The 137341-nt window shown below is 47.0% G+C and overlaps 1 protein-coding gene, 2 long non-coding RNA genes and 4 pseudogenes across 3 annotated transcripts; 4 read left to right on the top strand and 3 right to left on the bottom strand.

The window, feature by feature from the left end:
• The first annotated feature begins 5683 nt into the window (after nt 1-5683).
• Nucleotides 5684-8406, top strand: LOC131398604 (cationic amino acid transporter 4-like). The gene is given in 7 exon segments (XM_058532245.1): nt 5684-6716; nt 7190-7286; nt 7288-7343; nt 7346-7438; nt 7441-7775; nt 8034-8142; nt 8243-8406. Coding segments are annotated over 7 exon segments (1836 nt in total). The 5' UTR covers nt 5684-5734.
• Nucleotides 8407-11134: 2728 nt separating this feature from the next.
• On the bottom strand, nt 11135-12112 carry LOC131398603 (P2X purinoceptor 3-like; annotated as a pseudogene).
• A 21761-nt stretch (nt 12113-33873) lies between these two features.
• LOC131398419 (uncharacterized) lies at nt 33874-34883 on the top strand. Its single transcript, XR_009216880.1, has 3 exons — nt 33874-33929; nt 34542-34668; nt 34799-34883. It is a non-coding gene; the product is annotated as an uncharacterized LOC131398419 (long non-coding RNA).
• Nucleotides 34884-45303: 10420 nt separating this feature from the next.
• On the bottom strand, nt 45304-46853 carry LOC131398602 (tubulin alpha-3 chain-like; annotated as a pseudogene).
• Nucleotides 46854-47010: 157 nt separating this feature from the next.
• LOC131398601 (Y-box-binding protein 1-like) lies at nt 47011-48330 on the top strand (annotated as a pseudogene).
• Nucleotides 48331-58433: 10103 nt separating this feature from the next.
• On the top strand, nt 58434-99164 carry LOC131398408 (cationic amino acid transporter 4-like; annotated as a pseudogene).
• A 12417-nt stretch (nt 99165-111581) lies between these two features.
• LOC131398410 (uncharacterized) lies at nt 111582-114183 on the bottom strand. The gene is made up of 3 exons (XR_009216866.1): nt 113778-114183; nt 113040-113223; nt 111582-111874 (listed from the first exon to the last, which is right to left on the bottom strand). It is a non-coding gene; the product is annotated as an uncharacterized LOC131398410 (long non-coding RNA).
• Nucleotides 114184-137341: the final 23158 nt, after the last annotated feature.

Here is a 137341-nt window from a genome sequence, read left to right as displayed (position 1 = left end):
CTCATGATAAAATTTTAATGGATGAGGAGTTGCTTCTTAAGGATGGGAGAAGAAAGTGTTTTCTTGAGATGGAATCTAATCCTGGTGAAGATGCTGTGAAGACTGTTGAAAGGATAACTAAGGATTTAGAATATTACATAAACTTAGTTGATAAAACAGTGATAGGTTTTGAGAGGAGTGACTCCAACTTTGAAAGAAGTTATACTATTGGTAAAATGCTATCAAACAGTATTGAACGCTACAGAGAAATTGTTTGTGAAAGGAAGAGTCAATCAATGTGCAAACTTCACTGTTGGCTTATTTTAAGAAATTGTCACACTCACCCCAGCCTTCAGCAACCACCACCCTGATCAGTCAGCAGCCATGAACACTGAGGTAAGACTCTCCCCCAGCAAAAAGATTGCAACTCACTGAAGTCTCAGATGATGGTTAGCATATTTTAGCAATAAATATTTTTAAATTTATGTATGTACAGTATTTTTTAGACATAATGCTATTGTGCATCAATGCCAGTGTAAACATAACTTCTTTTTTTTTTGAGGAAGATTGGCCCTGCACTAACATCTGTTGCCAAGCTTCCTCTTTTTCATTTTTCTCCCCAAAGCCCCAGTAGTTGTATATCATAATTGTACAGTTGTAGTCCTTCTATGTGGGACACCGCCTCAACATGGCTTGATGAGCAGTGAGTAGGTCCACATCCGGTATCTGAACTGGCCAACCCTGGACCACCACAGCAGAATATGTAAACTTAACCACTACGCCACCAGGCCGGCCCCTAAACATAACTTTTATATGCACTGGGAAAGCAAAAAATTCATGTGACTTACTTCTTTGTGATATTCATTTCATTGCAGTTGTCTGGAACTGAACCTACAATATCCCCAAGGTATGCCTGTATAGTTTCAGCTTCTAGATTTAGCTCTTTGATCCATTTTGAGTTAATTTTTGTATGTGGTGTGAGGTAGGAGTCTGACTTCATTCATTTGCATGTGGATATCCAGTTATTGCAGCATAGTGTGTTGAAAGGACTATTCTTTCCCCCATTGAATTGTTTTGGCACTCTTGTCAAAAAACAATTGGCCATCAAGTGGAGGAGAAAACAAAGCATAGAGAAAATATTTGTAAAAGTACATCTGATACAGGATTGTTACCCAAAATATACAAAGAACTCTTAAAAATCAACATTAAGAAATCAATAATCTAATTAAAAATGGGTAAAAGATCTGAATGGACATGTCATCAAAGAAGATATAGAGTTGGCAAATAAGCCTATGAAAAGAGGCTCCACATCCTATGTCATTAGGGAATTGCAAATTAAAACAACGAGATGTTACTACACATCTGTTAGAATGGCTAAAATCCAATACACTGACAGCACCAAATGTTGCAGAGGACGTAGAATAGCAGGAATGTGCCTTTGTTGCTGGTGGGAATGCAATATAGCAAAGCCATTTTGGAAGACAGTTTGGCAGTTTCTTACAAAACTAAACATAATTTTACCCTATGAATCAGCAACCATGCTGTTTGGTATTTACCCAAATGAGTTGAAAACTTATGTCCACACAAAAACCTACACATGGATGTTCACAGCAGCTTCATTCATAATTGCCAAAACTTGGAAGCAACCAAGATGTCCTTCAGTAGGTGAACGAATAAATAACCTGTGGTCCATGCACACAAGAAATATTACTCAGCACTAAAAAGAAAGGATCTATCAAGCCATGAAAAGACACAAGACAACCTTAAATGCATATGATTAAGTGAAAAAGGCCAATCTCAAAGGCTACATACTGTGTGATTACAATTATATGACATTCTGGAAAGGCAAAACTGTGGGGAGAGTAAAAAGAGCAGTTATTGTCACTGTTTAGTGGGGAGGGATGGGTGAATATGTGAGGCATAGAGGAATTTTAGGGCACACTGTAACAGTGTATACATGTCGCTATACATTTGTCATAACCCATGGAATGTACTACACCAAGAGTGAGCCCTAATGTAGACTATGGACTTTAGGTGATAATGACAAGTCAATGTAGGTTCATCAATTATAACAAATGTACCAATCTGGTAGGGGATGTTGATCGTCGGGGGAGCTATGCATGTGTAGGGGCTGGGGGTATATAGGAACTCCACCATTTGCTTAATTTTGTTGTGAACCTAAAACTCCTCTAAAAAATAAAGTCTATTTTTAAAAAAGTGATTGGCCATAAATTTAAATTGGCCATAAATTATTAAAATTTAATTGTCCATATTTTTGGACTCTCAATTCTGTTCCATTGATCCGTATGTCCATCTTTATGTCAGTAAAACACTGTCTTGATTACTGTGGCTTTGTAGTCAGTTTAGAAATCAGAAAATATAAGTCCTCCAACTTTGTTCTTTGTAAAGATTGTTTCGGATATTCTGGGCCCCTTGCATCTCCATATGAATTTTAGGATGAGCTTGATAATTTTTGCAAAATAGGCAGTTGGGATTTTGACAGGGATTGCACTGAATCTGCAGACCAATTTGGGGAGTATTGCCATCTTGACAACATTACGTTTTCCAGTCCATGAACGTGGGATGTCTTTCCACTTATTTAGGTCTTCTGTTACTTTTTTCAATGATGTTTAGCAGATTTCAGTGCACAAGTCTTGCATTTCTTTTGTTAAATTTATTATAAGTATGTTTATACATAAATTTATTCTTTTTGATGCTATGTAGACAGATTTGATTTCTTAATTTCATTTCTGGATTGTTCATTGCTAGTGTATAGAAATACAACTGATCTTTGAATGTTGATCTTGTATCCTGCACCTTTGCTGAACTTGTTTATTAGTTCTAATATTTTTTGTGCAGATTCCTTAGGATTTTCTCCACATAAGCTCATGTCATCTGAGGCTAGAGATAGTTTTACTTCTTCCTTTCCAACCTGGATTCCTTTTATTTCATGTTCTCACCTAATTGCCATGGCCCGAGCCTCTAGTAAAATGTTGAGTACAAGTGGTGAGAGAGGACATCCTGATGTTGTTCCTGATCAAAGGGGAAGCTTTCAGTCTCTTACCGCTGAATGTAGTAGCCAAGGGTTCATCACAGATGGTCTTTATCAGTTTGGGGGAGGTCCCTTCTGTTCCAGGCTTGTTGACTGTTTTTTTCTGTGTCTTTTGAGATGATCATGTGGTTTTTGTCCTTTATTAATATGGCGTCATACATTGATTGATTTTCATATGTTAAATCCATCTTGCATTCCTGAGATAAATCTCGCTTGGTGATTTTTATATGTTGCTGGATTCGATTTGCTGGTATTCAGTTGAGCAATTCTGTATCTATACTCACAAAAGATATTGGTCTGTAGTTTTCTTTTCTTGTGATGTCTTTTTGGGTTTGGTGTCAGGGTGATCCTGGCTTTGTAGGATGAGATGGGAAGTGTTCTCTCTTTTTCTTCTTATATTTTTTGATGCTTTATCTTCACTGCATCTTCCTGGTGTTGCTCTGTATAACTGTCTTGCTCAGTGGGGTCCAGCACTTGGCCCAGCCATATCCCTGGAAGTTTACAGCTTACTGTATCAACTATGCTTGGCCATGACTATCCATTGGGTGTTGATGCCTGTGAAGGGGTGTGGTGAGAGCCCTTCTCTGGGTAGATAAGATGTCAGTGCTCTGAAACCCTGCACACCAGCTCTCAGGTTGTCATTGGTAAGGCCTTGGGGGAGCTCCTGTTACAAAGTTGCTCAAGCCTCTTGGTTGGAAATGCATTTTTATGGACTTTTGTGAAGGCATTTCAGAACAAGGAACATTTGCTCAGTTATGTTTAGGCCCCACAGGAGCAAGGTATGGGAGATGTCACCCCTGCAGGAAGTGGGAGCCCATCTGAGAAGTTCCTCAAGACAACATCAGCCAAATATCAGAAAAGGCAAAGGAGTCTGCTAAGGCAAAGTGTTCTAAGTGGCACCATCTTGTCTGGAAGTCGCCCATCCTGTCACCAGCCCACTGAGTCAGACAGCCTGAAGGTGCCCATAAAATCCTATTCCAAAACCACATATAAACCTGACAATATGGAGAGACTTCTGGGGGAAGAGGATATCTGTTTTGGCTTTGCTTTTCTTGGATGGTATGTCATCATTTTGCTGTAAAGAAGTTAACATCTTGTGACACCAACCTTTCCACTTTCAAAGAAGAAGGAAGAGCGGGAGGACAAAGACCCCTCAGCCCCAGGAATAAATAAGCCCAATGGGGGTTTGTGATGGTCACATGATGAGATACATGACATGTCTCCTCGTGATGGGACTGGCATGGAGTAGATGCTCAGTCCATGACACCTCTCACAGATATCCACAAGTGGGGAGCTGCCATTAGGGTCCCCAGGCTTTACAGGTGCTCCTGGGCTAGGAGCGGCTGCCATTGGTGTCTGAGGGGCCCTAGGGTGCCCCCAGCTGGAGGGCTGTAGTCATCCCCAGGAGTCTGCTTGCCTCCTTTCAGGACATTGTGTGTATCTAGAAGCTCAGAACAGCCAGCATGAGTTCTGCCAACTCACAGAACACTCCCCAAAGCTGGGCACTCCCTTGTCAGTGGATGAGGGTGGCTTACTGCTATCCCATTGTGCTGTGATGTCAGGGACTGCCCAGGGCTTCTCAGCCAGATTCATACCCTCCTCTTATCAGAGCCTCGCCTGACTCCCGCAGCCCCCACACCTCCCAGTATTGAGGGGTCTGGATGGTGCCCAGCTGGTGGAGTACATGTGTTGGGATGAGGGGTCAAGGAGAGCGTCTGCAGCAGTGGAAAGTAGGTGGGCTCCATACCCTACCCCCAGACAGGGACCTTAACTTCCACCAGCCTAGCAAAGCCACCCCAGCGATCTGGGCTACTCGCTTTCCTGATGGCCTGGGCTTCCTCATCCTTGAACCAAACACAGTAATAGGGCCTCCCTTGAACCTGGGGAGCTCTGGCCTTGACACTCTGTGAGGTGTGGGTAGGGTGTGCTGAGAGCCTGTGGGACCTGGAGGTGGTGCTCAGTTCTGGATACGTCCCCAGGGGTGGGGGTGGGCACAGAGCAGTAGGAGCAATGGCGACAGAAGGTGAGTGGCAGCAACACCTGTGGGGACAGACTGAGGCCAGAGAGGAGTTGAAGGCTCAGGTACTGGGGACAGGGGCACAGCAGAAGTAGATGTGTCAGTGGTGTGGTGGTGGCCTGTAGTGCTGTGGGGCCTTGACTTCAGGTGTGGGGCCCAGGGCACCTCCCACTCCTGGCAGAGTGCGCTGATACACTAGTCTGTGGGGCAAGAAGGAGGGTCGTGAACGCTGCTGTCTGAGGCCAGGTGGCCACCCCTGCGAGAACACTCCTCTTCCGGGTCCTGGAGGCCCGGCCCAGCTCCCAGGGAGCCTTGGGTTTCCACCCTGTTCTGGGATCCCAGATCACTGGAGAGGTTCCTAGCTGGGATCACTGGGGCTGTCCCTTCCCCATCCCAGGGCCTCTCTCAAACACGCTCAGGTTCTGCTCCAACAGGCTCCCTCGCTTGACTGGGAGGCAGGCCAAAGGAATCTCCATGCTTCCTGTGACCTCCTGCCCACCCTGCTCATGGGCTCTGACCCCTGCCTCACCCAGCCCCTCAGCTGGCCAGTGGTTTCTGGCTTGGGTCCCCAGGGCAGGGTCAAAGAAAGGACTGAAGGCTGGTCAGGACCCAGCTGGGCACCTGTCACTCCCTCTCGCCCTTGTAGGTGCCGGTAGCTGTTTTGGTGCTCCACTCAGCTGCCCACCATGGCCCGGGGGCTGCCCAGCACCGCCAGCCTGGCGCGCTTCTGCCAGAAGCTGAACCGGCTGAAGACACTGGAGGAGTCCACCAGGGAGATGTCGCTGCAGCGCCACCTGACCACACTGCACCTGACCCTGCTGGGTGTGAGTGGCATGATGGGCTTTGGCCTCTATGTGCTCATGGGCACCGTGGCCAAGGATATGGCTGGCCCTGCAGTGCTTGTGTCCTTCAGCATGGCTGCTGTGGCCTCCCTGCTGGCATCCTTTTGCTATGCGGAGTTTGGGGCACGTCCGCCTGACAGGGGCTCTGCTTACCTGTTCACCTACGTGTCCATGGGTGAGATGTGGGCCTTCCTCATTGGCTGGAATGTGCTCCTCCGGTGCCTCATTGGTAGCGCCGCCATGGCTCGCACCTGGAGCAGCTACCTGCATGCCATCTTCAGCCACCAAATCCGCAGCTTCACTGATGGCCATGTGGGCATCTGGCAGGTGCCCTTCCCGGCCCAGTACCCAGACTTCTTGGCTGCTGGCATCATACTTTTGGCCTCCACATTCATCCTCTGTGGAGCCCGTGTCTCTTCCTGGCTCAACCGTACCTTCTCTGCCATCAGCCTGGTCGTCATCCTCTTCACCGTCATCCTGGGTTGTGTCCTGGCCCGCCCGCACAACTGGAGCACTGAGGAGGGCAGCTTTGCACCCTTTGGCTTCTCTGGCATCATGGCTGGTGCCGCCACCTGCTTCTATACCTTCGTGGGCTTTGATGTCATTGTTGGCTCCAGCGAGGTGGCCCAGAACCCACAGAGAGCCATGCCTATGGCCATTGTCATCTCTCTTGGCCTGGCGGCTGGCACCTACATTCTCACCTCCACTGTGTCCACCCTCATGGTGCCCTGGCACAGCCTGGACCCAGACTCAGTGCTCTCTGATGCCTTTTACCAGTGGGGCTATAGTTGGGCGGGCTTCATCGTGATAGCTGGTGCGATCTGCGGTAAGGGGCCCTTCCCCCTTACCGCAGGTAAGGTGGGAGGGGACAGGGTGGTGGTCCCCTGCCCTAAGCCTCCCAGGGAACATCTCCATCTGATCCTGTGTTCCCAGTTGCATCCTGGGCCCAGGAAGGGGCTAATGATTAGACTCCCCACCCAGGCTGGTTGGGAGGGACCTACTCACACCGCACAATTGTACATAGAATGTCAGCTCTGGCCACGTGTTTCCAGATCCTTTCCTGGCAGAGGACTCAGCCATCATCAGATTCTCCAGTGGGTCTGTCACCTAAACTGGGATGTCCCATTCCTGGGTGGTGAGGGGGAACAATCCAGCATCCCACATACACTCAGGCTCATGCTGAGGGCCCAGATAACCTCATGTCTGTGTTCCCAAGGGGCAAACCATGACCTGGCACCCACTAGCGGCCCCAGGTGGGCCTGTCCACCATGCTGACCAGTCTCCCACGCTCTGCCACAGCCATGACCGCTCTCCTGCTCAGAATCCTCATTTTCCTGCCACGCATGGTCTATGCCACGGCCGCCGATGGGCTCTTCTTCCAGGTGTTTGCCCACGTGCCCCTGGATGCAGGTGTCCGTGGTGGGCATCCTGGTGTTTGGGATCCTCATGGCTTTCCGGCACTGCTGCTAGATCTCAGGGCATTGGTCCAGTTTGTGTCCATCGGCACACTGCTGGTCTACACCTTCATGGCCAGCGGCATCATCGTGCTAGCTTCCAAAAGTCCCCTCCATCCAGTTACCTGGGCCCAGTCAGCCCTGTGGGCACAGAGCAGGCCTCAGCCGCTGAGCCTGGGCAGCTGCGACCAGCCCTGAGGCCCTACCTCGGCTTCCTGGGTGGGTGCTGGCCTGGAGCCACCGTGGCTTGGGCACTTGGTGTCCTGGTGGCCTCAGCCATCACTCTGGACTGCGTGCTGGTCTTTGGGAACTCTGCCCTGCACCTCCCACTCTGGGGCTACACCCTGCTGCTCCTGCTCAGCTCCATCATGTTTCTGCTCAGTCTCCTCATCCTGGGGGCCCACCAGCAACAGCGCCAGCGGGACTTCCAGGTACTTCCTCCAGCCAACACCCCTCACCCTCAGCCCAGCCAGCTCCCCTCGTCCCTTCCTCCTCTGCCATGGCAGGATGAACCAGGGATCACAGGGTGGGAGAGGCCAGCACTTCATCCCCCTCTTTCTGCATGGTGGTGGGCACTTTTCTCCAGAATCTCTAGAGGCAGAGAAAGCCTCTGTGGACTCCTGAGAAATCAGGCCCCGGGCCAGCAGACCTTCCCACAGCCCAGCCCAGCTCTGCCCTTGCCCCCTCAGGTTCCCCTGGTGCCCCTGACTCCAGCCCTGAGCATCCTCCTCAACATCTTCCTCATGCTGCACCTGAGCCACCTGGTCTGGCTGAGCTTCTCCATCTGGCTGCTGATTGGTGAGTGGGGGCCAGGCTGGGAGCCCGGGTGGGCTGCAGGAGTAGGGCAAGCAGGGAAGCAGGGCTGGGGCCTGCCCTCAGGCTTGTACCCCCATTGCAGGACTCGTGATGTATTTTGGCTACGGCATCTGGCACAGCAAGGAGAACCAGCGGGAGCGGCCGGGGTTGACTGTCACACTTGACAGCCTGGAGGAGACAGCACAGGCCCTGCAGCCCCCTAGCCCTGCACCGGCCCAAGATCCAGAGCCGTCCACAAGTCCATGATGACCACTGGGGGCCTGCCTGGGCTGGCAGCCTCTTCTATTCAGGGCAGCTTGTGTTTCCAGGCCTGCCAATGCTGGGAGTTCCTCAGGATCTTAGCCCAAGTGCCGAGCTTCGAGTCTTTGGGAGTGGGCCACGGCTGGCACTAGTGTGGTGGACTCTGCCCCGCACCTTCCAATTTATGAAGACCTCAAGCTACCTTGGCAGGTGGAGTAGGGTGGGCAGGGAAGAGGCCCCTAGCCCCTGGGATCCACAATAATAAGCGCTCAGCCAGCCACATGGCCTGTTGCCATGTCTGCTGTGGCATTCTTCATGGTAATGAGTCCTAATCTGCCCCCAGGAACCAGGCAATTGTCTCCAATACATGGCAAAGATGCTGAGGTTCTGTAAAGGGGAGGTGCCAGCCCTGGGACAGCCTGAGCCAGAGACACAGCCAGGCCTGGGTCCCAGGGTTCTGCCTTCAGGCCATGCCCTCTGGCCAGATCAGAGGAGAGCTAGACACACCAGGCAGAGGGGTCCCAGGCAGGGTGTGAACAGGCACCTCCCAGGCTCCCCACATGGCCGCGTAGGGGCAGATCCATAGAGCAGAGCCAAGATACCAAGGAGGTTGCCTAGAGAGGACAGTGGAGTTCTGGGGTTCCCTTGGTTTCCCAGGGCTCCCAGAGAGCAGGGCATGTGCCTGAGGCCTCCCCCAGGATGTAGAGCCCACCTGTCTGGGTACATGCATGTCTCAGGCACAGGCCTACAGGCTCTCCTGGGGGTGCACAGCCACATGCAGCCTGAGGCACAGTGGTTTCCAAGCTCAGGGCTGCCCGCAGCTCCCCAGCTGCCTCTCTCCAGGGCTTTGAGATAAAGGTCCAGGATGGGACCCACGCCTGCAGGTGGGGGCACAAGCGCCTGGGCCTGCTCCAGGTACTTTCTAGCCCACCTGGTGGCTGTGAGTTCCCAGTCTTTGGGGGTCCCCAGGCCCACCCTGCACCCCCACTGGTCTCCCCAAGGCCACGCTACATCTGCCATAGACGCCCCCACCTCCCCGTTCCTGCCTGTAAGGACCACACAGGAAGCTGCTGGCTCTGGTAGCTTTACTCCTCGGCTCTCTGCAGCCTTGACCTCAGCTTTCTCTGGGCCCCAAGGACGACCAGGTACCCGTGACCCCACTCCAATAAGCAGGCTCAGGGCCATGTTCTCTCACCCTGGCCTTTCTGAACCTGCCTCCCATGGATACAGCTCTGGGGACAGAGACGAGGAGGGACCCCAAGGCTTTGCTGAGGCTCCAGGTACCAGATGATTCCAGATGCTGCCCAGCCTGAGCCCCAGCCCTGGCCCTCCCCAACCTGGCCCATGTCGCTCTACCAGCTAGCTGCCAGCATGCCCCTGGTCACCAGGGACCCATAAGAAGGCAGCCCCTTGTCTCCCTGGGGTGGGTACCCCCAAATCCTTGCCCCTCCCTGGAACCAAGAGAGAGCTTGGCTTCAGCAGCCCCCATGCCTCTCCTCTAGACCATGGGCTCAGGGGCATGGGGACATTCTTCAGCAGGCGGGACTCAGGCCCCTGGGAGTATTCCAGAGCCAGAACCAGGCCAGCCCGCTGGGTGCTTCCGTGTCCTCTGTTAGGGACATTCTTTCCACCCCTTGGGCTCCACTTGAGATCTTGGTCAGAGTGTGGTCCTCGTGCAGTTGCCTCAGGCTGGGGCGGGCAGCTGCCCAGACACGATCTCAGGTGTGACCTTGGGCAGCAGTGACATATGTGTCCATATACAGCCTCCCCACCCCATGGCTCCCAGGAAGCCCCGTGAGCAGGTCCCATGGCTTTGGGCTGGTGGGTCTCCAAGGAGACATATAGCAGGTCCCAAAGGACCATGTACCCACCAACTCAGCCCCTCCAACCTCCCCCATCCCAGCCCTCCACAGCCAGTGGGCTGCTACCAGGAAGGGGCTGGTTCTCACAAGCTGAGCAGGTTTGCACCCAAGAGGTGCCTGTGTCCTTGCCTGGGGTCCTAAGGCATGAGATCATCTGCCCACCATACTCCTTACTCCATGGATGAGGTCCAGAGCTGGGAGGGGACCTGCCCTAGGAATCCAGCCCCAGAGCAGCTGAGACGACTTCTCCTGTCAGGCTCCTTTCTCCCTTTCCTTGGACTCTGGCTGCACAGACCCCAGGGCAGGGCTGCTGAGAGGGGAGGGGCTCTACTGTGAGGGGAGTGCTGGCAGGGGGAGAAGCGCTGGGAGCCAGGCAGGGCCAGAGTTGACCACAGCCAATGTGGGGACAGCTGGTGAGCGGGGAGCTGCTGGGAACACTGGAGACAGACTGGGAAAGTGTTCTCCAGACGCACACCGGCAGGAGCCCCACTGGACCAGCGCACTGTATCATGTTCCCCTGCAGGTCCCTATCCAAAACTGGCTGTGGTGGTCCCAAGAAGCACCCTGGCTGGAGTTGGGGTAGGGAGAGTCTGCCTGGGAGCTGAAGGGAGGAGTTCTCCCCCCACCCCCTGCCCTGGTTCTGCTAGGGCTTCATCCATGGTTCCCAAGGTTGCGCCCCCACCCTTCCCAACCCCCAACCCCACACCAGCAGACAAAGGCCACAGACCTCAGGAATGGGCGAGCAATTGGGTGCCAGGGCCACCCTGGTGACAGTGTCCAGCTCCCAGCAGCAGCAGTGGGGGCAGGTGCTGGGCCCCCTCTAAGGCACCTGGGCAGCCGGATGTGGGGGTGGGGAAGCCGGCTCTGTCTGCTCAGGGTTGGCAGTGCCTTTCGGGGCCTTTGCCTGCAGATGAGGACAGCAGGCCGGGGCTCCAGCCACCATCCTCCAAAGTGTGGCCCAGGGTCCAGCCAGGCCCGCAGCTCCCCTCCTCAGACTTGGTCCTCCAGGAGAGATGGTCTTCCCCAACCACGTACAACAGCAGCAGGTCACAGGAGAAGGGGATTTGTGAGAGGCAAGGCAGACCCATGTCCTGGCCCCCAACCTGCCATTCCGCTGCCTCCCCAGCTCTCACCCCGAGACTAAACGTCAACACAGGGGCCCGGGTGTGCACTCCGGAGGCACACGCTTGCTGGCAGCCAGAGGCAGCCATGTTGGCCAGACTCACCACACCCAGCCAAGCTGCTCCGGTGCCCAGAGTGAGGGTTGAGGGGATGAGCCCGAGCTTCCCTGCCTGAGGGAGACCTGGGCTGAGCCTCTTTGGCTGTGGCTGTTGCCCCATCCCACCCCTCACCCCTGCCTATCCCCACTCACCCTAGCCTGGCCCCTACCTGCCCAGTGATGAGGATGTTGAAGCGGATCCCGTACAGCACGGACTCTCTCTCCAGACCCTGTCCACCACGGAGCCACCAGCAATGCTAGGTCCTCTGAGACCCCTCCAGCAGCGGGCACGAGGTCCCTGATGCAGAACACGGGGCAGTAGGGGCTGAAGTGTAGGTCACAATGGCAGCACTTGAAATAGGTGGCATCCCAGGTCTCCAAGGCATTGGGCCTGAGAGGGGGTAGGGCGAAGGGGTCAGGCCAGTCAGGGGACAAGGAGGATCTGGGGCAGCCAGGACCCACCATGCTGACCTGGAGAAGTTGAACTTGCTGAAGGTGACAGTGTTTTGAAGAACAGCATGAAGTTCTCAGCCTGGAGCAGCAGGGGCTTCCCGCAGGTGGGGGAGGTCAGGGGCAGGCTCTGCTGGTCCTGGGACCTGCCCTGGGTGTTGGTGACACTTACATGGGCACAGTGTCACTCTCCATGGGGCGCCAGCCCTGGATCTCACAGGTCCTGTGGGTCCCGTTGAACTCCACACACTGGCCCATTTTTATGCCTTGAAAACACAAGACAAACTCCAGGCCCTCAAGTCTCCACAGGGCCTGGGAAGTGCGTGGGCAGGGGGCTGTTGGCAGAAAGAAGAGACGCAGAGGCACCACTGGGCCTACATGCGGGAGACACCAAGGGTCCCAGCACGGCCCCCTGAAACCCCACCCCAGTGGAGGCGCTGGAAGACAGGCCTACAGATGTGGCTGTGCGTCCCCGTCTCCTCTTCAGGACAGTCTTTGTCAGCCCAGCGGTTCACCAGTGGGGTGGAGGGTGCTGAGGTGACGAGAGAATAGCGTCACCCAGGCCCAGGAGGTGTCTCCTCTTCGTCACCCAGCCCTGCATTCCCCAGGGACATGCTACTCCCCTGCTTAACTTTCCGGTGTCCCCTGAGTCTGATGGCACATGGGAAAGCTGCAGGGTGCAAAGAGAAGGTAGTGGTCAGAGGGGGGAGAGTGAGCAGGCCCGGGCAGATCAGGGTGCAGTGCTGTACCCCAAGGCAGAGCAAGACTCCTTCCATTCTGATATTACTGTTCTTGGTGGGAGCGGAAGTGACTCCTCAGGGCCCAGCTCCTCCGGTGCAATTAGGATGACAGAACAGGGAAGGTGGAGGGACCCTGGGAGGCTAAGTTCATGCCAGGGTGGAGGTGCTGGGTGTGGCAGACAAAGGGCGGGACCCTTATCGGAGGACTTTTAGTGATGTGGGACCCCACGCACTGTCCAAGGGACCACAGGCTAGTCCCTTCCAGGCTTGTTCTGCTGTGAAACAGGGACATTACTGCCTGTACACAGTCACAGACTTCTGGGCATCAGCAAGGAGGGGATGGTGGCGAGCTTTCTGGGAGTCCCAGACCTGCAGAGGAAGCAGCCTCAAGCGTCAGGCACTCGCACAGACAAGGTTCTGCCAGGTGGAGGGTGGACGCCTCTGTCCAGGGCCCCAGGCTCAGGGGCAGCAGGAGGAACATAGCACCAGGGTGGCAGGGAAGGCTCGAGGACGTGGTGGCCACCATCACGGAAAGGGAGACTTCCCAGGGTGGAAGCAAGGGCTGGCAGGCTCTGATGGTGTCATCTGTGAGGCCTCAGCCTGGCTGCTGCGTGGAGCGCACCTGGGGGCCCACAAGCAGACCAGAGGCACAGCGGGGGCAGCAGGGAAACCCGTCAGGAGACGGAATGAACAGGAGGGGGGCAGGCACGTGGGGAGCCGGGTCCAGCTTTGGCCCTGGTAGACGGCATGGCCCTCAGTGGATGGAAAGAGGCCGCACTGGGAGAGGGAGAGGGTTTCTCCTTGGACGTGGTGGGTGCGCATCAGGAGGCAGCTGTGCTCGGGGCAGGTGGTCACCGGGACTACAGCTGGGGCGTCAACAGAACAGAGGTGGAAACTAGGGCTGTAGAGGATCTGGGTGGGGGTAAAAGGGGCCAGAAATGCAGCGTGGGAAGGGCAGAGGAGGAGACAGACCACAGTGCCCAGGTCAGGGAGAAGAGCTTTAGGGGCCCCAGGCCCCTCCACATCAAGCTCAAGCCTTTAGTTCCCAGGCCCCCCACTTTTCCAGGTGCACCTTTGTGAATGCAGTACCTCTGGCCTGTCTTCCTGCCCCGTCTCCTTGTACACCTGGAAACCTCTTACACATCCCTGAGACCCCTGTCCAGGGCCACTCCTCTGTCAGGCCCTTCCTGACCCCGGCCCTGTGACAGGGCCAGCACTCCCTCTGGCATCATGTGCCCCTCTTGTACACATTCGCTGCAAGGGTGGTGTCAGAGGTGTCAGCGCCTGGCAGCAACACCAAGGCACCCACCTGTGACAGCTCCACGAAGTCAGCCATGTCCCACAGCCGGTTCCCCAGCTCCTCAATCTGGGACACGGAAACCCTTTGAGTTTGGTGATGATGGAAATCGGGGGTCCAGGTCCTGATCCTGGTAGCCTTTTGTGGCAAGGAGGGCCCACCTGGGGAGGAGGCAATGGGCAGTGTGGTGTGTCCCGGCACTCAGTGAGCAGTGGCAGAGCTGGGCCCCACCCACTCAGCCCCTAAACCCTGTAGGCTCCCAGCACAGAGTTCAGAGCCACCGCCTCTTCTCCACCCTCATTTCCACCCCAAACACCCTGCACAGCCCAGAAGCCCTGGCCATGCATCGGAGAGCCAATGCTCTCAGATCCAGATGCCCACCACCACCTCCTTCACCAGCCTTCACCCTCCCCTGCCCCGGCCACCCCCAGCTCCCTCCTTAAACGCTCGCCTGACCCAGCCACCACTGTGGTCTTTCTCAGGGGCCCCAGGGCTCCAGCTCTTGCAGGAGCCAGGGACTACCTCCTGCCCCTCCCGGGGCCTCCTGGGCAGAGTGAGACCCATCCTGCTCTTTGCCCAGAGCCCAACACAGGGCTGGGGACAAGGCCCAGGAAAGGAGGCAGGTGGGCACACAGGAGGACACGAGCACGCGGCTTGCTCTTGTACCTGCTGCCTCTAGACAGACGGAGATCCTTCCTTCTGCCCCCACCCTGTCCCAACGTGCCCCCTCCACTACCGCCAATCCAGCCCCTGAGGAGTAACCCCCTCCCTCAGCCCAGCAGGACCAGTCACGGTCCCTCCAGCCAACCTGCCCAGGAGCCACTCTCTTACCCCACCAGAGAGAAGATGACCTCGAGCTGCAGCAGCCTCTGCAGGGCGCCCACCCCCCAGTTCCTGGTCATCACCTACTTCTCAGTTTGTAATCCAGAAGCCCCCAGCCGGTCACAGCCCCTGGGGAGCCCACGCTCTCAGCTCCTGCTGGCTGCTGGGGAGCAGAGTCAGCAGAGCAGCTGCAGCCCCAGCTGAACAGGAGGTAACGCAGGCGCCCAGGCCAGGCCAGGCCAGCAGCTGTTACAGGGACACTCCCACTGGGGGCAGGACCCAGCCCCACCCCCGCCCTGGGCTCAGTGCCCACCCCCAGCTGCCCTGGGCCTCCCTTCCTCTCCAGACTCCCTCTGTCTGGCACTGCGAGTCAGAGAGGAGCAGCCCCTCTCCCCTGCCCTCTGGCCTCACTTCCTTGGGGGCTGAGGGGATGACAGCTGTTATAGGTACATTGAGAAGGAGACAGGGGGGTCGTAGCGGCCCAGAGGAGGGATCAAGGAGAGCTTCAGGAAGAAGGGACCTCTGAGCTGACACCCGCATATTCTGAAGTTCAACAAGCACAGCTGGGGAGGAATGTTGCTGGAGGAGGAAGCTGCATATGCGACGCTGGAGCCTGAGAGAGAACTGGGACCCACAGAGTGGGAGCGTGACTCTGGCTCCAGAGAGGAGGGTGGCTGGCTCTGCAAGGTTCCCAGGCCCTCCTGTGTGATGCTGGGCAGAGCTGCCCCACCCCCCTAGCACAGGGACTAAAGCCCAGCTCTGGAGTCAGGCATGGTCCCCAGTCCGCGGAAGGGAGGTGACGCTGGATCCACACGGGACGGCAGGGGGAACAAGCGCCCGCGAGGAGGCCAGTCCTGCACCTGGCCCATGGGGCGCGCCCTTCTGCGCCCTGACCAGGAGCAGGCTCAAGGGCAGCATGGGCCAGCGCTGGTTTCTGCAGCACCAACAGCACGAGGTTGCCTGGGCCACTGCCTACTGGCCGCTGGCCACGCCTGTTCACTGCACGCCACATTCAATTGGTCCATACCGCCCGCGGGTCCGCCCACATCCCCGGATGTGCTCTAGGTGGTGCCTGGCTCAGGCCCAGCCTCAGTGCCAGAGACTGCGAACTGGTCATAACCATGAGGGGTCCCTGTGAAAGGTCTGGGGAGAACGAAGAGCAGGAGGAACAAGCGGCGGCGGCTGCTGGGCGTCCTGCAGGGGTCCTGGAGGCCGAGGAGGGTTCAGATGCAGATTCAGACTCCTACCTGAAGACAGTTGCCCCAGGCCAGTGGGTTCAGGCCTGTCTCCTCACCTTGGGGGCTTCCAGGCAGGGGTGGAGGGGGCAGGCTGGGGCCAAGGGTGCGGGCGACCCTTGTCCAGCAGAGAGCGCATCCCTCTGTGGGACCCCTTCAGGGCAGCCCGCGGCTCCTCCAGCCCCCTGCCCTCCTGGAAATGCTCTTGGCAGCATCAGTTGTTCCACCATCAGAACACGCTTCCAGAATGATGTTAAAATACAAAAACCTAGCCAAACCATCTAAGAAGGGGTGTCCCACCCTTTCCTGAAATGAGATCAGGGCTGGGTTTTACCAACCCACATGAGAAACTAAGCTGATGGATGTATAGAACTTAGAGAAGGAATAAACGAAGGTAAAATAAAACAATGTTCAGTTTTTATTTTTCTTATTCTTAACTGATCTAACAGATTCATTTTGTTCAAAATAATAATCGTAAAATTAAATTTAGTGATAATAGGTCATGGATAAGAGAACTGTAGGAGAGCCATTTTATAAGCGATGGGAGGGAGAAACTGGGGAGACTGTCATAAGGGAGCTGCATTAACCATGAAGAAACACAGTGTTATTTCAAAGTGAACTGAGCTTAGTTGTAAATTTATATTGTAAGCTCTAGGGAAACCATTTAAAAACTTTAAAAGAAGTGTAAATCATATGCTAAAAGAAAAGAAAAAGAGGAATCATATAAAATGCTCAATTAAAACCAGAGAAGACAAAAAATGATTTAAAAAGTGCAAAACAAAAAAAGAAAGATCAAAAGCAACGGATAGAAACAGTTGCAAATATGGTGGATATTAATCCAACTATATCAATCATCACTTTAAATAGAAATGGTCTAAATACAGCCACTAAGAGACAGAGACCATGAGAATGGATTAAAAAACTAAGAAGGAACCACATGCTGTCCACAAGAAACCCACCTTCATTATAAACACACAGAGAGGTTAGAATTAAAGGACACAACAAGATCAGCCAGGAACACACATCCAAAGAAAGCTAGAGCGGCTGAAGTAACGTCAGACAAAGCCGACTTCAGAACAAGGAAAATTCTCAGGGATAAAGAATGGCATTCCATAATGTTAAAGGGGTCAATTCTCCAAGAAGACGTAACAGTCCTTAAGATACATGCATCTAACAAAAGAACATCAAAATATGTGAGGAAAAACCTATAAAACTGCAAAGAGAAATAGACAAATCCACTATCCTAGAGGACAGACACAGAAATAGACAAATCCACCACTATAGCAGAAAACACTGCTCTCTCAGGAACTGATAGATGCAGCAGGAGAAAACCAGTCAGGACAAACTGAACTGTTCACCATCAACTGGATCTGATTAACATTTATAAAATACTGCATCCAACAAAGAATATTCAGTCTTCAAAAGCTCATCTGCAACATTCACCAGACAGACCACATTCTGGCTTAAAAAAGCCCACACCTCAGCAAATTTAAAACAATAGAAATCAGATAAAGTATTTCTCAGACCAAAAAGCACTTCCAAGTAGGAAACAAAAACAGAAAGATAGCTGGAAAATCCCAAAATATTTGCAGATTAAACAAAACATGGATCAAAAAAAGAAGTCTCAAGAGAAATTGCAAATATTTTCCACTAAATGAAAATGAACATACAGCTTATCAAAACGTGTGGAACGCAGTGAAAGCAGTACCCAGAGGGAAATTTATAGCATTGCACGCATAGATTAGAAAGAAGAAAGATCTGAAACAATAATCTAAGCTAGAGGAACAAGAAGAAAGTAAGCCTAAAACAAAGAGAGGAAATAATAAAAATTACAGCAGAAATTAATGACACTGAAAATAGGAAATCAATAGTGAAATCAATAAATATGAAACTAGTTCTTTGAAAAGATCAAAAGAATGGATAAACCTCTAGCCAGGCTAACTGAAAGAAAAAAGAGAGAAACACTAATTAGTAATATCAGGAATGAGAGAGGGGCTATAATTACTGATCCCAAGAACATTAAAAGTCATCTTCCCTGATGAGTTCTGTTGGATCTATAGCAAATCTTCAAATGAACTAATTCAAATCTTTCCCTAACACTTTCACATTTGCCCTTTAATTTATATAAACAAAATATTGATGAAGATATGATTTAATGTTTAAATCATTTCCAACTGGTAAGACTCTGTTATTCATAAATTAGACATCACCAACATGCAAAACTTTTGGGATTCAAAGGACACCATTAAGAAAGTGAAAAGACAATCCACAATACAGAGAAAAAGTTGCAACTCACACCTGATAAGAAACATACCTAGAATACATAAAGAACTATGACAACTCAGGTATAAAAAGACAAATAACCCAATTTAAAAATGGGCCAATGAGCTGAACAGACATTTCTCCAAAGATATGCAAATGGCCACTGAGCACGTGAAAAGATGTCAACATCATTAGCCATCAGAGAAACACCAATCAAAACCACAGTGTGATATCATTTCACACCTGTAGGATGGCTATAATCAAAAAGACATATGGTATGTGTTGGTGAGGATGTGGAGAAACCAGAACCCTCACACACTGGCAGGAATGTAAATGGTGCAGTCACTTTGGAAAAACGTCTTGCAGGTATTCAAATAGTGAAACAGAGAGTTACCATGTGACCCAGCAATTCCACCCCTGGGTATACATCATGAACGCAGATAGCCACACAAAAACTTGTACAGGAATGTTCATAGCAGCAATATTCACAATAGCCAAAAAGTGGAAACAACTCAAATGTCCCTCAACAGAGGAAAGGAGAAATACCCTGTGCTACAGCCACACAGTGGATATTATTCAGCATCAGAATCAATGAAGGGCTGACACATGCTACAACATGGATGGACCCTGAAACCATTATGCTGAGTGAAAGAAGCCAGACACAGAAGGTCACACATTGTACAATTCCACTGATATGGAATGTTCAAAATGGGCCAAACCATAAAACAGAAAGTGAATTTGTGTTTGCCTAGTGGGGGTTAGGGGAAATGGGACTGTCTCCTAACGAGGAACGTCATTCTCTTAGGGGGATGATGGGAAACTTCCAGAATCGATGGTGATGATGTTGCAGAATTCTGTGAATATTCTAAAAAACACTGAATTGCACACTTTCGAGTGTGACTTGTATTGTATGTGAACTATATCTCACTAAAGCTGGTACGATGACTAACACACTGCATTGTGCATTGTCATAGAAAGTATGCCCCAGAAGGGAGCACAGAATCTTGTTCACTCACTTTAAAGGATCTGAACTAGGGTAACGAAAACCCAGAGGAATTCTGTTAGTTAACATTCTAGGAAACATGACATCCTGAAATATTCATGAGGATTTCCATGTTTTAACGTTTTTTACAAAAAGGCACCTAAGGTTTAAAGAAACATATTCACAAGTGTCAGGAAAGAATCATCATCACTCAGGGGGAGGGGAACACGGGGAAGTCATCAAACGGGAGAGAAGTGTACGAGTTTGTGTCACATGAGTGTGCACCCTGAATATGAAAGTGGACCCACATTTATTACTGCTTAACCCAAAAGATGACCTCAGAAGTCAAATAGCACAGTTAACAATACCTGTTTCAAAAGCATCCGTTTCTGAAAAACTAAAATATTAAGAAATAAATACTTTGCAATCATGAAGAACTGAATCTTCTAAATTCCCAGTTTTAACACCAAAAACTCCTGAAGATTCCATTGCATACTCCTTGGAGTGACTCTCCTCCTCCTGGTTGGAATGGATTCTGGAAGTGATAGACGCCTTAAGGATAAAACTAGAAAGAATCCAACGGTGTTTTTAAAAGGCTATTTGTTGATCCTGAATCTAATCCTAAACTTTGTATCAGAAAACAGACATCAATGCAGATCACCAGAACCAGCAGGCAGAGCAGCAAAGGATCATGAATAATTCAGTACTTTTGCAGTGATAGTTCAGGACTTGTGTCTATTAAGATTCATCAGGCTTTAATGTACTTCTCACGAGTGATCAAAAACAAACGCATTCAGATTTGTCACAAAGGTGTGTTCCTGTTCTTCATACCAATCTTTGTACCCCCCTTAGTTCACGTGACCATCACGGACCACAGTACACTCCCCTGGGCGCACACTGCTCTCCAGGGCCGAGGTGCCTGAGGTGCTGGAGCCACGGAAGTCCCCGCTGCTTAGCCAGGTGACAGCTCCAAGCTCTGCCTCCTCCACTTCTGCCCTGGGCAGGTTAGGAGGACCCACGCCCACCCCAGCCCGGGGGTTCTCAGGTGGTTGTCATGACCCAGTCAAGGTTTAATGACTTTTAGGGCCCAGGGTCACCAAGTATGAACACACAAAGAAGCTACTCTCTACGCACATTACGATCATATCAAGGAACATTCTTGACACTAAAAACGAAGAATGTTGTTTCCAGAATAAAGGACAGACCTTCCTGTGAAACAGCAGTTGCCAAGCTTCCCCTGATGTGTGTGTGTACATAACATATAAATCACACACACCCACGCCTTTCTAAGGGGTTTCCTCTTCTCTAAATGGAGATGATGACTAAGCTACCTCCCAGGGATGTGGTGAGAATTAAGCACAGGGACAGTGTTGGATCCAGTCCCAGCAGAGAGTAAGAGGGAAGAAGTGTCAGCCACCTGATTCTCACACACACGTCTCCTCCTGTACTTGATCTGCTCACTGCCCTCTGTCAGGGGATACTGTCATGGGCTAGCCTGGAGCAGAGCCTGGTCGTGGGAACCAGGCCTTGGAGAGGCCTGGGTGGGGACACCAGGTCACTGGGCAGGGGCTCCATGGTTTCATTTGTACAATGCAGGGACAGCCCTTGGAATGCAAAGAGGGAAATGCTGAGGGCAGAGGGAGCCCCAGGAGCAGCTGCCTCAGGTCTCCAGGAAGAGCAGAACCGCAGCCCCCACCACAGCAGGAAGGCCTGAGAGTCTTACCCAAGCGCAGGAGCCCATGGCTAACTGCATGCAGCCCCACAGGAAGGCCAGCAGCACAGCACAGGCGGGCTCACGGAAGGTGCAGAAGGAGACTAGAAGGGACATGATGGCTGTGGGGCCCAGAGTCACATCCCGGGAGGTGCCCGGGAAGAAATGCAGGGAGCACCCATGAAGGCAGGATAGAGGCCGTACTGTGGGGAAGAGAGAGGGATGAGCATCCAGGAGGCAGGCGGCACGCCCACGGGGTCCCTGTGGTTGTCGTCTGAGCAAAGGAGTCTGTGTGTCCACTGGGTACTTGGGGCACACCAGTGCACACAGGCAGGGTAAACGCTCACTCTCTATTATCCACAGTGTGACCTGCAGGGATCAGGGGACCTCTTTTCTCCCCCACCCAAATGGGGCCCTGGGTGCCACCTGCAGGAGCACAAAGGCCTGTGAGCTTCTGTGTGTGAGTCTGAGAAAGCGTTCTTAAGGCTGCAGTGAGTCATCCCGCTGCCCCATCAGGAAATCCAGAACTAGCCAGGTGCCTAAGTGTGACAAGTGTGACAAGAGCAGTTACAGGGACGAGTGTCTGCCCAAAGGCAGTCACAGGCTCTAGATTGTAAACCAAGGCTTCTTGGCCCCATGGGGCTGGAACCCTGGGTGCCCCGCTTGTCTGGAGGGGATACTATGCATTTCTACTCTGCTTCTGGGTGGGCTCTGAGGCTTGGAGTGGGGTCAGGGCTTGGGGAGGGCATGTGGCCAGCAGCAAGGACAGACTTCTCATCTGGGGCAGGAGTCAGGCCACCTCAGCATAGGCCAGCGCCTGGGGAATGACCTTGAGCCCCACCAAGAACCTGGCAATGAAGCCCATCTTCAGCCACTGCACACAGGGACAGCCAGGTGGGGATGGACAGCTTTCTCTGCAGGGCAGCAGCGGGGCAGCAGAGGGCTGGCTGGGCCAGGCAGGGGCCTGAGGGCCTGGCCTGAGCTAGCAACTTCCCAGAAGACGGCATGCCTGAGGGCGACACAGACCAGCAGTCAGGGTCCAGGCTTCAAAGAACCCAGCAATAGGGCCAGGGGGCCAGGGACGTCAGGAGAGGCACAACCTGTCTCCCCTCCAGGGGGTCTGACCCAGATGGTTAAATCCCCTCTTGCTGGTCTGAGATGGAAAGCCAACCACCTGTGCAGAGGGGGCCTCAACCAAAGGTGGAGTGTCACTCTCCCCTGCTCACTGCTCCTAGGTGAGCAAACTCTAGGTACCCAAACCCTAGGTGCCTTCTCTCCCTCCATCAACGCTGGCCGGGAAGAATGTGAGACACGATTTCTCAATGAGAAGCCTAAACGCTAATTAGACTCAAGCTCAAGGTTTCTCCTCCTGGGAGAATTTGTTTGCTTTTTTTTTTTCCCCTCCCCAGAGAATTTAATGGGGAGCAGTGCAGAGAGAAGCAAGGTCCAGGGTGCACCCTCGCCTGGCTGGTGGGGTGTGGGTGGGGGGATTGGAGGCCCTGAGAGACCAGAAAATTTCCACGGGCGCAACATGGGGGACTCCACTCACTAAGGTGGGCTGCAGCGCTGGAGGGGGTGTCTCCTATCCTGAGGCCCCGTCTTACCTGTGGCATTTGCATCCCTATGAAGGTCCCATGGATTCTAGTTGTTTCTGGAGAACTTTAGAGGCTCCTCAATTAATTCAGGGTGCGCAGCATTCTTTAGGATCCCGGCGCCCCCTGTCGCAGAGCCGGCCTCAGAGCCCCCTCACCCCGCGCCCCGGGAGGCTGCTCTGGACAGAACCCGGCCGCCACCCCCGAAGCCGCCTGCCAGAACCCTGGGGTCTAAGGGTGGGACCCCACGCCGGCTAACGGTTCGCGGCCCGCCGGCCCAGCAAGGGGGAGGGCGGCGGGGACCCAGGTGGGGACGCGGTGGGTGGAGAATGGGGGTCCCCGGTGGAGGCCCCCGCACCCTCGGACTCCGCACCGCCCCTGGAGTCCGCCGCGCCAGGGGCGACCCCGGCCCGTCCCCGGCAGCTCGCCCACCACGTGCCGGGCCTGCCGCCCGCCGCGGACTCACTTGTCGCCGCAGCTCGCGGCCTCTGGATGTCGCCTCAGCCGCGTCCGCAGGAACCACAGAGGGAGGGGGAGCGAGGGGCGGGGCCTGAGGTGCACATGTCCTGGGGCGGGGCCGGGAAGTCCGGGGGTGGGGCCTTGACGAGCAGGTGTCCTCAGGGCTGGGCGGATCCGGGGCGGGGTCTGGCGGGAACCTGCTCCCCGCGCGGAGTTGGGCCCGGTAGCCGCTTCCCTGAGCTGCCCGGGGATGGGCAATGACCCAGTCAGCGGGCATCGCTTATGGGGACAATGGTGCCACTCTGTGTCCAGGGCTCCCTATTTTTCTTATACTTGAGATTCCCAAACCTCAGCTGCCCTGGCACAGACTGGAGGGCGGGGTGAGGGAGGCCTCTGTGTTTTGGTTTTCAGGGGCCATCCGCGCGGTCGGGTCCTGTGGTCACATTGACGAGGCCTGGCTCTGGTGTGGGAACGGGCTGTGCTCTGCCTGGAGCAGCCCTCGCCACTCGGGGCACCCCAGCCCCACACGGAGGCACTGAGCAGGGTGGCGGGGGACACAAAGCCGAGAGCTGATTGATGCCGCTGGGCGGATGGTTCTGGAGAGAAAGGACTTGTAGGCAGACCGTGGAAGGTGGGCCTGTGGACAACTGAGAATAGTCAGCATCTGTGTGGGCTCCAGGACCGGGTCTTAGCCTGAACCGGAGGCCCTGGGGTGAAGAGCCTTTTGTGCCAGTCCGAGCAGGCGGGGCTGCGGCTGGGCTGTGCAGGAGGGGAGTGTGCAGCCAGCCTCAGCCCGAGGGTGAACTGGGACCTTGTGAGCCTTAAACCTGGGGCATCTGGGCCAGCTCTCCCCAGGAGACTTTCCTGCCTCAGCAGCCGCCGCCTGTGCTCCTCTGATCCCTCCTCAACCTCGCTGGCCCACAGCCTCCCTGGGAGGCTGCAGGCAGGCTCTTTCCCGCAGGTGCTGCCCACCCTACCTCTGCTGGCGTGTGCCATGCCATCACCCCAAATTCTTGTGTGGACAGATGTCCCCAAGGAAAGGGAATTGGCAGGAGGAGTGTGGTGGCGGGCACGGAAGTGGGGAGAGGCTGCCCAGGTGTTGATGATGCTCCAGCCAAGGAGGAGGACTTGGGGGGCCAGGTTCACGCCCTCTCCAAGGCAGACTTCAGCTGCTAAGCGGTTTTCTGGGCCCAATTTTGTTTGCTTGTTTTAACATAATTTCAGACTTATGAAAAGCTGCTACACACAACATAAAGAACTTTCAGAGACCCTTCACCCAGATTTCCGAATTGTTTCATCCTCTCTCTGTTTATCTGCATAGCTTTCTTTCTGGGCCATTGTAGTAAGTTATAGACATGATGCCCCATAACCTCTTAACATTTCAGAATGTTATTTCCTAAAAGTGAGTGCAGTCTCCTTCATAACCACAGCACTTCTTTCCATTCAGGGGGTTACTATTGCTACCAGGCCACCATCTGATCCTCAGACCCACTCGGGTTTCACCAGCTACCCGACTAATGTCCACTACCCAGGTGGGACCCAGTGCAGGGTCACTCGCTGCGTGCAGTTGTCTCTCTAGTCCCCATCAGTCTGGAACTGTCCCTCAGTCTTTCCTGACCTTGACCCCTGTAAAGCGTGCAGCCTGGGTGTGTGTTCTCGGATGTTTCCTCGGGTTTAGGCCCAGGTTGGGCGTTGTTGGAAAGAGCACTGCAGCCGTGGCCCAGGGTGTCTGTAGCCCATCACCGGGGACATTAGCTTGATCACTGGGCTAAGGGGTGTTGGCCAGGTTTTCCTGCTGTATAGTTGAATAAGTACTTTGTGCCTAAATTAAGTAACAAGGGGGATTTAGTGAGAAAATATACAGAGACTATGCGGTTATCACTAGTGTTCGCATCCCTTGATGATCCTCGGCCAGATCAGTTATTAATAGGTTGGTTGCCAAATGATGATTTTCTGATGTCATCCCTCTTGCATTTATTAGCAGGCACTCTGTGGTAAGGAAGACTTTTCTCGTTTATTTGTGTATATCAACCTGGACTTGGGGGTCGTTGTGTGATCCACCAGGCTGTAATCGTTACTGCTGTCATTGATTTTGATGTCCAGATCGCCCCTGGTTGTGCCAGCAGGAGCCCCTACCTAAGGCCTGTTTCTGTGTCTCCCTCAGGACATCAGCCATGCCTTTCCCTTCCTACGGCCTCCAGCACACCCGCCTCTTGAAGTGACACATCTCTTATCAGACCCTGCCTACCACGAGATCTGGAGGTCAGAAACTCTGCTCCAGGTGAGAGCCGAGGCAGCTCTTCTCTGCTTCCATTTCAAAATAAACAGCTCAGCCACCTTCCACTCCATGGAGCGGAGGCCTAAAGACTGCCCCTCATCCTGGGGGTGGTTCTAAATTGTTAGTGTTTTCCTGCTGTGACGTGTAGAAAACAGAGACAGAAGAAAGTTACCCACCTGTCTAACCTATATGTCATGGGCAGTGTTTTTCATCCCAGGATTCCCTCTCCACAGGGTTTGGTTTTGTTTTTCTCATGGTGATGTAATTGCTGCCTAGTCTTTTAGTTTCCAGTGGATCCGTGTAAATGCTCTCCCCACCCTACTCTGCCTCTCTGACCCACTCCCCTGTCTATGGAGATGGTTCCTGTGATCACCCTCGTGTGGGTATAAACCCTGCCCTGGCAGCAATCTCATGACGCTGAATGGAGAGGGCCCTCAAAGCCTTCACCTTGGTCGGCAGGCAGCCCCCGCCCCTTCCATGTCAGGGGATCAAAACAGGAGATGGCAGGGCCCCTTGTCTGCCATGTGCTGGCTCCAGACTCTGCCTCAGGCTTGGGCTGGCTCCCTCCCTCAGCGCACCACTGGTTGCCCCCCAGGCCAGCCTGTCTCTTCCCAGCATGGCTCGGAGGAATTTGGCCGATTCTGACCCTGGACTCTGGGGCTTGGTTGGTAACCGGGAGCATTGCTTGTTGACACCTGGAATGTGGATAAGATGGGATTCTGTCCCTCCTACCTTGTACATGACCCATGGCGTGTGGGTTGCTGTGCTTTTTGAGGCTTCCATGTCATTGTCACAGCAGCACCGGGAGGTGGGACAGCTGGAAACATCACCCTGTTCACAGAAGGGGGCCCCGGTGCTTCCCCTGGCTCACAGCTAATGTGGGCTCTGGGCTCTGCCAGCCCGGGGGGAGGACAGGTGACCAAGACCTGGGCTTACAGGGCAGAACTGGAGGGTTGTTTCCTGGACTGAAACGCTGATGCTCTTTTTTTTATTTAAAAAAATTTTTTGGAATTATGGTAAAATACACATATAAAATTTACCATCTTAAGTATTTTAAAGTGTACAGTTCAGTAGTGTTAAGTATCTTCGCATGGTTGTAATGGATCTCTAGAACTTTTTCATCTTGTAAAACTGAAACTCTGTACCCATTAAACAACAATTCCTCATTTCCGCCTCCTCCCAGCCCCTGGCAACCACGACTCTCCTTTCTGTCTCTATGAATTTGACTCCTCTAGGTACCTGGATAAGTGGAAACACACAGTATTTGTCTTTTCATGACTGACTTATTTCACTCGGCATAGTGTCTTCAAGGTTTATCCACATTGTTGCATATGTCAGAATTTCCTTCCTTTTTAAGGCCGAATAATATTCCATTGTATGGATAGACCACATTTTGTTTTTCCATTCATCTGTTGATGGACACTTGGGTTGCTTCCACCTCTTGGCTATTGAAAATAATGCTGCTATGAACATGGGTATGCAAACATCTCTTGGAGACCCTAGTTTCAGTTTCTGGGAGGTATATACCCAGAAGTGGAATTGCTGAACCATCTGGTCATTCTGTTTAATTTTTTGAGGAACCACGATACTGCTTTCCACAGTGGCTGCAGAATTTTACATTTCTTCCATCAGTGCACAAGGGTTCCGGTTTCTCCACATCCTCACCAATGCTCGTTATTTTCTGTCTTTTGACTATAGCCATCCTCATGGACGTGAGGTGGTATCTCATTGTGATTTTGGTTAGCGTTGTCCTAATGGTTAGTGCTGGTGAGCATCTTCTCGGTTCCTTATTGGCTATTTGTTTGTCTTGTTTGGAGAAATTTCTGTTCAAATCCTTTGTCCATTTTTGAATTGGATTGTTGTTTTTGTGGTTTTTTATTAATTTCATAATAGTTTATAACATTGTGAACTTTTGGTTGTACACTATTATTTGTCAGTTACCATATAAATGTGTCCCTTCACCCCTTGTGCCCTCCCCCAACCCCCTTCTCCCTGGTAACCACCAAACTGTTCTCTATGTCCAGGTGTTAGTTTATCTTGCTCATATGAGTGAAGTCATATGGTGTTTGTATTTCTCTGTCTGGTGTATTTCACTTAACATAATACCCTCCAGGTCCATCCATGTTGTTGCAAATGAGACGAGTTCGTCTTTCTTTATGGCTGAGTAGTATTCCATTCTGTGTATATACCACATCTTCTTTGTCCAGTCATCAGTCGAAGGACACTTGTGTTGCTTCCACTTCTTGGCTATAGTGAATAATACTGCAATGAACGTAGGGGTGTATAAGCCTCTTTGGATTGTTGATTTCTGGTTTGTTGGATAGATACCCACTAGTGGGATAGCTGGATCATAAGGTATTTCTATTTTTAATTTTTTATCTCTATACTGTTTTCCATAGAGGCTGCACCACTTTGCATTCCCACCAGCAGTGAATGAGGGTTCCTGTTTCTCCACAACCTCTCCAATATTTGTTATTTTTTGTCTTGGTGATTGTAGCCATTCCAATGGGTATAAGTTGATATCTTAGTGTAGTTTTTATTTGCATTTCCCTGATGATTAGTGATGTTGAAGATCTTTCCATGTACCTATTGGCCATCTGTATATTTTCCTCTGCCCATTTTTTGATCAGGTTGTTTGTTTTTTTCTTTGTTCACTTGTGTGAGTTCTTTGTATGTCATGGAGATTAACCCCTTGTTGGATATATGATTTGGAAATATTTTCTTCCAGCTGCTGGGTTGTCTTTTCATTTTGATCCTGGTTTCATTTGTGTTGCAGAGGCTCTTTAGTCTAATGAAGTCTCACTTGTTTATTTTTTCTTTTGTTCCTCTTTTCTGAGTAGACATGAAATTCAAAAGGATTCCTCTATGACATATGTCAAAGAGTGTACTGCCTGTATTTTCTTCCAGGAGTTTTATAGTTTCAGGTCTTACCTTCAAGTCTTTGATCCATTTTGAGTTAATTTTTGTGTATGGCAAAAGCAGATGGTCTACTTTCATTCTTTTGCATGTGGCTGTCTAGTTTTCACTGCACCAAACTTTCCTTTCTCCATTGAATGTTCTTAGCTCATTTGTCGAAGATGAGCTGTCCGTAGATGTGTGGTTTTCTTTCTGGCCTTTCAATTCTGTTCCACTATCTGTGTGTCTGTTTTTGTACCAGTACCATGCTGTTTTAGTTATTATATCTTTGTAGTATATTTTGAACTCAGGGATTGTGATGCCTCTAGCTTTGTTCTTTTCTCTCAGGATTACTTTAGCTATATGGGGTCTTTTGTTGGCCCGTGTGAATTTGAGTATTCTCTGTTCTATTTCTGTGAAGAATGTCATTGGGATTCTGGTTGGGATTGCATTGAATCTGTAGATTGCTTTAGGTAGTATGGATATTTTAACTGTGTTTATTCTTCCAATCCATGAGCATGGGATATCCTTCCATTTCTTTATGTCATCTTCAATTTCTTTCAATAATGTCTTATAGTTTTCATTGTACAGGTCTTTCACCTCCTTGGTTAAATTTATTCCTAGATATGTTATCTTTTTTTGTTGCGATTGTAAATGGGATTGTCTTCTTGAGTTCTGTTTCTGTTAGTTCGTTATTAGCATATAGAAATGCAACTGATTTTTGTAGGTTCATTTTGTACCCTGCAACTTTGCTGTAGTTGTTGATTATTTCCAATAGTTTTCCAATGGATTCTTTATGGCTTCCTATATAGAAAATCATGTTGTCTGCAAACAGCAAGAGTTTCACTTCACTGCCTATTTGGATTCCTTTTATTCCTTTTTCTTGCCTAATTGCTCTGCCAAAGCCTCCCGTACTATGTTGAATAAGAGTTGGGAGAGTGGGCACCCTTGCCTTGTTCCTGTTCTCAGAGGAATGGTTTTCAGTTTTTCCCTGTTGAGTATGATGTTTGCAGTGGGTTTGTCATATATGGCCTTTATTATGTTGAGGTACTTTCCTTCTATACCCATTTTGTTGAGAGTTTTTATCATAAATTGATGTTGGATCTTGTCAAATGCTTTCTCTGCATCTATTGAGATGATCATGTGTTTTTTATTCCTCGTTCTGTTGATGTTGTTTATCACATTGATCGATTTGTGGTTGTTGAACCATCCTTGTGTCCCTGGTATAAATCCCACTTGATCATCGTGTATGATCTTTTTAATGTATTGCTTTACTCAGTTTGCCAATATTTTGTTGAGGATTTTTGCATCTATGTTCATCAGTGATATTGGCCTGTAATTTTCCTTCTTTGTATTGTCCTTTTCTGGCTTTGGTATCAGGGTGATGCTGGCCTCTTAGAATGTGTTCCTGTGTTAGGAAGTGTTCCATCTTCCTCTATTTTTTGGAATATTTTGAGAAGGATAGGTATTAAATCTACTTTGAATGTTTAGTAAAAGTTTCCAGAGAAGCCATCTGGTCTTGGACTTTTATTTTTTGGGAGGTTTTTATTACACTTTCAATCTTTTTACTTGTGATTGGTCTATTCAGATTCTGTGTTTCTTCTTGATTCAGTTTTGGGAGGTTGTATGAGTCCAAGAATTTATCCATTTCTTCCAGATTGTCCAATTTGTTGGCATATAGTTTTCATAGTATTCTTTTATAATCCTTTGTATTTCTTTGGCATCCATTGTAATTTCTTCTCTTTCATTTCTAATTTTATTTATTTGAGCCTTGTCTCTTTTTTCTTAGTGAGTCTGGCTACGAGTGTGTCAATTTTGTTTATCTTATCAAAGAACCAGTTCTTTGTTTCATTGATCCTTTCTACTGTTTTTTTTGGTTTCAATTTCATTTATTTCTGCTCTAATTTTTATTATTTCCCTCCTTCTGCTGAATTTGGGCTTTATTTGTTCTTCTTTTTCTAATTCCATTACATGTAATTTAAGGTTGCTTATTTGGGATTTGTCTTGTTTGTTAAGGTGGGCCTGTGTTGCTATGAGTTTCCCTCTCGGGACTGCTTTTGCTCCATCCCATATGAGTTGGTATGGTGTATTTTCATTTTCATTTGTCTCCAGATGTTTTTTGCTTTCTCCTTTAATTTCTTTAATGATCCATTGTTTGTTCAGTAGCGTGTTGGTTAGACTCCACATCTTTGTCACTTTCCCAGTTTTTTTCTTGTAGTTGATTTCTAGATTCATAGCATTATGATTGGAAAAGATGCTTGCTATGATTTCAATCTTCTTACATTTGTAGAGGCTTGCTTTGTTTCCCATCATATGGTCTATCCTTGAGAATGTTCCATCTGCGCTTGAGAAGAATGTGTAAACTGCTGTGTTTGGATGGAGTGCTCTATGTATATCTATTAAATCCATCTGGTCTAGTTTTTCATTTAAGTCCACTATTTCTTTATTGACTTTCTTCCTGGGTGATCTAATCATTGATGTAAGTGGGGTGTTAAGATCCCATACTATTATTGTGTTGTTTTTAATATCCCCTTTTAGGTTTGGTAATAGTTGCTTTATGTACTTTGGTGGTCCTGTGTTTGGCACATATATATTTATAAGTGATATGTCTTGGTGGAGTGTCTCTTTTATCATTGTATATTGCCCCTCTTTGTCTCTCATTACCTGTTTTATCTTGAAGTCTACTTTGTCTGATATAAGTATGGTGACACCTGCTTTCTTTTGTTTGCCTTTAGCTTGGAGTATTGTCTTCCATCCTTTCACTCTGAGCCTGTGTTTGTCTTTAGAGCTGAGATGTGTTTCCTGGAAGCAGCATATTTTTGGATCCTGTTTTTATATCCATCCCACCACTCTGTGTCTTTTGATTGGAGAATTCAATCCATTTATATTTAGAGTGATTATCAATATATTAGGGCTAATGTTGCTCTTTTATGGCTAATTTTCCTGTTCTTTTGCATTTCTTTTGTTTCTCATCTGGTGTTTTTTGGGCTACCAATTCAGTTTGGTAGTTCTGTATGATGGTTTTCTTAGTTTTCTCTTTATTTATCATATGTGGCTCTGTTTTGATCATTTGTTTAGTGGTTACCATGAGGTTTGTATAAAAAAATCTCATGGATGAGATAGTCCATTTTCTGATGGCCTCTTATTTCCTTAGACTAAGTCGATTCAATATCTTTCCTCTTCTCCTTCTAAGTTATTATTGTCACAACTTATTCCACCTTGTGTTGTGAGTTTCTGTGATGAGGTTATATTTATTTTTGGTGTTTTCCTTCTCTTAATCTTTGATGTCATAGTTAAGTGTTTGCTAACCTATTCTGGTAGAGAGCTGCAATTTTTCTGATTTTGTCTACCTATTTTTCTCCTTGCTCAAAGATTTGTATCCTCTTTCTCTTTTTTCCCCCCAGGCCTGAGGGCCTTCTTGAGCATTTCTTGTAGTGGGGGTCTGCGGCAATGAACTCCCTTAGCTTTTGTTTATCTGGGATAGTTATTGTTTCTCTATCATATCTGAAGGATATTTTCACTGCATAGAATATTCTTAGCTGAAAATTTTTGTCTTTAAGAGTTTTGAATATATCATTCCACTCTCTTCTATCCTATAAAGTTTCTGCTGAGAAATTGGCTAAGAGCCTGATAGGAATTCCTTTGTATGTTATTGTTTTTTGTCTTGCTGCCCTTAATAATTTTTGTGTCATTGACTTTTGCCAGCTTTACTACTATATGCCTTGGAGAGGGTCTTTTCATGTTGATATATTTAGGAGATCTATTGACTCCATTCACTAGTATTTCCAGCTCTTTCTCCAGGTTTGGGAAGTTCTCAGCTATTATTTCTTTGAATAAGCTCTCTGCTCCTTTTTGCCTCTTTTCTCCCTCTGGAATACCTATAATCCTTATGTTGCATTCCTAATTGAGTCAGATGTTTCTCCGAGAGTTTCTCTTTTTTTCTTTTCTTGGGGAGGAAGATTAACCCTGAGCTAACATCTGTTGCCAATCCTCCTCTTTTTGCTGAGGAAGATTGGCCCTAGGCTAACACCCATGCCCACCTTCCTCTACTTTATATATGGGATGCCTGCCACAGCCTGGCTTGATAAGTGGTGCATAGGTCCACACCCAGGATCTGAACCTGTGAACCCTGCGCTGCTGACACAGAGTGCGCGAGCTTAACCACTACACCGCTGGGCCGGCCCCTCAGAGAATTTCTTCATTTCTTTTTAGTCTTAGTTCTCTCTCCTCCTCCATCTGGAGCATTTCTGCATTCCTATCCTCAGTATTGCTAATTCTTTCCTCCATATTGTCAGCTCTGTTCCTTAAAGATTGCAGAATTTTCCTTATCTCCTCCATTGTGTTTTTCATCACCAACATTTCTGATTGGTTTTTCTTTATAGTTTCAATCTCTTTTGTGAAAAGTGGCTGATTTCATTGAATTATCTATGTGTATTTTCTTGTAATTCATCGAGCCTTTTATGATAGCTATTTTGAATTCTCTGTCATTTAGCTTATAAATTTCTGTGCTTTCAGGATTGATTTCTGAGTGCTTGTCATTTTCCATCTGGTCTGGAGATTTAATATATTTTTGCATACTGCTTGAGGGTGTGGGCTCATTTTTCCTCATGCTGAAAATATGGGTCACAGCTTCCACCTGCCACCACTGGGTGGGGGTCAAGAGCTGTGTATTCTGAGCCCGCTGCAATCTGCAGGCACTCTGGCCATCTGGCTGTACTGAAGCACTGGGCGAGGGGACGAGCTCTTTCTCTTGCCTGACCCATCCTGGGGGCTTCTCACTCTTCCCCCACTATCTGCTCTCCTGGGGTGCTAGGTTGCTGAAGATACTCCTGCAACAGTCAGTCCCCTCCATATGGGAATTTCCCACAGGCTGTGAGAGAACTTGGAGAGTGACAGCTTTCCCACAGAGGGCCGACCCTCCCCCCTCTCTCTCTGAGAGCCCCACAGTCCTGGTCCCAGGGTTTCTGTCACTGGGGAAAGAGCAGAGCTCTTCTTACTTACTTCCTCTCCCTCCAGATGTTCCAGCACCTTCATCTTCGGACGTATGGCTGCATCACTCTCTGATGTCTTTTGTGTTGTGTGAATGTCCTCTGTTGGTATATGAATGTCCTTTTTGTTGTATCTCAGGGGAAGAGAGTCTAAGGGGGAAGCTCACTCTGCCATGATGCTGATATCACTCATTGTTTGATTTTTTTTGCTGACTTTTAGGAGTTCTCCTCATATTCTGGATATTAATCCCTTATCAGATACGTAATTTGCAAATATTTTCACCTATTCCATGGGTTGCCTTTTTACTCTGTCAATAGTGTCTTTTGATGCACAAAAGCTTTTAATTTTCATGAAGTCCAATTTGTCTATTTTTTTCTTTTGTTGCATGCGCTTTTGGAGTCATATCTAAGAAATCATTGCCAAATTCAATGTCATGAAGCTTTGCCCATGCTTTCTTCTAGGAGTTTTATAGTTTCAGCTCTTACATTTAAGTCTTCAATGCATTTTGAGTCATTGTTTGTACATGGTGTGAGGTAAGGGGCCAGCTTCGTTCATTTGCTTGTGGAGATCCAGTTTTATGGAAGCATCTGTTGAAAAGACTGTCCTTTCTCCGTGAGTGGTGTTGGTGCCCTTGTCAAAAATCATTTGAGCAGATAATGCTCTTTTGCAGGTTTTTGCTGAAATGTGGCTTCATCGTTATTCCTTGGAGTTGTACCAAAATGCCCCTCATGCCAAGGTATGTTGCTGCAGTCTGTCTCCCCATCTCCTGCTCTGGCCCTGGTGCATGGTCAACCTGCTGCTTCCTGTCCTTGATCACAGCTGGTTTCCAAGGGCTGGAGGAGGGGAAGCAGAAACACACCTTCATCCCTCACTCAGTTGCTGAACAGCAGGTGGGTTTTGTTCTGTGGTGGGCGTGTGCCCTAAGGGCTGGAGGCCAGTCCTCTCTGGGGTCCTCCCCGTGCTGCTCCCAGAGCCCCCTCCCTGGCAGCAGGAATGGATGAGGTTGTGGTGCTTGTGCTCTGGGGGTGGGAAGCCTAGATGCCTCTGGTAGTCAAGTCCGGGTCTGTCCCCTCTACCATCTCAGTGCCTCCTGCTTTCCCACGGAGGTGGCATACGGCAGCTCCCGCCCACCCTGGTGCCCACACTGCCCTCCACTTCCTCCAGAGCATCCGCAGGCAGGGGTTTTTGTGGTGGGTGGGTCTGACATCTTCCTGCATGCGTCCTTTCCTCATCTCCTCATCACCCCCGTAGCAGACACATCTCCTCTGAGTCGTCAGCAGAGGTGTATTTTCTGGATTGCACCCATGGTCCAGGTTTCACTAGGGGTCACCTCTCTACCTGCTTCTAGATCATCAATGGGCTCTGCAGGTTTGACATCGAGGACTAGGGGACGCGGAACTGCAGCCCATCTGAAGCTGTGAGATCGCCGGCCTGGTCTGCCTGATCTTCTGGCCTCTTCCACCATCAACCGCAGGGTGAGTGTTGGGCGGGAGGGCTGACCCTCATCTCTGCGCCCCTTCCTGTCAAGGCAGCCTTGGGGAGAGGCCAGGGGTAGAGTGCAGCCCTCGCCTGTCCCCACTCCCCGTGCCTCTGTCTGTGCTCCAGTTTGCAGGCCAGATGACAGCCCTGTGTTCCTGGGCTGACTTCCTCAGCAGCCTTTGTCACTACCACCTCAGGGATCCTGGGCTGGGGACAGGTGCCTGCTGAGCCCTGTGCAGTGAGGTCGAGTGGCCAGCGGTGCCCAGGGCCCCAGTCTCAGCCTGTGCTTCCTGGGAAGCTACCGGATGCTGCTGTCCCTGCTACTGCCTTCTTTGTGGCCTCTCTCTCCTGCATCAGGCCCCTGCCCTGCACCCTCCTCCTCGTGCTGGGCTACCTCCTCTACGCCATGGCCATGATGCTGCTGACTGAGCGGGCAAGCTGCACCAGCTCTGACCGTGGGATGGCTGTGTCCCTGGGCAAGTCAGTGGGATGGCCACCCTGCCCCTCCCTAGTACCTGGAAGGCCACCTCCAAGCTTGAGCCCGGTCACCTTTGAGCTTATAGGGGACGTTTTCCTACAGCTATGGCACCTTCCAGAAGAACCTGAAATGAGAAGGGCACAGTGTCAAAGGGTCACAAGTCACCCAGCCGCCAGGCCCTCCCTCCTCCCCTCAGCTGGAGGCCCCGCAGTGCGGTGGCTCTGAAGGCCTTTCTCTTCTTTAGCCATTTGAGGGTTTAGCCGTGTGAGGCTCAGGAGTCAGTGCGTCCCCAAGAGGGCCTTTGGCCTCTGTTCTCACTGTCCTTGAGGTGGGCAGTGTGTGGCATGAGTCTCCTGTCCCCGGATGATACCAGGACAGTAGCTCAGCCTCCGGCTCCAGGGAAGAAACAAAGACCCTAAAAGAGATTGCTGAGAAAATTAGATGGTGGTTCTCTGATTCCTAATTTTAAGGTTAAATTTTGCCGCATTTGGCAAAGCAGGGTCATTCTCCAGCAGGGGTGTTCTCCCAGCGATTCCAAGGCTGGGCCGTACGATTCCCTTTTGAGGAGAAAAGATCCTCTAGGAGCACAGGTGCTCAGGGGACAGTGCTTCACCGCTGGCTCCATTCCAGCCCCCGAGCCAGCGAGCCCGTGGCTCAGCGGCTGCCCAGCACCCCCAGCTCGTCCGTGGTCTCTCGTCCCCGTGGACGGAGGGGATGCGGCAGGGCCGCAGGAGCTGGGCGTCTGGTCTACAACCAAAGACGGTCCAAAGCATTGTTTGTATCTTCAATAAAACCCAGTGCTCAAAGACACAGTGACCTTTTGATGAAACCTGAACGTTCACACCACAAGACAGTTACACGTTCGCCATCAGAAATCATCCCCCGGGGTCGCGAGTACCTCCCTTCACCCCACAGATGATGCACCAGAGAGAACAACGTCTCAACGGTGATTTTACACCAAGCCTGCTTTGTTCTTAAGTTTTCCAACTGTACATGGGGGGCTTGGTATTTTGATGTAAACTCAAGACAATGTCATTTTGGGGCCTGTGACCAAAAATCAACCCAGATTTGTAACCGACCACAGATGCGCATAAACCTGTTCTTGCTCCTGAGTCTTGCGGTGCCTGGGCTCAGCCTCCACTGAGGTCACCCTCACAGTCCCTTCAGCACTTGGGGACTGCAGAGACCGCTGTTTATGCCGTCTTCGCCCAGAGGGACAGTGAGATCATTTGCAGTGGCGACAGGCCAAGGCGGGTGTAACACTGAAGTGGCTGGAAGAGAGGGGCCACAGGAGCTCGGGGAAGCGGGCCCAGAGTGGGCCTCGGGCAGCACAGGCCCGGAGCTGGGCTGAGCCAGAGGATTTTGCTGCCTCCTCTGTAGGTCAGAGTTGGCCTCAATATGAAAAGCTGACGATCCTGGGACATGCGCTGCATTTTCTGTGGCTCTAGAAGCTCAGAGGGTCCTGTGTGCTTCTGGGGACTGAGCTGCACTGACCAGCCCCAGAACATGATCATCTCGCAAGGAGTGCACCGTCCTGGCCAAGTGTCCGTGTCCCCCTTTCCCTGGGCAGGGCAGGTGCTCTTGTTGTATTAGAGGGAAGTAAGACACCATAGTTTCTACAAGTTCAACATGAACAGATGACAGGCTTTGTCAGCAGACTCATTAAGTCAAGAGAAGGGCTGTGAACACGGTTTGTGAGATGATGGTCTGGGGTCAGACAGCAACGGCACTGTTTCCCCACGACACCTCCAGTGGATGTCTACCCCTGCCCCCGAGGATGCGGTGTCCCATTTACCCTCCATCTCTCTCCATGACTTCACTTGTCCCCCACACACCACCCTCATCCACATTTCTCTCGTGCTCTCTTTTCTTCACCTGAAAACACTCTCCAGCAACCTACAAAAGAAAAACCGTAATGCTCCACTTCACCCACACATCTATTAACTGTGAAACAGCCACCTACTGTGTGCACCTCAGCTGTGCTGGGGACATGGAGGAAACAGGCAGGACCACCCACTGCCCCGGGACCTCGTGGTGCAGAGCCCAGAAGTCATAAAGAGCAAAGAGGAACGGCAAGGTCAAGGAGGGCACAGGGCCCAGTGGTCGGGGGCCTGGGAGGCGGTATCTGGGGGAGAGCAGACTGCATGTGGGAAGGGCAGCCCACCGCCCGCAGTGGCTAGCGCCCAGGGAGGCAGGAGCAGAGTGGGTGGCTGGGGCTCCAGCTGCTTCCAGGAGAGGGTTTGGGGACCTGACCTTCACAATGATCCCGAGTTCAAGGTTGCAAAGGGCTCTCACTGCAGTTGAGAAAGGAATGGGGGCCGAGAGCAGAGGCTGAAGTACAGTAGAGAGGATACTCTGGGGGCTGGACATGGACTTTAGGAGGAGTCCTGGAGTCACGGCAGCTGGGGTGATGGGGTTGGGGGCAGGGGGACACATCAAGGAGGAAATAGACATCCAAGGAGAGAGGTGCTGGCCCGGCTGAGGGGAGGTCAGGCTGGGGACGGGCATCCTTGCTGTGCCATTCTCTTCCTCTCTCCCGGGAGCCTCAGGAGTGTTTGTGCTCTCTGCCTCCACCTCCTCAGCTCCCACTCACATCTCGTCTTTCCATCCTCTGGCCGCCACCCTGACCGCTACCAAAGGGCCAAATCCAGACGCCTCTCAGACCACACGGTCCCAGCCTTCTGGCAGTGCTGAGTGTGGGAGCCACAGCTCTGTGGTTCTCCTGAGGCTCCACTCCAGCGATTCACCAGCCCCTCAGGCTACACTGTTCCTCGGCATTGTCTAGTGGCATCTGGTAATATCCCGAGCGTGCTGTGTTCTACAGGATGTCACCTGGAAAGCTCTGAGTCTGTGCCTCTGAAACTTTCCCCGTTAAGATCTACGTTCTAGGCAACCCAGGAAGGTGGGTGAAGCCAGCTGTCTGCATCGGTTGGCCCCCAACAACCGGGCACTGATTTCCTGTGCCCCCCTTTCCAAGTGAAAGGGGTGCTGTTTTCACTACACACAGCCCCGTGCTCATTGATGAGATGCACAGTCCTCTGGTCCTCAGGCCAGGTCTCTGAAGGTCTGCTTGGTCCCCCTGCCTCCTCAGCCAGCTGACTTCCTCCCATTCAGTCAGCACCTCCTCACCCTCCCTCCACCTCCCACCCAGCAACCCCTCCTTCCGGGTTGGATTTATTGCCCCCCTCTGCACTTACCTCACACTCCGCAAATAAAAGCAGAGAGGTACTTCTTTACCACTGCTTGGTGCTGGGCCCTTCAAGATGCTGAATAAATAAATATTGTGACTGAATCTCCAACTAGTGTGTTTGCTCCTTGAGAACAAGCAGTAGAGCTCACTCATCTTTCCAGCTCCAGCACCACAGTAGCTGCCCAATAAACACATTGTCTGACAAATACTTATTCTACCTGTTACATACACATCCAGCTCCTAACCTCTCAGGAACCAACATATGAACTACTTGGGTAAATTAATTTATACATGAACAGACAAGGATTGGCACAGGGACAGGGCTACTGAGTCTAATGTTGAACAAAAATCGTTGGAGAAAAACATGGTCACTGCCTTGGAAGGGACCTGTCCAATATTCAGATTGTAGAGCTAGGTATGAGAGCGAAACCTGTAAACTGTTAGGAGAGAACATAAGAGGCAATTTTCATAACCTTGCATCAGTCAATGTTTTTTTTTGATATGACATCAAAAGTACAAGTGACAAGAGAAAAAAATAGATAAATCAGATTTCATCAAAATTAAAAATCTTTGTACCACAAATGATACTATCAAGAAAGTGAAAAGACAACCTACAGTATGGGAGAAAATATTTGGATCTCATTTATTTGATAAGGCGCTTGTATCTAGATTATACAAATACTTACATTTCAACAATAAAAAGGTAAATAATCCAAATTAAAAATGGGTGAAAGATTTGAAAAGACATTTCTGCAAAGAAGATATACAATTGCCAATTAGCACGTGAACAGATACTCAGCATCTTTAGTCATTAGGGAAATGCAAATCAAAACCACAATAAGATATTACTTCATAATCACTGGGATGGCCATAATCAAAAAGACATACAATAATGAGAGTTGGTGACGTGGAGAAATTGGGACCCTCACACATTGCTGGTGGGAATGTAAAATGAGGCAACAGCGTTTTGGCAATTCCTCAAAAAGATAAACACATGGCCCAGCAATTCTGCTCCTAGGTATATATCCAAGAGAATTGAAAACATATCCACGCAAAAACTTGTCCACAAATGTTCATAGAACCATTATTCATGATAGCCCCAAAGTGAAAGAAACCCCAATATCCACCAACTGAGGAATGGATAAATAAAAACTGGTATGACCCATGATGGAATATTATTTGGCCATAGAAAAGAATGGAGTACAGCTAGGTGCTACAACAGGGGTAAACTTGAAAACACTATGCTAAGTGGAAGAAGCCATTCACAAAAGACCACGTATTGTGAGAGTCTGTTTATATGAAACGTCCAGAATAGGCAAATCTATGGAGACAGAAAGAAGATTAGTGGTTGCTTAAGACTGGGGCAAGGAGGGAGAACGGGGAGTGGCTGTGAATGGGTACAAGGTTTCTTTTGGACAGGACAGAAATGTTCTAAAATCAGATTGTGGCGATGTTTGCAGAACTCTGTGAATATACTAAAAAACACTGAATTCACTTTAAATGGATGAATTGTATGGTATGTGAATTCTATTTCACTAAAGCTATTTTCTTAAATTATGGAATGTGTCAAATCCTGGGGTGTTTTACTTCCGGGAATGTATTCTGAGAACTTCCTTGTACAGGAATTCGGGAGGTTATTCTTGCTACATCCACCAAACATCCGGGTCCCCAGTCAGTGCTGGGATATAAAGGGGAACAAAAACAGACCCCATGTCTGACAGCCGGGAGTTTAGAGTCAGAAAGATCAATGTGAACGTGAAACTTTGATAAATGCTCCCAAAATAGGTCCATTGGAGCAATAATAGGAAGACTTGACCCCTCCACGGAGGTCAGGGAGCCTGTTTTTCCAGAAGACTGACTGATCCGAGGTCTGAAGGCAGAGCAGGGCTCACTTCTCTGAGAGATGGAGGAATGTGTTTCAGGTAGAAGATGCAGCACAAGGGGGCCCAGGAGGGAGTGCGGGGAGAGGATGGGGCGGAGAGGGTGAGAGGAAGCCTGGAGCGAGGCGAGGGGCAGAGAGGAGCTGGCTCACGCAGAACCTTAAAGCCCACGGTGACAGTTTGGTGTCCATCCTCAGAGGGTCAGCAAGTCCTCGACAGTTTTATATGAGGGGGGTGAATGTGACATCAGAATGTCACATCAGAATGTCACCTTGAGGAGGTCACTCTGCCTGTCCACTCCTTCCTGGGGCCTTCTGTGGCCTGGGTGGGCACCAGCCTCTCAGCCGCCCCATTACAAGCAGCAGACGACCTGCACCAAGGAGCACCCAGGCAGCCAGGGCAGCAGCAGCAGGAGGCGCCCAAGGTGGAGGGGAGAGACCGGCTTCTAATTTCCAGGAATTTTTATGTCTTTCTCATGAACACAAACAGCCTTTGAATACTTTTGAGGATATTATTATATTTATTTGTGAGTCTCTTTCTGATTGGTCTATTAACTCTGTTTCTTCAGGTGTTAGTGCTTTTTATTGCATTTCTGCTTTCATGGTGTGTCCTCAAATGCAGGATGATTCTCTGTCTCTATGTCTGAGGACCCTCATTCGTTGGTGGACTCAGCTTGCTGACAGTGACTGTGGGGGAGAAGGCGGGTTCTAACAGTGTTTGAAAGGTCGTGTTGGTAGTTTACAGTAGGGGTTCATCAGCTACCAGGGCAGTTTCAGCCTCTCCAGCCCCAGATCCTGGTGTCTGCTTCATCCTGAGAGCAGATGTCACTGTCGTCTGCTTCTCGGCCCAGTCAGAAACTGGCCAACTGCTCGAAGAGCATGTCCTGATGAGTCACCCAGTGTTGGCCCCTGAGTCTCTCCTGGCACCTTTATTTCCTGGGACACACCCTCCACTTTTACAGGAGTTCTCTCCTGCACCCACCTTGGATAAGGTTCCCTCCAGATTCATTTCTCTGTAAAGGTGGCCCTGTCTGTTTTCCCTCTTTCAGGACTTTCTCACAGTTTCTAGCGTCCTGATGGCACTTTCTCACTTTCCAGTGCACTGACAGTTTAGGAAAGTTCACTCTTTTTGCTTCAAGGCATTCCAAGAGATGTTGATTGATAGAGGAGGCAGATGCCATAGTAAACATAATCTAAGTTTCCCTGAATGATGTAGAAAGAAGTTTAGAATGCTGTGGGCCTTCGGGATCACCCTTATGAAGATCAGTCATAGAAAGTGGCATGCTCTGCAGGAAATCGGATGGCATCAAATAGGAAAAGTTCTGCTAAAAGTAGCAAGTTGCACAGAAGCTATCCTGGTGCTCTTGTACAGACAGGGTTTCTCTGCAACATTTGACTTTACTCCTTCCCGGGATAAAACTGTTGATTCTGTGTCAATACGCTGAGAACACAGGCTCACAATGGAGACCGTGTGTAGCTGCTTGAGCAGATCCACATCATCTTTTGAGAGAACAAAGAAAGCCTCTTTCTACCTGCATTAGCCACACACACATTAGTCTTTTGTGTCATCAAGAATATAACTCAATCTCCTAAAATACAGATATATTAATAGAACAAGTTTACCCTCTTCCCACATGGTACCTAAAGCATTTTGTCTAGTATTTTTAGCATAAATTAATACCTGCATCCTAGGAGACTATGACTCTGAGAACTAGATAATTTATCATCCAAATGAGAACACTCTGAGAATAAAAGTGGATGCTATTCATCATGACTCCCAGAAAACAAGCACAAGGTTTCAGAGAAACCAGGATGGATGATCACCCTGGACAAGATCCAGTGCCTTTCCAATGTCTGATGAAGAGTCTGGCGTGTATGTTACACATTCATTCCTCCCAATCGCCTTTCCACCAGTGTGATTGGGATATGAAGGGAGAGCAAACGTTTCTGTACAGGGCCAGAGCAGGAAACGCGAAAATGTCCTTCCAGTTACAGTCCTACTGAATCTCATGGGGGAATATTTTATAACTGGAATCATCTACTTATTTAAATGAAAGAATATCAAGTGGGAAAATTGTTTCCATCTTTTTAGTCGTATCTCAGGGTTGCAACACGGAGGCCGCTTTCTCATCTTTCATTCCTTTGTATCATGTAAGAGTTGAGAGTTCTTGTACATTATCTCATTGAGTCCTTGACAGGAATTCATCAAGGCAAGTGTTGTTACACTTCCAATTTACTGACCAGGGAAAACAATGTGCAGAGAAGTAAGGATTTTTTAAATAATCTAATGGGAAAACATATATTATTGTTGTGCATATTTGCATTTCTCTGATTTTTTAGTGCGAGTATTTTTTTTTCGTGTCAATTTGTTCTTTCTTTTTTGTGAATTGCCTATGAATGTCCTTGCCCATGTTTTTCTATTAGGATGTCCATTTTTCTTACTTTTCTCTGATGTTTAATTTCTACTTTTTGTCAGAGCAATAAATATATCTAATTTAAAAGTCCAGTAGTGCTCTCAGGATTGTGGGGAAACTAGCAGTGTCCTCCCTATTCTTCCTCTCTCAACTCCCTCTGGCTTCCTTTCAACTCTTTCATCTGTTTATTCTGATATTTATCTTCTTATTTCTAAATAATAGTCTTTAATTTCTACTTCTTCCTTGATTACTCTGAATATTATATACTGACTTCTTCTGATGGAACATAAGAAATCAGCACTGGTACAAAGCACCCACTCACCTCACCCCACACACGGACCCTTCTCCCTTCTCCCAGCCCAGCTGTGTCACGATTTCTGATTACGTTGATACTTAACGTTGAACTTACGACTTTGGAAACACTGTTCACTCGTGAGCTATACAGTGTAGCACAATTATATTTCCCTTCTGGTACAACATTTTGTTCTTCCAGGAGTTAGTAATTGGCCCCTCTGCACACTTGCTTCATTTTTTATGTCCTGTTACCGATTCTTCCCAAGCCCTCTGACGGGGCTGAAGTCTCCTCTCACTGGGTCGTCTACTGGTTCCATTTGTTTTCCCCTTTCTATCCTCCTGCCCAATTGGCCGACCAGGTCTTCAGGCCCATCACATAGCTGCCGTGCTGGGACTTCCCTCCACCACCACCCTGTGAACTCTCGTCATCTCTCCCCATGTTGGCTTCCTTGTTTCCCAGATTCTATATCTGTTTCTTGGTTTTTGCCCTCATTTTCTAATTTTAATGTTGTGTATCCTTCAGTAGCATCCTTAGAAAAGTGGAGGAAAGTAAAATTTTGAAACTGGGCATGTCTGAAAATGTCTTCATTTTACCCTTACTGTTGATTAATCATTTAGCTGGATATAGAATTCTGACCTGGAAATCAATGTCCCTCAGAATCAGGAAGGCTGTGCTCTATTTTATTCTAGCTTCCAGTGTGGCTCTTGATATGTTCAATGCCATGCTGTTTTCTCATTCTCTGTATGCATGCCGATCTTTTCTCTCTGGAAGCTTTTAGAACCTTGCAACAGTCAGATTATTGTCAGAACAAAGGAAGTCATTTTATATATGAAGAAAGCACTCTGTGAAGCTTCTATCAAACTCAGAAATGGTGGCTGCTTTCATGGAAACAGAAGACACACATGTCCCCTCTGGCGACCCCGGAGAAGGCTCAGTTCACCCTGCAAGCTCTGAGCCCTTCTTGGTGCCAGGCAGGGAGCCAGGATAACAGGGTGCTGGTTTCCAGACAAGGAAAACAGGGAAAGAGGAGCCCCAGAGTCGGCCACCCTGGCTAGGTCCCAAGCTGCCTGAAGGGCTGTGTCCCAGCAATTGTGACATGTGATAGGTGCCCAGGTGACAGGACTGTCTTCCTTCTCAAAAGGGACACTGCTTTGGATTCTTTGTATGTTATTTTCTACACAGGCTTCAACAAGATGGGGATTAATTTCTGTGGCTGAAACCTTTTCCACCCAGACAGATTCAGAGGACACAACTGTGGTTGTATCTCGAGGGAAGGTCATATCCCCTGCTTTCCCACCAAACGAGTCAGTCTGTACAGAGCAGGGTGACAGGCACACCGTCAAGGTCCTGGGACTGCTGGCAGCACTGCACCAGGAGGTGGTCGATGTGTGTGCTCAGTAGGAGGAAGGGGGTGACATTCTAGGGCTGAGACCAAAGGGGAGGCATTCCAAGTTTCAGATCCAAGGGACAACATGACCAGAGGTTTTGGCAGCAGCACGCAGGGTCAGCTGGAGCCCAGTCAGCAAACCTTGTCTATAAAGGGCCAGACACCACATATTCTGGGCTGGGTGGGCCATGCGGTCTGTGTTACAGCTCCTCAGTTCTGTCTTTGCAGCAAAAGCAGCCACACCAATACACCCATGAGCAGGTGTTGCTGTGTTCACACAAAAATTTACAGAACTGGGCCGCTTGTCCCCCTACCATGCTGACCCCTGAGCTAGAGGAGGAGGACCAGAGGAGGAAGGCCTAGTTCAGAACCCACTGCAGCAGGCCCAGCAGAAGCAGTGAGGGTCTGAGCTAGCAGAGGAGGCCTGAAAAGGCTCAGGGAAGCACATCTCGAGGGAAAGAATCTACAGGGTTCGGTGGCCCAGGATTGGACAAAGCTGGAGAGCAACAGCAAGGTTTCTGGCCCATATCCAATGGAAGGTAGAGACACACTGTGGTCTGAGGCAAACTCTGGCCCAAATTTCTAGGCTTCCCAAGAGAGAAATAAAGATGTTGCTATTTTCTTCACAAAAAGATTCGTGATAGTTTTTTTTTTTATATCCAACACTGCACAGGACATTTAAATTGGATGAAGTTTCTACATACTATGGAATGAAGTAAGATTTAGTGACAGCAATCAGTTTATAGTAATTCCCCAATTTCAAATATCCACATGAATTACCAGAATGCCCTGACAATGCCTACATTTCTCAGTCCAACCTACATTTCCCACACTAATTCTACCAGCCAGAAAAGGGAAAAAAAAATCCTTCAAAAAATTCTCTATTCTGTTAAAGAAAAAATACTCTCACCACCAATATATAGTGTGATGACTCAGGAAGGAAGTTCAAAAGATGCCACTGAATAAATGATCACTCTGGTTCCCTAAGTTATGACCAAGAGCTGAGCTGCCGGAGAACAGAGGAATTCTCTGCAAAGGGCCATGTTCTATTGCAGGGTCTGCTGCTTGCAAACAGGTAGACCCACTCCACACCACCCAGTCCTACCTTAAATCCAGTCGGGCACCAATCCACAAACTGGATGGTGCGCTTGGTCCTAATGGTGGCGATGGCCACGTTGACGTCTTTCGGAACCATGTCCCCCCTGTACAACATGCAACAGGCCATGTACTTGCCATGATGAGGGTCACACTTGACCATCTGGTTGGCCTGCTTGAAGCAGGCATTGGTGATCTCGGCCACGGACAGCTGCCCATGGTAGGCCTTCTCTGCTGAGATGACCGGGGCGTAGGTGGCCAGGGGGAAGTGGATGCGGGGGTACAGGACCGGGTTGGTCTGGAATTCCATCAAGTCCATGTTCAGGGCCCTGTCAAATCGCAGGGAGGCCATGATGGAGAATACGATCTGCCCGATCAGATGGTTGAGGTTGGTGTACGTGGGCCACTCGATATCCAGGTTGTGCTGACATATGTCATAGATGGCTTCATTGTCCACCATGATGGCACAGTCAGAATGTTGCAGGGTCATGTGGGTGGTCAGGATGGTGTTGTAGGTCTCCACTATGGCCATGGAAACTTGGGGGGCTGGGTAAATGGCAAATTCAAGCTTGGATTTCTTGCCATAGTCCACCAACAGGCTCTCCATGAGCAGAGATGCAAAGCCAGAACCGGTGCCACCCCCGAAGCTGTGGAAGATGAGGAAGCCCTGCAGCCCTGTGCACAGATGCGCCTGAGAGAGAGCAGAGAACGTGAGCCAACACCTGCAGAAGCCACACCGCCCACCTCCAACCAGGCACAGTCACTTCTCTTCCTCTGCAAGATGATATGACTCACAACCTCCCCAGGTAACACCCATTACACTTAGAGGCAGAGCAGAGCAGACGTTCAAGATGTATGGTGCACCGCAGCCACCCTGGAGAGTCAGACTGTGGACTCTTGATTCTGGCCTTGGTTTTGCCAAAATGTCCTCCTGGTCGCAATCCAAGGCCTACCCTCCCGTCCAGGACAACGTCCACAGGGAGCTTTCTCGGCACTCTTGTCACCAGTTTGTGGATTCAGTCCAGGACCAGGTCAACGATCTCCTTGCCGATGGTGTAGTGGCCTCTGGCGTAATTATTGGCTGCATCTTCCTTCCCGGTGATCAGCTGCTCCGGGTGGAAGAGCTGCCTGTAGGTCCCTGTGCGCACTTCATCTACAGAGGACACAGGGACCACGAGTCTTTAAGGCCTATTGTTAACTCACCAGGGTGGACAGATTCGCGACTGTTCCATTCTACCAAGCACATGCTGTTCCTTGTAAGTCAACAGCATCAGTGTCTCATAGGAAAGTCTCTGTGTAACACACAGACTAGAACTGCAACCTATGGCTCTAGGAGAGAAGAGTCAACTCACAGTACAAATGTCAGGGTGACCAGTTCCCAAGGAAGGGAGTAGAACTCTCACACCTGCACACAGGCAATTCTACACATTCATGGTTTGTCATACCCCTAGTACAGCCAAGGGTATAACTGAAAATTCCCTTACATACTAGACAGTCACCAGGTCAGCGTGACTTTTGCTGGGCAGTCTGATCAGGGCACCCTATGTGGCCTGGGTCTCACAGATTTTAGGGTGACATTCTGTCATCTCCCGGGGGGCCAATGAAAGGTGCTTTCTTCACAGTTCTCCTTAGAAACTACCTCAGATTCCTAATCTGGAGGAACCCAATGAATGTTCTATCCTTACCTTTTTATGTCTAAGATGCAGGTCAGGACTTGTGCACCAGCCAGAGGGAGCGCACAGCATTAAGGAGGGACCAGTGCCCGGACACCCTGCAGACAGAGTCTACATAACCACCTGACCACGGCTGAGGTGCCACCTCCAGCTCCAGGCCCCGCCACTGCACCCTTGAGTGGTGAGCTGGCCCAGTCACCATCACCACACCCTGAGCCAGGTCCTTCAGCTGTCCCTGCCCCCAGTGCTGCCGACAGCAAGCCCAGCACCACAGGCAGGGTGCAGGCACAAGAGTGTAATCGTGACAAAGGTTTGGAGAAGAATGAAATGTTCAATGTAAGAAATGGGTATGGTTTCATCAACGGGAAGGACACCCAGGAAGATGTACACAGACAGCCACAAACAGGAAGAACCCCAGAACTGAGGACCTTTGCAGTGCAGGAGACAGGGAGACTATGCAGTCTGACGCTGTGGAAGGAGAAAGGGCGCAGAGGCTGCAAGTGTGACAGGCCCTAGGGGGGCTGCAGTGCAAGACAGCAGACATGCAGCAGACCAGGACCCTCATAGATGCTCTCCACGTCACAGGGGTCCTCCTCACAACCGCCAGCAGAATTAGCAGAATAGTGACAGCAGGGAAAGAACAGGGACCAGAGAGTGTTCCCGAAGGCCAGGCCCCACAGCGCCAGCCCGACCCCAAGCAGGCCACGGTCCCCACCTTACTGCATGCAGAGACCCTATGGGTGACGACACAGTGTTCCAACCCTCCTGTGCAGGGAAGAGTGATGGAGGGGACTGACAACCAGCGTGCAGGAGAACAAGGGAGACCAGTGAGACAGAAGCTGTATCGGGGTGTAGACCACAATTCCACAGGGGCCCTCCTCACCAAAGACAGCCCAGAAAGGACGGCCATGAAGATCAGGAAAGTCAAGGAAATGAGAACCTAACGTAAGCAGCTACCTCAACGTTAGCACCGCTGCACCTTCAATGACCTACACAGATGCCAAGAAAACCCTAAACCACATGATGGCAGAGAGACAAAGGCAGTTCTTCCACCAGCTGAGAATTCCTCCCCTCCTGAGGCTGAGCAGGGTAGGCTGAGGAAGTGCAAGCTTACCATCTCTACCATCATCTGCTTTAGTCATCCAAGAAGAAGAAACAAATATGAAATTCCAGCAATAAGAAATGAAGACAAGATGGGAGCTGAAGACCTTAAGTGCTTGCTTTTTCCCTCTTTACCAGATAACTAGAAGTATCTGTTTATCTAGGCAGCATGGCACTTTCATTATTTTATCTAAAGTTGTCTCTTTTTGGTAATAACAATGTGTTTTATTTTTTTTCTGAAGCCTGGTTTTTCTCAATACACCTTTAAATTTTTAAATTGTTTCATATCTGGTCAAGTTAAATATTTTAAAACCTCATTTTTAATTTGTATCAAAACTTTACAACTTGATATTTTAAAAAAACTCAACAAACTGCAAGTGCCTGTTAATAAAGACCTTAATAAAAAATTCAATTACTACAAAATATGTTTTCTGAATGTTGGAATTAAATTAGAAATCAGTAACACAAAGATATCTGAAGCCCCCTCCACCAAATAGTTGGAAACTAATAACAAGGGGGATTAGAAATTATTTTGACTGGAATTAAAAGGAAAACACAACATACTAAAATTTGTGGGCTGCTGCTAAAACAGTGCTTAGAGGGAAACATATATAAAACACTCATATCAGAAAAAGCTGGAAAGGTCTAAAATCAATGACCTATAAAACTCTTCCAGAAAATAGAAGAGAAAGAAATGCTTCACAACTCACTCTATGAGTGCAGTATCACCCTGGCACCAAAACTAATGACAGTACAAGGAACCACAGACCAGTATCCCTCATGAACACAGACCCAGAAAGTCCTTCAAAAGTTTCAAAATCAATGACCTAAGCTTTCAACTTAAGAAACTAGAAAAAGAGCAAATATCCAAATTATGCACAAAAAAAGGAAATAATAAAGAGCAAAAATAAACTAAACAGAGAAAGAAAAAAAGAGAAAAATCAATGAAACCAAAACCTGGTTCTTTGAGCTGAACAATCACATTGATAAACCCCTAGACAAATTGATTCAGAAAAAGAGAAGACACACATTACCAATACCAGGAACAAAAAAGAAGATGTCACTACTGATACTAAGATCCATATTGAAAGCATAGAAGAGTATTATGAATGACTCTGTGCAAATAAATTCAACAACATAGATGAAATGGAAAAATTCCTTACACCTACTACTGGAGCTAACTCAAGGAGAGAGAACCAGAATCAAAATGAAATAGGCAGTCAAAATGGTCACATCAGGACCCAGATAATTTTAAGCATGGGTATTCTTTCCTTATCATGTAATTATGATCACGTTACAGTTCAGAAATCGCAAACTACTTCAAGTTCTTTCTGATTTCCTAACCCAGCACCGTAATCTCCTAGCTAGTAAGAGTGATGGTCTGGAAGACTAGAAACTCTACTTCTGGTAGTAAGTGAAAGACAAGGGGCTAATTCACAGCTGATAGGCTAATTCTGGTTCCAAGCAAACTGCAATACCGAGCAGGAAAAAAATGCAGCTGGGATTTCCGTTAAATTCATCTTGAGACACAAACCCTTCTATCACAAAAGGAAAGTAATTGGAATGGCCAACATTGTCTCAGAGAAGATCAGTGTAAGTTCTGATAAATATATGGCAAGCAATAAGATATATTGGAGCATATGAGGAAGCCATTTGGTGTAAAACTAATTTGGCCTGATCTTTCTTTTCCAAAAAGGGCCTGTGGCCTTTGAACATGCATTGTATATCTGCTTTAAGCAATTAACATGTCCCAAAGACAAAAACAAATGCCCTTAAGATAAGGATGCAACTTCCCACACATTGGCATTTACTTAAGGATAAGCATCTCTCCCTAGGGTAGGATTTGATTGCTGCATGCATCCTGTGACTGCCCGACTCGAGACAACAGACCTGCAACCAGGTGTGCCCATGGAGACAGCAGACCCGATACCTGCTGTGTCCATCAATCACTGTGCTGACAGGGCAGTCTTGTGACTATTGTAAGAGGGACATTGTAATCATAAGTGACACATGCTCTTTGATGGTATATAACCACTCTGTACACCCCACTTCTTTGGAGTGCTCCACTTCTTTGTGAAAGGACTCTCTCAGGCTATATGGTCCTCAAAGTTGGCTCATAATAAACTCACCCCAATTTTGGTTTATAGACTGGTTATGGATTATTTGCATCAACATTTCTTGGTGTAGTTGTGGCACGATTTCAGAGAAACCCACCAGAGACTACCTGGAATCTACACTGAACCAGCACTTGGTACCGCAGGGGCACTTTGAGCACACCCGAATCACTGCATTCTTCAGGTGACCCTGGTGAATTCTCCTGAAACCCGGACCTCCTTATTTTAAGTTGATGGTCCAAGAGTTTATATGAGCTGTTTAAGGTCTTAAGACTAGAGGCTTTGATGGGTACTGGTACATTTCCTGGGTGGAGAAAAACCTAGGGGGAATTTCCTAGGCGAAGGGAGCTTAGGGGAAGCTTGGAGTGAAGTGGGTTGTTTGTTCTTTTAATTTGGCTTTAAAATTGGAAAGAATTATGTTTATAAGGTCTGAACAAAACTGCTTGATAGAGAAATGAGAGTCTGAACATGTTCAGCTCTGAAGAAAAAGGACATTGCTCCTCTTGACAGAAAGGTGTTTTTCAGGTGACTGAAAAACTCAGCGGGAGTGTCAGAGGCGAACCTCATGACATGCAGCAGTCCCCTAGGGAACTCCACTATCATTCATGTTAATTAATTACAGGTTCATTTGGGGAAGTGCATATGAGGGTTGGTCACCCATGCTTCAAACCCCCACAGTGGTACTAGGCTGCCGGCGGGAAAAAACAATAGACGTAAGAGAATGATTATGGCCTTCCTTTAGAGAGTAACACTCACAAGCAGCACACTTCTGACCCACTAAGCTGTACTTAGAAGTTGTTCAAACTTTATAAAAAACAAACACAAGCAAGCAAACAAACAAACAAAAACTAAAAGAAAATGGGAAACCATGCTTCAAAAGCTGGCCAGCTCCCAGATGGACAACCTCCGACTGGGACTCCAGTGGGTTTCGTGTATAATGCATACAGAATCAATGATTGCAAGTATTTAACTAAATGGGAAAGATTAACTAAGGATGACTTAAGTCGTAAATGGCCAAAATGGGAAACGTTTGACCTCTCAAAACTACTATATTTGCCCGCACAGTTTAAAAAAGCTGGTTATAAAACTAAAACAAAAGAATGGGAAGCTTATTATGATTGGCATTTAGAGGCATCAAAGTGAAATAATGATAAAATGACTTCTTTACAGGAGACTAACTGTAACTTGACAGAGACTATTTCTGAATTAAAGAGGGATAAGAAGTCAGAAGCTGTCCCCCCCCGACCCCTTATCTCCTCTACCTCCTCCACTGCCACTTTTGGCACCTCAGAGCTCATCTCCTTCTTCTCCCTCAGTGCTCTTGTATCCTTTCCTTTCTGAGCTTCTGTACCCTGACCTATCCACTCTGCCTCCTCCTCCTTCACCTCCCCCTCCTCCACCCCTAGAGAAAACAAGGAGTAACTCTCAGGGAGCAGATACTGAAAGTCCTAAAGTTATAGTGGCTCCCTTTAAGGAGAAACCTGTTACAGGGAGAGGCAAGCCTGTTCTTCTGTATACTGCCCGGACTAGAACTGAACTTAAGAATTTGATGAAGGACTTCCCAAACTCTTTGCAAGATCTTTTAAGGTTTGCTTGAGAATTTGATTTAATTGTTAGAACATATACACCAGGATATTCATATTTATATCAGCTTGTGCATTTGCTGGTGTCTGAGAGCAAAGCAAGTGAATGGATAGAAGAGGCAGATTGGAGAGACCCCCCTGGAAGATTTGCATAAGTATGAGCCTCATGACCTTAAGGAGTGCAGGGATATTGCTCGAAACTTACATAAAGCCATTCCTGTAGTTTTCCCCAGGAAGATAGACTGGGCTAAGGTCCATCAATGTAAGCATAGACCCAAGGAATCTATCTTTGATTGTTTTGAAAGGCTTGAGAAAACCTTCAAACAGCACACTGGGATGGCTTCTGAAAGTTTTGAGGATCATCAAAATGATTCAATTTCATTTTATTTTTTTATTTTTTAAATTTTTTGTTTATTGCAGTAACATTGGTTTATAACGTTGTATAAATTTCAGGTGTACATCATTAGACTTCTATTTTTGCATAGATTACATCACGTTCACCACCCAAATACTAATTACAACCCATCACCACACACATGTGCCGAATTATCCCTTTCGCCCTCCTCCCTCCTCCCTTCTCCTCTGGTAACCACCAATCCAATCTCTGTCTTTATGTGTTTGTTTATTGTTGTTATTATCTACTACTTAATGAAGGAAATCGTACGGTATTTGACCTTCTCCCTCTGACTTATTTCACTTTGCATACTACCCTCAATGTCCATCCATGTTGTCACAAATGGCTGGATTTCATCGTTTCTTATGGCTGAGTAGTATGCCATTGTGTATATATACCACATCTTCTTTATCCATTCGTCCCTTGATGGGCACTTAGGTTGCTTCCAAGTCTTGGCTATTGTGAATAACGCTGCAATGAACACAGGGGTGCATGTATCTTTATGCATTGGTGTTTTCAAGTTCTTTGGATAAATACCCAACAGTGGAATAGCTGGATCATATGGTAGTTCTATCCTTGATTTTTTGAGGAATCTCCATACTGTTTTCCATAGTGGCTGCACCAGTTTGCACTCCCACCAGCAGTGTATGAGACTTCCCTTCTCTCCACATCCTCTCCAACACATGTTGTTTCCTGTCTTGTTAATTATAGCCATTCTGACGGGTGTGAGGTGATATCTCATTGTAGTTTTGATTTGCATTTCCCTGATAGTTAATGATTTTGAACATCTTTTCATGTGTCTGTTGGCTATCTGTATATCTTCTTTGGAGAAATGTCTGTTCAGGTCTTTTGCCCATTTTTTAATGAGGTTGGTAGTTTTTTTGTTGTTGAGACACATGAGTTCTTTATATATTTTGGAGATTAAGCCCTTATCAGATGAACGGTTTGCAAATATCTTCTCCCAATTGTTAGGTTTTCTTTTCATTTTGTTAATGGTTTCCTTTGCTGTGCAGAAGTTTTTTAGTTTGATGTAGTCCCATTTGTTTATTTTTTCCATTGTTTCTCTTGCCCGGTCAGACATGGTGCTAGAAAATATGTTGCTAAGACCGATGTCGAAGAATGTACTGCCTATGTTTTCTTCTAGAAGTTTCATAGTTTCAGGTCTTACATTCAAGTCTTTAATCCGTTTTGAGTTAATTTTTGTGTATGGTGTAAGGTAAGGGTCTACTTTCATTTTTTTGCATGTGGTTATCCAGTTTTCCCAACACCATTTGTTGAAGAGACTTTCTTTTCTCCATTGTATGTTCTTGGCTCCTTTGTCAAAGATTAGCTGTCCATAGATGTGTGGGTTTATTTCCGGGCTTTTGATTCTAGTCCATTGATCTGTGTGTCTGTTTTTGTGTCATTACCATGCTGTTTTGGTTACTATAGCTTTGTAGTATATTTTGAAATCAGGGAGTGTGATACCTCCAGCTTTGTTCTTTTTTCTCAGGATTCCTTTACCTATTCGGGGTCTTTTGTTGTTCCATATAAATTTTAGGATTCTTTGTTCTATTTCTGTGAAAAATGTTGTTGGAATTTTGATAGGGATTGCATTGAATCTATAGATGGCTTTAGGAAGTATGGACATCTTAACTATGTTAATTCTTCCAATCCAAGAGCATGGAATATCTTTCCATTTCTTTGTGTCTTCTTCAATTTTTTTCAGCAATGTTTTATAGTTTTCCATGTACAGCTCTTTCACCTCTTTGGTTAAGTTTATTCCTAGGTATTTTATTCTTTTTGTTGCAATTGTAAATGGGATGGTATTCTTAATTTCTCTTTCTGCTACTTCGTTGTTAGTGTATAGAAATGCAACTGATTTTTCTATGCTGATTTTGTATCCTGCAACTTTACCATATTCGTTTATTACTTCTAAAAGTTTTCTGGTGGATTCTTTAGGGTTTTCTATATATAAAATCATGTCATCTGCAAATAGTGATCCTTTCCAATTTGGATCCCTTTTATTTCTTTCTCTGGCCTGATTGCTCTGGCTAGGACTTCCAGTACTATGTTAAATAGGAGTGGTGACAGTGGGCATCCTTGTCTGGTTCCTGTTCTTAGAGGGATAGCTTTTAGTTTTTCACCATTGAGGAAGATATTAGCTGTGGGGTTCTCATATATGTTCTTTATTATGTTGAGGTACTTTCCTTCTATCACCATTTTATTCAGAGTTTTTATCATAAATGGATCTTGTCAAATTCTTTCTCTGCATCTATTGAGATGATCATGTGATTTTTATTCTTTATTTTATTAATGTGGTGTATCACGTTGATTGATTTGCGAATGTTAAACCATCCCTGCATACCTGAAATAAATCCCACTTGATCATGGTGTATAAAATTTTTAACATATTGTTGTATGCGATTTGCTTGTATTTTTTGAGGATTTTTGCATCGATGTTCATCAGTGATATTGTCCTGTAATTTTCTTTTTTTTGTGTTGTCCTGGTCTGGTTTTGGTATCAGGGTAATGTTGGCTTAATAGAATGAGTTAGGGAGCTTCCCTCACTCCTCAATTTTTTGGAAGAGTTTGAGAAGGATTGGTATTAAGTCTTCTTTGAATGTTTGGTAGAATTCACCAGGGAAGCCGTCTGGTCCTGGACTTTTATTTTTGGGGAGGTTTTTAATTACTGTTTCGATCTCCTTACTGGTGATTGGTCTATTCAAATTCTCTACTTCTTCTTGATCCAGTTTTGGAAGGTTGTATGATTCTAAGAATTTATCCATTTCTTCCAGATTGTCGAATTTGTTGGCATATAGCTTTTCATAGTATTCTCTTATAATCTTTTGTATTTCTGAGGTGTCTGTTGTAATTTCTCCTCTTTCATTTCTGATTTTACTTATTTGTGCCTTCTCTCTTTTTTCTTGGTGAGTCTAGCTAAATGTTTGTCAATTTTGTTTATCTTTTCAAAGAACCAGCTCTTGGTTTTATTAATTTTTTCTATTTATTTTTGGTCTCTATCTCATTTATTTCTGCTCTGATTTTTGTTATTTTCCTTCTTCTACTGATTTTGGGCTTTGTTTGTTCTTCTTTTTCCAGTTCCTTTAGGTGCATTGTTAGATTGTTTATTTGAGGTTTTTCTTGTTTGTTGAGATAGGTCTGTATTGCTATAAACTCCCCTCTTAGAACCACTTTTGCTGTATCCCATGAATTCTGGCATGTCGTATTTTCATTTTCATTTGTCCCCAGGTATTTTTTGATTTCTTCGATTTCTTTGTTGACCCAGTCGTTGTTCAGTAGCATTTTGTTTAATCTCCACGTATTTGTGGTTTTTTCTGATTTTCTTCCTGTAGTTGATTTCTAGTTTCATATCGTTGTGGTCAGAAAAGATGCTTGGTATTATTTCAATCTTCTTAAATTTATGGAGACTTGTTTTGTGGCCTAATATGTGATCAATCCTGGAGAATGTTCCATGTGCATTTGAAAAGAAAGTGTATTCTTTGGTTTTTGGATGGAATGCTCTATATATATCTACTAGGCCCATCTGTTCTAGTGTGTCATTTAAGGCCAATGTTTCCTTATTGTTCTTCTGTTTGGATGATCTATCCATTGGTGTAAGTGGAGTGTTAAAGTCCCCTACTATTATTGTGTTACTGTCTATTTCTATTTTTATGTATATTAATAATTGCTTTATATATTTAGGTGCACCTACATTGAGTGATTAGATATTTACAAGTGTTATATCCTCTTGTTGGATTGTTCCCTTGATCATTGTGTAATGCCCTTCTTTGTCTCTTTTTACAGTTTTTGTTTTAAAGTCTATTTTGTCTGATATGAGTACTGCTACCCCAGCTTTCCTTTCATTGCCATTTGCATGGAGTATCTTTTTCCATCCCTTCACTTTCAGTTTGTGAGTGTCTTTAGGTCTGAAGTGTGTCTCTTGTATGCAGCATATATATGGGTCTTGTTGTTTTATCCAATCAGCCACCCTATGCCTTTTAATTGGAGCATTTAGTCCATTGACGTTTAAAGTAGCTACTGATATGTTTGTACTTACTGCCACTTTTTAACTTTTTTTCCCTCAGTGTTTTAGTAGTCCTTCTCTGTTCCTTTCTCCTTCTATACGGAATTGATGGTCTCTTTAGTTTGACCTCTGTCTGAAAGCTCTATTCTTTAACTCCCCTCCTCCCTCCTTTTATGTTTTTGATATCGTATCTAACCTCTTTTTTGTGCATTTGTATCCATTACCGTCTTATCATGGAAACAGATAATTTTTCCTGTTTGTGGTCTTCTCTTTTCCCCTTAAATCTGTCCCTTTAACATTTCTTGTAGCACTGGTTTCTTGCTGACAAAGGCCTTTCATTTTTGCTTGTCTGGTAAATTTTTTATCTCTCCTTCCATTTTGAATGATAACCTTGCTGGGTAGAGTATTCTTGGCTGTAAGTGTTTTCCTTTTAGCACTTTAAATATATCATGCCATTCTCTTCTAGCCTGTAAGGTTTCTGCTGAGAAGTCAGCTGATAGCCTTATGGGGTTTCCTTTGTATGTAACTTGACTTTGTCTTGCGGCTTTTAGGATTCTCTCTTTATCTTTTTGATTATGATGTGTCTTTGTGTGGGCCTCTTTGGGTTTATCTTGTTTGGGGCTCCCTGTTCTTCCTGTACCTGGATGTCTGTTTCCGTCCTTAGGTTAGGGAAGTTTTCATCTATTATTTCTGAAATAGATTCTCTGCCCCTTTGTCTCGCTCTTCTCCTTCTGGGACACCTATAACAGGGATGTTATGTGCTTGATGTTGTCTCAGATGTCCCTTAGACTGTCCTCACTCTTTTTAATTCTTTTCTCTTTTACCTGTTCAGCTTAGGTAATTTCTTCTAGTCTTTTGTCCAGCTCACAGATTCGTTCTTCTGTATCCTCTACTCTGCTTTTGAGTCCCTCTAGTGAATTTTTCATTTCCAGTATTGTATTCTTCATTTCTGATTGGTTCTTTTTTATATCTTCCATTTCTTTGTTGACATTCTCACTGAGTTCAGCTATTCTTGTCCCCAGATCAGTGAGCATCCTTAACACTCTTTGTTTGAACTCTCTGTCGGGTAGGTTGCTCATTTCTGTTTCACTTAGTTCCTTTTCTGGGGTTTTGTCCTGTTCCCTTACTTGGAATGTATTCCTTTGCCTTCTCATTTTGCCTCTTTCCCCGTCCTTGTGTCTACATATTAGGTAGGTCAGCTACTTCTCCTGCTCTTGGATAGGTGACGTTATGTAAGTGATGGCTTAGGAGGCCTGCAGTGTGCTTCCCTCAGTTCTCAATGTTCCAGGGGTGACGCCTATGTGGGCTACGTGTGTCCTTCTGTTGTGGTCTGTTTGGTCTCCCTGTAGGAGCCCAGGGAGGCTGAGTTATGCTCCTGGCCAGCTGTTGTAATGCTCAGCTGCTTGTAGTTGTTGTGGGCCTTCAGTCTCTCTATCAGGTGTGGGGAGCCCCAGCACAGTTGGCTGCAAGTTCTAATAGCACATTTGTGTTGCAGTATTTCTTTTAAGTGAGTAGGCCCCCAGCGTGGCAGGTTGTTAGGCTCAGGGCCTTACAGTTGCTATAAGCCTCCAGTCTTTACGTCTCTTGTCAGCTCTCTGAGGATTGCAGCTGGGTGGGGCTGGCCTCAGACATGAAAGCACCCAATTGTTTCAGGCTTTGGAAGGTAGGGCAAACCCCTTATGTGGGTCTTTAAGAAGCACAAGTCTTCTGCAGCTGACAAGCCCTGCCACCCACAGGTCCACACACAGTCAAGACAGTCCTGCCCCATGTGTGCACCCCAACCTCCCGAAGCGGACCCAGTCTCTCCACAGTGGGAACCCCACACACTCCACCACTGCCCCACCCTCTCCACCCACTCCTTGTGCACGCCCTGCCCCACTGAAGTGGGCTCTGTTGCCAGGCTGCAGAGAATCCAGTCACCAATCTATGCAGGCCCACAAGTTGCCTGAGGGCTTGTTGTTGGGTGGGGCCAGTCTCTAGGGTGGGCTGCCTGCCCTGGCTGAGCTGGATTAAATCGGTGCTCTAGCGGGTGTGGCAGACCCTGGGCCAACAGGCCTCAGGGAGAACTCCAGTGGCGTCTGTGTCAGCACGCCCACACCAGGCCACAACAATGGCCGCCGCCAATGTCCCAGTCCCTGGAGAGGTCTCACCTCTCACCGAGATGCACACAGGGTCTATTAGGTGAGTCTATTTTCACCAAAACACTGTGCACCTTTCTTTCTGGTGATTTTAGGTTGCTATCTGAGACGGGTGAGTTTGTGTGTGGGCCCTTTAGGAGCCCGTTTTAATGTCTTTGTGAACCAGGTTTTCTGGGGGTACTCCCCAATGTTTTAGTAGCAGGTGTCAGGAGAGGGAGAGAATCTCCCTCTGCCCTTTTCCTTAAGGTTATTATGGCTGGCCAAATAATTATCAAGACAGGTTAGCAGGAGAAAATAATACCAAGTTTAATAACATGTATACATGGCAGAAAGCAGGGACACTGCATTTCTCAACACAATAGCAGAAATTCTCATCTTAAATACCACGTTCAGCCAATGACAAGGGGGGATTTTGCGGGTGGGGGGAGTCAGTTACAGGAGATTACCACTAAAGCACAGTAAACAAGAGTAAGGTTATTATGCAGATTTAAGGCCTCACCTTCCACATTAATAAGTGTCTAGAAATGAGGCCATCCCCCCCTCTTCCCAAAACAGAGAAGGAGATACCTTTACAAATGGAGATTTCCCTTATAAATGTAAATGTTTGTCTGGCAACTCCTTGCAGGGCCATCCAGAGAATGTGGCCAGAGAGACAGAACTTCTGATAAGATGGGTTTGTTGGTGTCTTTCCTATTGTAACATTTATCCTACATTATCTCTACAGTCATCATGATAGATCTGTTCCAGGAAGGAGCCACCATGTCAAATTCTTTAGGCAGTTAGTGTGGGAGGTCAAATGTCCCTCAGAGAAAACAATCAAGATAAAGAGATATATTTTAGGATGGCCAAATCTTGATCTCCCACACAGGCAAAGTCAGATATTATGGTACTCTTCTCGATTGTGCTGGTTCCACAAAATGCCCACAGCGGGGGCGCTCCCCAGCTCAGGACCCTGCTCCTCCAGGGAGGGCTGTGTACCTTTGGGCTGCTCCAGGGCAGCCGTGAGGTGCTAAGCCTTGTGAAGGTGGCATTTTTCCTCTCCAGTAGGGAGTTTCTGCCTCTTCCACCTCAGTTAGGATTGTCTGTTGTTTCAGGATTTCCTCTTATCCCGTTTTCAGTTCTGTCTCAGGGGTAATTTTTCCACAAGTAGTTGTAAATTGGCTGTGTCTGCGGGAGGAGGTGAGTTAGGAGTCTGCCTATGCTGCCATCTTGACTTCCTTTCAAAATGATTCAATTTCAAATTCAATTTTCTTAGAAGGATTAGATGAGGAATTAGCAAAGTTAGTTAAGAGACATGAACTGGACTGGACTTCAATGCACACTAGTGCTCTTGTCACTATTACGGATAAACTATCTAAAACCCTACTGAAAAAAGAAAAAGCCACTAAGGCTATGAGTACACAGCTACAACAGCTTAGTGGCCCAACAAAAGCCATCCTTTTAAAATCTAACCAGAAACAAATGACCGTGACTGTTACTATTGCAAAAAGCCTAGTCATTTCAAATGAGATTGCCTTAAGCTCAAATGGGATTTAGGGCATGACAACAATAAACAGGAATAAGGCTGCTCCAAGGGTTATGAGAGGGCATTTCCCCTCCTCCTCATAAATGCCTTAGAGGAAATTGAGATAACTATTGGAGGGGAAACTTTAAAGGCCCTTGTAGATACTGGGGCTACCTTATCTGTCCTCAATCCTACCCTTATTCATTGCCCTCTCCCTTGGAGTAAACAGGCATTTCAAATGGTAGGGGTTACAAATTTTCCAATGCAGGTTTTTAAATCAGAACCAATAATTTTTCAATTAGGAACCATCACAGGAAAACATGTGTTTCTCCTGGTTAAATTGCTCCAATTCATTTGATTGGATGAGATCTTCTAGAAGCATACAATGCCCATATTTCCTTTTCACAAAAGGGGGAAATGCTTCTAGATTTAGAAAATTGGGATGCTGACCAAAATGTAGTTACTGAAAGGCTGATGATTGTGAAATCAATGACTCAAATAGAAGAAGAGAGGGGCCGGCTCCGTGGCTTAGCAGTTAAGTGTGCGCGCTCTGATGCTGGCGGCCCGGGTTCGGATCCCGGGCACGCCCTAAGCCACCACTTCTCCGTCCAACGCGAGGCGAGTCCCACGTACAGCAACTAGAAGGATGTGAACCTATGACATACAACTATCTAGTGGGGCTTTGGGGGAAAAAAATGAATAAATAAAATTAAAAAAAAATAGAGGAAGAGAAAACTGATGACCTGTTATTACAGGTGCCTAGAGAATTATGGTTATCACCTTCTTCAGATATTGGGAAAATTAAATCGGCCACTCTTATTAAGGTGACTGTTGACAGCTCTAAGCCTTTACCTAATATTTGGCAATATCTACTTAGACCAGAGGCATTAAATGGGATAAGGCCTATCATTCAGGAATTTCTTGAAAAGGAACTTATAATTCCTTGGACTGGTCCCTGTAATACACCTATCTTGCCAGTAAAAAAGCCTAATAGAAAAGGCTGGAGATTTGTTCAAGATCTGAGAGCTGTAAGTAACATCGTGATTCTCCAACATCTTGTGGTACCAAATCCCCACACTTTGCTCTTGGCCATTCCGTCTAACAGCTGCTATTTCTCAGTCACTGATTTATGCAGTGCCTTCTTTAGCATTTCCCTAGAAAAGAATAGTCAATATCTTTTTGCCTTCAGGTGGGATGATCACCAGCATACCTGGACAGTTATGCCACAGGGCTATACTGAAAGCCCCACTTACTTTTCCCAGATACTCAAGGCTGATATAGTGAATATAGAGTTCCCTAACAACTCCACTTTAATTCAATATGTGGATGATTTGCTCTTGTGTTCAAAGAATGAGTTGGATTCTCAGAAGGACACAATTTATCTGTTGCAACAGCTAGCATCTAAGGGGCATCAATTGTCCAAGGACAAATTACAATTTTGCCTGCCTATTGTATCTAGGACACAATATCTAAGGATGGACTATTGATTGATTCTGAAGGATTAAAGGAATCTTGGCTTTTTCTTTTCCTAAGACAAAGAAACAGTTAAGAGGATTCCTAGGACTAACTGGATATTGCAGGAACTGGGTACCTAACATTTCACTTATTGCCCAGCCCTTATATATATTACTAAAGTCTGACCAGCCTGATTTAATTGAATGAATACCAGAAAGAGAGAAGGCAGTACCTACCTTAAAGTCTGTTTTGGCTCAAGCACCAGCCTTAGGGCATCCTAATTACAGCATGCCGTTTTACCTCTTCATACATGAAGATAAAGGAAATGCCTTAGGCATCTTAACTCAAAAACATGGGGATCAACATCGACCTATAGGGTATTATAGTCAGCAATTGGACTCAGTGGCAAAAGGGCTTCCACTTTGTATGAGAGCCATTTCAGCAGCAGCCCTCTTATGCAAGACCACTGAAGAAATAGTGATGAGGTCGCTTTAACTATGTTCTTCAGTCGAATCTCTCCTAAATTCTCATCACACTGAGCATTACTCTCTAAGCCAACTAGCCTCCTATGAAGTTTTGTTGCTCTCTGCTCCTAATGTTACCTTAGCCTGATGCAATAATCTTAACCCTGCAACTTTACTTCCATCATCAAAGGAAGAAGATGCCTATGACTGCATTTTATTAACTGATTATTTACTTACTCCTAGGAATGATTTGCAAGAAACTCCCATTGATAATGCTGATCTAATTTGGTTTACAGATGGGTCTTACTTAAAGGATGAATAAAGACATTATCAGGCTGGATATGCAGTAACGTCCTCAGTGGACGTAAACGAGAGTTCTTATTTACCAGAGCTCAAATTGTCACAGCAAGCTGAGTTAATTGCTTTGACTTGAGCTTGTCAATTGGCCAGAGACCAGGTAGCAAATATCTACAATGACAGCCGTTATGCTTTCAGAGTAGAACATGACTTTGGAATGCTGTGGAAATAATGAGAGTTTTTAACCTTTTCAGGTCAGCCTATAAAGAATGGGAAACACGTTGCAGAATTATTCAATTCTATACAGCTACCGAGGCAACTAGCAATTATTAAAGTACCAAGACATTCCAAATCTGATACTTTGGAATCTAAAGGAAACTGGCTCGCTGATGCACCTGCTAAACAAGCAGCCTTGAAGGCTTGCCCTACCCAGCCGTGAGAATGCCTGCTGCTTCCTATTAACTCTGCTAACCCAGTAAAAGATTTCCTTCTACAGGCTTAAGAAATTGTCACAGAAGAAGAGAAATAGATATGGCAATCAAAAGGGGGAATTTTTGAGACCCCCCTCACAGATGTGGTTTGGGCCCAATAGGAAACCCACAGTACCTATTGGAGCACAATGGCCACGGCTCCAGCATATACACCAACTAACCCATTGGGCACCTGAAAAGATGATTTTATGGGGAAGACAATACTTTTGGAAACTTTCTCCCACAGTGGACCATAAAGCCTACACTTGTTGTGTTATATGCCCAAAGTATAATCCAGGGAAACTGCTCCATGGGTCACAACGCCACTTTCCCTTTACTAAAGGACCCTTTGAGGTATGGCAATTGGACTTTGTCCAAATGCCACCATCTCAAGGATATAAATACATCTTGGTAATGATCTGTATGTACTCACATTGGGTTGAGGTCTTTCCTTGCAGAAGAGCAATGACTCTAACAGTAGGTAAATTACTTTCAGAGAGAATAATTCCTGTTTGCGGAATTCCTACCGAGTTACATAGTGACTGGGGAACTCCTTTCACCACACAAATAATTAAATCTATTTGTAATATTTGGCCGATAATGCAGCATTTCTACTGTGCTTACCATCCCCAATCCTCAGGATTGGTGGAAAGAACTAAAGACATGATCAAAACTCAATTGGCAAAGCTTTCAGAAATATTTAATCTCTCATGGCCAAAAGCTCTTCTGCTAGTGCCTCAATCTTAGACCTACACCCTTTGGTAAAGATTGACTGTCTCCTTTCGAGATAATAACCGGACGACCTATATAATTGGACGAAGGAATGTATGAACCAACTTTACTTAAAGGAGATATTTTACATTATTGTCAAGGTCTCATTGATGCTCTTAAAAGAAATGAGAGATTCGTAGCTAGTTCTTTTCACAGTGAACTCCCGGGAGACGAAGACCTTAAGGATCATGGATTGCAACCTGGAGATTTTGTTTATGGGAAAAGACACCAGATAAAGGACCACATCAGGTGCTTTTAACCAACCCATGCACCACAAAATTAAAAGGAGTAGACTCATGGATTCACATTTCTCATTTAAAAAAGTCTTCTCCACCTGAATGGGCTTCAACTCCAGTCTCTGACACCTGACTTTGACTGACCAAGACGAGTATCTCTAAACCAGGATGAGAAGAAGATGACATCTGTTGTACGCAGCTGTCCCAAGACTCTGGACCAGGGCTATATTCCTAACCTTATATCTCCTCATTTAAACCCTTATAATGTTTAAGCTTTAAGTAATTGCTAAAATAACCAATTCCTAGATTGCCTTACTTTTTTCCTACCCCAATACTTTACCCTCCAACTTTATAAGATAGAATAGAACCTAACTACAAAACCTTTTATCAATTACAAAAATGCCATTTAAGATTTCCCTAATACTACTTTTGTTTTTCCAATCTGCATCCAAATGGACCTCTGAAGGCAATGTTTTTCTGTAATGGGCACATTCCTTTGCTACACAGAAAAATCAGTCCAGTTGTTGGATATGTGGCCAACTTCCACTTTCTAGCACCTCTGGGTTGCCTTGGTGGGTCTCTCCCTTTCAAGGCACGGATTGGAAAGCTTTAAAGCAATTTATTATAATGGAAAGTTCTAGTTCCAATGTTCACAGTTCATCTGGTATTACTAATTATGATCCTGAAACGTGGCCAGTAGCCCATACTATTAATGATACAGGGCACGGCTATTCTTTTTCTGTTACTTAAACCATCCAATTATCCCAACAAATTGAGGATGAATAAAAGAAACCAGACATTACAGTAAGAGCTATGGAAGGTTTCACACAAATTTGGGATGGATATGTTTGGCTTACTCCTAGCCATGGATCTTTAAACATATCAGCACCTTTATGTTGGGAACAGAGAAATCATTCCAAATAAAATCTACCAAATTACACTCAAAAGATGGGCTGGGTATTCCCAGAGTCATGTCAGAATACTATCACACTTAAAGAAAGTGATTGGTTTGGAACAGACTGGTCTCAGAGACCAGGCATTTATTGGGTGGCTCCTAAGGGAACTCAGTGGTTATGTGGAGCAAACCTCTGGCCTTGGCTGCTGCCTGGATGGCTAGGGCACTGCACTCTGGGATTCCTTTGGATACAAGGAAGGATTCACCCTGCGTTAACATCTGTTGCCAATCTCCCTCTCCTTAAGGCCAGATGGACTCATTCAGTGTCCCACTGTTATGAGCACCTATCGGCTATATTTGCTCCTTCCTTGGGGCTAGAGCATGTCATATCACATATAGAGGCTCTGACTGAATTTACTCAACAAGCCCTTAAGAATAGTCAAGCAGGAATAGCCTTATTAAATCCTGAAATGTCTTTAATGAGAAAGCCTGTCCTTCAATATAGAATGGCATTAGATATTCTAACAGCATCCCAAGGTGGTACATGCGCAATCATTCAAACTGAACGCTGTGTTTTTATACCTGATGAGTCTTCCAATGTGTCTTCTCTGCGAAAGCACATGAAAAAACAGGTGAATGCCCTAAGCGATCCTACACCCAGCCTTGACTTATTCGGTTGGCTCCCCTTTGGTATTGGTTCCCTTTTTAGATCTGGATTGCAATTCCTATTTCTGTTACTTCCTGGAATTCTTGTACTAATCATAATATTCAAACTAATTGTTGTTTTCTTTACTCAGTGTTGTAAGACTGGCATGCAAACTAGAGTAATGATCGCTTGGTGACTTGAGATGGTCATTCAATCTTATAACCCTGGACAAATTTCCTTTTCTGATAAGGGCTATGCCTAAGAACTCATTTTAAACTATCTTTTCAAAAATCTTTAATTATTATCATTGTTACTGTACCTGTTCTATAATTGTGAACAATGTAAATATAAGGAGTCATAAAAAAGCACATATACAATGTTTGTGCAACAACCTAAAATTAATCCAAAACCCGTGAAATGCTTCCTCTGTTAGTATATATACCTCTTTGCTTGTCCACTATATCTGATTAATTCCCCCCAACGTAGACAACTGGGGAAATAAATGAGACAAAAACCTGGCACCAAGGGACATTATGGACCCAGGGCAGGCAGCAACCACCTTGGCACCGAGGGACAATATTTTGATCATCAATGCTTTCTATTGAAAGATTATAGATCAAAAGGGAGGAAATGATAAATAAATGGCAAGCAATAAGATATATTGGAGCATATGAGGAAGCCATTTGGTGTAAAACTAATTTGGCCTGATCTTTCTTTTCCAAAAAGGGCCTGTGGCCTTTGAACATGCATTGTATATCTGCTTTAAGCAATTAACATGTCCCAAAGACAAAAACAAATGCCCTTAAGATAAGGATGCAACTTCCCACACATCGGCATTTCCTTAAGGATAAGCATTTCTCCATAGGCTAGGATTTGATTGCTGCACTCATCCTGTGATTGCCCAACTCGAGACAACAGACTTGCCACCAGCCATGCCCATGGAGACAGCAGACCTGATACCTGCTGTGTCCATCAATCACTGTGCTGACAGGGCAATCTTGTGACTATTGTAAAAGGGACATTGCAATCATATGTGATACATGCTCTTTGAGGGTATATAACCGGTCTGTACACCCCACTTCTTTGGAGTGCTCCATTTCTTTGTGAAAGGACTCTCCCAGGCTATATGTTCCTCAAAGTTGGCTCATAATAAATTCACCCCAATTTTTATTTATAGATTGGTTATGGATTATTTCATTGACAGTTCTTTTAGGTTAAATTCACATCAACTCATCACCACTTCCCCCTCAGCTGAAATTTCTTAATTTAGTTGGTTCAACTAAGTACTATGAACTCTTAAAATCGTATTTAGGCATTTCAACTTGAGAAAACCCTATTATACTAGCAAACAATGACTGAATAGCTCTTCTGAAAGTATTAATCATGGTATTTTTCTTTTTCAAGACAAATCCTTTGCTAAAAATAACAGCCCCTAAAAATGATGATATGCACACATTTCTTCCAGTCCTGAAGCTTCCTTTTACCTGCCAGGTAATAGAAGATACTTCCTCTTTACACTTGGGATACTTCACCTCTAGAAACATTTTTTTGAGCAGCTTGATTACATGCTGTGCAATGACCAATAAGAGAAGCCTCAAAACCAACTTTTACGAAAGGAGAACGCAGAGGTTAGTGTGAGTTATTATACAGTTACATGCTTTTTATCAAATTTGGAAGCTACCACAGGGGTCAGGAGGAGGGCAAAATGGGTAAAGGGGGTCAATTATATGGTGATGGATGGAAACTACACTTTTGGTGGTGAGCATGCTGTAGCGTATACGAGTATTGAATTATAATGCTGTACACCTTAAACCTATGCAATGTTATAAACCAATGTTACCTCAGTAAAAATAAAAACCAAAAGAAAGAAAGAAACCATTGCCTAATATGCGGTCATGAAAATTTACTCCTATTTTTTTTCTAAGAGTTTGTTGGGAGTTGAGCTGAACTACTCCACAGCATTGCTGTCTTGGCATCCATTTTGTGTGGCTAAGTGGCCTGCCGGGGCCTTGAAGTGACACTAGTCCCTCCCGAGATTGCACACCCTAGATAACCACCTGCATAGTCACAAGTAAATGTAAGTTCCTGATATGACTCCTGCAACTGCACTTGTGGGATGCATTCTCCCTGCCTCCAAGGACCTTCCCCTATGCACCCCTTAGATAAGACCCCTGCGAAGCTTACCACAACCTCTTTTTGGTTTGAATTGACCAATCCTGACTTAGCCCGGGAACCCCAAAGCACTCTGCCTGTGGACCCCAATAAAGGCATATGCCCCAGGTCTTACCCTGCTCTCTGCCTTAACCTCCCAGTGTGGCTCCTCAAGGTGTGCTGTGGACCTTCTTCAAGACCTGTGAGTAACAGACTTCTCTATTTCAGTTCCTTTGTGGTCCATTGTCGAACCCAGGCTCACCATCCAATACCGCCAGGTTTCTACTTAACAAATGTTAATTTAACAAAGTCACAACACATATTACAGGCATATCTCATTTTATTGTGCTTTGCAGATATTGCATTTTTTACAAATGGAAGGTGTAGGGGAAGAGGGAGAATAACCCCCTTTTCCCCTTCTGGTTCTTATGGCTGGTCAAAGAATTACAAATGACATAAGGCAGTTAGCAGGAGAAAATGAAACAGAGTTTAATATGCGGTCAGAGGGAATTCACATAAGCATGAAGAATTCCAAAGACAGTCAGGCAAAATGAGGTATATAGATCTTTCTGGACTAAGGAGAGGGAGATAGAAGTGTGAGACTTCAAAGAGGGATAGGCAATTTACAGGAAGATGAAGAGTTCATATTTGGTAAACAAATGTTTGCGTTGTCCCATCTATAGACAATGGGACTTTAGATAGATCTTTTGATAAAATGGCCCTCACTAGACGCCTTCCCACTTAGCACACCAAGAATTACCTATGATAAGAACTCCTTCCTCGGACAGGCCCTTCTCTCTTAAATTCTTGTAGGCAATTTGGGGGAAGGTCAAATGTTCTTCCAGTGTCTTCTGAGCCTTGATTGTCTTTAGAGTGAAATGATCCACATACCACAGTGGCACATCTTGGGGTGGCCTGCCATGAACCCCATCAGTTCTCTCCTCTGAAATTTCCCTGGACGTTTCACGTTATTAAAAGCTGATCTTGTGAGAGTGGAGAGAGAAAATGAGTTAATAGGCAAATGGTAAGAAATCTGCAAAGGGAGAAAGGATCATAGATTAGAATGAGGATGAACAAGCAGAAAAGAAGGGATTGGAGCACATCTCCTCACACCCCATTAAACAAGTTCCTCAATCCTGAGAATAAGTCAGTCCAATAAAATGGGTGAGCTTCGTTCATCTGATGGAAAATGTCAATCTGCTCTTTTAATAGACGTAAGTTAGATACTACTTGCCCTGTTTGGTTCACACAAAAGCAACATTTTCACTGATGACTCCACAAGCTTCTCCTTGCTGGGCAGTCATTGTGTCCAGAGCACATTGATGTTTGAGGACCACAGAGGCTAAGCTGTTAACCTCACTGGATTATATTCAAGGTTTGCATGGTGGTGTAGAGGAGGAAGAACTGTTACTCTGCCCTCTAGGTCCTGCTGGCTGGTCTAAGACCTAAAGTGACACGAGACAGAATAACAGGAGAAAATCAAAGTTTAGTAACATGTATACATGGGAGAAACACAACAAAACTGAGTAACTCATCAAAATGGCAGAAGCCACCACCTTAAATACCATCTTCAGCTAAAGACAAGGAGGATGTTGGGGGTAGTGGTTTGGGACTTCACGGGAGAAGAAAGCAATTTACATGGAGATGGAAAAGCAAATATTTGATAAACAAATGTTTGCTGGGCCATCTATAGACAACATGATGTGTGAGAGAGAGAGAGAGAGAGAGAGAGAGAGAGAGAGAGAACTTTGATAAATATGGGCTTAGCAAGGATCCTTCCTGTCTATTATACTCAGAGTTATCTATGGTGATGGCTTTTCCTGGGGACAGGCCTTCTATCTTAAATTCTTTTAGGCAGTTGGTGGGAGGTCAAAGTTTCTTTCAGAGTCCTTTGTCTTCAAAAATAATCAAGTCAAACAGATACATTTTGGGGTGGCCAATTCTGATAAACCAGAGTAGTGTTGAACTCTTTTTGCATTACCATGGAGAGATTTAAGATCACCTTTTCCAACTCATAATTTCCAAAGATGGAGAATAAGGCTCTCGATGCTGAAAAGAACTTGGAGTTGTGATAAACAAGTGGATTCTCTTTGGTTTCTCAGCTGGCACATTTATGTGGCACAATCTTATGAACAAGGACCCCAAGTTTGCAATGTGGCTGGCATTTAGGGTGGAGTATCTGGTGACAGAAGGGGCCAGGTATCCAAGTCCACATCGTCCTGACCAATTAGGTGGGAACACTTTCTATACTTTGTTGCCACATGAAATAAAAAGACCAGTGTGGTTTACAGACAATGTTAGAAGTGAACCTGTAGTTTCCAGGTTCTGGAGTAGTCCATGACCTTAGCAACTGGTACTGTTAGTGCCTAAACATTTCCATTTTCCATGCACTCCTGTCAACCTGGGAGAGAAGAGCACATTGTGGATTCACTGGTACAGGAGGCCTGCAGTCTGATTTTGGCAGCTATAAAGCCTGGTCCTGTCACCTGACCAAGTGAGTCTAGAGTTTTGACCCACCCGTATATAGTTTGTGGTTTTGGGCAGCTTAACCATGTGGGCAGCTGCAATACCCCAAGTTGTACAAAGGTGGCTCATAAGCCATCCAGAATATTTGGTGATTTGGAAAATGTTTGTGCCAAAAGGAGTAGTGTTAGAGTCACTTACAATTTCCTTGAGAGGTTAGACGATGCCACCTGTGGAATCAAACCACAGAGTTTGATTGCACTATTGTCCTGCTATGTCCCCCAGGAAATGTCCAGTGTCATGTTTACTTTCAATGCAAAGGGAACAGTTTTCACCTATTGTCTTTATCTGAGCAAGGGGCAGTCCTTGAGCTTCTCTAGAGGTTTTCTGGGCCCAAGTGACTCACCAGAAGAAGAGCCAGAGTGATGTTTTCCTTGTCGTGGATACCATAGCCTGTTGTTCACCCCTCTTCTGTACTTAGTCCACCAGCTGTTCACATCAGCAGGAACAGAGACTAATTCAGGTTCTGGTGCTCTATCTAGCTGTTGACATAACCAACAGTCAGATTGATTGGTTAGCATGGCCAGGGTTTCTTAAACTGGCATAGGGGTTGTTTGGTCTGTGATTGACCGGTTGAGAATGAGAAGGTTAGTAAGAACAAGACACAGATTGGAAAAGAGCCCGTAGTGAAACTTAGAGAGGGGAGGTAGGACAGATAGAAACCAGTACTCTCCAGTCAGCTTTCTAATAAATGATTAAGAGGATCATATATATTCTTGAATAGGAAAAGGGTTGTTGTTGTTCTTCTTGGTGTGTGTGTGTGTGTGTGTGTGTGTGTGTGTGTGTAGTTTCAAAAGCAAGGGGGAAAATAGGTGAAAGCAAGATTTCTTGATCCGTGATCTTGGGAAAATCTACTCCTTGAGGCCGGCTGCTTCTCTGGTCTGCCAATTGCCCTGGAAATCCTCCGTTTAAGGTCACCTGTGGGGACTGTCTCCCAGTTGTCTTGAGAGCACCCTTCTGTGTCTATTTTGGCGTGGCTTGCATGGATCCAGGGAGACTTTTCCTTTATTTTGATGGCAGTGTAGGTGATCAGTAGGACTTCATAAGGTTTTTCCCAGCAGGGTGACAGTGCATTTTTTCCTTCAAAAGACCTGGACATACACCCGATCTCCTGGTCCAAAGGGATGGCAAAGCTTGCCAGAAGGTGGGGGCCATGCCTCTTTGACTTGTTGATGATATGCTTCAAGTATACTAGTTAAGTTTTGTCTATAGTAGTCAAAGTTTCAAATTTTTCACTTAAGTTCCCATAATATTCACTTAATCCAGGAAAGGAAGGTGTCGAGATGCCAGTAGGTATCAGGCATCCAAAAACTATTTCAAAAGAGATCAATCCATGTCTCCTATTTGGAATGTTCCAGATCTGTATAAGGGTCAAGGGCAGAGCTTCTGGCCATTTAAGTCCAGTTTCTTGACAGACTTTCCCTAAGACCTTTTGATGTCTACATTTTTACATTCCACTTACCCTGATGATTGAGGGTGGTAAGGGGTAAGGGATTTTAGTGAGTACCCAGAGTTTCTGCAAGCAAGTGGTTTATCGGCTGTAAAATGAGCTCCTTGGTCTGATTCGATCCATAAAGGAAGGCCAAAACAGGGGCTAACTTCAGTCACTAATTTCTTTACCACTCTTGTGGCATCTGCCTGTCTAGTCGGGTAGCATTCGGTCCATCCACTAACTATGCAGACAATAACCAAGTAGTAGAGAATAGCCTAATGCTGGGGACAGGTCTATAAAGTCCATTTGGAGTTCTGCAAAGTGCAGTGTGGGCCTGGGAGGACTTCCTGGGGTACACTGATTTCTCCCAGAAACTTGGTGAGATTGGCAAGTAGTGCATTAGGAAATAATTGGGTCAGAAATCTGTGGATGCCAGGCAGGGCAAAACCAATTGTCTTTTAGTTCCTTTACTATCCCCCATCCATATGCATGTCCCCTTTAGGGGGAGATAAGTGCAAGCCAAAAAGCCAAAGGATAAGGAGCTACAGGAAGTCCGTTTTGTCCCGTGTCTAATCCACCTGATAATTGTTTGGTGCCCTTATGTATCCAGTTGTCTTTTTCCAATTCTGGCACATCTGCCTGATAATTAATAATATCAGGGGCCTGCCCCGTGGCTTAGCGGTTAAGTGTGCACGCTCCGCTACTGGCGGCCCGGGTTCGGATCCCGTGCGCGCACCTGTCGCACCGCTTCTCCAGCCATGCTGAGGCCGCGTCCCACATACAGCAACTAGAAAGATGTGCAGCTATGACATACAACTATCTACTGGGGCTTTGGGGGAGAAATAAATAAAATTATTAAAAAAAAATAATATCAGTCAGGGATTAAGGCAGGTTTAAAAATTGGATGGAGAAATGGAAATTTGAGAAGGGACGTGAATAGCCTGTAATGGGGCAGCAATTAGTGTCCATTAAAATAGGAGTTCCTGTGGAAGTTAAGAATCCACGGGATTTCCAAATTGTGCCAACAGCATGGCAGATTCCAAAAGCGTACCTGGAGTCAATGTAAAGAGTGGCAGTTTTCCCTTTTGCACATTTGCAGACTCTAGAAAGAGCTATGAGCCCAGCAGCTTGGGCTGATTTTACAGTGGGCAAAGAAGAAGCTTCAAGCATTTCATGGGGGGAAACTGTGGCATAACCAGTTATTATGATTCCCAGGAAATTCCATTTACAGGAGACGTCACAATGCAGAAGTCAGTCTGGAGTGTCTAAAGGGATGTCTGAGAGACCCTATCGTGGCTTTGAGACCATTTCTGTAGTTTCAGGGCAAACAGTGGAATGGAGTGGGGCTCTCCCTCAGCAGGGAGAGGTCATAAGTTAGCTGATTCAAAGTGTTACAAGGATGTAAGATGATGGAGAGTTAGTTAAAAGAGCCTGCTCATAGGTGGTCTGTCACTCTGTAGAGAGGTGTGGTGCCCTGTGAACTTGCAAAATAGCGGACAGAGCATGGAGCACATAGAGATGAACAGGAGATCCTAACGTTAGAGTACTGGCTTTGTCAGTCAGGATGGCTGGTGTGGCCGCTGCACATAAGCATGGGGGCATGCCTGATGCCACAGGGTCTAGTTGGCATGGGGAATATGCTATAGGACATATCTGAGAGGCAAAGACTGTCCTAGAATGCTTGCAGCAATTCCACTATTTCCATGGCAGTATAGATGAAAAGGTTTGTCAAAATCAGGTAAGCCAAGAGCCAGGGGTGTGACAAAGCTAATTTTAAGGCTTCAAAGGAGTTTAATGGCTCTGACGGCCAGGAAACAGGCTCTGGGGTCATACCTGGGAGAAGAGCATACAGAGGTTTAGCAAGGGCTGCAGAATTAGGAATCCATTGGGGCAGTAACCAGCTGCCCCTAGAAATTTACACAGCTGTTTTTTTCATTTTGGGGACAAAGATGGACAAAATGGACTCAAGGTGTGTGGGGTCACCTTTTGAATGCCTTGAGACAGCTCATGCCCTCAATAGGTACCAGTCATTTGCACCCACTGAAGTTTAGATCTAGAGGCTTTATGGCCTCGAGCAGCTTGTGCCTTCAGGAGAACGAGGGGGCCTGTAAGGGCTCCCTGTTTTGTTTGATCACAGAGTAGAAAGTCATCCACATACTGAACAGGAGTGGAGCCTTGAGTAAAGACTACAGAATCCAAATTGGATGTAAGGATTTGGAAAAATGTTGAAGGGGACTCACAATATCCCTGAGGTAGGCGAGTCCATGTTGATTGCCTCCCTTTAAATGTAAATGCAAAAAGAACTTGTGAGTCAAGGTGTAACGGGATTGAAAAGAAAGCTGAGGAAGGGTCAACTCCTGTCACCCAGGCTGCACCTGCAGGAACTGAGGTCAGGACGAAGGCTGGATCAGGAACCAAAAATGCTGAGGAATACAAAAGACTTTATGGCCTGAGGTCTTGTACACATCTGTAGATTTGGTTCCCCTCTGAGTCACACTTGCCTTCTTTTTTCACTGGCAAGATTGGAGTATTACAGGGTGAGGAAGTAAAAACTAGTGCACCCTGTTGAAGAAAGAGTCTGTTGTAAATTCAATTCCTTGCTCTGCATCTTTGGAAAGTGGTTATGGGGCTCCTGATGGACAGGGTTCATTCTTTTTCCAAGTGCATAGCTTCTGCCCTAACAATCCTACCTTATTTGCATGTGTAGCCCAAAGACAAATTGGGACATCTTTTAAAGACTCCTCATCTTCAGAAGAATTTACATCAGGATGAGTTTCCAGCAAGGAAAGTAGGAGACTTGGGGTTTGGTCTGAGGGCAGGGAGATAAAAACATCTTTCTCACTACAATTCCTAGTGGCTTTAAATTTACATAACAAACCTCTGCCAAAATGGTTTGCTGGTGAACAGTGGGAGACTAGAAAGGCAGGAAGAGTGTCAAGGGGCCTAAAGATGTTGGAGTGGGCTGATACGGGCAGTGAAATAGGCTGCCCAGAGACTCCAACAGCTTGAGTAGAATCAGAGGTGACATGTAGAGATAAATCCTCTGAAGGGATAGTAGAGAAAGTCACAACAGTGTCAACTAAGAAATCCTGTTCCACATCCTCTATATTAAGTTAAATGGTAGGCTGAGGGGTGTGACTGAGGATCAGCTGACCACATTGTAGCCAGAAAAATCTGAGACCCTGTCACTGTAGCCGAATCAATGAATACAATGACAAGGGATTGAGGAAAAGAAAAATGGTTTAATTTTGCCAGCAAAATGAAGATGCGGTGGGCTCGTGCCCCTAGACCCACAATCCTCCTGAGGCATTAGGAGTTAGGGTTTTTAAAGGAAAGTCCGTGGGAAAGAATGTACTCTTCGTGACTGTGATTAGAATATCGTGGGGCTCCCAGACTTTCTGGCAGCAGACCAGCTGTTATCTCTATCTATGGCAGGAGGTTTAGGGCTCCATTGGTCAATCTTCCCATGCCACCCAACATTGGGCCCTGGGGAGTGGAAGGAAACTGCCGCCAATTAACAGTGACAAAGTTTACAAGGTTTAGATAGGGGAGGGGGAGCTGTGGCTTTGCAGTTCAGTGTCCTCCCATCAGCCTGCATTTGGCTGAGATAAGGGAAGCCGCAGGTGTCCTCTGTCTGTCTCCGTGATGAATGGTGTATTCGGCACCAGGAACCAGGAGTTGGGAGCTTCAGCTTCGTGATAATTTGAAGGTGTCCGTCTCCTTGTAACAAACCTCAAGAACTGGTAATTAGCCAGAACTTCAGTGTGTAATAATTTATTACCTCCACTTGCCTTGTGGAATTCAGGGACACAAACGCTAAAACAATCAATATCTACATGTGTATGTACCTTAGAGAAGCAGGGAAGGGGAATGAGTGCTTTCTGGTTTTTAACCCCATATATGCTGTGTTCAATGTAGGGGAACTGATATCAGGGCCAGCATCACCATCATTTAAGGGGGAAATGCCCCTCAGGTGGAGAAATCCAAGCCTTCTGGGGGTGCTGGGGCCAAGGGAGGGGTATGTTTTCAACTTTCCCTTCTCTTAAGAGCAGGACAATCTCTTTTCTGATGCCCTGGTTTCTTTCAAAACCTGCCATTGTCTGGAGACAAATAGGGAGGTCTCTGAGTGGGCTTTATTTTACTCTCAGAGTTATGTTTTTGCTTCTCTAAAGATTCAAGTCATAAAGCCACAAGAATTGCTTTTAATTGTTTTTTCCTTTTACTTTCCTGCTGACTATTTTCAAAGAATTGTGTAGCAGCCCCCATTATTACACTTAATGGTTGCCCTGACCCACCAACCACACTATTTTGAATTTTTTTTTTTATATCAGGAAGACCATTTCCTACTACAGCAGAAATTAAGAGGTTCCTGTGCTCTGGGGCTTCTGGGTTTAATACTGTGTGCCTTTGAAAAGTTTGTATGAAATGTTCAACAAAGGCTTTTGTATGTTCCCCCTCATTCTGAGTGCATAATTCAATTTTTGACCAATGAAATGTCGACACAAAAAAAACCAATAACCATTCTATAGATAAGAGAAATAAGGTGAGTTTACTTGAGCCAGAGTGAGGATTATAACGTGGGAAGGCCTTAGAAAGCGTTCCAGAGAAGCATGGTTTTCAGTATAGTCTTATATCTTTTTAGAACAAAGAACATACATGAAACACACCCAGGATACATTTCATCAAAATTTCAAAGAGGTTTCCAGTTGCAAATTAGCAGGTCAATGTGGCCCTGATGTCAGGAAAGGGATTAATTGGGCATTACCAATAGGGTGATACCAATAGGGCCTAGGAGGGGAAGCATGAATTCTTATCTTAAGAAAGTGTATTCTTTAATGGTTAAGCAGATGTACAATGTATGCTTGATAGGCCATTAGACAGGCATTTTCATTCAGGCCGAATCAATTTTGAACCCGAATAGTTACCCCATATACCTCAATTTCTGAGAATCTCTTGTCATAACTTTAGGAGGAAATGCCTCTAAAATCACTCCTATTAAACCAAGAATATCAGGCTATAGCAGCACCACTTCCTGGAAATTTGCAGGAGGCCCTGGGAGAGGGCCTGGCCATCTCTTTCCCCTATGAGGGGGCTTTCCTCCAGGGGACCCTCTGGCCTGTCTGATAACTACAGTGTAATCCTGGGCTGGAAGAACCCCCCCTTAGCAGCCAGTCAAGATCTCTGTGGGTGGGGTTATGAATAGCCACTAATCTTTCTAATTCCTCTCTAAATGTAGTAGGAGGCAGACAATGGAAGCAGGAGAGTTTTATAATTTAATAGATCGGCTGCTGTCCAGGGGACATGAATTCTCTGCAGTGGAGGTCCAGGACACATCCACAGTGGACACTGTGGAGGAATGCCTGAAGCTGGCAGAGCCGGACGACAGAGCCCTGGACAGTAGGAGGACTTAGGAGGGACAGCAAAGCCAGCCTTCCTGCCTCTCCTGGCTGCTTCTACTGAATCTCTTCCTGGCTTTCAGCATTTACACAAGTGACCTGTATGCCCCTGTCTTGGAGGGCAGGCTTGAGTGCTCCTGTAAGTTGGCTAAAGAGAGGGAAGTGAAAACGGGCCGCTGAGTGCTGTTTGGGGATGTTGGGGTTTTAGGATCTAAGGGAACTGGCTGAGGAGCTGGCTGAGGAGATAAGTCTTGAGACAGGGAGTTGAAACCAGGGGCCCAGAGATCCAACAGATCTTCTGGGAAGTCAGGGACAGAGAGTTGTGGATATAGGCGAGTATAGGAGGGAGGAGAAGGGACATTTTCATTAAATTTGCTTTTTTTTGCTATATGACATGTCCTCTTATTATTTCATTTCATCCTCACAACGGTCTCATGAGGCAAGTACTATTATTTTGTCTCTCGGTTAGATGCAGAGACTGCAGTGCAGAGGAGTGAAATAACCTGCCCAGGGCCACCCGGCTGGTAAATGTTCTCAGTAAATTCCCTCTGGCCACTGCCCAGAGAATCAATAATGTAGGGGTGAGAGGAGGGAGCAGGGAGATCTGCTAGGAAGCCAGTGCAATGATCCAGATGAGAGAGAAGATGGTGGTGGTGGTGGAGGTGGTAAGAATAGGTCAGATCCTGGATATACATGTGTTTTTTATTTAATTATTTTATTAAGATCATATTGGCTTATAACTGTGTAATTTCAGGTGTACATTATTATATATCAGTTCTGTATAGACTGCATCACACTCACCGCCAATAGTCTAGATTTTATCCATCACCATACATATGTGCCCCTTTACCCCTTGTGCCCTCCCCTAACCCACTTCCACTCTGGTAACCACTAATCTGTTCTCTTTATCCGTGTGATGATCTTCCACATATTGGTGAAATCATATGGTGTTTGTCTTTCTCTGGCTTTTTTCACTTAGCATAATACTCTCAAGTTCCATCCCTCTTGTTGAAAATGGCACAATTTAGTCTCTTTTTAAGGCTGAGTAGTATTCCATAGTATATATATATGACACCTTATTTATCCATTCATCCTTTGTTGGACATTTGGGTTGCTTCCACATCTTGGCTATTGTGAATAATGCATAAATATCTTTGAATTGTTGATTTCACATTTTTTGGATAAATATTCAGTAGCGGAATAGCTGGATTGTATGGTATTTCTATTTCTAATTTTTTGAGAAATCTCCGTACTGTTTCTATAGTGGCTGCACCAGTTTGCGTTCCCTGCAGCAGTGTATGAGGGTTCCCTTTTCTTCACATCCTTTCCAACTTTCGTTATTTTTTGTCGTTAATTATAGTCATCCTGACATGTGTAAGGTGATATCTCATTGTAGTTTTTATTTGCATTTCTCTAATACCTAGTGACATTGAACATCTTTTCATGTCCTGGTTGTCCATCTGTATATCTTCTTTGGAAAAATGTCTGTTCACATCTTCTGCCCATTTTTTAATCAGGTTGTTTGTTTCTATTATTGTTGAGTTTAATGAATTCTTTACATATTTTGGAAATTAACCGCATTATTCTGGATGGACAAATGATTTGCAAATATTTTCTCCCAGTTGGTGGGTTGTCTTTTCATTTTGCTGTTTCCTTTCTTACAGAAGCTCTTTAGTCAGATGAAGTCCCATTTGTTTATTTTTTTCTCTTGTTTCCCTTGCCTGAGTAGACATGGTATTTGAAAAGATACTGTTAACTTAAGACTGATGTCAAAGAGTATATTGCCTATATTTTCTTCTAGGAGGTTTATGGTTTCAGGTCTTACAGTCAAGTCTTTAAGCCATTTTGAGTTAATTTTTGTGTATGGTGTGAGATAATGGTCTACTTTCATTCTTTTGCATGTGGCTGTCCAGTTTTCCCAACACCATTTACTGAAGAGACTTTCCTTTCTCCATTGTATGTTCTTGACTCTTTTGTCAAAAATTAGCTGTCCATAGATGTGTGGTTTTATTTCTGGGCTTTCAATTCTATCCCATTGATCTGTATGTCTGTTTTTGTGCCAGTATCATGCTGTTTTGATTACTATAGCTTTGTAGCATATTTAGAATGTAGCATATTCAGGGAATATGATGCCTCCAGCTTTGTTCTTTTTTCTCCAGATTGCTTTGGCTATTCAAAGTCTTTTGTTGTTCCTTATAAATTTTAGGACTCTTTGTTCTATTTCCGTGAAGAATGTCATTGGGATTCTGATTGAGATTGCATTGAATCTGTAGATTGCTTTAGGTATTATGGACATTTTAACTATGTTTATTCTTCCAATTCATGAGCATGGAATATCTTTTCATTTCTTTATGTCTTCTTTGATTTCTTTCAATAATATCTTATAGTTTTCAGTGTATAGGTCTTTCACCTCCTTGGTTAAATTTATTCCTAGAGATTTTATTCTTTTCATTGTGATTGTAAATGGGATTTCATTCTTGAATTCTCTTTCTGCTATTTTGTTATTAGTGTATAGAAATGCAACTGATTTTTGTATGTTGATTTTGTACCCTGCAACTTTGCAGTAGATGTTGATTTTTTCTAATAGTTTTCTGGTGCATTATTTATGGTTTTCTATATAGAGAATCATGCCATCCACAAAAAATGAGAGTTTTACTTTTTCCTTTCGAATCTGGACAGATTTTGTTTCCTTTTCTTTCCTAATTGCTCTGGCCAAATCCTCCAGTACCATGTTGAATAAGAGTGGTGAGAGTGGACACCCTTGTCTTGTTCCTGTTCTCAGACAGATGGCTTTCAGTTTTTCACCATTAAGGATAATGTTGGCTGTGGGTTTGTCATATATGGCCTTTGTTACGTTGAGATATTTTCCTTCTATACTCGTTTTATTGAGATTTTTTATTTTAAATAGATGTTGGATCTTGTCAAATGCTCTCTCTGCATCCACTGAGATGATTGTGTGATTTTCATTCCTCATTTTGTTAATGTAGTGTATCACATTGATTAATTTGTGGATATTGAACTATCCCTGCCACCCTGGAATAAATCTCATTTGATCATGGTGTATTATCCCTTTAATGTATTGCTCTATAAGTTTTGCTAATATTTTGTTGAGGATTTTTGAATCTATGTTCATCAGCAATATTCGCCTGTAATTTTCCTTTTTTGTGTTGTCCTTGTCTGGTTTTGGTATCAGGGTAATGTTAGCCTCATAGAATGAGTTAGAAAGTGTCTCATCTTCATCAATTTTTCAGAATAATTTGATAAAGATATGTATTAAATCTTCTTTGACTATGTAGTAAAATTCTCCAGAGAAGCCATCTGGTCCTGGACTATATTTACTTTTTAATCTCTGTTCTAAGTCTGACTTCTGGTCTTTCATTTTATTAAGCGATTCTCTGAGCCTAGCCATTATATTTTGGGAGGTTTCCTTTTCAATTTGATCTTCCCATAAATACCAATAAGGCAGCTGCTTGTGACGAGAGCTCTCTAAAATAGTTTTCAAATACAGAAGTTTCCCAATTCAAAAGATCCATCATGTGGCCATTGATTAAGAGGATTTCCATTTGTATGTTTATTCCAATAGTGACTCAATCCAATAAGCCTTTTTAAGGAAAGATGTTGAGGTAACTTTCCAGGCTTAGAACAAATCTTTACCATGGACACAAGAGGCATCCCTGGGGAGGACACAGATGATGTAGCCCCCATGATCCAAAAAGCTCACTTCTAAAATAGCCAGAGAGATTAAAGAGATTCGTTGCCGAGGAGGTAAGGATGGTGTAGTGAAAACAGTGTTTCTGGTCTCCCATGAGAGCGAGGGACGCCTTCAGTCAAAGAGCAACTAATCTGTGACACCAGGCAGCGCTACTGGAATGGGATTTTTCCAGTACTAACAAGCAAGGAATGTTGAGACGACAAAGGCCTTTATGGACTAGATCCTTTATGAGAAAATCCCCTGACAGCTTGGCACAGCCAGAGAGTGCTCAGAACCCCAGACTATTTGACTGACCATCAAGATGCACTCTGGTAAATGCACATTCTGGATGGTGTAGACCAAGGAGAATCTTCTCACTGGTCAAAAAGCCAAGTTGTCAGGACATAGAACGAGACAGAAAGAAAAACCTCACCAGTTTTTTTTTTTTTTCCTTATATGCACAATAACAGCTTTAACTACACCTTGGATCTCTTGGAGCCAAACTAACAGCTAGGAGGGATATGCCACAGTTTTGGAGATGATGTGTGTTTCATAGAGTACCTTGTTGCACAGAAATACTCTTGAGGTCATTGGGGGACCTGTTGTCATCTACCCCACTGTGTGACCAACTTACCCTATCCTGGGAGTCTTCTTGAGGATGTGAGCACCCTAATGGCTCTTAACTGCATGACCCATGCCCACCAATATTGTGGCCCTCTGGCTTCTGAGATATCCCTTAGCAACAGCTTTTACCTCATGTGCATATGAACCCACAGCAAAGTTTATCTCAATAGATGCCAGTCTGATGACTACAAACTCACCAGCCTGTGGGTCTGGCCCAGACAATAGGCTTATAGGGCTTATGCCAGCAATATACTCTATGGTATTTCCTTCTTATGACACATGACACAAAACACAGAGACAAAAAAGAAATAAAACAGTGACCATCTCTTTGAGGACAAGGGTCAATAAAACCAACAGTACTCTACCAAATATACAAGTCACTAAAAAGCACAAGAATTAAGTTTCCCAAATATTCTCTCCTACCAATCTAAGTTTAGAAAGACAGAAAAAAATTCTCACCACTTACTTCCACTGGACCCCTCAGATAGAGATTCCAGGAGGCTGATGTAGTCAGAAATCTTACCTCTTGCCACCTTTCATCAGGTGACCCAGAATCTCCTCATCTGCAGTCATGATGGGGAGAAAGCAGTTCTTCCAGCCAGAGAAGGGAGCTTGCCAGCCAGTGGGGATCCTGCCAGTATTGCCAAAACTGTAGGGGAAGAGGGAGAATTCCCCCCACTTTTTCCCTTTTGGTTCTTATGGCTGGTCAAAGAATTAAAAATGATATAAGGCAGGTTAGCAGGAGAAAATCAAACAACGTTTAATATGTGTACTTGGTGAATTCACAGAAGAATGAAGAATTCCAAATACAGTCGGGCAAAATAAGGTTTATATGTCTTTCTGGACTAAGGAGAATGAGATAGAGGTCTGAGAATTCAACGAGAGAGAAGGCAATTTACAGGAAGATTTGAAGAGTTCATATTTGGTAAACAAATGTCTTCATTGTCTCATCTATAGACAATGGTACCCCAAAGAGATCTTTTGATAAAATGGCCCTTTCCAGATGCCTTCCTACCTTCCACATCTAGAATTATCTGTGGTAAGAGTTTCTTTCTGGGACAGGGCCTTCTATCTTAAATTCTTTTAGGCAACTTGGGGGAAGCTCAAATGTTCTTCCAGAGTATTCTGAGCCTTGGTTGTCTTCAGCTCAAAATAACTCACACACCAGAGTGGCACATCTTGGGGCAGCCTGCCCTGAAACCCATCAGAGTTTTGTGGCAACCCCACATCAAGTAATTCTATTGGCGCCATTTTTCCAACATCATTCACTCATTTTGTGTCTTAGTCTCACACTGTATTAATTCTTACAATGCTTCAAACTTTTTCATTATTATTAATTTGTTATGGTGATCTGTGATCAGTGATTTTTTATCTTAGTATTGTAATTGTTTTGGGTTGCTATGAACTGCACCCACATAAGACAGCAAAGTTAATTGATAAATTTATGTGTCCTGACTGCTCCACTGATGGGCCATTCCCCCATCTCTCTCCCTCTCCTCAGGCCTCCCTATTCCCTGAGACACAATATTGACATTAGGCCAATTAATAACCCTACAATGGCCTCTAAGTGCTCAAATGAAAGGAATATTTGCACATCACTCACTTTAAGTCAAAAGCTAGAAATGATTGAGCTTAGTGAGGAAGGCATGTCAAAAGCCTCGACAGGCCAAAAGCTAGGCTTCTTGCCACAAAGAGTTAGACAAACTGTAAATGCAAAGGAAAAGTTCTCAAGGAAATTAAAAATGCTACTCCAGTGAACCCAAGAATGATAAGAAAGTGAAACAGTTTTATTGCTGATAAGGAGAAAGTTCTAGTGGTCTGGGTAGAAGATCAAATCAGTCACAACATTTGCTCAAACCAAAGCCTATTCCAGAGCAAGGCCCCAACTGTCTTCAATTCTATGAAGGCTGAGAAATGTGAGGAAGCTGCCAAAGAAAAGGTTGAAGTTAGCAGAAGTTTGTTCATCAGGGTTGAGGCAAGCAGCCGTCTTCATAACATGAAAGTGAAGGTGAAGCAGCAAGTGCTGATGTAGAAGCTGAAGCAAGTTATCCAGATCTAACTAAGATCACTAACGAAGGTGGATACTCTAAACAAGAGATTTTCAATGTAGATGAAACAGCCTTATTATGGAAGAATATACCATCCAGGACTTTCACAGCTAGGGAGGAGAAGTCAATGCCTGGCTTCAAACTTGAAAGGATAGGCTGACTCTCTTGTTAGGGGCTAATGCAACTGGTGACTTGAAACTGAAGCCAATGCTCACTTACCATTCTGAAAATCCTAGGACCCTTAACAATTGTGCTAAATCTATTCTGTCTGTGCTCTATAAATGGAACAACAAAGCCTGGATGACAGCACATGTGTTTACATCATGGTTTACTGAATATGTTACACCCACACACTTGAGACCAACTGCTCAGAAAAAAGATTCCTTTCAAAATATTACTCCTCATTGATAATGCACATGGTCACCCAAGAGCTCTGATGGAGATGCGAAACAAGATTGATGTTGTTTTCATTCCTGCTAGTATAACATCCATTCTGTAGGATCCGGGCAGCCATTTTGATCATGGATCAAGGAGTAATTTTGGCTTTCAGGTCTTATTATTTAAGAAATACACTTCATAAGGCTATAGCTGCCATACATAGTGATTCCTCTGATGGATCTGGGCAAAGTCATTGGGAAACCTTCTGGAAAGGATTCACCATTCTAGTTGCCATTAAGAGCATTCGTGATCCATGGGAAGAGGTCAAAATATCAACACTGACAGAAGTTTGGAAGAAGTTGATTCAACTCCCATGGATGACTTTGAGTGGTTCAAGATTTGGGGAGGAAGTAATTGCAGATGTGGTGGAAATAGCAAGAAAATTAGAATTAGAAGTGGATCCTGAAGACATGACTGGATTGTTGTAACCTCATGATAAAACTTTAATGGATGAGGAGTTGCTTTGTATGGATGGAAGAAGAAAGTGGTCCCTTGAGATGGAATCTGCTTTTGGTAGATGCACAGGAGATTGTGGAAATGACAACTAAGGATTTAGAATATTACATAAACTTAGTTGATAAAGCAGTGACAGAGTTTGAGAGGACTGACTCCAAGTTTGAAAGAAGTTCTACTGTGAGTAAATGCTATCAAACAGCATCGCATGCTACAGAGAAATTGTTCAAGAAAGGAAAAGTCAATTGACACAGGAAACTTCATTGTCTTATTTTAAGAAATTGCCACAGCCACCCCAACCTTCAGCAACCACCACCCAGATCAGTCAGCAGCCATCAACATGGAGGCAAAACCCTCCAACAGCAAAAAGTTTACAACTTGCTGAAGGTTCAGATGATGGTTAGCATTTTTTTAAGCAACAAAGTATTTTCTAATGTGTATACATTCTGTTTTTAGACATAATGCCATTGTACACTTCATAGACTACAGTATAGTGTAAACATAGCTTTTATACGTACTGGGAAACCAAAAAATTCATGTGGCTCACTTTATTCTGATCTTCATTTTCTTGCAGTGTTCTGGAGCTAAACCCCAATATCCCCAAGGTATGCCTGTATATTTTCAGCTCTTAGATTTAGGTCTTTGATCCATTTTGAGTTAATTTTTGTGTGTGGTGTGAGGTTGGAGTCTGAATTCATTCATTGGCATGTGGATATCCAGTTGCTGCAGTACAGGGTGTTGAAAAGACTATTGTTTCCCCATTGAATTGTTTTGGCACTCTTGTCAAAAATAAATTGATCATCAAGAGAATGAGAAGACAAGGCATAGACTAGGAGGAAATATTTGTAAAAGACATATCTGATAAAAGATTCGTATCTAAAATGTAGAAATAACTCTGTTTTCAGTTTCTGTGTAGACTACATCATGTTCACTAAAGACTAATTACAATCCATCTCCACACACATGTGCATAATCCACCCTTTCGTCTTCCTCTCTCCCCCCTTCCCCTCTGGTAACCACCAATCCAATCTGTCTCTGTGATTGTTTGTTGTTGTTTTTATCTTCTACTTACGAGTGAGATTATATGGCATTTGACTTTCTCTGACTTATTTCACTTAGCACAATACTCTCAAGGCTCAAGGTCCATCCAAGTTGTCACAAATGGCCAGATTTCATCATTTCTTATGGCTGAGTAGTATTCCATTGCATATATATACCACATCTTCTTTATCCGTTAGTCCCTTGATGGGCATTTAGGTCGCTGTCAAGTCTTGGCTATTATGAGTAATGGTGCAATGAACATAGATGTGCATGTATCTGTACACGTTTGTATTTTCATGTTCTTTGGATAAATACCCAGTAGTGGAATAGCTGGATTGTACAGTAGTTCTATACTTAATTTTTGAGGAATCTCCATACTGTTTTCCATAGTGGCTTCACCAGTTTGCACTCCCACCAGCAGTGTATGAGAGTTCTCTTCTCTCCACATCCTCTCCAACACTCGTTCTTTCCTGTCTTGTTAATTATAGCCATTCTGATGGGAGTGAGGTGATATCTCATTGTAGTTTTGATTTTCAATTCCCTGATAGTTAATGATGCTGAACATCTTTTCATGTGCCTGTTGGCCATTTGCATATCTTCATTTGACAAATGTCTGTTCAGATCTTTTGCCCATTTTCTAATTGGATTGTTAGTCGTTTTGTTGTTGAGATCTATGAATTCTTTATGTATATTTTTTTATTTATGTATTTTGGATATTGACCCCTTATCAGATATATGGTTTGCAAATATTTTCTCCCAATTGTTAGGCTGTCTTTTTGTTTTGTTGATGGTTTCCTTTGCTTTCCAGAAGGTTTTTAGTTTGTTGTAGGATTATTTGTTTATTTTTTTCTATTGTTTCCCTTGCCTGGTCAGAAATATTTCATACTTGAAAATATGCTGCAAAGACCAATGTCAAAGAGCACACTGTCTATGTTTTCTTCTAGAAGTTTCATGGTTTCAGGTCTTAAATTCAAGTCTTTAATCCATTTTGAGTTAATTTTTGTGTGTGGTGTAAGACAATGGTCTACTTTCTTTCTTTTGCATGTGGCTATCCAGTTTCCCCAACACCATTTGTTGAAGAGACTTTCCTTTCTCTATTGTATGTTCTTGGCTCCCTTGTCAAAAATTAGCTGTCCATAGATGTGTGGGTTTATTTCTGGGCTCTTGATTCTTTTCCGTTGATCTGTGTGTCTGTTTCTGTGCCAGTACCATGCTGTTTTGGGTACTATAGCTTTGTAGTATATTTAGAAATCAGGGAGTGTGATACCTCCAGCTTTGTTCTTTTTTCTCAGGATTCCCTTGGCTATTTGGGATATTTTGTTGTTCCATATAAATTTTAGGATTCTTTGTTCTATTTCTGTGAAAAATGTTCTTGGAATTTTGATAGGGATTGCATTGAATCTGTAGATTGCTTTAGGAAGTATGGACATTTTAACTATGTTAATTCTTCCAATCCAAGAGCACGGAATATCTTTCCATTTCTTTGTCGTCTTCAATTCCTTTCAACAATGTTTTATAGTTTTCAGTGTACAGACATTTCACCTCTGTGGTTAAGTTTATTCTTAGGTATTTTATTCTTTTTGTTGCAATTGTATTAATTTCTCTTTCTACTTCTTCATTGTTAGTGTATAGAAACACAACTGATTTTTGTATGTTGATCTTGTATCCTGCAACTTTACCATATTCATTTATTATTTCTAAAAGTTTTTTTGTGGATTTTTTAGGGTTTTCTATATATAAAATAATGTCATCTGCAAATAAATAGTGACAGTTTTACTTCTTCCTTTCCAATTTGGATCCCTTTTATTTCTTTTTCTTGCCTGATTGCTCTGGCTAGGACTTCCAATACTGGGTTAAATAAGAGTGGTGAAAGTGGGCATCTTTGTCTGGTTCCTGATCTTAGAGGGATAGCTTTCGGTCTTTATCCATTGAGAATGATATTAGCTGTGGGTTTGTCACATATGGCCTTTATTATGTTGAGGTACTTTCCTGCTATCCCCATTTTATTCAGACTTTTTATCATATATGAATGCTGTACTTTGTCAAATGCTTTCTCTGCATCTATTGAGATGGTCATGTGATTTTTATTCTTTATTTTGCTAATGTGGTGTATCACGTTGATTGATTTGCAGATGTTGAATCATCCCTGAACCCCAGGAATAAATCCCACTTGATCATGGTGTATGATCTTTTTGATGTATTGTCATATTCAATTTGCTAGTATTTTGTTGAGCATTTTTGCATCAATGTTCATCAGTGATATTGGCCTGTAATTCTTTTTTTGTGTCATCCTTCTCTAGTTTTGGTATCAAGGTGATGTCAGCTTCATAGAATGAGTTAGGAAGCTTCATCACCTCTCCAATTTTTTGGAAGAATTTGAGAAGTATAGATATTAAGTTTTCTTCGAATGTTTGGTACAATTCACCAGGGAAGAAAGCTCGTCCTGGACTTTTATTTTATGGGAGGCTTTTGATTACTGTTTCAATCTCCTTACTGGTGATTGGTCTATTCAAATTCTCTATTTCTTCTTGATTCAGTTTTGGCAGGTTGTATGACTCTAAGAATTTATCCATTTCTTCTAGATTATCCAATTTGTTGGTGTATAGCTTTTTGTAGTATGCTTTTATAATCTTTTGTATTTCTGAGGTGTCTGTTGTAATTTCTCCTCTTTCATTTATGATTTTATTTATTTGAGCCTTCTGTCTTCTTTTCTTGGTGAGTCTAGCTAAAGGTTTGTCAATTTTGTTTATCCTTTCAAAGAACCAGGTCTTGGTTTCATTGATTTTTTCCATTGTTTCTTAATTCTCTATTTCATTTATTTCTGCTCTGATTTTTATTATTTCCTTCCTTCTGCTGATTTGGGGCTTTGTTTGTTCTTCTTTTTACAGTTTCTTTAGGTGCACTGTTAGATTGTTTATTTGAGATTTTTCTTGTTTGTTGAAGTAGGCTTGTATTCCTATAAACTTCCCTCGTAGAACTTTCTTTGCTGTATCCTATGAATTTTGGCATGTCGTATTTTCATTTTCACTCCAGGTATTTTTTGATTTCTTCTTTGATTATTTCATTGACCCAATTGTTGTTCAGTAGCATTTTGTTTAACCTCTACATATTTGTGGTTTTTCTGATTTTCTTCCTGCAGTTGATTTCTAGTTTTATACTGTTGTGGTCAGAAATGATGCTTGGTATTATTTCAGTCTTCCTAAATTTATTGAGACTTCTTTTGTGGCCTAATATGTGTTCAATATTGGAGAATATCCCATATGCGTTTGAAAAGAATGTGTATTCTGTGGTTTTTGAATGGAATGTTCTGTATATATCTACCAAGTCCATCTGGTCTAATGTGTCATTTAAAGCCAATGTTTCCTTATTGATCTTCTGTTTGGATGATCTATCCATTGGTGTAACTGGAGTGTTAAATTCTTCTATTATTATTGTGGTACTATCTATTTCTCCCCTTATGTCTGTTAATTATTGTTTTATATATTTAAGTGCTTCTATGTTGGGTGCATTGATATTTACATGTGTTACATCCTCTTGTTGGATTGTTCCCTTTATCATTATGTAGCACCCTTCTTTGTCTCATTACAGTTTTTGTTTTACAGTCTATTTTGTCTGATATATGTATTGCTCCCCCAGTTTTCTTTTCATTCCCATTTGCATGGAATATCTTTTTCCATCCCTTCACTTTCAGTTTGTGAGTGTCTTTAGGTCTGAAATGTGTCTCTTGTATGCAGGATATATACGGGTCTTGTTTTTTTATCCAATCAGCCACCTCATTCCTTTTGATTGGAGCATTTAGTCCATTGACATTTAAAGTAGCTATTAATAAGTATGTACTTACTACCATTTTTTACTTTTTTGTGTGAGGAAGATTAGCCCTGAGCTAACATCTGATGCCAATCTTCCTCTTTTTTTGCCAAGGAAGATTGGCCCTGGGCTAACATCCAATTCCATCTTCCTCTACTTTATATGGGACTCCACTACAGTACAGCTTGACAAGAGGAGCATTGGTCCATGCCCAGGACCCAAACCTGCAAACCTTGGGTAGCAGAAAGAGAGTGTGCGAACTTACCTGCTATGCCACTGTGCTGGCCTCCAGTTTTTTGTTCTTCTGGGCATTTTAGTAGTTCTTCTCTGTTCCTATCTTCTTCTCTTACTCCCTTTCCTTGTGGTTTGATGGCTTTCTTTAGTATTATGTTTGGGTTCATGTCTCTTAGTATGTTGTGTATTTATTATAAGTTTCTGGTTTGCAATTACCATGAGGTTCATATATAGTAACCTATGTATATAGATTTATATTAAGTTGATAGTCTCTTCAGTCTCATTTACTCCTCTCCTCCCACGTTTTGTTTTTGATATCATATCTAACCTCTTTCTTTGTGTGTGTGTTTCCCTTACCCTCTTATCATGGAAATAGGTAATTTTAGTACTTTTGTTTTTCGACCTTCATATTACCTTTATGGGTGGTTGATCTACTACCTTTACTGTAATTTTGCCATTACCTGTGATTTTATTGCTTTTTTAACAAATAATTTTCTTATTCTTATGTGTGGTCTTCTCTTTCCTACTTAAATAATTCCCTTTAGCATTTCTTTGTAAGACTGGTTTCTTGGTGATAAGCTCCTTAATTTAATTTTTGCTTGTCTGGGAAACTCTTTGTCTCTCCTTCCATTCTGAATGATAACCTTGCTGGGTAGAGTATTCTAGTCTGTAGGTTTTTTTCCCTTTCAGCACTTTAAATATATTGTGCCACTCCCGTCTGGCCGGTAAGGTTTCTGCTGAGAAGTCATCTGATAGCCTTATGGGGTTTCCTTTGTATGTAACTTGTTACCTTTCTCTTGCAGCGTTTTGGATTCTGTCTTTATATTTAATCCTTGACATTTTAATCATAATGTGCCTTGGTGTGGGCCTCTTTGGGTTCCTCTTGTTTGGTGGTCTCTGTGCTTCCTGTACCTGGATGTCTGTTTCCTTCCTTACATTAGGAAAGTTTTCAGCTACTATTTCTTCAAATAGATTTTCTGCCCCTTTGTGTCTCTCTTCTCCTTATGGGATGCCTATAATACAAACGTTAGTACACCTGATGTTGTCCCAAGGTCCCTTAGACTGTTCTCATTCTTCTTAATTCTTTTTTGTTTTATCTGTTAAGCTTGGGTTATTTCCTCTAGTCTTCTGTTCAGCTTGCTGATCTGTTCATCTGCATCATCTACTCTGCTATCCAGTCCCTCTAATGAATTTTTCATTTCCAGTATTGTAATTCTTCATTTCTGATTGGTTCTTTTTTATATTTTCCAATTCTCTGTTGATGTTCACACTGAGTTCATCCAATCTTCTCCCAAGATCAGTGAGCATCCTTATGACTTTCTGTTTGAACTCTTTGTCAGGTAGATGGTTTAATTCTGTTTCATTTAGTTCATTTTCTGGGGTTTTGTTCTGTTCTCTTACTTGAAATGTATTCCTTTGCCTCCTCATTTTGCCTCTTTCTCTGTGCTTACATCTATATATTAGGTGGGTCAGCTATGTCTCCTGATCTTAGAGAGGTGGCCCTATGTAAGAGATGCCTTATGAGGCCAGCAGTGTGCTTCCCTTTCATCCCCAGTTCCAAATGTTCCAGGAGTGAGCCCTGTGTGGGCTACATGTGTCCTCTGTTGTAGCAGGGTTGCTCTTGCTGCAGGTGCCCAGGGAGTCCAGGCTGTCACCCTGGCTGGGTGGTTGTAATGTTCAGCTGCATGTGGCTGCTATGGATCCTTCAGTCACTTTATAGGGTGTGGGTAGCCCCAGCACAGTTGACTGCAAAGTCTAATAGCACATTTATGTTGTAGTTTTTCTGTTGATTAGGCCCCCAGCATGGCTAGTTGCTAGACTCAGGGGATTGTAATTGCGGTAGGCCTCTGGATTGCAAGGCTCTTGTCAGGTATCTCAGGATTGCAGTTGAGTGGGGCTGGCCCCAGGCATTGGAAAACCCAATTGTTTCAGGCTTTGGAAGGTGGGGCCAATCCCTTCTGTGGCTATTTGAGAAGTAAAAAGTCTTCTACAGCTGACAAGCCCCCACCCACAGGGCCATACATACTGTCAACATAGACCTGCCTCCTCTATGTGCCTGAACCCCATGAAGCAGACCTAGTCACCCCACTGCAGAGGCTCCACCCACTCCACCCACTCCTCATGCACACTCTGCCCCACAGAGGCAGACCCACTCACCCAGCTGCAGAGGATCCAGGCAGCCAGACTATGCAGGACCTCAATTTGCCCAAGGGCTTGCTGTTGGGTGGGGCCAGTCCCTAGGGCAGCCTGCCTGCCCTGGCTGAGCTGGATTAAATCAGTGCTCTAGTGGGTGGGGAGACCCTGGGCTAACAGGCTAAGGGAAGAACTCCAATGGTGTCTGCCAGCATCTGTGTCAGGTCACCTGTGCTAGGTCACAATAATGGCTGCTGCCAATGTCTCACTCCCTGGAGAGGCCTCACCCCTCACCAAGATGCATCCAGAGCCTATCAGGTGAGTCTCTTTTCACCAAAGAACTGTGCAAATTTCATTTTGGTGATTTTAGGTTTCATACCAAAATGAATGAATTTGTGCACAGACCCTTTAAGAACAGGCATTTTCCCCCTTATGTCTGATAGTTTTTCTGGGACTATTCCTCATTGTAGTTAGTAGCCAGTAAAGCCAGATATTATGTCACTTATCTTAGCTGTGCTGATTCCAAAAGATGCTTATAGCAGTAATGTTCCCCTGCTCAGGTGCCCCTCTCCTCCAGAGAAAGTTGCGTACCATAGGATTGCTCTCAGCCAGCCATGAGAGCCCAGCTCTCACCACAGCTTGTGAAGGTGCCTTTTTTTCTCTCCAGAAAGGAATTTCTGCCTCTTCCACCTCAGTCAGGACTGTCCCTAGTGGCAGTGGTTCTTTTATCCAGTTTTCAGTTCTCTCTCAGGGGTAATTGTTCCAAGAGCACTTGTAAATTTGTTGTGTCCTTGAAAGGAGGTGAGTTCAGAGTCTGCCTATACTGCCATCTTGACACCTCTCTCTGAAAGAACCCTAAAAAATCAACAGTTAGAAAGCCAACCCCAATTAAAAATGGGCAAAAGATCTGAACAGATATCTCACCAAATAAGATATACAGTTGGCAAATAAGCCTATGAAAAGATGCTCCACATCTTATGTCATTAGGGCATTGCAAATTAAAACAATGAGATACCACTACACATCTGTTAGAACGGTGAAAATCCAATTCAAAGGACAACAGCAAGTGTTGCTGAGAATTCGGAGCAACAGGAACACTCATTCGTTGCTGGTGGGAATGCAACATGGCATAGACATCTTGGAAGACAGTTTGGCAGTTTCTAACAAAATTAAACATACACTTACGACATGATTCAGCAATCACACTCCTTGGTATTTATCCAAATGAGTTGAAAACTTATGTCTGCAGAATAGACCTGCACATGAGTGTTTACCACAACTTTATGCATAATTGCCAAAACTTGGAAGGAACCAAGATGTCCTTCAGTAGAAGAATAGGTAAATAATCTGTGGTCCATCCAGACAAGAAATATTACTCAGCACTAAAAATAAAGGGGCTATCAAGACATGAGAAGACATAAGATGACCTAAATGCTTATTACTAAGTGAAAAAGGCCAGTCTGAAAAGGCTACATACTGTATGATTCAATTCCAAATATCTGACATTCTGGAAAGGCAAAACTGCAGAGACAGTGAACAGATCAGTGGTTCCCCGTGTTCAGTGGGGAAGGAGAGATGAGTAGACAAAGCAGGGTCAATTTTAGGGCACACTGTAATAGTCTATATATGTCCTTATACATTTGTTATAACACATGGAATGTACAACACCAAGAGTGAGCCCTAATGTAGACTATGGACTCGAGGTTATAATGATGTGTCAATGTAGGTTCGTCAATTATAACAAATGTACCAATCTGTTGGAGGAAGTTGATAGTGGGGGAGGCTGTGCATGTGTAGGGGCTGGGGGTATATGGGAACTCCACCTCCTGATCAATTTTGTTGTGGACCTAAATTGGCTCTAAAAAATAAAATCTATCTTAAAAAAAATCAATTGGCCATAAATTTAAATTGGCCATAAACTTTAAAAAATTGCCCATATTTTTGGACTCTCAATTCTGTTCCATTGATCTATATGTCTATCCTTATGTCAGTAACACACTGTCTTGATTCCTGTAGCTTTGTAGTCAATTTAGAAATCAGAACATGTAAATCCTCCAATTTGGTCTTTGTCAAGATTGTTTTGAATATTCTGGGTCCCTCCCATTTCTATATAAATTTTAGAATCAACTTGATAATTTCTGCAAAATAGGCAATTGGGATTTTGATACGGATTGCACTGAATCTGCAGACAAATTTGGGGAGTATTTCCATCTTGACAATATCAAGTTTTCCAGTCCATGAACGTAGGATGTCTTTCCGCTTATTTAGGTCTTCTTTTACTTTTTTCAATGATGTTTAGTAGTTTTCAGTGCAAAAGTCTTTTATTTTGTTAAATTCCATCTAAGTGTGTTCATACATAAATTTATTCTTTTTGATACTATGTAAGCAGAATTGTTTTCTTAATTTCATTCCTGGGTAGCTCATTGCTAGTGTATAGAAACACAGCTGATTTTTGTATGTTGATCTTGTATCCTGCACCTTCACTGAACTTATTAGTTCTAATGTTTTCTGTGTGGATTTCTCATGATTTTCTCTACATAAGGTCATGTCATCTGTAGCTGGAGAGTTCTACTTCTTCCTCTTCAACCTGGATTCCTTTTATTTCATGTTCTCCCCTAATTGCCATGGCCAGAGCCTCCAGTAAAATGTTGAGTACAAGTGGTGAGAGAGGACATCCTGCTGCTGTTCCTGATCCAATGGAAAGCTTTCTTTCTCTCACTATTGAGTATAGTAGTCAAGGGTTTATCTTAGATGGTCTTTATCAGTTTGAGGGTGGTCCCTTCTATTTCAAGTTTGTTGACGGTGTTTTTCTGTGTCTGTTGAGATGATAATGCGGTTTTGTCCTTTATTCTATTAGAATGGCATATTAAATTGATTGATTTTCATATGTTAAATCAATCTTGCATTCCTGGGATAAATCTCGCTTGGTGATTTTTATATGTTGCTAGATTCGATTTGCTGGTATTCAGTCGAGCAATTCTGCATCTATATTCATAAAAGATATTGGTCTGTAGTTTTCTTTCCTTGTGATGTCTTTGTTGGGTTTGGTGTCAGGGTGATCCTGGCTTTGTAGGATGAGGTGGTAAGTGTTCTCTCTTCTTGTATTTTTTGGCGCTTTCTCTTCACTGCATCTTCCTGGTGTTGCTCTGTGTAACTGCCTAGCTCAGTGGAGTCCAGTACTTGGCCCAGCCACTTCCCTGGGAGTTTACAGTTCACTGCATCAACCACAAGCAGCCACAAGTATGCACTGGATGTTGGCGCCTGTGAAAGGGAGTGTGGTGACATCCCCTCTCTGGGTAGATAAGAAGTCAGTGTTCTGAAACCCTGCACACCAGCTCTCAAGTGGTCATTAGATAGGCCTTGGGGGAGCTCCTGTTAGAAAATTGCCCATGCCTATTGGTTGGAAATGCATCTTTCTGGATTTTTGTGAAGGCATTTCAGAACAAGGAACATCTGCTCAATCATGTTTAGGTCACACAGCAGCGAGGTACAGGAGACGTCATCCCTGCAGGAAGTGGGAGTCCATCTGAGAAGTTCCTCAAGACAACATCATCGAAATGTCAGAAGGGGCAAGGGGGCTGGCTAAGGCAGAGTGTTCTAAATGGCACCATCCTGTCTGAGAGTCCATGATCCTGTCACCTTCCCACTGAGGCAGACAGTCTGTAGGTGCCCCTAAAATCCTATTCCACAAACCACATATAAACCTGAAAACATGGGGAATGTTCTGGGAGAAGAGGATATCTGTGTTGGTTTTGCTTTGCTTGCATGGATTGTCATTTCACTGTAAACAAGTTAACACCCTGTGACACCAACCTTTCCTCTTTCAAAGAAGTGGGAGAAGCAGAAGGATAAAGACCTCTCAGCCACAGGAATAAATAAGCCTGAGGGGGGTTTGTGATGGTCACATGGTGAGACACATGGTGCCTCCCCATGATGCAAGGACCGGCATGGAGTAGACACTCAGTCTATGATACGTCTCATGGATATCCACAAGTGGGGAGCTGCTGTTAGGGTGCCCAGGCTTGACAGGTGCTCCTGGGCTAGGAGGGGTTGCCACTGGTGTTTGAGGGCCCCTAGGGGTCCCCTAAGATAGAGGGCTGGAGGTCATCCCCAGGAGTCTGCCTGCATCTTTTCAGGACACTGTCTGTAGCTAGAAGATCAGAACAGCTGGCATGAATTCTGCCAATTCACAGAACTCCCCAAAACTGAGCACTTCCTCATCAATGGATGAGGGTGGATTCCTGCTCTTATTGTGCCAGGAGGTCAGTGATGGCCCAGGGCCTCTCAGCAAGATTCATACCCTCATCTTACCAGAGTCTCGCTTGACATCTGCAGGCACCGCCCCCTCAGTGTTGAGGGGCCTGGATGGTGCCCAGCTGTTGGAGTATGTGTGTTGGGATAGGGATCAAGGAGGGTGTCTGCCTCAGGACCTTAACCTTCATGAGCTTCTCGAGACCACCCCAGTGACCGGGGTTACTTACCTGGTGGCCTGGGCTTCCTCATCTGTGATCTGAGCATGGTAATAGGGTTTCCCTAGAACATGGTGAGCTCTTGTGGAGAGGGGTGAGATGTGGGTAGGGTGGGCTGAGTGGGACCTGGAGGTGGTGCCCAGTTCTGGATATGTCCCCAGGGTTTGGGGTGGGCACAGAGTGATGGCCGCAGTATTGAAAGAAGGTGAGTGGCAGCAACTCTTACAATAACAGACTCAGGCCAGAGAAGAGGTGAAGGCTCGGGTACTGGGGACAGGGGCACAGCAGAAGTAGATGCGTCAGTGGCGTGATGGTGGCCTGTTGTACTGTGGGGCCTTGGCTTCAGGCGCAGGGCCCAGGGTGGCCTGCACTCCTGGCAGCGTGCGCTGATATACTAGCCTGGTGGGGCGGGCAGGAGGGTGATGAACGCTGCTGTCTGAAGCCAGGTGGCCGCCTCTGCCAGAACACTCCCGTTCCTGGTGCTGGAGGCCTGGCCCAGCTTCCAGGAAGCCTCAGGTTTCCACCCTGCTCTGGGATCCCAGACCACTGGAGAGGTTCCTAGTTGGGTTCCCCAGGCCTGCCCCTTCCCCACCCTCAGAGCCCCTTCCAAAGACACTCAGGTCTAGCTCCACCAGGCTCCCTCCCTTGCCTGGGAGGCAGGCCAAAGGGATCTCCATGCTTCCTGTGACCTCCTGCTGAACCTGCTCACAGGCCCTGATCCCTGCCTCATCCAGCCCTCCAGTGGGCCAGTGGTTCCAGGCTTGGGTCCCCATGGCAGGGTACAGCAAGGACTGAAGGCTGGTCAGGACCTGGCTGGGCAGCCTGTCACTCCCCTCTGGCCCTCGTAGATGCTGGTGGCTGGCTTGGTGCTCCTCTCAGCTGCCCAGCATGGCCCCCGGGGGCTTCCCAGCACCTCCAGCCTGGCGAGTTTCTGCCAGAAGCTGAACCAGATGAAGACACTGAAGGAGTCCACCAGGGAGACATCACTGCTGTGCTACCTGACCATGCTGGACCTGACCCTGCAGGGTGTGGGTGGTATGATGGGCTTTGGCCTGTACATGCTCACGGGCACCATGGCCAAGGAGATGGCCGGCCGTGTGGTGCTTGTGTCCTTCAGCGTGGCTGCTGCGGTCTCCTTGCTGGCAGAACTATGCTATGCAGAGTTCGGGTCACGTGTGCCCACCACGGGCTCTGCTGACCTGTTCACTTACGTGTCCGTGGGCGAGTTGTGGGCCTTCCTTGTTGGCTGGAACATGCTCCTCTGGTGCCTCATTGGTGGCACCGCCGTGGCTCACACCTGGTGTGGCTACCTGGACACCATATTCATCTACCGTATCTGCAGCTTCACTGTGGCCAATGTAGGCATCTGGCAGGTGCCCCTCCTGGCACACTACCCAGACTTCTTGGCAGCTTCCATTCTACTTTTGACCTCTCCTCCTCTCTTTTGACTTCATCTCCTGCAGAGTCCGCATCTCCTCCAGAGTCTGCATCTCTTGCTGGCTCAATCACACCTTCTCTGCCATCAGCACGCTCATCATCCTCTTCATCATGATCATGGGGTTTGTCCTGGCCTACCCACACAACTGGAGTGCTGAGGAGGGCGGCTTTGCACCCTTCGGATTCTCTGGCATCATGGCCGGTGCTGCCACCTGTTCTATGCCTTTTTGGGCTTTAGTGTTATTACCTCCGGTGAGGCCCAGAACCCAAAGCGAGCAGTACCTATGGCCATCGTCATCTCCCTTGGCCTGGTGGCTGGTGCCTATGTCCTCGCCTCCAGTGTGTTCACCCTCATGGTGCCCTGGCACAGCCTGGACCCTAACTGGGCAGTCGCTGATGTCTTCTACCAGCAGGGCCATAGCTGGGCGGGCTTCATCGTGGCGGCTGGCTCCATCTGTGGTAAGGGGCCCTTCTGGAACAGTTGGGAGTGGACAGGGCGGTGGGGCCATGCCCTAAGCCTCTCAAGGAACACATCTCCATCTGGGCCTGCGCTGCGTGTTGTATCATGGGCCCAGGAAGGGGCTAATGATTAGACTCTCCATCCAGGCTTGTTGGGAGGGACCTACTCACCACCCCTCCCAATTGTACATGGAATGTCAGCTCTGGGCACGTACTTCCAGGGCCTTTTCTGGCAAAAGGACTCAGCCCTCATCAAAATCTCCAGTGGGCCTGTCACCTAAACTGGGCTGTCCCATTCCTGGGTGGAAGGGGGGAACAAGCCAGCACCCCACATACCGTCAGGCTCACTCTGAGGGCCCAAACTCATGCCCATGTTCCCAAGGGGCCAATGCCCTGGCCCCAAGCAGTGGCCCCTAGTGGGCCTATCTACCATGCTAACCCATCTCACACCCTCTGCCACAGCCACGACCACTGTCCTGATCAGCAACCTACTTTACCTGCCACACATCATCTATGGCATGGCCACCGATGGGCTCTTTTTCCAGGTGTTTACCCACGTGCACCCACAGACGCAGGTGTCTGTGGTGGGCATCCTGGTGTTCGGGGTCCTCATGGCTTTCCTGGCTCTGCTGCTGGACTTCAAAGCACTGGTCCAGTTCCTGTCCTTTGGTGCACTGCTGGCCTACACCTTCACAGTCACCAGCATTATCATGCTACGCTTCCAAAAGGCCCCTCCATCCAGTTCCCAGAGCCCGGTCAGCCCTGTGGGCACAGAGCTGGCCTCAGCCCCTGAACCCAGGCAGCTGCGACCAGCCCTGAGGCCCTACCTTGGCTTCCTGGGTGGGTGCCGGCCTGGAGCTGCCGTGGCTTGGGCACTTGGTGTCCTCGGCCATCACTCTGGACTGCGTGCTGGTCTTCGGGGACTCGGCCCTGCACCTCCCACTCTGGGGCTACACCCTGCTGCTCCTGCTCAGCTCCATCATGTTTCTGCTCAGTCTCCTCGTCCTGGGGGCCCACCAGCAACAGCGACGGCAGGACACCTTCCAGGTACTTCCTCTAGCCAACACCCATCACTCTCAGCCCAGCCAGCTACCCTCGCCCCTTCCTCCTCTGCCGTGGCACGCGCACCAGGGCTAACAGGGCGGGGGAGGGCAGTACCCCATCCCCCTCTTTCTGCACAGCAAGTGGGCCCTTGTCTCCAGAATCTCCAGAGAAGGAGAAGACTGTGCACTCCCACGACATCAGGCCATTGGCCAGCAGACCTTCCCACAGCCCAGCCCAGCCCTGCCCTTGCCCCCTCAGGTTCCCATGGTGCCCCTGACTCCAGCCCTGAGCATCCTCCTCAACATCTTCCTCATGCTGCAGCTGAGCCACCTGACCTGGCTGAGTTTCTCCATTTGGCTACTGATTGGTGAGTGGATGGCCAGGCTGGGAGCCAGGGTGGGCTGCTGTACAAGGGCAAGCAGGGAAGCAGTGCTGGGACTGCTCCCTCAGTGTTGCGCCACCCTTGCAGGATTTGCAGCGTATTTTGGCTACAGCATCCGGCACAGCAAGGAGAACCAGTGGGAGCGGCTGGGGTTGGCTACCCCACGTGGCAGCAGGGAGGAGACAGCACAGGCCCTGCAGACCCCCAGCCAGACACTGGCCCAGGAGCCCAGCTACGTGGAGTAGCCTACAAGTCCATGAAGACCACTTGGGGCCTGCCCACCTGGCCCCACTTCATCAGGGGCCAGAGGCGCTGGCAGCACGTTCTATCCGAGGCAGGTCAGGTTTGCAGGCCTGCCCATGCTGGAATGTCCTCATGACCTTAGCCCACGTGCCAAGCTTCGAGTCCTTGGGAGTGGGCTGTGGCCAGCGCTGGTGTGGTGGACTCTTCGCTCAGTGCCTTCCAGTTTATGACCAACTCCAGCTACCTAGGCAGGTGGAGTAGGGTGGGCAGAGAAGAGGCCCACAGCCCCAGGGATCCACAATAATAGCTGCTGGGCCTGTCACGTGACCTGTTGCTGTGTCCACCTGGCATTCTTTGTGGCAGTCTTCTCCCTTCCCCAGGAACCGAGAAATTTTCCCCAATCCACAGCAAAGATGCTGAGGTTCTGTTGGGAGGTTCAGCCAGGGCAGAGAGAGCCCTGAGAGGGACGTGGCCAGGCCTGGGTCACAGGGCCCTGCCCTCAGGCCAGTGCCCTCTGCCCAGCTCAGAGGGGAGCTACACACCAGGTACAGAGGAGTCCCTAACCAGGTGGGGTCAGGCTTCATCCCAGGTTCCCCACCTGTCCCCTGGGGGTGGATTCTGAGGGCAGAGCCTAGACCACTAGTAGGTTTCCTGGAAAGGACAGTGCAGTTCTGGGGTTCCCTCGGTTTCCCAGGACTCTCAGCGAGCAGTGCTTGTACCCGACGCCTGCCCCAGGATGTAGAGGTCCACCTGCCCGGGTACATGATTCTCTCTGGCACTGGTGCACAGGCCCACACGGCTCCCCTGGGGGTGCACACCCACGTGCCGACTGAGGCAACAGCTGTTTCCAAGCTCAGGGCTGCCCACACATCTCCAGCTGCCTCTCCCCCTGCCCGCCCCTCAAGGATTTGTGATAAAGGCTCGGGATGGTACATGTGCAGATTGGTGCACAAACGCCTGGGCCTGCTACAGGTAACTTCCAACCCACCTGGTGGCAGTGGGGCCCCATCCTTGCAGGTCCCCAGGCCCACCCTACATCCCTACTAGTCTCCCCAAGGCCATGCTACGTGTACCATAGACGCCCCCACCTCCCCGTTCCTGCCTGTAAGGGCCACACAGGAAGCTGCTGGCTCTGGCAGCTGTACTCCTCGGCTCTCTGCAGCCTTGACCTCAGCTTTCTCTGGGCCCCAAAGACAACCAGGTACCTGTGACCCAGCTCCAATGACCAGGCTTAGGGCTGTGTTCTCTCACCCTGGCCCTTCTGAAACCGCCTCCCGTGGACACTGCTCTGGGGATTGAGAGAAGCAGGGACCCCAAGGCTTTGCTGAGGCTCCAGGTGCCCGATGATTCCAGATGCTGCCCAGCCTGAGCCCCAGCCCTGGCCCATGTCGCTCCACCAGCAAGCTGCCATGTCCCTGGTCACCAGGGACCCATGAGAAAGCAGCCCCTTGTCTTGGTGCGGTGGGTTCCCCCAAATCCCAGCCCCTCCCTGGGACCAAGAGAGGGCTTGGCTCCTGCAGCCCGTCTCTCCCCTCCTGACCCTGGGCCCAGGGGGCACGGGGAAATTCTCCAGCAGGAGGTCCTCCAGGCAGGACTCAGGCCCCCTGGAGGATTCCAGAGCCAGAACCAGGCCAACCTGCTGGGGGCTTCCATGTCCTCTGTTAAGGACATTCTTTCCAGCCCCTGGGCTCCACCTGGGGTCTTGGTCAGAGCGTGGTCCTCATGCAGTTGCTTCAGGCTGGGGTGGGCAGCTGCCCAGACACGTTCTCAGGTGTGACTTGTGGCAGTAGTGACATGTGTCCAAATATACAGCCTTCCCACCTCATGGCTACCAGGAAGCCGGATGAGCAGGTTCCTAGGTGGTGGGCTGGGGATCTCCAAGGAGACATACAGAAGGTCCCAAAGGACCCCATGCCCACCAGCTCAGCCCCTCCACACTCCTCCCCACCCCAGCTCTCCACAGCCTGAATGCTGCCACTGGGAAGGGCCCAAGAGGTGCCTGTGCCCTTGCCTGGCATCCTAGCAGGTCCTATCGTGTGCCCACTGCAATCCTCATTCCCTGGATGAGGCCCCCCTGCTGGGAGGGAACCTGCCCTAGGCACCCAGCCCCAGAGCAGCTGAGATGACTCCTCCTGTCACGCTTCTTTCTTCCTTGCCTTGGACTCTGGCTGCACAGATCTCCATGCAGGGCTGCTGAGAGGACCAGGGGTCTACTGTGAGGGGAGTGCTGGCAGGGGAAGGAGGGCTGGGAGCCAGGCAGGGCTGGCGTCAACCACAGCCAGCTTGGGGACAGCTGGTGAGTGGGGAGGTACTGGGAATGCTGGAGACAGACAGGGAGAGTGTTCACCAGACCAGACCCAGCAGGAGCACCAAAGCACCAATGCCTTGTGTCGTTTCCCCCTGCAGGTCTCTAAACAAAACTGGCTTCTTTGGTCCCCAGGCAGCACCCTGCCGAGGCTGGAGTTGGGGGAGGAACAGTCTATCTAGGAGCTAAAGGGTGGAGTTCTCACCCCACCCCCTATCCTGGTCCTGCTAAGGCTTCATCCACAAGTCCCCAAGGCAGGCCCCCACCCTTCCCAACCCCCAAACCCCAACCAGCAGAGAAAGGCTACAGGCCTCAGGAACGGGCTGGCAAGTGCCCAGCTCCCAGCAGCAGCAGTGGGGGCAGGTGCTGGGCCCCCTCTAAGGCACTTGGGCAGCCGGATGTGGGGGTGGGGAAGCCGGCTCTGTCTGCTCAGGGTTGGCAATGCCCTTGAGGGCCTTTCCCTAGAGATGAGGACAGCAGGTCAGGGCTCCAGCCTCCATCCTCCAAAGAGTAGCCAAGGGTCCAGGTAGGCCCGCAGCTCCTCTCCTCAGACTTGGTCCTCCAGGAGAAATGGGCTTCCCCATCCACGTACAGCAGCAGCAGGTCACAGGAGAAGGTGATCTGGGAGAGGCAGGGCAGACCCACGTCCTGGCCCCCTACCTGCCATCCCTCCGCCTCCCCAGCGCTCACCCGGACAATCATGTCAGCACAGAGGGCTCAGGTATGCACTTGGGAGGGCACGTGCCAGCAGCCAGAGGGAGCCACGTTGGCCAGACTACCCACACCAAGCTAAGCAGCTTCAGTGCCCAGAGTGAGGGCTGTGGGGATGAGCTTGAACTTCCTTGCCTGAGGGAGACCTGGGCTGAGCCTCTCTGGCTGTGGATGATGTCCCCTCCCACTCCTTACCCCTAACCACTCCCACCCACTCCAGCCTGTCACCTGCCTCCCCAGTGACAAGAATGTCTAAGTAGACCCCATAGAGCCTGAGCAGGCTCCGGGCCTCCACTCCTGAGGCCTCCCACCAGTGAGCGGCTGTCCTGGGGGTAGGAGAGAGTCTAGTGACCTGCTCTGGCCACTCCTGGGATGGACTGTCCCTCAAAGGCCTCATCTTCCTCATCCATTGACTCCATCCACCCCCAGCCCGAGTCCTGAATCTCAGACATATGTCATTGCTGAGGACACAGGGGACAAGCCCCCTGTGCTATGGAGGGAGATACTGGAGGCAGATGGAGTGGAGGAGGAACTGGGGTGAAGGGTCCCAGCTGCAGCAGGGGTGTGGGGACATATGGGGTGGAGGCCAAAGGGCTCAGGAGGGAGGCTGGATGGAGCCTGTGCTGCGGGACCTGGAGCTGAGAGCGCCCCCTCTCGCCCTGGGCACCCCTTGCACACACAGCAGAGCGTCCAGAGGGATGGGCCAGGCTGGGGTCTGTCCTGGCCGCCACAGGGGGACAGGTGAAGGCGGACCCGGCTGAGGAGCAGTAGGGGACAGTGGGGCTGCACCTGAAGCCGTAGCTCATCTCCTATAGCTGGAAGGAACTGTGAGGCCACGGTGGGAGTCCCCGGCGCCAGGTCACAATGGCAGCAGACGTGGATGCCCACAGCCCCGCCCTGCACACAGTGCATCACTGCTCCACCAGCACGCAGGCAGGGACCCTCTCCCCGAGCCCTCCCAGAACCCTGTCCCTCACGGAGCCACCAGCAACACCAAGTCCTCACAGACCCCTCCAGCCGCAGCCACGAGGTCCCTGATGCGGAACACGGGGCAGTGGAGCTGAAGTGTAAGTCACAGTGGCAGCGCTTGAAATAGGTGGCGTCCCAGGTCTCCAAGGCATTGGACCTGAGAGGGGGTAGGGCCGGGGGGTCAGCCCAGGGAGGGGACAAGGAGGAACTGGGGCAGCCAGGACCCACTATGCTGACCTGGAGAAGTTGAACTTGCTGAAGGTGATAGGGTTTTTCATGAACAGCGTGAGGTTCTCAGCCTGGACTAGCAGGGGCTTCCTGCAGGTGGGGGAGGTCAGGGGCAGGCTCTGCTGGTCCTGGGACCTGTTCTGGGTGTTGGGGACACTTACACGGGCACAGTGTCACTTTCCATGGGACACCAGCCCCGGATCTCACAGGGCCTGTGGGTCCCATTGAACTCCACACACTGGCCTGTTTTGATGCCTTGAAACAAGACAAACTCCAGGCCCTCAAGTCTCCACAGGGCCTGGGGAGGGAGTGGGCAGGGGGCTGTTGGCAGAAAGAAGAGATGCAGAGGCACCACCAGGCCCACAGTGGGAGCCACGCGGGGTCCCAGCACGGCTCCCTGAACCCCACTCCCAGTGGAGGCGCTGGGAGACAGGCCCACAGTTACCGTGGCTGTGCGTCCCTGTGTCCCCTCAGGACAGTCCTCGCCAGCCCAGCGGTTCACAGTGGGATGGAGGGTGGTGAAATGGTGAGAGAGCAGAGTTGTCCAGGCCCAGGAGGTGTATCCCATTCATGAAACAGCCCTGCAATCTCCAGGGACACGCCCCTCCCCCTCTTAGCCCCCAAGGTCCTGTGTTTGGGGGCAGATGGGAAAGCTGGAGGGTGCAAATAAAATGAGGCGGTCAGAGGGGCGAGGGTGAGCAGCCCCGAACAGATCGGGGTGCAGTGCTGTATCCCAAGGCAGAGCAAGACTCCTTCTCTCCTGATAGTTCTGTCCCCGGTGGGGGCAGAAGTGACTCCTCGAGGCCCAGCTCCTCTGGTCCTATTCAGATGACAGAATAGGGAAGGTGGAGGGACTCGGGGAGGGTAAGTTCAAGCCAGGGTGGAGATGCTGGGCGTGGCAGACAAAGGGAGGGACCCTCATCAGAGGGCCTGTAGGGAAGTGGGACCCCACACACTGACCAAGGGACCAGAGGCCAGTCCCTTCCCAGCTTGTTCTGCTGTGAAACAGGGACATTAGTGCCTGCACACAGTCACAGACTTCTGGGCATCAGCTTGGAGGGGACAGTGGCAAACGTTCTGGGAGTCCCGGACCTGGAGGGGAAGCACCCTCAAGTGTCAGGCACTCATACAGACAAGGTTCTGCCAGGCAGTGGGTGGACACCGCTGTCCAGGGCCCCAGGCTCAGGCGCAGCAGGAGGAACGCAGCATCAGGGTGGCAGGAAGAGCTCAGGGACTTGGTGGCCACCATCATGGAGAGGGAGCCTTCCCAGGATGGAAAGCAAGGGCTGGCAGGCTCTGATGGTGTCACCTGTGAGGGCTCAGCCTGGCTGCTGCAGGGAGCGCACGTGGGGGCCCACAAGCAGACCACAGGCACAGCGGGGGCAGCAGGGAAACCCATCGGGAGAAGGAATGGACAGGAGTTGGGGCAGGGAGGTGTGGAGGCGGGTCCAGCTTTGGTCCTGGTAGACGGCATGGCCCTCAGTGGATGGAAAGAGGCTGCACTGGGAGAGGGAGGGGGTTTCCTCTTGGACGTGGTGGGTGCGCATCAGGAGGCAGCTGTGCTCGGGGCAGGTTGTCACCGGGGCTATAACGGGGGTGTCAACAGAACAGAGGTGGAAACTGGGGCTGAGAGGATCTGGGTGGAGGGAGAAGGGGCCGGAAATGCAGCGTGGGAAGGTCAGAGGAGCCAGATCACAGGGCCCCAGGTCAGGGAGGAGAGCACTCAGGAGCTCCAGGCCCTGCCCCCTGCCCCTCCACCCCTCCCTCAAGCTCAAACCTTGAGTTCCCAGGCCCCCCACTCTTCCAGATGCAGCCTTTGTAAATGCAGTACCTCTGGCCTGGCTTCCTGATCTGTCCCCCTTGTCCACCTGGAAACCTCTTACACATCCCCGAGAGCCCTGTCCAGGGCCAATCCTCTGTCAGGCCCTTCCTGAGCCTGGCCCTGTGACAGCGCCAGCACCCCCTCTGGCATCACATGCCCCTCTTGTACACACTCGCTGCGAGGGTGGGGTGAGAGGTGTCAGCGCATGGTAGCAGCACCGAGGCTCCCACCTGTGGTGGCTTCATGAAGTCGGCCACGTCCCACAGCCGGTTCCCCTGCTCCTCTATCTGGGTCATGGAAATTCCTTTGAGTTTGCCGATGACAGAAATCTGGGGTCCAGGTCCTGCTCCTGGTAGCCTTTAGTGGCGAGGAGGCGATGGGCAGTGTGGTGTGTCCCGGCACTCAGTGAGCAGTGGCAGAGCTGGGCCCCACCCACTCAGCCCCTACACCCTGTAGGCTCCCAGCACAGCTTTCAGCTCCCCGCATCTTCTCCAGCCTCATTTCCACCCCAAACAGCCTGCACAGGCCAGAAGCCCCGGCCATGCATCGGAGAGCCAGGGCTCTCACACAAGATGCCCACCACCAACTCCTTCACCAGCCTTCACCCTCTCCTGCCCCGGCCAGACCCAGCTCCCTCCTTAAAGGCTCCCCTGACCCAGCCACCACTGTGTTCTCAGGGGCCCCAGGGCTCCAGCTCTCACAGGTGTCAGGGACTACCTCCTGCCCCTCCTAGGACCTCCTGGGCAGAGTGACACCCATCCTGCTCTGTGCCCAGAGCCCAACACGGGGCTGGGGACAAGGTCCAGGAAAGGAGGCAGGTGGGCACACAGGAGGACACGAGCACGCGGCTTGCTCTTGTACCTGCTGCCTCTAGACAGACGGAGATCCTACCTTCTGCCCCCAATCTGCCCCCTCACTGCCACCAGCCCAGCCCCTGAGGAGTCACATTCCCACCCTCAGCCCAGCAGGACCAGTAACGGTCCCTCCAGCCAACCTGCCCAGGAGCCACTCTCTTACCCCACCACGGAGACCATGACCCCGAGCTGCAGCAGCCTCTGTGGGGCGCCCACCCCCCAGTTCCTGGTTAACACCTACTTCTCAGTTTGTAATCCAGAAGCCCCAGCCTGTCACAGCCCCTCGGGGGCCCATGCCCTCAGCTCCTGCCGGCTGCCGGGGAGCAGGGTCAGCAGAGCAGCTGCAGCCCCAGCTGAACAGGAGGTAACGCAGGCGCCCAGGCCAGGCCAGGCCAGCAGCTGGTAAAGGGACACTCCCACTGGGGGCAGGACCCAGCCCCACCCCCGCCCTGGGCTCAGTCCCCACCCCCAGCTGCCCTGGGCCTCCCTTCCTGACTCCCTCTGCCTGGCCCTGGGGCTCAGAGAGGAGCAGCCCTTCCCCTGCCCTTTGGCCTCACTTCCTTGGTGGCTGAGGGGATGACAGTGTTTTAGGTACTTTGAGAGGGCAGCAGGAGGAGACAGGAGCCCAGAGGAGGGACCAAGGAAAGCTTCAGAAAGAAGGGACCTCTGAGCTGACATCCGCAGATTCTGAAGTTCTACAAGCACAGCTGGGGAGGAATGTTCCTGGAGGAGGAAGCTGCATATGCGACGCTGGAGCCTGAGAGAGAACTGGGACCCAGAGAGTGGGAGCGGGACTCTGGCTCTAGAGAGGAGGGTGGCTGGCTCTGCGAGGTTCCCAGCCCCTCCTGTGCGATGCCAGGCAGAGCTGCCCCACCCCCGTAGCACAGGGACTAAAGCCCAGCTCTGGAGTCAGGCACCATCCCCAGTCCGTGGAAAGGGGGGCGATCCTGGACCCACACGTGACGGCAGGGGAACAAGTGCCCACAAGGTGTCCAGCGCTGCACTGGGCCCGGGGTGCACCTCCTTCTGTGCCCTGGCCAGTAGATGGCTCAAGGTCAACACAGGCCCTTGGCGGTTTCCATAGCACCAACAGCACGGGGTTGCTGGGGTGACTGACCCCAGTCGCGTGTCTCTACTGGCTGCTGTGGTGCACCTGTTCACCTCATGCCACACTGGACTGGTCCATGCAGCTGGCGGGTCCACTCACACCCCTGAGCTGCGCTCTAGGAGGGGCCTGGGTCAGTCTTAGCCTCAGTGCTCGCAACTGCGAAGTGGGTATAACCACGAGGGGTCCCTGCCAGAGGTCTGGGGAGACCGAAGAGCAGGAGGAGGAGGCGGCGGCTGCTGGGCCTCCCGCAGGGGTCCTGGAGGCTGAGGGGGGCTCGGACTCAGATTTGGACCTTGACCTGCAGATAGAAGTTGCCTTGGGCAGGGGTTAGGCCTATGTCCTCACCTTGGGGGCTTCTATGCAGGAGTGGAGGAGGCAGGCTGGGGCCGAGGGAGCAGAGGACCCCTGTCCAGCAGAGAGCGCATCCCTCTGTGGGACCCCTTCAGGGCAGCCCGCGGCTCCTCCAGCCCCGGTCCTCCTGGAAATGCTCTTGGCAGCATCAGTTGTTCCACCATCAGAACACGCTTCCAGAATGATGTTAAAATGCAAAAACCTAGCCAAACTGCCTATGACAGGGTGTCCCACCTCCTCTTGAAATGGGATCAGGGCTGGGTTTTCCCAGCCCACAGGAGAAACTAAGCCGATGGACGTATAGAATTTAGAGAAGGAATAAACAAAGGTAAAATAAAACAGTGTTCAGTATTTTTCTTATTCTTAACTGATCTAAAGGATTCCTTTTGTTCAAAATAATAATTGTAAAAATAAATTTAGTGATAATAAGTCATGGATAAGAGAAATGCAGGAGAGCCATTTTATAAGGGTTGGGAGGGAGGAAATGGGGAGACTCTAAGGGAGCTGCACTAACCACGAAGAAAACAGTGTTATTTCAAAGTGAACTAAGCTTAGTTGTAAATTTATATTGTAAGCTCTAGGGAAACCATTTAAAAATTGTAAAAGAAGTATAATTGATATGCTAAAAGAAAAAAGGAATCATATAAAATGCTCAATTAAAACCAGAGAAGACAAAAATAATTTAAACAGTACAAGACAAAAAAAAGAAAGATCAAAAGCAATGGATAGTGGGGCCGGCCCGGTGGCGCAGGCGGTTAAGTGCGCGCGCTCCGCTGCGGTGGCCCGGGGTTCGCTGGTTCGGATCCCGGGCGCGCACCGACGCACTGCTTGGTAAGCCATGCTGTGGCGGCGTCCCATATAAAGTGGAGGAGGATGGGCACGGATGTTAGCCCAGGGCCGTCTTCCTCAGCAAAAAAAGAGGAGGATTGGCGGATGTTAGCTCAGGGCTGATCTCCTCACAAAAAAAAAAAAAAAAAAGCAATGGATAGAAACAGTTGCAAATATGGTGGATATTAATCCAACTATATCAAAGATCACTTTAAATAGAAATGGTCTAAATACAGCCATTAAGAGACAGAGACCATCAGAACGAATTAAAAAACTAAGAACGAACCATATGCTGTCCACAGAAAACTAAGAACGAACCATATGCTGTCCACAGAAACCCATCTTCATTATAAACACAGAGAGAGGTTAGAAGTAAAGGACAGAACAAGATCAGCCAGGAACACACATCCAAAGAAAGCTAGAAGAGCTGTATTAATTTCAGACAAAGCCAACTTCAGAACAAGGAAAATTCTCAGGGATAAAGAGAGGCATTCCATCATGTTAAAGGGGTCACTTCTACAAGAAGACCTAACAGTCCTTAATGTACATGCATCTAACAACAGAAAATAAAAATATTGAGGAAAAACCAATAAAACTGCAAGGAGAAATAGACAAATCCACTATCCTAGTGGACAGACACAGAAACAGACAAATCCACCACTAAAGCAGAAAACACTGCTCTCTCAGGAACTGATAGATGCAGCAGGAGAAAACCAGTAATGACAAACTGAACTGTTCACCATCAATTGGATCTGATTAACATTTATAAAACACTGCATCCAACAAAGCAGAATACACAGTCTTCAAAAGCTCACATGAAACATTCACCAGACAGCCCACATTCTGGCTTAAAAAAGCCCACACCTCAGCAAATTTAAAACAACAGAAATCAGATAAAGTATGTTCTCAGACCAAAAAGCACTTCCAAGTGGGAAACAAAAACAGAAAGATAGCTCGAAAATCCCAAAATATTTGGAGATTAAACAAAACATGGATCAAAAAAAGAAGTCTCAAGAGAAATTGCAAATATTTTCCACTAAATGAAAATGAACATACAGCTTATCAAAATGTGTGGAATGCAGTGAAAGCAGTACCCAGAGGGAAATTTATAGCATTGCACGCATAGGGCCAGCCCCGTGGCTTGGTGGTTAAGTGCGCGTGCTCCGCTACTGGCGGCCCGGGTTCGGATCCCGGGTGTACACCGACGCACTGCTTCTCCGGCCATGCTGAGGCCGCGTCCCACATACAGCAACTAGAAAGCTGTGCAACTATGACATACAACTATCCACTGGGGCTTTGGGGAAAAAAAGGAGGAGGATTGGCAATAGATGTTAGCTCAGAGCCGGTCTTCCTCAGCAAAAAGAGGAGGATTAGCATGGATGTTAGCTCAGGGCTGATCTTCCTCAAAACAAAACAAAACAAAGCATTGCACGCATAGATTAGAAACAAGAAAAGATCTGAAACAATAATCTAAGCTAGAGGAACAAGTAGAAAGTAAGCCTAAAACAAACAAAGAGAGGAAATAATAAAAATTACAGCAGAAATTAATGACACTGAAAATAGGAAATCAATAGAGAAATCAATAAATACGAAAACTAGTTCTTTGAAAAGATCAAAAGAATGGATAAACCTCTAGCCAGGCTAGCTGAAAAAAAAGAGAGAAACACAAATTAGTAATATCAGAAATGAGACAGGGGCTATAATTACTGATCCCATGAACATTAAAAGGATAATAAAGAAATATTTGAACAGGGGAATGATATATTCCCTGATGAATTCTGTTGGATCTATAGCAAATCTTCAAATGAACTAATTCAAATCTTTCCCTAACACTTTCACATTTGCCCTTTAATTTATATAAACAAAATATTGATGAGGATATGATGTAATGTCTAAATCATTTCCAACTAGTAAGACTCTATTATGGATAAATTAGACATCACCAAGATGCAAAACTTTTGGGATTCAAAGGACACCATTAAGAATGTTAAAAGACAATCCACAATACAGAGAAAAACTTGCAACTCATACACCTGATAGGATACATCCCTAGAATATATAAAAGACCATGACAACTCAGTTATAAAAAGACAAATAACCCAATTTAAAAATGGGCCAATGAGCTGAACAGACATTTCTCCAAAGATATACAAATGGCCACTGAGCACATGAAAGATGTCAACATCATTAGCCATCAGAGAAACACCAATGAAAACCACAGTGAGATATCATTTCACACCCATAGGATGGCTATATCAGAAAGACAGATGGTAAGTGTTGGTGAGGATGTGGGGAAACTGATACCCTCATACACTGCTGGCAGGAATGTAAATGGTGCAGTCACCTTGGAAAAACGTCTTGCAGGTATTCAAATAGTGAAACAGAGAGTTACCATGTGACCCAGCAATCCCACTCCTAGGTACACACCCAGAAGAAATGAAAGCAGATGTCCACGCAAAAACTTGTACAGGAATGTTCACAGCAGCAATATTCACAATAGCCAAAAAGTACACAGCACCCAAATGTCCATCAACTGAGAAACGGAGAAATACCCTGTGCTACAGCCACACAATGGATATTATTCAGCAATCAAAATCAATGAAGGGCTGACACATGCTACAACATGGATGGACCTTGAAACCATTAAGCTGAGTGAAAGAAGCCAGACACAGAAGGTCACACATTGTACGATTCCACTGATATGGAATGTTCAAAACAGGCCAAACCATAGAAATAGAAAGTGAATTTGTGTTTGCCTAGTGGGGGTTAGAGGAAATGGGACTGTCTCCTAATGAGGAAGGTCTTTCTCTTGGAGGGATGATGAGAAGCTTCCAGAACCGACTGTGGTGATGCTGCAGAATTCTGTGAATATACTAAAAAACACTGAATTGCACACTTTCGAGTGTGACTTGTATTGCACGTGAACCATATCTCACTAAAGCTGTGACGATGATTAACAGACTGCATTGCGCATCGTCATAGAAAGTAACCCCCTGAAGGGAGCATAGAATCTTGTTCACTCAATTTAAAGGATCTGAACTAGGGCAACGGAAACCCAGAGGAATTCTGTTAGTTAACATTCTAGGTACCAGGACATCCTGAAATATTCATGAGGCTTTCCATGTTTTAATGTTTTTTACAAGAAGGCACCTAAGGTTTAAAAAAACATATTCACAAGTGTCAAAGAGAATCATCACTCAGCGGGAGGGGAACATGGGGAAGTCATCAAATGGAAAAGAAGTGTAAGAGTTTGGGTCACAGGGATCTGCACCCTGAATATGAAAGTGGACCCACATTTATTACTGCTTAACCCAAAAGATGACCTCAGAAGTCAAACAGCCCAGTTAACAATATCTTTCAAAAGCATCAGTTTCTGAAAAACTAAAATATTAAGAAATAAATACTCTGCAATCGTCAAGAATTGAATCTTTGAAATTTCCAGTTTTAACACTAAAAACTCCTGAAGATTCCATTGCATACGCCTTGGAGTGACTCTCCTCCTCCTGGTTGGAGTGGATTCCGGAAGTGACAGATGCCTTAAGGATAAAACCGAAAAGAATTCAACAGTCTTTTTAAAAGGCTATTTGTTGATCCTGAATTTAATCCTAAACTTTGTACCAGAAAATAGACCTCAATGCAGATCACCAGAACCAGCAGGCAGAGCAGCAAAGGATCATGAATAATTCAGTACTTTTGCAGTGATAGTTCAGGACTTGTGTCTATTAAGATTCATCAGGCTTTAATGTATTTTCCCGTGTGATCAAAAACACATTCAGATTTGTCACAAAGGTGTGTTCCTGTTCTTCATACCAATCTTTTTCCCCTTCAGTTCACGTGACCATCACCGACCGACCACAGTACACTCCCCTGGGCGCACACCGCTCAGCTGGGCCAAGGTGCCTGAGGTGCTGGAGCCACACAAGTCCCTGCTGCTTAGCCAGGTGACACCTCCAATATCCACCTCCTCCACTTCTGTCCTGGGCAGGTCAGTAGGACCCACCCCCACCCCAGCCTGGGGGCTCTCAGGTGGCTGTCATGACCCAAAGTTTAACGACTTTGGGAGGCTTAGGGTCACCAAGTATGAATACATAAAGAAGCTACTCTCTACGCACATGATGATCATATCAAGGAACATTCTTGACACTAAAAAGGAATGATGTTGTTTCCAGAATAAAGGACAGACCTTCCCGCGAAACAGCAGTTGCCAAGCTTCCCCTGACGTGTGTGTGTACATAATATATGAATCACATTCACCCACACCTTTCTGAGGGGTTTCCTCCTCTCTAGATGGAGATGATGAGAAACCCACCTCCCAGGGGTGTGGCGAGAATTAAGCACAGGGACAGTGTTGGATCCAGTCCCAGCACAGAGTAAGAGGGAAGAAGTGTAGCCACCTGATTCTCTCACACACGTCTCCTCCTGCCTGTGATCTGCTCACTGCCCTCCGTCAGGGAAGACAGTCACGGGCCAGCCTGGAGCAGAGCCCAGCAGTGGGAACCAGGCCTTGGAGAGGCCCGGGTGGGGACAGCAGGTCACCAGGCAGGGGCCCCATGGCTTCATTTGTACAACGCAGGGACAGCCCTTGGAATGCAAAGAAGGAAACGCTGAGGGCAGGGGGAGCCCCAGCAGGCAGGTACCTCAGGTCCCCAGGAAGAGCAGAACCGCAGCCCCCACCACAGCAGGAAGGCCCGAGAGTCTTACCCAAGCGCAGGAGCCCATGGCTAACTGCATGCAGCCCCACAGGAAGGCCAGCAGCACAGCACAGGCGGGCTCACGGAAGGTGCAGAAGGAGACCAGGAGGGACATGATGGCCGTGGGGCCCAGAGTCACATCCCGAGAGGTTCCCAGGAAGAAATACACCCATGAAGGCAGAGCAGAGGCCGTACTGTTGGGGAGAGAGAGGGATGAGCACCAAGGAGGCACGTGGCACGCCCACGGGGCCCCTGGTATAGACATCTGAGCACAGGGGTCTGTGTGTCCACTGGGTACTTTGGGCACACCAGTGCACACAGGCAGGGTAAACACCCCCCTTCTACCATCTACGGGTGTGACCTGCAGGGATCAGGGGACCTCTTTTCTCCCCGCACCCAAACCTGCGGGAGCACAAAGGCCTGTGAGCTTCTGTGTGAGTGTGAGTCTGAGAAGGCGTTCTTAAGGCTGCAGTGAGTCATCCCGCTGCCCCATCAGGCAATCCAGAACTAGCCGGGTGCCTAAGTGTGACAAGTGTGACAAGAGCAGTTACAGGGACGAGTGTCTGCCCAAAGGCAGTCACAGGCTCTAGATTGTAAACCAAGGCTTCTTGGCCCCATGAGGCTGGAACCCTGGGCACCATGCTTGTCTGGAGGACATACTATGCATTTCTACTCTGCTTCTGGGTGCTTGGAGTGGGGTGAGGGCCTGGGGAGTACATGTGGCCGGCAGCAAGGAGAGACATCTCACCTGGGGGAGGAGTCAGGCCACCTCAGCATAGGCCAGTGCCTGGGGAATGACCTCGAGGCCCTCCCCCCCTCCCCGAGAACCTGGCGATAAAGTCCATCTTCAGCCACTGCACAGAGTAGTGGGACAGCCAGGCGGGGATGGGCAGCTTTCTCTGCAGGGCCGCAGGGGGGCAGCAGCGGGCTGGCTGGGCCAGGCAGGGGCCTGAGGGCCTGGCCTGACTCAGCACCTTCACAGGAGAGGGCGTGCCTGGGGGCAACACAGACCAGCAGTCAGGGTCCAGGCTTCAAAGAACCCAGCAATAGGGCCGGGAGTCCAGGGGCATCAGGAGAAGCACAATCTGTCTCCCCTCCAGGAGGTCTGACCCAGATGGTTAAATTCCCTCCTGCTGGTCTGAGAGGGGAAGCCAACCACCTGTGCAGAGGGGGGCCTCAACCAAAGGTGGAGTGTCCCTCTCCCTTGCTCACTGCTCCCCCTGAACCCCATCTGCCCAAATCCTAGGTGCCATCTCTCCCTCCATCAACGCTGGCCGGGAAGAATGTGAGAAAGGATTTCTCAATGAGAAGCCTAAACGCTAATTAGACTCAAGGTTTCTCCTCCCGGGAGAATTTGTTTGCTTTTTTTTTTTTCCTCCTCAGAGAACTTAACGGGGAGCAGTGCAGAGAGAAGCAGGGTGCAGGGGGCTACCCTCGCCTGCCTGGTGGGGTGTGGGTGGCGTGACTGGAGGCCCTAAGGGACCAGAGGATTTCCACGCGTGCACCATCGGGGGGCTCCACCCATAAGGGGGACTGTAGCGCTGGAGGGGGTGTCTCCCATCCTGAGGCCCCTTCTTACCCAACCCCCACCTGTGGCATTCGCATCGCTATAATGGTCCCAGGAGCTCTAGTTGCTTCTGGAGAACTTTAGAGGCTCCTCGATTAATTCAGGGTGCGCAGCGTCCTCTAGGATCCTGGCGCCCCCTGTCGCAGAGCCGGCCCCAGAACCCCCTCACCCCGGACCCCCGAGCCTGCTCTGGGCAGAACCCGGCCCCCACCCCCAAAGCCGCCTGCCCGAACCCTAGGGTCTAAGGGTCGGGATCCACGCCGGCGAACGGTCCGCGGCCCGCCGGCCCAGCAAGGCGGAGGGCGGCGGGGACGCCGGTGGGGACGCGGTGGGTGGGGAATGGGGTCCCCGGTGGAGGCGCCGCACACTCGGACCCACACCGCCCCTCCCGTCCGCCGCCCCCGGGGGACCCCGGCCCGTCCCCGGCAGCTCGCCCACCCCGTCCCGGGCCCGCAGCGGACTCACCTGGCGCCGCAGCTCGCGCTCTCTGAACGTTGCCTCAGCCGCGTCCGCAGGAAGCACAGAGGCAGGTGGACCGAGAGGCGCGGGCAGAGCCCCCGGGGGCGGGGCCTGAGGTGCACGTGTCCTCAGGGCGGGGCCGGGAAGTCCGGGGGTGGGGCTTGACGAGCAGGTGGCTTCCCGGCAGGGCGGAAGCCGGGCGGGGTCTGACGGGGACCTGATCCCGGCGCCGCGCTGGGCCCGGCAGCTGCTTCCCTGAGGTGTCTGGGGCTGGGCAATGGCCCAGTCAGTGGGCATTGCTTGTGGGGACGGTGATGCCATTCTGTGTCCAGGCCTCCCTGATTTTTCTTATACCCGAGATTCCCCACCCTCAGCTGCCCTGGCACAGACTGGAGGGCGGGGTGAGGGAGGCCTCTGTGTTTTGGTTTTCAGAGGCCATCCCCGCAAGGTCAGGTCCTGTGGTCACATTGACGAGGCCTGGCTCTGGTGTGGGAACGGGCTGTGCTCTGCCTGGAGCAGCCCTCACCACTCGGGGCACCCCAGCCCCACACTGAGGCAGTGAGCAGGGCGGCGGGGGACACGAAGCCGAGAGCTGATTGATGCCGCTGGGATGATGGTTCTGGAAGCAAAGGAGTTGTAGGCAGGCCGTGGAAGGTCGACCTGTGGACAACTGAGAATAGTCGGCATCTGTGTGGGCTCCAGCACCAGGTCTTGGCCTGAACCAGAGACCCTGGGGTGAAGAGCCTTTTGTGCCAGTCTGAGCAGGCAGGGCTGCAGCTGGACTGTGCGAGAGGGGAGTGTGTAGCCAGCCTCGGCCCAAGGGTGAACTGGGGCCTTGCTGAGCCCTAAACCTGGGGCCTCTGGGCCAGCTCTCCCCAGGAGACCCTCCTGCCCTTGCAGCCTCCGCCTGTGCTCCTCTGACCCCTCCTCAACCTGGCTGGCCCACTGCCTCCCTGGAAGGCTGCAGGTGGGCTCTTTCCTGCAGGTGCTGCCCACCCCACCTCTGCTGGCACGTGCCACGCCATCTCCCCAAATTCCCCTGTGGATAGACGTCCCCAAGGCAAGGGAATTGACAGGGGGAGAGTGGTGGAGGGCTGGGGGCACAGAAGTGGGGAGAGGCTGCCCCACCATTGATGATGCTGTGGCAGAGGAAGAGGACTTGGGTGGGGGCAAGTTCACGCCCTCTCCAAGGCAGACTGCAGCTGCCAAGCAGTTTTCTGGGCCCAATTTTGTTTGCTTGTTTTAACATAATTTCAAACTTACGAAAAGCTGCTACACACAACATAAAGAACTTTCCGACACCCTTCACCCAGATTTCTGAACTGTTTTGTTCTCTCTGTTTATCAGCCTAGGTTTCTTTCTGGGTCATTAGAGTAAGTTATAGACATGATGCCCCATAACCTCTGAACATTTCAGAGTGTATTTCCTAAAAGCGAGTGCAGTCTGCTTCATAACCACAGCACTTCTATCCAAATCAGGGCGTTAGTATTGCTACCAGGCCACCATCTGATCCTCAGACCCACTTGGGCTTCACCAGCTACCCCACTAATGTCCATTGCTCAGCTGGGACCCAGTGCAGGGTCGCTCACTGCGTGCAGTTGTCTCTCTAGTCCCCATCAGTCTGGAACAGTCCCTCGGTCTTTCCTGACCTTGACGCCTCTAAAGCGTGCAGCCTGGGTGTGTGTTCTCGGGTGTTCTCAGGAGTTTCCTTTGGATTAGGCCCAGGTTGGGCGTTGTTGGATAGAGCATTGCGGCCGTGGCCCAGGGTGTCTGTACCCCATCACTGAGGACATTAACTTGATCACTGGGCTAAGGGGTGTTGGCCAGGTTTTCCTGCTGTAAAGTTGAATAAGTACTTTGTGTCTAAATTAATTAACAAGGTGTCTTTAGCGGGAAAATATACTGAGACTATGCAGTTATCACTAGTGTTTGCATCCCTTGATGATCATCAGCCAGATCAGTTATCAATAGGTTGGTTGTCAAGTGATGATTTTCTGATGTCATCACTCTTGCATTTATTAGTGGGCACTCTGTGGTAAGGTAGACTTTTCTCGTTTATTTATTTGTGTATATCAACATGGACTTGGGGGTTATTGTATGATTCAACAGGCTGTACTCGTTACTGCTGTCATTGATTTTGATGTTCAGGTCGCCCCTGATTTTGCCAGCAGGAGCCCCCACCTAAGGCCTGTTTCTGTGTCTCCCTCAGAATGCCAGACACACCGTTTGCTTCCTGTGGTCTCCACCACACCCGCCTCCTGAAGTGACACATCTCTCATCAGAGGTCTGTGAATGCAGACCCTGCCTCCCACAAGATCTGGAGGTCAGAAACTCTGCTCCAGGTGAGAGTCAAGGCGGCTGTTGTCTGTTTCCATTTCTGAATAAACAGCTGAGCCACCTTCCACCCCGTGGGGCAGAGGCCTAAAGACTGCCCCTCATCCTGGGGGTGGTTCTAAATTGTTAGTGTTTTCCTGCTGTGACGTTTAGAAAACAGAGACAGAAGAATTTACCCACCTGTCTAACCTATTTGTCATTCACAGTGTTTTTCATCCCAGGATTCCCTGTCCACAGGGTCTGGTTTTCTTTTTCTCATGGTGATATCACTGCCCAGTCTTTTAGTTTCTAGTGGATTGGAGTAAATGCTCTCCCCACCCCACCCCGCCTCTCTGACCCACTCCCCAGTCGATGCAGATGGTTCCTGTGTTCAACCTCCTGTGGGTGTAAACCCTGCCCCAGCAGCATTCTCATGACGCTGAATGGAGAGGGTCCTCGAAGCCTTCACCTTGGTCAGCAGGCAGCCCCTGGCCCTTCCGTGTCAGAGGATGCAAATGGAGGTGGCAGGGCCCCTCGTCTGCCATGTGCGGGCTCCAGACTCTGCCTCAGGCTTGGGCTGGCTCTCTCCCTCAGCGCACCACTGGTTGCCCCCAGGCCAGGCTGTCTCTTCCCAGCAGGGCTTGGAGGAATTTGGTCGGTTCTGACCCTGGACTCTGGGGCTGAGTTGGTAACCAGGAGCATTGCTTGTTGACACCTGGAATGTGGATAAGATGGGATTCTGTCCCTCCTACCGTGTACATAACTCTTGGCGTGTGGGTTGCCGTGCTTTTTATGGCTTCTGTGTCATTGTCACAGCAGCACTGGGAGGTCAGACAGCAGGAATCATCACCCTATTCAAGAAGGGGGCCCCGGTGCTTCCGATGGCTCACAGCTAATGTGGGCTCTGGGCTCTTCCAGCCCGTGGGGAGGGCAGATGAACAAGACTGGGGCTTACAGGTCAGAACCGGAGGGTTGTTTCCTGGACTGAAATGCTGAAGCTCTTTTGTGTATTTAAAATTTTGGGGGGGAATTATGGTAAAATACACAAAACATAAAATTTACCATCTTAAGTATTTTAAAGTGTACAGTTGAGTAGTGGGTAAATATATTCGCATGGTTGTAATGGATCTCCAGAACTCTTTCATCTTGTAAAACTGAAACTCTGTACCCATTAAACAACAATTTCTTATTTCCCCTCCTCCTAGCCCCTGGCAACCACCACTCTACTTTCTGTCTCTATGAATTTGACTCCTCTAGGTACCTGGATAAGTGGAATCACACAGTATTTGTCTTTTTATGACTGACTTATTTCACTTAGAATAGTGTCTTCAGGGTTCATCCACACTGTAGCATGTGTCAGAATTTCCTTCCTTTTTAAGGCCGAATAATATTCCATTTTATGGAGAGACCACATTTTGTTTTTCCATTCATCTGTTGATGGACACTTGGGTTGCCTCCACCTCTTGGCTATTGAAAATAATGCTGCTATGAACGTGGATATGCAAATGTCTCTTTCAGACCTTACTTTCAATTTCTGGGAGGTATATACCCAGAAGTGGAATTGCTGAACCATCTGGTAATTCTGTTTAATTTTTTGAGGAACCACAATACTGTTTTCCACAGTGGCTGCACCATTTTACATTCCTTCCATCAATGCTCAAGGGTTCCAGTTTCTCCACATCCTCACCAATGCACATTATTTTGTGTCTTTTGATTACAGCCATCCTCATGGATGTGAGGTGGTATCTCATTGTGATTTTGGTTAGCGTTGTCCTAGTGGTTAGTGGTGGTGTGCATCTTCTCAGCTCCTTATTGGCTATTTGTTTGTCTTCTTTGGAGAAATTTCTATTCAAATCCTTTGTCCATTTTTGAATTGGATTGTTGTTTTTGTGTTTTATTATTAATTTCATAATAGTTTATAACATTGTGTACTTTTAGTTGTACACTGTTATTTGTCAGTCACCATATAAATGCGTCCCTTCACCCCTTGTGCCCACCCCCAACCCCCTTCTCCTTGGTAACCACCAAACTGTTCTCTATGTCTAGGTGTTAATTTATCTTGCGCATATGAGTGAAGTCATACAGTCTTTGTATTTCTCTGTCTGGTGTATTTCGCTTAACATAATACCCTCCAGGTACATCTATGTTGTTGCAAATGGGACGAATTTGTCTTTCTTTATGGCTGAGTAGTATTCCATTCTGTGTATATAACACATCTTCTTTGTCCAGTCATCAGTCGAAGGACACTTGGGTTGCTTCCACTTCTTGGCTATAGTGAATAATACTGCAATGAACATAGGGGTGTATAAGCCTCTTTGGATTGTTGATTTCTGGTTTGTTGGATAGATACCCACTAGTGGGATAGCTGGATCATAAGGTATTTCTATTTTTAATTTTTTGAGGAATCTCCATACTGTTTTCCACAGAGGCTGCACCGGTTTGCATTCCCACCAGCAGTGAATGAGAGTTCCCGTTTCTCCACAACCTCTGCAACATTTATTATTTTTTGTCTTGGTGATTGTAGCCATTCCAATGGGTATAAGTTGATATCTTAGTGTAGTTTTTATTTGCATTTCCCTGATGATTAGTGATGTTGAACATCTTTTCATGTACCTATTGGCCATCTGTATATCTTCCTTGGAAAACTGTCTGTTCATGTCCTTTGCCCATTTTTTGATCAGGTTGTTCATTTTTTTCTTTGTTCGCTTGTGTGAGTTCTTTATATGTCATGGAGATTAACCCCTTGTCAGATATATGATTTGGAAATATTTTCTTCCAGCTGCTGGGTTGTCTTTTCATTTTGATCCTGGTTTCATTTGCATTGCAGAAGCTCATTAGTCTAATGAAGTCTCACTTGTTTATTGTTTTTGTTTCCATTTTCTGAGTAAACATGAAATTCAAAAGGAGCCCTCTATGACAGATGTCAAAGAGTGTACTGCCTATATTTTCTTCCAGGAGTTTTATAGTTTCAGGTCTTACCTTCAAGTCTTTGATCCATTTTGAGTTAATTTTTGTGTATGGAGAAAGCCGATGATCTACTTTCATTCTTTTGCATGTGGCTGTCTAGTTTTCACCACACCAAACTTTCCTTTCTCCCGTGTATGTTCTTAGCTCATTTGTTGAAGATGAGCTGTCCGTAGATGCGTGGTTTTCTTTCTGGGCTTTCAATTCTCTTCCACTATCTGTGTGTCTGTATTTGTACCAGTACCATGCTGTTTTAATTATTATAGCTTTGTAGTATATCTTGAAGTCTGGGATTGTGATGTCTCTAGCCTCGTTCTTTTCTCTCAGGATTGCTTTAGCTATACGGTGTCTTTTGTTGCCCTGTGTGAATTTTAGTATTCTCTGTTTTATTTCTGTGAAGTATGTCATTGGGATTCTAGTTGGGATTGCATTGAATCTGTAGATTGCTTTAGGTAGTATGGACATTTTAACTGTGTTTATTCTTCCAGTCCATGAGCATGGGATATCTTTCCATTTTTTTTGTCATCATCGATTTCTTTCAATAATGTCTTATAGTTTCATTGTAGAGGTCTTTCACCTCCTTGGTTAAATTTATTCCTAGATATTTTATTCTTTTTGTTGCGATTGTAAATGGGATTGTCTTCTTGAGTTCTGCTTCTGTTAGTTCGTTATTAGCATATAGAAATGCAACTGATTTTTGCAGGTTGATTTTCTACCCTGCAACTTGGTTGTAGTTGTTGATTATTTCCAATAGTTTTCCAATGGATTCTTTATGGTTTCCTATATAGAAAATCATGTTGTCTGCAAACAGCAAGAGTCTCACTTCGCTGCCTATTTGGATTCCTTTTATTCCTTTTTCTTTCCTAATTGCCCTGGCCAAAACTTCCAGTACTATGTTGAATAAGAGTGGGGAGAGTGGGCACCCTTGCCTTGTTCCTGTTCTCAGAGGAATGGATTTCAGTTTTTCCCTGTTGAGTATGATGTTTGCAGTGGGTTTGTCATATATGGCTTTTATTATGTTGAGGTACTTTCCTTCTATACCCATTTTGTTGAGAGTTTTTTATCATAAATGGATGTTGGAGTTTGTCAAATGCTTTCTCTGCATCTATTGAGATGATCATGTGTTTTTTATTCCTCGTTCTGTTGATGTTGTTTATCACATTGATTGATTTGTGATTGTTGAACCATCCCTGTGTCCCTGGTATAAATCCCACTTGATCATGGTGTATGATCTTCTAATGTATTGCTTTACTCAGTTTGCCAATATTTTGTTGAGGATTTTTGCATCTATGTTCATCAGTGATATTGGCCTATAATTTTCCTTCTTTGTATTGTCCTTGTCTGATGTTGGTATCATGGTGATGCTGGCCTCATAGAATGTGTTAGGAAGTGTTCCATCTTCCTCTATTTTTGGAATAGTTTAAGAAGGATAGGTATTAAATCTTCTTTGAATGTTTGGTAAAAGTCTCCAGAGAAGCCATCTGGTCCTGTACTTTCATTTTTTGGGAGATTTTTATTACACTTTCAATCTCTTTACTTGTGATTGGTCTATTCAGATTCTATGTTTCTTCTTGATTCATTTTTGGGAGGTTGTATGAGTCTAAGAATTTATCCCTTTCTTCCAGATTGTCCAGTTTGTTGGCATATAGTTTTTCATAGTATTCTTTTATAATCCTTTGTCTTTCTGTGGTATCCATTGTAATTTCTCCTCTTTCATTTCTAATTTTGTTTATTTGAAACTTGTCTCTCTTTTCTTAGTGAGTCTGGCTATGAGTTTGTCAATTTTGTTTATCTTCTCAAAGAACCAGTTCTTTGTTTCATTGATCCTTTCTACTGTTTTTTTTTTGTTTCAATTTCATTTATTTCTGCTCTAATTTTTATTATTTCCCTCCTTCTGCTGAATTTGGGCTTTGTTTGTTATTCTTTTTCTAATTCCATTAGGTGTAATTTAAGGTTGCTTATTTGGGATTTGTCTTGTTTGTTAAGGTGGGCCTGTGTTGCTATGAGTTTCCCTCTCAGGACTGCTTTTGCTCCATCCCATATGAGTTGGTATGGTGTATTTTCATTTTCATTTGTTTCCAGATGTTTTTTGATTTCTCCTTTAATTTCTTTAATGATCCATTGGTTGTTCAGTAGCATGTTGGTTAGACTCCACATCTTTGTCACTTTCCCAGTTTTTTTCTTGTAGTTGATTTCTAGATTCATAACATTATGATTGGAAAAGATGCTTGCTATGATTTCAATCTTATTACATTTATAGAGGCTTGCTTTGTTTCCCATCATATGGTCTATCCTTGAGAATGTTCCTTGTGTGCTTGAGAAGAATGTGTAATCTGCTGTGTTTGGATAGAGTGCTCTATGTATATCTATTAAGTCCATCTGGTCTAGTTTTTCATTTAAGTCCAGTATTTCTTTATTGACTTTCTGCCTGGGTGATATAATTATTGATGTAAGCGGGGTGTTAAGATGCCCTACTATTATTGTCTTTTTGTTAATATCTCCTTTTAGGTTTGCTAATAGTCACTTTCTGTACTTTAGTGGTCCTGTGTTTGGCACATATATGTTTATAAGTGATATGTCTTCTTGGTGGAGTGTCTCTTTTATCATTATATATTGGCCCTCTTTGTCTCTCATTACCTGTTTTATCTTGAAGTCTACTTTGTCTGAGATAAGTATGGTGACACCTGCTTTCCTTTGTTTGCCTTTAGCTTGGAGTATTGTCTTCCATCCTTTCACTCTGAGCCTGTGTTTGCCTTTAGAGCTGAGATGTGTTTCCTGGAAGCAGCATATTTTTGGATCCTGTTTTTTAATACATCCTGCCACTCTGTGTCTTTTGATTGGAGAATGCAATCCATTTATATTTAGAGTGATTATCAATATATGAGGGCTAATGTTGCTCTTTTATGGCTAATTCTCCTGTTATTTTACATTTCTTTTGTTTCTCGTCCAGTGTGTTTTGGGCTACCAATGCAGTTTGGTAGTTCTCTATGATGGTTTTCTCTTTATTTATCATATGTGGCTCTGTTTTGATCGTTTGTTTAGTGGTTACCATGAGGTTGTATAAAAAAATCTCATGGATGAGATAGTCTATTTTCTGATGGCCTCTTCTTTCCTTAGACTAAGTCAATTCAATCACTTTCCTCTTCCCTTTCTAAATTATTATTGTCATAACTTATTCCACCTTGTGTTGTGAGTTTCTGTGATGAGGTTATATTTATTTTTGGTGTTTTCCTTCTCTTAATCTTTGATGTTATAGTTAAGTGTTTGCTAACCTATTCTGATAGAGAGCTGCAATTTTTCTGATTTTGTCTACCTATTTTTCTCCTTGCTCAAATATTTGTATCCTCTTTCTCTTTTTTTCCCCCACAGGCCTGAGGGCCTTCTTGAGCATTTCTTGTAGTGGGAGTCTGTGGCAATGAACTCCCTTAGCTTTTGTTTACCTGGGATGGTTATTATTTCTCTATCATATCTGAAGGATATTTTCACTGGATAGAATATTCTTGGCTGAAAGTTTTTGTCTTTCAGAATTTTGAATATATCATTCCACTCTCTCCTAGCCTATTAAGTTTCTGCCGAGAAATTGGCTGAGAGCCTGATAGGAATTCCTTTGTATGTTATTGTTTTTTGTCTTGCTGCCCTTAATAATTTTTGTCATTGACTTTTGCCAGCTTTACTACCATATGCCTTGGAGAGGGTCTTTTCATGTTGATATATTTAGGAGATCTATTGACTCCATTTACTAGTATTTCCAGCTCCTTATCCAGGTTTGGGAAGTTCTCAGCTATTATTTCTTTGAATAAGCTCTCTGCTCCTTTTTTCCTCTTTTCTCCCTCTGGAATACCTATAATCCTTATGCTGCATTCCTAATTGAGTCGGATGTTTCTCGGAGAGTTTCTCTTTTTTTCTTTTCTTGGGGAGGAAGATTAGCCCTGAGCTAACATCTGTTGCCAAGCCTCCTCTTTTTGCTGAGGAAGATTGGCTCTGGGCTAACATCCATGCCCATCTTCCTCTACTTTATATGTGGGACGCCTGCCACAGCATGGCTTGATAAGCGGTGCATGTGTCCGCGCCCAGCATCTGAACATGTGAACCCTGGGCTGCTGACGCAGAGTATACAAGCTTAACCACTACACCACTGGGCTGGCCCCTCAGAGAATTTCTTCATTTCTTTTTAGTCTTAGTTCTCTCTCCTCCTCCATCTGGAGCATTTCTGCATTCCTATACTAAGTATTGCTAATTCTTTCCTTCATATTGTCAGCTCTGTTCTTTAAAGATTCCAGAATTTTCTTTGTCTCCTCCATTGTGTTTTCATCTCCAACATTTCTGATTGGTTTTTCTTTATAGGTTCAAACTCTTTTGTGAAAAAGTTGCTGATTTCATTGAATTATCTATCTGTATTTACTTGTAATTCATTGAGCCTTTTATGATAGCTATTTTGAATCCTCTGTCATTTAGGTTATAAATGTCTGTGCTTTCAGGATTGATTTCTGAGTGCTTGTCATTTTCCCTCTGGTCTGGAGATTTAATATGAGGGTGTGGGCTCATTTTTCCTCATGCTGAAAATATGGGTCACAGCTTCCACCTGCCGCCACTGGGTGGGGCTCAAGAGCTGTGTATTCTGAGCCCACTGCAATCTGCGGGCACACTGGCCAACCGGCTGTGCTGAAGTACTGTGCGAGGGGAGTGGCTCTTTCTTTCACCTGCCCAAGCCCATGGGCTTCTCACTCTTCCCCCACTATCTGCTCTCCTGGGGTGCTAGGTTGCTGAAGATACCCCTGCAACAGTCAGTCCCCTCCATATGGGAATTTCCCACAGGCCATGAGAGAACTTGGAGAGTGACAGCTTTCCTGCAGAGGGCCGCCCCTCCCCCTCTCTCTCTGAGATCCACACGGTCCTGGTCCCAGGGTTTCTGTCACTGGAGAAAGAGAGGAGTTCTTCTTACCTCCTTCCTCTTCCTCCGGAGGTTCCAGCAGCTCCACCTTCAGATATATGGCTGTGTCACTCTCTGATGTCTTTTGTGTTGTGTGAATGTCCTCTGTTGGTATATGAATGTCCTTTTTGTTGTATCTCAGGGGGAGAGAGTCTAAGGGGGAAGCTCACTCTCCAATGATGCTCATATCAGTCATTCTTTGGGTTTTTTTGCTGACTTTTAGGAGTTCTCCTCATATTCTGGATATTAATCCCTTATCAGATACGTAATTTGCAAATATTTTCACCCATTCCATGGGTTGCCTTTTTACTCTGTCGACAGTGTCTTTTGATGCACAAAAGTTTTTAATTTTCATGAAGTCCAATTTGTCTATTTTTTTCCTTTGTTGCATGTACTTTTGGAGTCATATCTAAGAAATCATTGCCAAATTCAATGTCATGAAGCGTTGCCCATGCTTTCTTCTAGGAGTTTTATAGTTTCAGCTCTTACATTTAAGTCTTTGATCCATTTTGAGTCATTGTTTGTACATGGTGTGAGGTGAGGGGCCAGCTTCATTCTTTTGCATGTGGGGATCCGGTTTCCGGCAGCATCTGTTGAAAAGACCTTCCTTTCCCCATGGATGTTTTTGTTTTGCCCTTGTTGAAAATCATTTGTGCAGCTAATGCTCTTTTCCAGGTTTTTGTTGAAATGTGGCTTCATCGTTATTCCTTAGAGTTGTACCAAAAAGTCTCCTCTCGCCAAGGTATGTTGCTGCAGTCTGTCACCCCATCTCCTGCTCCGGCCCTGGTGTGTCTGGTCAACCTGCTGCTTCCTGTCCTTGATCATAGCTGGTTTCCAAGGGCCGGAGGAGGGGAAGCAGAAACATACCCTCACCCCTCACTCAGTTGCTGAACAGCAGGTGGGTTTTGTTCTGTGGTGGGCTTGAACCCTGAGAGCTGGAGGCCAGTCCTCTCTGGAGTCCTCCCCACACTGCTCCCCAAGCCCCCTCCCTGGCAGCGGGAATGGTTGAGATTGTGGTGCTCATGCTCTGGGGGTAGGGGAGCCGAGATGCCTCTGGGAGTCACGTCCGGGTCTGTCCCCTCTACCATCTCAGTGCTTCCTGCTTTCACACGGAGATGGCATGCAGCAGCCCCCGCCCACACTGGTGCCTGCGCTTCCTGGGCAGCTACCAGGCACTGCTGTCCCTGCTGCTGCCTTCTTTGTGGCCTCTCTCTCCTGCATCTGGCCCCTGCCCCGCCCCTCCTCTTCATGCTGGGCTACCTCCTCTCCGCCATGGCCATGTTGCTGGTGACCAAGCTGGCAAGCTGCACCAGCTCTGACCATGCACTGGCTGTGTCCATGGGCAAGTCAGTGGGATGGCAACCCGGCCCCTCCCTTGCGCCTGGAAGGCCACATCCAAGCCTGAGCCTGGTCACCTTTGAGCTTCTAGGGGACGTTTTCCTACAGCTACGGAACCCTCCAGAAGAACCTGAAATGAGAAGGGCACGGTGTCAAAGGGCCACGTGTCGCCAGGCCGCCAGGCCCTCCCTCCTTCCCTCAGCTGGAGGCCCTGCTGTTCGGTGGCTCTCAAGGCCTTTCCCTTCTTTAGCCATTTGAGGGTTTAGCCGTGTGAGGCTCAGCAGTCAGTGTGTCCCCGGGAGGGCCTTTGGCCCTCTGTCCTCGCTGTCATTGAGGTGGGCAGTGTGTGGCGTGAGTCTCCTGTCCCCGGGTGATACCAGGACAGTAGCTCAGCCTCCGGCTCCAGGGAAGAAACAAAGACCCTAAAAGAGATTGCTGAGAAAATTAGATGGTGGTTCTCTGATTCCTAATTTTAAGGTTAAATTTTGCCACATTTGGCAAAGCAGGGTCATTCTCCAGCAGGGTGTTCTCCCAGCGATTCCAAGGCTGGGCTATACGATTCCCTTTAGAGGAGAAAAGATCCTCTAGAAGCACAAGTGCTCGGGGGACAGTGCTCCACTGCTGGCTCCCTTCCAGCCCACAAGCCAGTGATCCCGTGGCTCAGCGGCCACTCAGCATCCCCACCTTGTCTGGGGGCTCTGGTCCCCGTGGGTGGAGGGGATGCGGCAGGGCCGCTGGAGCTGGGCGTCTGGTCTACAACCAAAGACGGTCCAAAGCGTTGTTTGTATCTTCAATAAAATCCAGTGCTCAAAGACACAGATCTTTTGATGACACCTGAACGTTCATACCACACGACAGTTACACGTTCGCCGTCAGAAATCATCCCCCGGGGTCGCGAGCACCTCCCTTCACTCCACAGATGACGCACTGGAGAGAACAACATCTCAACAGTGATTTTACACCAAGCCTCCTTTGTTCTTAAGTTTTCCAACTGTAAATGCTGGGCTTCGTATTTTGATGTAAACTCAAGACAATGTCATTTTGGGGCCTGTGACCAAAAATCAAACCAGATTTGTAACCAACCACAGATGCGCATAAACTTGTTCTTGCTCCTAAGTCTTGCAGTGCCTGGGCTCAGCCTCCACTGAGGTCACCCTCACAGTCCACTCTGCCCTTGGGGACTGCAGAGACCACTGTTTACGCCGTCTTTGCCCAGAGGGACAGTGGGTTCATTTACATGGTGACAGGCCGAGGTGGGTGTAACACTGAAGTGGCTGGAAGAGGGGGGCCCCAGGAGCTCGGGGAAGCCTGCCCAGAGTGGGCCTCGGGCAGCACAGGCCCGGAGCTGGGCTGAGCCAGAGGATTTTGCCTTCTCCTCCTCAGCAGGTCAGAGTTGGCCTCAATATGAAAAGCTGACGATCCTGGGTCATGCGCTGCATTTTCTGTGGCTCCGGAAGCTCAGAGGGTCGTGTGTGCAGCTGGGGACTGAGCTGCACTGACCAGCCCCACTTGATCATCTCGCCAGGAGTGCACCATCCTGGCCTGACTGTTCATGTCCCCCTTTCCCTGGGCAGGGCAGGTGCTCTCGTTGTATTAGAGGGAAGTAAGACACCATAGTTTCTACAAGTTCAACATGAACAGATGACAGGCTTTGTCACCAGACTCATGTCAAGAGAAGGGCTGTGAACACACTTTGTGAGTTGATGGTCTGGGGTCAGACAGCAATGGCACTGTTTCCCCACGACACGCCCTGTGGATGTCCACCCCTGCCCACGAGGATGGGGTGTCCCCCTTTACCCTTGATCTCTCTCCATGGCTTCACTCATCCCCCACACACCACCCTCGTCCATACTTCTCTCATGCTCTCTTTTCTTCACCTGAAAATACTCTCCAGCGCCCTAAAAAGCAAAACCGAAATGCTCCACTTCACCCACACATCCATTAGCTGTGAAACAGCCACCTACTGTGTGCACCTCAGCTGTGCTGGGGACACGGGGGGAAGAGGCAGGACTACCCACTGCCCCGGGACCTCGTGTTGCAGAGCCCAGAAGTCATAAAGAGCAAAGAGGAACGGTAAGGTCAAGGAGGGGACAGGGTCCAGTGGTCGGGGGCCTGAGAGGCAGTATCTGGGAGAGAGCAGACGGCACGTGGGAAGGACAGCCCACCGGCCGCAGTGGCTGGTGCCCAGGGAGGCAGGAGCAGAGTGGGTGGCTGGGGCACCAGCTGCTTCCAGGTGAGAGCGATGGGGACCTGACCTTCACAATGATCCCGAGTTCAAGTTTGCAAAGGGCTTTCACTGCAGTTGAGAAAGGAACGGGGGCTGAGAGCAGAGGCAGAAGTACAGTTGGGAGGATGCTCTGGGAGCTGGGCATGGAATTTGGGATGAGTCCTGGAGTCACGGCAGCTGGGGAGACGGGGTGGGGGACAGGGGGACACATCGAGGAGGAAACGGACATCCAAGGGGAGAGGCTTCTGGCCCGGCTCAGGGGAGGTCAGGCGAGGACGGGCATCCTTGCCGTGCCATTCTCTTCACCTCCTCTGGGACCTTTAGGAGTGTTTGTGCCCTCTGCATCCACCTCCTCAGCTCCCACTCACGCCTCGACTTTTTGCTATCTGGCCAGTACTCCAACCGATGCCAAAGGGCCAAATCCAGACATGTCTCAGACCACACGGTCCTGGGCCTTCTGGCAGTGCTCACCCCGGGAGCCACAGCTCCATGGTTCTCCTGAGGCTCTGCTTCAGTGACTCACCAGCCCCTCAGGCTACGCTGTTCCTCGGCATTTCTCTAGTGGCAGCTGGTAATATCCCGAGCATGCTGTGTTCTACAGAACGTCACCCGGAAAGCTCTGAGTCTGTGCCTCTGAAATCTTCCCTGTTAAGCTCTATGTTCTAGGCAACGCAGGAAGGTGGGTGAAACCAGCTGTCTGCCTCGGTAGGCCCCCAACAGCCGGGCACTGATTTCCTGTGCCCCCTTTCCAGGTGAAAGGGGTGCTGTTTTCACTGCACACAGTCCCGTGCTCACTGCTGAGATGCACAGTCCTCTGGTCCTCAGGCCAGGTCTCTGAGGTTCTCCTCGGCCCCCCTGCCTCCTCAGCCAGCTGACTTCCTCCCATTCAGTCAGCACCTCCTCACCCTCCCTCCACCTCCCACCCACCTACCCCTCCTCCCGGGTTGGATTTAGTGCCCCCCTCTGCGCTTACTCCACACTCCACAAATAAAAGAGAGGTACTTCTTTACCACTGCTCGGGGCCGGGCCCTTCAAGATGCTGAATAAATAAATATTGTGGCTGAATCTCCAATGGGTGTATTTGCTCCTTGAGGACAAGCAGTAGAGCTCACTCATCTTTCTAGCTCCAGCACCACAGTAGCTGCCCAATAAACACATTGTCTGACAGATACTTATTCTACCTGTTACATACACATCCAGCTCCTAACCTCTCAGGAACCAACATGTGAACTACTTGGGTAAGTTAATTTGTACCTGAACAGACAAGGACTGTGACAGGGACAGGGCTATTGAGTCTAAAGTTGAACAAAAATTGTTGGGGAAAGACACGGTCACTGCCTTGGGAGGGATCTGTCCAATATTCCAATCATAGAGCTAGGTATGAGAGCAAAACCTATAATCTGTTAGGAGAAAATGTAAGAGGCAATCTTCATAACCTTGCATCAGTCAATCATTTTTTAGATATGACATCAAAAGTACAAGTAACAAGAGAAAAAATAGATAAATCAGATTTCATCAAAATTAAAAATTTTTGTACTGCAAATGATACTATCAAGATAGTGAAAAGATAACCTACAGAATGGGAGAAAGTATTTGCAACTCATATATTTGATAAGGCGCTTGTATCTAGACTATACAAAGAATACTTATAATTCAACAATAAAAAGGTAAATAACCCAAATTAAAAATGGGCGAAGGATTTGAATAGACATTTCTCCAAAGGAGATAAACAAATGGCCAAGAAGCATGTGAACAGACACTCAGCATCTCTAGTCATTAGGGAAATGCAAATCAAAACCACAATAAGACATTACTTCACAATCACTGGGATGGTCATAATCAAAAAGACATACAATAACGAGAGTTGGTGATGTGGAGAAATTGGAACCCTCACACATTGCTGGTGGGAATGTAAAATGATGCGACAGTGTTTTGGCAATTCCTCAGAAAGATAAACACATGGCCCAGCAATTCTGCTCCTAGGTATATACCCGAGAGAACTGAAAACATGTCCACACAAAAACTTGTCCACAAATGTTCATAGCACCATTATTCGTGATAGCCCCAAAGTAGAAGAAACCCCAATGTCCACCAACTGAGGAATGGATAAATAAAAACTGGCATGGGTCTGTGATGGAATATTATTTGGCCATAAAAAGGAATGGAGTACGGATAGGTGCTACAACACAGGTAAACTTGAAATCACTATGCTAAGTGAAAGAAGCTGTTCACAAAAGACCACATATTGTGAGAGTCTGTTTATATGAAATGTCCAGAATAGGCAAATCTATGGAGACAGATAGTAGGCCAGTGGTTGTTTAAGACTGGGGCAAGGAGGGAGAACAGGGAGTGGCTGTTAATGGGTACAGGGTTTCTTTTGGAAAGGACAGAAATGTTCCAAAATTAGATTGTGGCGATGTTTGCAAAACTCTGTGAATATACTAAAAAACACTGAATTCACTTTAACTCTAGGAATTGTATGGTATGTGAATTCTATTTCACTAAAGCTTTTTTTTTTTTAATTATGGAATGTGTCAAATCCTGGACTGTTTTACCTCTGGGAACGTATTCTGAGAACTTCCTTGTACAGGAATCTGGAAGGGTTATTCTTACTACATCCACCAAACATCCAGGTCCCCAGTGAGTGCTGGGATATAAAAGTGAACAAAAACAGACCCGACATCTGACCGCCGGGAGTTGAGAGTCAGAAAGATCAATGTGAACGTGAAACTTTGATAAATGCTCCCAAAATAGGTCCAGTGGAGCAATAATAGGAAGACCCGACCCCACCACGGAGGTCAGGGAGCCTGTTTTTCCAGAAGACTGACTGATCCGAGGTCTGAAGGCAGAGCAGGGCTCACTTCCCTGAGAGATGGAGGAATGTGTTTCAGGTAGAAGATGCAGCACAAGGGGGCCCAGGAGGGAGTGCGGGGAGAGGATGGGGCGGAGAGGGTGAGAGGAAGGCTGGAGCCAGGGGAGGGCCAGAGAGGAGCTGGCTCACGCAGACCCTTAAAGCCCACGGTGACAGTTCGGTGTCCATCCTCAGAGTGTCCGCAAGTCCTTAACAGTTTTATACGAGGGGGGTGAATGTGATCTGACGCCACCTTGAGGAGGTCACTCTGCCTGTCCACTCCTTCCTGGGGCCTTCTGTGGCCTGGGTGGGCACCAGCCTCTCAGCCGCCCCATTACAAGCAGCAGACGACCTGCACCAAGGAGCACCCAGGCAGCCAGGGCAGCAGCAGCAGGAGGCACCCAAGGTGGAGGGGAGAGACCGGCTTCTAATTTCCAGGAATTTTTATGTCTTTCTTATGAACACAACAGCCTTTGAATACTTTTGAGGATATTATTATATTTATTTCTGACTCTCTTTCTGATTGCTCTATTAACTCTGTTTCTACTAGCTTTTTATTGCATTTCTGCTTTCATGGTGAATCTCCTCAAATACAGGCTGACTCTCTGTCTCTCTGTGTGTCTGAGGACCCTCATTTGTTGGTGGATGCAGCTCGCTGACAGTGACTATGGGGGAGGGGGCAGGTTCTAACAATGTTAGAAAGGTCATGTTGGTAGTTTACAGTAGGGGTTCATCAGCTACCAGGGCACTTCCAGCCTCTCCAGAGCCCAGGTGTCTGCTTCATCCTGAAAGCAGATGTCACTGTCGTCTGCTGCTCGGCCCAATCAGAAACTGGCCAAGCTGCTGGAAGAGCATATCCTGACAAGTCACCCAATGACGGCCCCTGAGCCTCTCCTGGCACCTTTATCCCCCGGGTCACACCCTCCACTTTTAAAGGAGTTCTCTCCTGCACCCACCTTGGATAAGATTCCCTCCAGATTCATTTCTCTGTAAAGGTGGCCCTGTCTGCTTTCCCTCTTTCAGGACTTTCGCATAATTTCTAGCATCCTGATGGCACTCTCTCACTTTCCAGTGCACTGACAGTTTAGGAAAGTACACTCTTTTTAATTCAGCCATTCCAAGATATGTTGATTGATAGGGGAGGCTGATGCCATAACAAACATAATCTAAGTTTCCCTTAATGATGTAGAAAAAAGTTTAGAATGCTGTGGACCACCCTGGCTAGGTCCCAAGCTGCCTGAATGGCTGTGTCCCAGCAACTGTGACACCTGATAGGTGCCCAGGTGACAGGACTGTCTTCTTTCTCAAAAGGCACATTGCTTTGGATTCTTCATACGTTATTGTCTCCACAGGCTTCAACAAGATGGGGATTAATTTCTGTGGCTGAAACCTTTTCCAACCAGACAGATTCAGAGTACACAATTGTGGTCGTATCACGAGGGAAGGTCATGCCCCTTGCTTTCCCACCAAATGAGCCAGCCTGCGCAGAGCGGGGTGACAGGCACACCATCAGAGTTCCTGGGACTGCTGCCACCACTGCACCAGAAGGTGGTCTGTGTGTGTGCTAAGTAGGAGGAAGGGGGTTACGTTCTACGGCTGGGACCAAAGTGGAGGCATTCCAAGTTTCAGATCCAAGGGACAATGTGACCCGAGGTTTTGGCAGTAGCACGAAGGGTCAGCAAACCTTGTCTGTAGCAGGCCCAGCAGAAGCAGTGAGGGTCTGAGCTAGCAGAGGAGGCCTGAAAAGGCTCAGGAAAGCACAGTCCCAAGGGAAAGAATCCACAGGGTTTGGTGACCCAGGATTGGATAAAGCTGGAGAACGACGGCAAGGTTTCTATTCCATATTAAATTCACACCAACTGCTCACAAGCTCCCCTCACCTGAAGTTTCTCAATTTAGTTGGTTCAACTAAGTACTATGAACTCTTAAAATCATATTTAGGCATTTCAACTTGAGAAGACCCTATTATACCAACAAACAATGGCTGAAGAGCTCTTCTGAAAGTATTAATCATGGGATGTTTCTTTTTCAAGACAAAGCCTTTGCTAAAAATAACTGCTCCTAAACATAATGAAACACACAAATTTCTTCCAGTCCTGAAGCTTCCTGTCAGGTAATGGAAGATACTTTTGAAGAATGTAAATTATGTTAAAAATTTAATATGTTAACACCTTAAGGGGCAGTTGGGGCGAGTCTTCTATGAATAGAGTCTATCGATCCCAACTGACTCTGTTCGCGGAAGACTCACCCTAAACTGTTCAGAGAAAATTGAGAACAAGGGAGTGCTACAGAGGGATAAGTTTGGGAGGGTCGGGGTGGAGGGGGGCCAGATGGGGACATGTGTGTGCACCTTGATAGCTGTTTCGCGCCGTAGCAATTCGCGCCATAAAATGTAACTGTCTGAATGTTTTGAATTAACCAATCATGTAAAACCGCGCCAACCTTTTCCCGCTTTATGCTCCCAAATCCTATAAAAGAACTTGCCCCCTAAGGCTCGGGGTCGACCCCTCTGTCTCCTGCGAGAGACACGAGTCGACCCGGAGCTCCGTTCAATAAACCTCTTGCGTTTGCATCAAGTTCGGTCTTCTGTGTCTGTGGGCCCGCGTCATCCCGAGACCTGGTGAGTTGGGATTTCCCTCCCCTTCCCCTTGGGAATCCAACACTTTCCTTTTACACATGGAATACTTCACCTCTGAAAAACATCTTTTGAGCAGCTTGATTTCATGCTGTGCAATCACCAATAAGAAAAACCTCAAAACCAACTTTTACAAAAGGAGAATGCAGAGGTCAGTGTGAGTTATTATATAGTTACATACTTTTTATAAAGTTTGGAAGCTACCACAGGGGTCAGGAGGAGAGTGAAATGGGTACAGGGGGTCAATTATATGGTGATGGATGGAAACTACACTTTTGGTGGTGAGCACGCTGTAGTGTATATGGGTGTCGAGTTATAATGCTGTATACCTGAAACATATGCAATGTAATAAACCAATGTTACCTCAGTAAATATAAAAAATAAAAGGAAGAAAGAAACCATTGCCTAATCCACAGTCGTGAAGATTTACTCCTATGTTTTCTTCTAAGAGTTTGTTTGGAGTTTAGCTGAACTACTCCTCAGCGTTGCTGCCTCGGCATCCATTTTGTGTGGCCAAAAGTCCTGCAGGAGCCTTGAACTGACACTAGCCCATCCCAAGAGTGCACACCCTAGATAACCACAGACAGAGTCACAAGTAAATGTCAGTTCCTGATATGACTCCCGCCACTGTTCTTGTGAGAAACATTCTCCCTGCCTCCCCGCGGCTTCCCCTGTGCACCTCTTAGATAAGACCCCTGTGAAGCTTACCAAAACCTCTTTTTGATTTGAATTGACCTATCCTGACTGAGCCTAGGAACCCCAAAACACTCCACCTGTGGACCCCAATGAAGGCATATGCCCCCAGTCCTGCCCTGCTTTCTGCCTGCAATCTGCCTGAACCTCTTGGTGTGGCCCCTCGAGGTGTGCTGTGGACCTTCTCCAGGACCTGTGAGTAACAGACTTCTCTATTTCAATTCCTTCATGGTCTGTTGTTGAACAGAGGCTCACCATCCAACATCCCCGGGTTTCTACTTAACAAAGGTTAGTTTAACAAAGTCACAACACCTATTACAGGCATATCTCATTTTATTGCACTTTGCAGATATTGCATTTTTTACAAATGGAAGGTGTAGGGGAAGAGGGAGCATTCCCTGCCTTCTCCCCTTCTGGTTCTTATGGCTGGCCAAAGAATTAGAAATGACATAAGCCAGGTTAGCAGGAGAAAATCAAACAGAGTTTAATATGTGTACTTGGGGAATTCACATAAGCACGAAGCATTCCACAGACAGTCAGGCAAAATGAGGTATTTATGTCCTTCTGGACTAAGGAGAGGGAGATAGAGGTCTGAGACTTCAAAAGGGGAGAAGGTAATTTACAGGAAGGTGAAAAGAGTTCATATTTGGTAAATAAATGTTTGCATTGTTCCATCTACAGACAATGGGACCCAAAAGATATCCTTTGGTAAAACGGCCCTTGCTGGTCCCTGCCTACCACACCTAGAATTATCCATGGTAAGAGCTCCTTCCTGGGACAGGCCCTTCTCTCTTAAATTCTTTTAGGCAATTTGGAAGAAGGTCAAATGTTCTTCCAGTCTTGTGAGCCTTGATTATCTTCAGCTCAAAATAATCCTCATACCAGAGTGACGCATCTTGGGGCAGCCTGTCCTGAACCCATCAGTTCCCTCTGCTGAAAGTTCCCTGTTGTTTCACATTTTAAAAGCTGACCTGGTAACTGTGGAGAGAGAAAACAAGTTAGTAGCTGAGTGGTCAGAAATCTGTAAAGTGAGGAAAAACACAGATTAGAATGAGAATGAACAAGCAGAAAGGAAGGGATCAGAGCACATCTCCTCACACCCTATTAAACCAGTTCCCCAGTCCTGGGCTTCAAGTCAGTCCAATGAAATGGACTGACTTTTTTTTCCATTCATCTAATGGAAAATATTAATTTTCTCTTTTAGTAGATGTAAGTTAGATACTACTTGCCTGTTTGGTTCACATAAGAGCAGCACTTTTCACTGATGACTGCACAAGCTGCTCCTTGCTGGGCAGTCAGTGTGTCCAGAGCACATCGATGTTTGAGGACCACAGAGGCTAAGCTGTTAAACTCTGACTGGAGTATTTTCAAAGTTTGCATGGTGGTGTAGGGGAGGAAGAACTGTTACTCTACCCTCTAGGTCCTTCTGGCTTGTCTAAGAATTAAAGTGACATGAGACAGAATAAGAGGGGAAAATCAAACAAAGTTTAGTAACACGTATACGTGGGAGAAACTCAGCAAAACTGAGTAACTTAGCAAAATGGCAGAAGCCACCACCTTAAATACCATCTTCAGCTAAAGACAAGGAGAATGTTGGGGGTAGTGGTTTGGGGCTTAAAGGGGAGGAGGGCAATTTACATAGAGATGGAAAAGCAAATATTTGATAAACAAATGTTTGCTGGCCATCTATAGACAGTGTGACGAGAGAAAGAGAGAGAGAGAGAACTGTGATAAAAGTGGGCTTAGCAAGGATCCTCCCAGTCTATTATACCCAGAGTTATCTATGGTGATGGCTTTTTCTGGGGATAGGGCTTCTATCTTAAATTCTTTTAGGCTGTTAAAGGGGAGGTGAAAGTTTCTTTCAGAGTCTATCGTCTTTAAAAATAATCAAGTCAAACAGACACATTTTGGGGTAGCCTATTCTGATCCACCAGAGTGGTGTTGAACTCTTGTTCCATTACCGTGGAGAGATTTAAGATCACCTTTTCCAACTCATAATTTCTAAAGCTGGGGGATAAGACACTCAATGTTGAAAAGAACTTGGAGTTGTGACACACAAGTGGATTCTCTATGATTTCTCAACTGGGACATTTATGTGGCACAATCTTATGAACAAAGGAACCCAAGTTTGCAATGTGGCTGGCATTAGGGTGGAGCATCTGGTGACAGAAGGGGCCAGGTGTCCAAGTCCACATCATCCTGGCCAATTAGCTGGGAACACTTTCTATACTTTGTTGCCACATAAAATAAAAAGATCAATGTGGTTTACAGACAAGGTTAGAACGGAACCTGTAGTTCCCAGGGTCTGGAGTATTCCATGACCTTTGCCACTGGT

Source organism: Diceros bicornis, chromosome 35 (assembly GCF_020826845.1).
Source record: "Diceros bicornis minor isolate mBicDic1 chromosome 35, mDicBic1.mat.cur, whole genome shotgun sequence".
In the NCBI taxonomy this organism is placed as follows: domain Eukaryota; kingdom Metazoa; phylum Chordata; class Mammalia; order Perissodactyla; family Rhinocerotidae; genus Diceros; species Diceros bicornis.
The sequence above is the reverse complement of the archived record's forward strand: the minus strand, read 5'-3'. Positions and strand labels throughout refer to the sequence as shown.